At 44.3% G+C, this 105,000-nt stretch overlaps 6 protein-coding genes across 8 annotated transcripts; 2 read left to right on the plus strand and 4 right to left on the minus strand.

Moving 5' to 3' along the window:
- Window positions 1-19,061: 19,061 nt before the first annotated feature.
- On the minus strand, window positions 19,062-27,937 carry trmt11 (tRNA methyltransferase 11 homolog; the record flags this gene model as incomplete). Its single annotated transcript, XM_079749384.1, has 13 exons — window positions 19,062-19,379; window positions 20,877-20,997; window positions 23,948-24,082; window positions 24,535-24,607; window positions 24,998-25,162; window positions 25,282-25,362; window positions 25,904-26,060; window positions 26,245-26,379; window positions 26,715-26,807; window positions 26,938-27,019; window positions 27,291-27,364; window positions 27,491-27,556; window positions 27,860-27,937. 13 exons carry the CDS (start codon window positions 27,935-27,937, stop codon window positions 19,236-19,238), a joined length of 1,404 nt encoding a protein of 467 aa, XP_079605510.1. The 3' UTR covers window positions 19,062-19,235.
- A 1,171-nt stretch (window positions 27,938-29,108) lies between these two features.
- Window positions 29,109-29,669, plus strand: LOC307089429 (actin-binding Rho-activating protein; the record flags this gene model as incomplete). The annotated part of the gene is made up of 1 exon (XM_079755714.1): window positions 29,109-29,669. The coding sequence occupies one exon, from the start codon at window positions 29,109-29,111 to the stop codon at window positions 29,667-29,669; it is 561 nt and encodes a 186-aa protein (XP_079611840.1).
- A 928-nt stretch (window positions 29,670-30,597) lies between these two features.
- hint3 (histidine triad nucleotide binding protein 3) lies at window positions 30,598-33,294 on the minus strand. The gene is made up of 5 exons (XM_079736176.1): window positions 33,120-33,294; window positions 32,845-32,962; window positions 32,594-32,663; window positions 32,075-32,201; window positions 30,598-31,261 (listed from the first exon to the last, which is right to left on the minus strand). Exons 1-5 carry the CDS (start codon window positions 33,255-33,257, stop codon window positions 31,214-31,216), a joined length of 501 nt encoding a protein of 166 aa, XP_079592302.1. The 5' UTR covers window positions 33,258-33,294; the 3' UTR covers window positions 30,598-31,213.
- A 16,683-nt stretch (window positions 33,295-49,977) lies between these two features.
- eva1ba (eva-1 homolog Ba (C. elegans)) lies at window positions 49,978-62,377 on the plus strand. Of its 2 annotated transcripts, XM_079746466.1 has the most exons (4): window positions 49,978-50,148; window positions 58,121-58,270; window positions 59,977-60,065; window positions 60,277-62,377. In XM_079746466.1, the coding sequence occupies exons 3-4, from the start codon at window positions 59,999-60,001 to the stop codon at window positions 60,717-60,719; spliced, it is 510 nt and encodes a 169-aa protein (XP_079602592.1). In that variant the 5' UTR covers window positions 49,978-50,148; window positions 58,121-58,270; window positions 59,977-59,998; the 3' UTR covers window positions 60,720-62,377. The 2 variants fall into 2 exon arrangements, with proteins under 2 accessions (XP_079602592.1, XP_079602591.1); XM_079746465.1 differs by lacking the exon at window positions 58,121-58,270.
- A 2,185-nt stretch (window positions 62,378-64,562) lies between these two features.
- On the minus strand, window positions 64,563-75,452 carry sh3d21 (SH3 domain containing 21). Its single transcript, XM_079728960.1, has 17 exons — window positions 75,266-75,452; window positions 74,432-74,589; window positions 74,239-74,293; window positions 73,478-73,587; window positions 72,428-72,518; window positions 72,217-72,278; window positions 72,065-72,110; window positions 70,654-70,748; window positions 70,050-70,148; window positions 69,673-69,724; window positions 68,721-68,768; window positions 68,509-68,614; window positions 67,497-67,635; window positions 66,716-66,790; window positions 66,261-66,397; window positions 65,884-65,947; window positions 64,563-65,523 (listed from the first exon to the last, which is right to left on the minus strand). Exons 1-17 carry the CDS (start codon window positions 75,267-75,269, stop codon window positions 65,491-65,493), a joined length of 1,374 nt encoding a protein of 457 aa, XP_079585086.1. The 5' UTR covers window positions 75,270-75,452; the 3' UTR covers window positions 64,563-65,490.
- A 339-nt stretch (window positions 75,453-75,791) lies between these two features.
- Window positions 75,792-90,397, minus strand: thrap3a (thyroid hormone receptor associated protein 3a). Of its 2 annotated transcripts, none has more exons than XM_079730992.1 (11): window positions 90,195-90,397; window positions 85,301-85,487; window positions 81,440-82,390; window positions 80,347-80,952; window positions 79,964-80,136; window positions 79,400-79,508; window positions 79,044-79,128; window positions 78,205-78,389; window positions 77,909-78,095; window positions 77,644-77,781; window positions 75,792-77,382 (listed from the first exon to the last, which is right to left on the minus strand). In XM_079730992.1, exons 2-11 carry the CDS (start codon window positions 85,462-85,464, stop codon window positions 77,182-77,184), a joined length of 2,799 nt encoding a protein of 932 aa, XP_079587118.1. In that variant the 5' UTR covers window positions 85,465-85,487; window positions 90,195-90,397; the 3' UTR covers window positions 75,792-77,181. The 2 variants fall into 2 exon arrangements, with proteins under 2 accessions (XP_079587118.1, XP_079587117.1); XM_079730991.1 differs by having other exon boundaries at window positions 79,964-80,148.
- Between the last annotated feature and the right edge of the window lie 14,603 nt (window positions 90,398-105,000).

Below are 105,000 nucleotides of genomic sequence, written 5' to 3' on the forward strand. Positions count from 1 at the left end.
AGACAGCTTCTGAACCTCTAGTCGTCTAACTTACACGTTTAGTCTTTACTCATTTGATTGGAGTGATGGAAAACCGTCACCATGAAAGGCGGGAAGACTGAATGTCATTCAATGGGTAAGTTAATTAAACTTGATCCCTATAGGTCAGTCACTTACACTTAAATGACTCCCTAGGTCAATCACTTACACTTAGGTGACTCACTGGGTCATTCACTTACACTTATATTACTCCCTTTAGGTCACTCACTAACACCTATATTACTCCCTATAGGTCACTCACTTACATTTATATTACTCCCCATAGTTCTCTCACTTACACTTAAATGACTTCCTAGGTCACTTACTTACACTTACATTTCTCCCCAGGTCAATCACTTACACTTATATTACTCCCTAAAGGTCCCTCCCTTACACTCAAATTACTCACTATATGTCACTCACTTACACTTCTATTACTCCCTATGTCAGACACACCAGTGTGTCCAGGGTGAAAAGTCCCAAAGGTATCCTTTCAGGGAAACAGTTTCACTTTCACTTTCTGCATTCAGTTAGCAAAGCACAGTGTTGCTCTGGCAGGGGTATGTTGTTGCCTTTGAGAAGGAGATGAAAAGCTCTGCTTCACATGACTAATGTGTCCTATTAAATGTCCCCAAACATAACGTGTGGCCATTCAACCCCTTCAGGTGAACCAGCCCAATGAAGGGGATAAATCCCACCTCACTACTGGCCTATGATAACACAGCTGCAACAGCAAAGGCCCTGCCAGGTGATTGGTCTGTTGTCAGGGGTCCGAAAGGTGTTGGAGGAGCCCCTTGGCGCGTAGCAAATACACTGACTTACTACCGCTGTGCTGATCACACTACACTTTATAAAACAGATTTACCCTCACTGTGTGTTAGGGTTAGGGATGGACTATATCTAACCCTAACCTTAACCATGACCATAACCCTTACCTTGCACCACATCTTATAAAACAGGGATGGGTTAGGGTTTGGTTAACCTATTCCTAATAGGCTAACCCAAACCCTAAACCTAACCTCAACCCTATCTCTCATACCACACTTTATAAAACTGTGATGGATTAGGGTTAGGTAAGGGTCAGGTTAACCTGTCGCTAATAGGCTAACCCAAACCCACTAATCCTAACCCTAACCCTCAGACCACACTATATAAAACTGAACAGGCCAGAGCTACGGCCCATATTAACCCAAAAGACTCAAGACACAAGTTGACACACACACACACACGCACACACACACAAACACACACACACACACACACACACACACACACACACACACACACACACTCATGCGAGCGCACACACATGCAAACACACAGACACACACAGACACAAACACACGTACACACACCAACACCCACACACATGCACACAAACCCACATCTACACACGCACATACACACACACACACACACACACACACACACACACACACACACACACACACACAGTGTGTGTAGAGGAGGTGTAGTGTGATTATAGGACACTTTGCGAGGCTTCTCTTCTTATCATCATCACATCCTAAAATACAATAAAATAAAATAAATTCTTTAATTAATAGTGTCGGCGAGTCTCCTCCTCCTCCTGTTCTTTGGGGGGAGAGGAGAAGCCGATGAGTTGTAGTCACTCAGCTGCTATCACACACACATCTCCACCCGGATCATTCATCCCTTCCTCCAAACCACCACAACCCCGGCCGTCCTGCTGGCAGTAGGTGGATGCACCCCCCTTTATCTGGTCGAGTCGCAGGTCGCTACAGAACAAGACCTCTTAGATTTGGGTGGGGGGGGAAAGAAAGAGCAAAGCAGCATACCAAAGTATGATCGGCGGTGGGATTAGTGACAGGAACACGGGCCTGCGCTGGGCTGCAGAGTTATGGCTGGAAACCAGACTCATCTAATTGACTCATCTGTTTGTGCTTGGGGAGGAAATATTATGTGTTGTTAATAATAATGTGCTAATAACAACACAATCTGTTTACAAGTCATACACGTCAATGAGTTGAATTTGGAGAACTCATGTAGTGTTCATTCTGACAGTTTCAGTTTGTAAAGGATGTCTACACAGTGATTGTGTCCCATTAATGAACACAGATATGTGTCATAATATTTAAATATTAAATATGAACATGTTCATGTTTCGTTCCATACTACACTACAATATATAAGTATATATTTTAAATCATCAAACATGGGAAGTAGCATTTTATAAATGTATTATAAAACAGTTAATATTCTCTCCTTTGAACCACATGTGTCAAGAGTGTCTATAATCACCATCACGAAATGTCCAGCTATTCCAATGTAAACCAATACAAATGCTGTTAGAATGACAACAGTCCCAAACAGAAGCAAAGTGAGAACGAAAAGCAACGTTGCACATCCAAACTTCAACAGTTTATCCAGGGGACAAGTGATGTTGTCATCGTGCAGTGGAACGGTCACCTTATCACTTCTGGAAACAATGCCAAACTGGTCTGCGTTACCGGACAGAGGGCTGATGATGCTTAACAGCTGGCTGATGGGTTAAATGATTGGTCCTCGGAGATTCCACATCTCCATCTCAAACAGATGCTGGTCCCATGCTTGTGAATGGAGCACAGACAAACTTGTTTTAAACGCAGCTTTCATGTCTCAAACAGTGATGACACTCACATTGACAATCAGTTCACCCTATCACTTAACGAATATGCCATTGTTATCTTTACACACAAAATGATAATGGGGAACATTTGAAAACACCATGTGAGGATTTGTGACTAAACCATATGGATGCTTTTCTGCCTTTTGTTCATGGTTTGGTCCCTTACCCACCAGGTTATCAGGTTATCAAGTTATCGAAGTGCAAACTCTGAAGGAAACATAGAGCAAAGCACAGAAGAATGGAAGAATAAAAATAAGGTAAGAAAAGTAAAGAAATAAGAGGAAGGGAGACTATCTGTTCACATAAAGTTAACCCAAGTGTCTCCCTCTTTTTCCTGAGGATACAGCAGTGCATAGCTGAGGCTACATGTCTACCCTGGAACTCCATGCAGAGTGACCTCCATAATGACGGGGCGGACATTTGGTGGTGAATTGCGACAGGTGCAATGCAGTGTGTGTGTGTGTGTGTGTGCCTGTATTTTCGGTGTGTGTGTGTGTGTGTGTGTGTGTGTGTGTGTGTGTGTGTGTGTGTGTGTGTGTGTGTGTGTGTGTGTGTGTGTGTGTGTGTGGAGGGGTTCACTCAGCCCCCAGGTGCAGCAGCTATTCTGTTTCAGGACGAGGTCACTATCATATTTTGTGTGTGTGTGTGTGTGTGTGTCTGTGTGTGTGTGTGTGTGTGTGCGTGCGTGTGCGTGTGTGTGCGTGTGTGTGTGTGTGTGCAGGTGGATGGGGGGTCGGAGGACAGGAGGACAGGACACCTCAGCGCCTCTTATGCCCCTGACAATGGCTCGCTTCTGCCTGGCCATGCAGTGCGTTGTGTGTGTGGAGCTGACACATTAGGGAGATGTGTGTGTGTGTGTGTGTGTGTGTGTGTGTGTGTGTGTGTGTGTGTGTGTGTGTGTGTGTGTGTGTGTGTGTGTGTGTGTGTGTGTGTGTGTGTGTGTGTGTGTGTGTGTGTGTGTGTGTGTGTGTGTGTGTGCGTGCGTGCGTGCGTGCGTGCGTGCGTGTGTGTGTGTTTCTGTCTGTGTCTGTGTATGTGTTGCTCCCCGGCAGAATGAGTGAAAGCAGAGCAGAACAGAGATCGAAATGTGTGTGTGTGAATGCGTCTGTGTTTATTTATGCTTGTGTATGTGCTTTTATATGTGTGTGTGTGAGAGAGAGAGAGAGAGAGAGAGAGAGAGAGAGAGAGAGAGAGAGAGAGAGAGAGAGAGAGAGAGAGAGAGAAGAGAGAGAGAGATAGAGGGTCACCTCAATGAGAACTCTGACCTTGACGTGACCTGAGCCTGTATCGCATTGCGGTCGCCAATAATAAATATTGAATAGAGTTCACCAGTGTTCAGGGGAACTTCCCCATACAGGGGTCAGATCAGCCCCCCGGCAACAGGACACACACCTGCCCAGCCTGGAACAGGCTGGCTGGCAACACTACCAGGCTTCTGAGAGGTTAAGGTTCAGGAAGAGTACATTATGGTAATATTGTGTAATTTTTAGAAAAACAGCCTGTTGGCTTTACAACTATAGGGAGAGAACAGATTATGGTTGTACACAAATGAAATAGAAAAACCTATAAGCTTCTGAATATTGTCCACAATGTGAGTTATTCTTCTGACCTGGTCTCCTTGTTGTTGTGGTGGATACAGAGCTTCCAGGATCACCAGGAGAAACAGCAACTTTGTGTTCAAGAGAAGAAGGTATGGGTTAGAGACATAGGCTTATGGTTCGAGACATTATATAGGCTTAGATACAATATATAGAGGCATAATTACGTTTAGAGACATTATATAGAAACATAGGATGAGGGTTTGAGACATTATATAGAGACATAGGATGAGGTTTGGAGACATTATATAGAGACATAGGATGAGGGTTGGAGACATTATATAGGGACATAGGATGAGGGTTGGAGACATTATATAGGGACATAGGATGAGGGTTGGAGACATTATATAGAGACATAGTGGCTCCCTCCTGTGGCCGAGGCAGTCAGGTGTGACGGACACCGAAGTATGCCGGGGTTACCCTCACCCTAACCCTAGCCCCTACCCTAACCCTTACCCCAACACTGCCATCTTGAGAGGCTTGGCGGTTTCTTCTCTGAGGTTCTTGACATGGTGTGGTGTGTGCAGGGGAAATGGGAAAAGATGAATGGTGAAGTGAGGGAGATGAACCCTCTGGTCAAAGGGAAAATGCACAAGATCACACACGTTGATGTATTTGTGTGCGAATGCAGAACTACGATTTCGTTAGAGCACCTCTGTAGGAAACAAATATGTTTAAAAAGTATTGGAACGAATGGATTGTGAAACACCATGAACATAAAAACATATATTAGTGTATTTTGCAAAAGGAACTAGGTACTATTTAGTTGAAACATCTGTTTTTAGGGGGAAACTTTTTTTAAAACAAATAAATCCTTTCTATTTTCTCTTATCTGCTTAACAAGCTTACTAAATGCAGTCTGAGTTTTCGGTCTTATAAATCTGAAGGAGGAGACATTGAAAAGCTAGTTTTCAATATCCTGCTAGCAAGTCAACTTTGAGCGCACTAAGGTCACATTGTTTATCATCAATAGTGTTGCGCACACAACACGCTGGAATATTAACAATTAACATTATACACATAATTGAATGTCACATTAAGCCGGTATTAATACCGGCATTATATTATTATTATAGTATTATATTATAATTAAGAATTTAGTAATGTGAATAATGTTATGAATGTTATTATAATGTAATTTGTATAAGGACACAGGCAATGAATAACCGTTTGAAAACCACACATAACATTCCACTTGATTTCTCTCTAAAATAGATTATAAGGCATAGAAATATATCAGGTGAATGAACGAACAAACTTAAAGTAGCATTCCCATCCAATAGGTTCAGGCATGAGACATCTGGAGTCCTAACAAGATACATGAACATAAACAAGCATGGGTAATGAAACAGACGCACTCACATGTATTACCAGAAGTGGGGGTGGGAGGGGTGGGTGTGGGTAGGGGGTAGGGCTGTTAACCTTTAAATGACATCCATCCATCCACCTGGGCCGGCGGTGACTGGGAATGCCCACTTCCAAACCCCCCACCCCTCTGAGGACATCAGAGAATCCTCCACCAACAAAGACACTCGGAGTGGCTTGTGTTCCGCACAATAAAAGCTGAGTCGGAAACATATATTGCGTTGTGTGTGCATGTGTGCGTGCAGGTGTGTATTTGTGTGTTTGCATGGTATGTGTGGGTGTTTGTGTATGGTGTGAATGTGTGAAAGCATGGCCTGTGTCTGTGTGTGTGTGTGTGTGTGTGTGTGTGTGTGTGTGTGTTTGAGTGTGTATGTATCTGTGTGTATGCATTGTCTGTGTGTTTGCATGGTCTATGTGTGTGTATGTGCACTGTATGTATGTGTGTGTATGCATGGTCTGCGTGTTTGGATGGTCTGTGTGCATGTGTGTGTGTGTGTGTGTGTGTGTGTGTGTGTTTCCACTGTGAGTGTGTAGCCTCTCTCCTCTCTAACCCTAACCCATCAAAGAGCTCAGCAGGTGAGAGCAGCATTGTGGGACCTCGTTCTCATGTTACCTTTCAACTCCAAGACATCAAAGACAGGGCTCAGAGAGGGCAAAACCAACCCACTTGAATGCACGTGCACACACACAGGCACACACACAGGAAAGAGCACGTGCATGGAAATGCAGAAACTCACACAAACACACACACACATAGGCATTTGAAGAATTACATAGATTAGCATTATCTTTCAATCTATTTAGCTATCTCTCTGTTTCTGTCTATCTGTGTTGTTGTCTATCTGCTTGTCTATCTATCCGTCAATCTTTTCACTTGCCCATGCATTAGGTTATTGATGCTCAATCACACAAGGTTTCATATGAACACAATAGAAATGTCTCATAGCACCCATCTGGCCCCAGAATTGTTATCAAGATGCGGCCAAGTCATCGTAATTCAAATCTCAAATCCCTCATTCAAGTCGGTTCTCTGGTCTTGGTCTCATCCCTGGGTGTGTATGAAGCACATCTGTTGGGCTCTCCTCACACACGCGCTTGCATGTAGGATTGAGATCGTAGACACTATGACATTTTAATTATGTGTATGAGGATATTGGCGTAAAAGGGGCAACACAGCACAGTTGTCTGTAGGTGCTCATAATATAATCTTTATTTATAGTCTGTAACGAGAACAAATCCTCTTAAAGCTTACAACCTGCTGGTTTTGTTGGGTATCATAGGATATTGGTTTGGCTTAGGGATGTGCAACTTTCGGTACCTCGCAGTTGGATTGGATTCTGAGTCTTTATTTAGGGGTGGTCCTTTCAGTTCTTCATTTCTGCTGCTGTCCAATGGGTACTAAGGAAGGTGGTGGGGTCCATTGTTGCATTGAAGCAGAGTAAATTGTGTATAAGACGATGTTGTTTTTATGTTTGAACAACCGGTCTATAAACCGATTGCAATGATATAATCACACATAGGCAAAGAAATATATAGGTATACTGGCAACCCGGCCCGGGCCAATTAAGGATATGCAGAGCACCTGAGGAACAGGTGGAGAAGCAGGGCTTCAATAGCCTGCTTCTCCACTCATTCAGGGCTCTCTTAGCCATGTGGCTCGGGCAAGGAGAGACCGGGACACGACCGTCGATTCCTCCCAGGTTTTCCGTTCTTTGTGTTTTTTCAGTGAGAGACTTTGTTTGATTGTGGAATAAAACGTGCCTTTTTGGTTTTTGCCCAGCGAAGTTGTGTCCTGTTTGGGAGGAGGTTGTTCGCTCACCGTGCCGGGTTACCACAGTAAAAATATATGTGTATACCACGTGATGCCGGCCCTGCAGTAGACACCAGGATGAAGTGACTGAGGGGTCTAAGCCCCCTTCAGACCCCTCATGGTCCTGGCCCTAACACTAGCCCCTTCAGACCCCTCTAGTGTTGACCATAACCCTATCCCCCTTCAGACCCCTCATGGTGCTGGCCCTAACCCTAGCCCCCTTCAGACCCCTCATGGTGCTGACCCTAACACTAGCCCCTTCAGACCCCTCTAGTGCTGACCATAACCCTAGCCCCCTTCAGACCCCCCATGGTGCTGGGCATAACCCTAGCCCCTTCAGACCCCTGTAGTGTTGACCATAACCCTAGCCCCCTTCAGACCCCTGTAGTGTTGACCATAACCCTAGCCCCCTTCAGACCCCTGTAGGGTTGACCATAACCCTAGCCCCTTCAGACCCCTGTAGTGTTGACCATAACCCTAGCCCCCTTCAGACCCCTGTAGTGTTGACCATAACCCTAGCCCCCTTCAGACCCCTGTAGTGTTGACCATAACCCTAGCCCCCTTCAGACCCCTGGTGGTGCTGACCATAACCCTAGCCCCTTCAGACCCCTCATGGCTGTGGCCATAACCCTAGCCCCCTCCGACCCCTGGTGGTGCTGGCCATAACCCTAGCCCCCTCCGACCCCTCATGGCTGTGGCCATAACCCTAGCCCCCTCAGACCTCTCGAGGTGCCGGCCCTAGCCCTAGCCCAGACCCTACAGAACGATATATCTAATAAGAACCTGTTTCACATCATAAAACACTGCTAAACGTTTCAGGAGTCAAACTGTTAAAGCGCCTGGCACCCTGATGTGAGACCATATGGAGCACTGCCCCCTTTCAAATCTGTCAAATACCACATTACGATCAAAACACAATTCATATTGATGGTTATCAGCCTCACATGTGTTGGGTGATTCATGCAAGTCTCGCCAAAAGTCCTGCCCAAGATTGTTGAATATATGATAAAACTATTCTGAGGAATTTGGAATGGCTTGACCTGCTCGGGGTTGACAATATTTGCCTCACTTGAAGGTTTAATATCAAAATAAATATCAATTGCAGGACATGGATCTGTGTGTGTTGACTATTAATTCATCATCCTACAATTACATCATTTTAGTTGGCATTATTTTCTTTATGATGATACTTTAAATAAGATGTGTGTGTGCGTGTGTGTGTGTGTGTGTGTGTGTGTGTGTGTGTGTGTGTGTGTGTGTGTGTGTGTGTGTGTGCGTGTGTGTGTGTGCATGTGCATCCTATCCTTCTGCATGGATATTCTGGAGAGATGGTTATAAGAGTGAGGTGTGTGTGGCTCTACAAACCTCTTGAATCAAATCATAACCTCTGAAAACTCAGTTTTCAATTCTCAATGCTGGATGAATCCATTATCATCCATAAACGCCAGTCAACTGAGCACTGATTCACATGGTTTCGAACGCTGTAATATGTGCTGCTTTTGATGCCTTTCTGAGAAAGAGGGCAAGACCAAAGGGGAAGCAGCCACCGTAGCCTATTACCTTGAAGCTTCAAAGCCCTTTTTGCGTAATAGCGGCACAGTGGAATTAAAGAATACCTTGTGGTAAATACTGCACAGTATATAGCAAGACTACAGCATCGCCAGCCTGGATTAAAACCATGGGGGGCCTTGGGATATTAGGTTCTCTGCTCTCAGTACACTGGGAAAAGGGAGAATCTGGGAAAACAAATCAGGTTAGTAGATACGGACCTCATGTTTGTTTTTATTCGATTTTTCTTGTATATTTGCAAAAAAAACTTGGATCCCAGAAGGTTCAACACCAGACAAACCGCAGCCTTTTTACACTCCAACACCAAAATGTTGGGCAACCAGGCAATGGAAAAACATACCTCAGTTCTGGGAACATGTCAATTAATGGATGGAAACCTCATTGTGTGTATGTGGGTGCATGCGAATGTGTGTGTAAATGTGTCTGTGTGTGTGTGTGTGTTTGCGTGTCAGAGAGTGTGTGCATGTGTGTGTGTCAGAATGGTAAGACTCGGTGACTGCTATAAACCGACTCGAAAACGTCAACGTTGGTTCAGCTTGAAGCCTCATAAAAAGGCAGGGAGCATCGAATCTCAGTCAATCCATGCATTAATGTAATGTTTATAACCCCCTGCCACCCCACATCACTTCAGAGAGAACCCTGGCAACGAATGAAACGCTGCCCTCCGTCTCTCTCTCTGCCGGTCCTACTGGTGTGTATTTTATTACAGGTTGTACGTGGTTCTTTTTCTCTCTGCGCTTTCATTACACTAACTGTTTTCCTTTGTTGTCAAGAACTATACCATGATGGAAGAACCCCCAACATGTGACCATGGGCAGTGGGTGGGAGACAAGGAGGGAGTGAGGCAGAGAGAGGAGAGAGAAAGGGTGATGTCGGGACACAGAGACCTTTTTCCTTTTTTACTTGAACCACTGGAATGCATGAGACTGACCTTATGTGGTCACTGACAGCTTATAAAGGCGAGAGAGAGAAACCAAGACAGAAAGAGAGTCTGAGTGTTACAGAGAGGCAAGGGTTGCCAGGTAATTTTTTTGACTGATGAAAACCATCAAAATGTAACAATTATATAACAGACATTACAGGGCAATCCATGCATCCTTCAAAAAACTGAGGGAAACCTGGAAGAGTTACATAGGAGCCAATACCCTCCTTTACAACGTGTAAATGACCTGCAGTTAGTAAATCTAGCGTAGCATTCCCCAGGCAGCACGGCGTGGCCGCTGCCCGTAAATGTTTTTTCAGCAGGCAGACCCACGGCCAGCACACCCACCTGCTGATCATGTGCCGGGCTGCTGGTCGCCTGGCAACCGTCCAGGTAGTTATAAAGCATTCGTCTGGCAGCTTCTGATGAGGTGCTAAGTGTCCAATAAAATGTGATCGACGACGACCCAAATCAAGACAATCTGCACCTCGGCATTCACCCTCTCCTGCTGTTGACTTAAAAGAATTCAAACCAAGGGGTGCAAAGTATATACACGCTTTAAGGTCGAGTACTGCACAAGTACAGAAAATGTTGTTACTTCAGTTTAATTCTGAGCGAGATACAGGAATTGTAGGACTTCATACTTTTTACATTCTTAAGCAAGTATTTTACTTTTTACCTTATTCTTTAATACATGAAATTACAGAATATAATTGGTACGACTTCACAATAAAGACACATTAAGTAACCATTGAGTAAGATTACTTAATGCAGTGATAAGCATTATCATATAGCAAAAGCATAGTGGTTAGGGTTAGTGGGTTAACCTAACCCTATTTAATAATGTAAAAATTAATAGTTAACATGAACCCCATATGTATAAGCTTGAAAAACATTAGTTAATTATTAGTTGAAAATAAGTAAACTAATATTTAACTGTTAATTCATTGTTCAGAAATGCTTATTACTGCATTAAATAATGTTTAGCATTGATGCAAAACAAATATCCGACCTGTCTGAAAAATAAAGCATATTATTATTATTATTATTATTATTATTATTATATTATTATTGTAAAGTGTTGCCATATTATGTACTCAAAAAGGCATTTCTGCAGTTTATTAAAAGGTTGTAATTGTCAGTTTGTCATTGCGGACACACTATTAGGCCAGCCAAAACGCAATCATTAAATGTGTATCCAAACCAGCAATAACTCAAGGACAGAATGTATTTGCTTGTAAAAAAATGACATCATGATGATGAATAAGCATTTTCACTTGGGTAGAATGGTGAGGGGGAACGTTTAGCAAAATACTGTTTGATAGTACTGCGAAATAAAAATAACTATTAAATATAGTGAAGCTCTTTGAAGCTCTCCAATGCAGTGTCGATGGCATCAGCTCTCCACGTTCTCTATGTAAAACCAGGCCAGGAGATGGTTTTGGGGTTTGGTTTCCCTTGAGGACTATGATCTTCTCTGGCTGTTAATTGCATTTGTCACTACTGCATTACAATGACTTAGTGCGTCAGAGAGACTTTAGGCCTCTAAAGAAAACCATCCATCTCAGCTGTTATTGAAGGATTACTGTTCTCCTTGCTCCTGACACAGGATAACTTTCTGATGGGCCAGTTTAAATAAAATAAAGGGATTAGATGGCGAAGGAGTAATGGATGTTGCACTTATTCAGCCTGAGCTTTTTCCCTCCTCTGTGCAACAGATCTAACAGAATAAATACATTAAGACTACATGAGGGTTCTATTGCACTGACCTGTCACAGCGGCCCGTACGGAACAACCTCCGTCTCTCTAACATCCCGTCAGCTAGAGTTTGTGTGTGGTTTTCCCTCTCGCCTCTTTTGTTGTCACATATGCCACCGCAGTGCGTGTTCTGGCCATCAGGACGGTCTCGGCCAGCCCATTTCCCAAGGAACCGCAACCAAACTTCCTAGAGTAACACCTGGAAGACAGGAACGTTCGCAACACATGGAGAACGATAACAAAAACAGCTTTTCATTAGGATTAGGCCACCATAGTGACCTAATCCTGTTGTCTTGAAGCACTTTTTGCTATCTTGTTTCAATCATCTTACTGCTAACTGATGTAATTTATTGGGACATGGCCTTTAATGCCAGGGAAGATATAGAAAGAATGTATCACTCCCTAGAAATTCTAGGGCTCTGAGCTCCCTTTGTCCAAAACAAAACACTGGAGCAAGCTAGGAAATGGATCAGCTATAAATCAAATCTCTGGCCCAGGCAACCTTTTCTAAGCAAGTACGTTTTAGTATGACGTATGTCACACATATTTCCAACTCAGAGAAAATCATTTTCCCTGTGAGGAGTCAAGCATATGTCCAGCCTATACCTTGACTTAAATCAGATCCAAACCAAACATGGACGTCAGCCATGAGGGGACCACAGAGTTCTACCGCTCATGCTGAATCATTATATTGCACATGAAGATGGATGGTGAGACAGGATAATAAAAAGAGAAAGTAACAGGATTAAAAGGACGATGTGATACCTGGTTTATATCATCACAGACTGGCATCAGCGGTCCTGATGCAAGTGCATCAGAACCGCCACCTTTATGACACAGGCCTAGCTCCACATCTTACACACGCAGCAGTTAAAAAACACAGGCCGACAGGCTCAGGATTCATTATAACCACAAGTATTTAACAACAGTTTTGCAAGAATGAAATCAACCAACAACACTAACAAACAATTTGCCTTCCAAATACTTATGTACACAAAGTTCACAAAATAGACCCCGTTCCCACCATGCTCATATTTCAGGTTATGGGCCGTGCATTTGATTTACTCCGTATGATTCACATTTGTGAATTAATAGCAATAATTGTATTCTTTTATATCAAAGACCAAATACAAAAATCAACCTGTATCCCTGATAAGAAACTGTTGGAATGGAGCACTATTTTGTAATGTAAATGACAAGTCAATGACATAATGTCACCCAATTTAAGTATTTTCAAGTAACATGAAAACAATCTCAATAAAAACACTAACTAAACAATTAACTATGGCTTTTCATCAGTGTCCTAAAGAACTAAAATCCCAAAGTAACACATGGGCAACATCATCAAAGCAGAAGCAACTTCTTCAGGAGAACTTGACTCTACTGAACACCGTGAGCTGGCGAGCCACACGCCAACAGCCTGGCACTGTGGCCGTGTCGGCCACGTCGTTTGTGGTCCGTCGTTTGTTTTATGATTTAACATCAAGAAGAGGTTGCCGAGCAACGTGGTTTAATAACAGCAAGAGTAGAAAAGCAGCAAAAATAAACAGCATTTCTGGCCTGTGGTCCTCGCTGCAACGCGCTCTGCATTTCTATGAAAGAGCGATCTGTTCGGCTGGAACCAAAAGTGTACTTGCGAAACACAGCTGCAAAACAGTGAAGACATTCCGCTCAGCTCAGAGTGACAATTTGTCTTCTAAAATTAAAAGTTGAACACCTTCGACAGAAACCTTTGACTGTTATTCAACTCTCTATCTCTCTCCGGACCTTATTGAGTCTGAGATCCACTGAGCCCGGTTCTGGCACGGCGGGGTCTTGGCCGTGCAGCAGTGCAGGAGGGAGGAGACGAATGAGATTTAAAGAAGGGGTAAGGGGCGGCTAGTGCAATACGCCGAGGTAAAGAATTGAAAACATAGTGTGCCATTTGCGACGTTAAAGTGCAAGGAAAACCCCAAAACCCTTAAAAAAAAAAAAGAGTTAAAAACAGTTCAATTTGGTTGTCACAAAGTGTTCAGCATTTATTTGTTTTTTAAGACAAAAGCTTATAAAGTTGTTAAGCGGGGGAAAGTCTCCAGCCTGCTACCTCCACGCAATATTTTGTCAAACCACTAATTGACTTGCAACTAACTGGTCCAAGAAACTGTGGGGAGGTTTTGAGAAGGGATTTTACCCCCAGATGTTTTTTTTAAGTTTAAGTGCAAAAAATGTTGTTTATTTATCCTTTAAAAAGGATACCTTACGGCCGCAACTAGTAATTAATTACAATTACTTTTATATTTAAAATGCAGTATATAGGCCACTCAATGAAGCCCAAAGTGATGAAATGTGCTCGACCAAAAACTGTAAATCCAAATAATTATTATAAAATTGTCTAAAACCTTTGCAGATTCACGGGAAGGAGACCAAAAGCTGGCTGCTAGCTGACGTAGCATTGTCTTTGGCAGGTACCTACGTCAGCAGTCATGCAGGTTTGAAGAGCGGGGCCCTCACCTGTGCAGACGGGACAGGTGTGAGTTAGGGTTAGGGTCAGGGTTAGGGCTGGTAGCCAAGATGTTGCTTCAGCTCATCATCCTCTTCCTCCTCCCTCCTCATCCTCACAAACGATGAATACAGGTTATTGCCTCATTTTTCACTGAACTTTGTGTGTGTGTGTGTGCGTCTCCCGATTAATAGACAATTTGTTTTGACGGATTCCACCCACCAAGCCAGCCAGTAGAAGCGGCAGGTGGGGTTGGCAATATTGAGGCTAAGATACACACGTGGTATCGTCCACGCACGCAAGCATGGGTGAGCATTTTTGCACATCTGCTTTGTGAGAACTTGTTCACTTGAATTCATTTGACCTACACGGGAGACACCACACACGTGCATGTGTGCATGCACGCACAAGCTTGCTCGCGCACACACACACGCACACACAAACGCACACGCACACGCACACGCACACACACACACACACACACACACACACACACACACACACACACACACACACACACAGACCCTCCCAAGGCCCACTGAGGCGTATGGTTGAAACTGGAGCCTAGCAACCCTCACAGTGCTGTCCCACCCCGTCCCCACACTCCCTCTTATCGCTGAGATGAGAGGTTTCAGTTCATCCTGAAAGATGTCATTTCTCAGGGTGATACGGGGGCTGCAAGCACCGTGCAAAGTGTTCTGGAAGTGGAAGAGATGGAGGGGAGATGGAAGGGAAGGTGCTGGTGGTGGTGGAATGAAGACACTTGGTGAAACCTAAACAGCTGGTGTCAGCAAAAAACAACAAGAGGAAAATGGACGGTCGAGGTCACTGAACAGCCAAACAAGCCATAGACCACAGAGGAAAATGAATAGTTTTGCGGAAGGAAGGATTAACCTTGTCGTGTCTTTTTATGCAAACAGCTCTTACATCGGATAGACCCCTTCCTGATGGTCCGTATTAACTTCAACGACCTCCGAACGAGTCGGGGAAGTAAACATGTGACAGCCGGCGCGGTCGCCCCCTTGGTCTGTGTTTAGCACGCACCCAAGTTGGCAGTTCAGCGTCATTAAAACAGGGCGTGTTGGAGCCATCTAGCGCTTTCCTCCTCATTAAGGAAAAACTGCAGCGACAGCCGCAACAAAAACAGCTCCTCAGCCTGCCTCCCCTCATCCCCGACACAAGCTCAAGACGCACAAACTGTAAACACATAATGCGAGCACACATGCAGATGTATAAACACACACATCCACTGATCTCCCTGTTTGTTTTGTTGTTTAAGTACAGCACAAGACTGATCTCAGCGGAACACATGTTTTTTTGTTTTTTTCCGGACATATTAAGTGTAAGTGCGATAACCGTATAAACATACAGAAGAGTGGACCAAAACAATGATTCACATGTGGGGTTCTCTGGAGGGATTATTTGTTGCACCCTCATAAAATGCTGGATAAAGCTGGATGTATGAATTGAAACATTCCTGGATTTTGCATGCTCACATTTCACATAATTAACAAATCATCCAGAAACAAATCAAAACATGCCCCACGACAAACAAGAGAATGCGAGTTTGAAAGTGTACAAAATAAAAATAAACGAATAAACCCCATTTTGCTTTTTCTATACATAGCATATTCCGGATTGGAAGTGAGGCTGAACCCAAGGCCAACATGGTTATTGAGATAGTGCTGCGAGGATAAGGACCCAGGCATCCGAAATACAAGGAAGTTGTGTGACTAAGCGTTCAATGACCCCCCCAACCCCTTTACTTCCTGGGTCAACACAACCCCATTCACCCACCACTTCCAGGCGAGTGAACCGCAAGCGGATGTTATGTAGTGTCTGGAGTCTGCTGAGTTCAATAAGAGACTGCGCTGAACACTCGATGGCAACACGGCCATCGATCACCTCGGTAAGCAACCACCTGCCGGCCGGGCTGCCAGGGAGGTTCTTTTACAAATCGAATCTTGTCTCATGAATAAATAGCACTTTTGTTCTTTCTTATGACTGACAAGTGAAATAATAATATATGTGTCAGAGCCACAAGCATAACTGGGTTAAGCAATACGACATGGTATAGCCCCAGGGGCCCATCATGGGGACATCATGTCTTTCTGTAAGAAAGCTCTCATCATTAAGACTTCCTCTTGATGATGAGATCACCTCCATCCCGCTCCAGCTTTCTGTGATCCTCCCTTGTTCTCCAGGTTAATTCCCACCCTGTGTTGCCTCTATGCACAGAGAGAGCAGCAGAAGACAGGAACATGGCTTAAAAGAGAGGGAGCGAGGTGTAGCATAGGGTGAGCCGGGTCGCTACAGGGATCATCCCCTATGTGGTTAGCGCATTAGCGGGCAGAGCCACCCAGACGCTCCCACGATCACCTACTTTCATCCTCCCGGCCTCGGGTTGAGTTTCACGCAGCTGTGCCAGAGAGATGAGACCCCAATCCCCCCAACCCCCACCCTCCCCTCCCACACCGTTGATTTGCGACCCTGTTTAAGTCCGTTCTGGTTGTGCTTCTCCTCCCTGGCCATGGGACAAAATCTCTCACCTCTGGCAAAAAGAGGAGGACAGGAGTGGGGGGGGGGGGCGCATATTCAGTGTTACACAAGGGCTGGTGGAGGGAGGGAGAGAGGGAGGGAGGGAAGGGTGGTGGACTCACAGGTGTCCAAAAACTCCCCCCCCCTGCCACGGGCGGGTGAGCACACCTGTGCCACATCTGTTTCTTTGAGCCGCAAACGTGTTGCTGGAGGATCGGCTCCCATCTGGAGAACCTCGCTTTCTTGCACACACACACACACACACACACACACACACACACACACACACACACAACCGAAATCCACGGCTAAGCCAAACAAGCCGTTCACTCTCCGTGCACACAGAGGCCACACGCACATATCCGTCATGCGGACGACAATGCCGCCGTCAGAAACGGATCAATATGCCGCGTTGGCAATAAGCTGCAGGAGGCACGCATCATCCAGTCACCTGCTATTCATCAGCCATCAAACAACGGATGTGAAGGAATAAATACAGGGCCGATGGTGAGGTCGTCATAGGGCTAGCCCCTCGGTTTAACGTTTGAGCCTTGGGCAACATGTTTACACCGAACCCTAACCCTAACCTGACCCTGCGACCTGCGGAGGATGGTTAAGAACAGGTTGTGGCATTTCTACTGCCAGAAGACGTGTGGGGTTAACATGGTGTCTGCCGCTGTGCCAGAGGGCAGAACCTTGTTTCAGAAGATTATTATATTATTATTATGTTCTCGATTGTCCATTTCTGGAAATTTGGCTTTGGTTCCTTGTGCCTGTGCTTGAGCGTAGTGGGACAGTTGACCATTCGGGCATGCACAACATTTACACCAGCCTCTGTTGACTCCCACCACCTGACTAAGCTATTTTCTGGTCGTTTTCACATGCGGGAGGTAGTTTATTCAGGATCAGCCAGTGTTCCAGGACGGAAGGCCTGTCTCCCCCCCCCCCTGCACCCCTCCTCCAGGCGAGAGAGAGGATCATGATCAATGAGGTTAGGGTCAGTGCTGGAGAAGCTAGGGTGGGGTTATGGTTAGGGTTGGAGAAGCTAGGGTAGGGTTATGGTTACAGTTGGAGAAGCTAAGGATGAGGTCCGGGTAAGGGTTAGTGAAGGTTGAGAAGGGTCTTGCCAAACATTTGGCAAGACCGCTCTCTCAAAAACAATGAATAATGAGTTGTCAAAATGGATTTGGATTGGTTAAGCAAGCCCTGTTATTGAATGCCTTAACATTATTTATGTTGACAGAATTTTTATATACACTGAAGAAAGGAGGCAAGAGCCAGTTTGGTTCAAGACAAAAATCAAAACAGATCTTGCAAGAAAAACAGCCAAACACATTTGCACATGCAAACACGTATTTGCACATGAGCGGAATTGCGTTAATGTTTGGATAGTATGACGCGGTTCGAAGAGGAACCACGTACCTAATAATCTTCTCTGGATCAACACTTGGCAGCGCGACCAAAGCTGAACCCCATTGTCACGCTGTACAAAATACAAATGGAAGGGAGAAAGGATGAGGGGACTGGCAGTGTCTCAAGTAGCCTGACAAGAGGACAGAACAAGCCAGGGGCAGAGAGGTGTTCCGGGAACAGTAAACACTGATCGCCACACAGAATGATCCATGTGTTTCAGGTGTGATCATGCCTGGTCCTCCATTCTCTCTCTCTCTTACGGTCTCTCCATCCAAAGCAGTGCGTTGAATCTGGAGCGGAGACGGGGTTGGAGGGGTGAAGGAGAGTGTGGTGAGACGGCAGAGGCCCAACTGATAAACACAACGCAAGCCGGGGATTAGTGTACATAAAGCCTTCTCGCATTTGCTCTCAGGAGATGAGTAATTGCCCCCCCCCCCCCCCAACCACATGTAAACTGTGGCTGGAAAAACAACAAAAGCCGCTGACTAACTGTGTTGCTGTGTGCTGATGTGGGGGGGACACCCTGTCATTTCCCCCTTCTGACTTCCCTGTAAAGGCCTCTTTTCGTCTAAACACGCTGCCTTTGTCTCACCAAAGCAGGGCTGTGAATGTATTTTTAGACCGGGATATGGTAGCAGACATGGGCCTCATGGGTTACCTTCCTTCAGGGGTGGCGGGGGGCTACTGAATCGATGTGCGAGTCTTTATGTCGTTTCGGCATCAGACATGCTAAAGTGTAAATGATCCCTTTGATGAAAGTTGGAAGAACGGTGCTGGCTCGACACTGCTCAGCTGTGTATGTTGAGCCATAGGAGCCAACCTGTTGTTTGATTGCTGCAGAGTCTAATTGAGTGATTCTGATCCAAACTGCATGGTTTTTCCCCTTATTTCTATCATTACAGTATTAACCTGCAAACACCTCCAACACACGCACACACGGTACGTCAAATTTGTAACCCTTTATTTTAAAAATAACAGAGGCATAGCAACATCATCATTAAAATGCTGTAAACAATACAACAATTAAAAAAAAAAAATTTGGAAAGTATCAGGGCGTGTTTTAGTTGCCTAAGCACCACTAGAGGTTAGCATTCAGTCGGACGGGACAGATCTGCCCCTTACTCGCCGTTGATATTCATCTTATCCTCCTCCTCCTTCAGGCCCCTCTTGTTCACTCCGCTGAAGTACTTCTCCCTGAAGGCGTTGTGTCCCTGGTAAGGGCTGTAGCAAGGCTCCGACATGTCCACCAGGGCATCTGACTCCTGTCGGGGGAACAGGGGGGGCTCAGTGAACTGTGTGACGGTCGCAAGACCCAGGAGACGCTCTGAGTTGCTGGTAAAGACGGGGCAAACATCTGGACGTTTCGATTAATGCACATGTGCTAACTTGATTCTCCTTCTGAAATTGTTTCAAATCTGCTTTCCCACCTATAAGTGGAAGGGCTTTTTTTCCTTGTAATTTCCCCGCCATGGCCTGCCCAGAAATAATAGACGGCCTAATAAGGTGCCTGTAAATAAAACACGGGGGAATCAAACGAATCAACGCCGAACGTCAACGGAAGGTGCCGACTGACACGCCATGCTCTGCGGTTCCTCCAGGAACACCTATTCCCATCTGTCCATGGGCCGTGCCGCCTCGGAGGACCGACCGACCCGTGCCAAGATAAAAAGGTTTCCATGATCCAATCGGAAAACGGTTCAGGGCAACACCGCTGGCAGCGGAGGAGGAGTGTGTGACTTATCACGACTACAAACTGGACTAATAAATATATGGGGATAAACCTTTTTACTTTGGCGCGATCCACAGACGCACCGGGGCCCACGGCGAGACACCTCGTCAGTAAGACGTCAAACAAATTATAAAAGATGGATTTTCCCATCGGCCCATCTTGGAAACAGAAGCCGACCAGGCTCTTCAAGGGCATTGCGTTTCCTTCACTCAAACTACAGAGGGCCGTAAAACATGCTGTAAATGTGTGCAGGCGTTTGCAGAAAGCACACACACACACACGTACCCTAAATGCTCCCTCAAGTTGAAACGTATGGCTTATTCATATTTGGGCCTTCAAAAAAAAAAATCAATGCCAGTCCGATCAGAACCAACATCTGTGTGCGTGTGTGTGTGGAAGTATACGTGTGTGCGTGTGTATGCTTGCGTATTAAACAGACCCCATTATGGCAGCAATTTGGTGTTTTGAAGTGGAGTTGCCAGAACCAAAGATGGATTGTTTTCCATACAACGTGTGATTAGACTATTTAGAGTCCTTAAAGAAATGAGCCAATCACAGCCAGATGTCCAGGATTCAGACCAGACAGAGTTAGCCCCGACGCTAACCCTTAACCCACAACAAGGAGCACAGAGAAGACGCACCGCTGAAACAGGCATACATGCTCCGAAGACACATGTATCCTACATGTGTTTATGTGGTGCCATCCAGAAGCAAGGCTATGAACCACATGAAGAAACACATGGAAAAGGAAAGGGGGATGGCAGCGCACATGCTCACACTTTACAATAAACACTGATATCTGAGAGGCTGAGAATGCTTATCCTTGGCAAAAAATACTTAGAAGCTAGCTTCATGTCATGTCATTAAAAAGCCTAGGATGTCGATCATTGGAAGATAGTCATGTTTCGATTCACACGCAAACGCACGCACACAAGAACTGCAGGACACGTGTCATCAAAGTACATTTTTGTCAACGCATGTTATCTCCACAAGGGTGATTTTTGAAAATGCAGGCGACATTCACACCCACCTCTGGCTCCTTGAACTTCTCCATGGTGATGAGTCGGCGGGAGGTGTGGCTGGACAGCGTCTGCTCACTGTTACTGATCATCTTGAGACACGGGTGAAGAGGAACCATCTCATCACAGTACCTAGAGGGGACGCACACACATGCAGCTTCAATTCCGCGAACCCTGATATCATTTTATTAGCCTGATGCAGCAGGGACACGCACTAACGGCAATAAACAAACAACATATTTTCCTTCAGTCCTCCACCTGCAGGACATCCCCCGTCTCTTGCCATCAGTGCGTACACTTGTCTCTTGCCATCAGTGCCTTTCCCTTGTGCCCATCCGTCTCATCTCTCCATCTTTCCATGCAGGCAAGACATCCTGTGCCAGGTCTCTCACTTCATACTTTTTGTCTGTGTCTTATTTTGGCTTTTGGCTTTTTTCTCTCTCTCTCTCTCTCTCTCTCTCTCTCTCTCTCTCTCTCTCTCTCTCTCTCTCTCTCTCTCTCTCTCTCTCTCTCTCTCTCTCTCTCTCTCTCTCTCTCTCTCTCTCTCTCTCTCTCTCTCTCTCTCTCTCTCTCTCTCTCTCTCTCTCTCAGTAGACTGAGCTCAGAGGATGACTGCAGAGCTCCGTCATCGCCAGAACAACTTTGGAGACATAAAAGCTGTCCAGCGCGGTGCAAAGCCCTATTAACGGAGAGTGATGTATGTGTTTGCATATTTGTGTCAGTTGCGACCAACCACCTTCCTGGTACCAGCTCCCTGTTCAAAGCTCGATTGATTTTCACCTTGCTTTGTTTGTCTCGCTGGTTGCTATGGACACTGTGGAGAAGATCGCACACCTCGGTTGCCACGGGCACGCTTGTTAGAGAGACGCGCGCGGGCGGCGGCGGGCGGAGGCGGTAATGCTCCCCTGCCAATCAGCTGAGAATGACAGAGTTGGACCGAACCCCTCATACTGTCACTAGCAGGCTGTCTGACTTTTACCATTTTAAAACATTAGTACCCAAAAGATCAGGAAATTCATTGATTTGTGTATATATATCTGTAGATATATAGATATATGTTTTTCTATTACCCCTTGATTTCTGAATACAATAGTAATACTTTGACCTAAAAGTTCTAACAAATGTATACGCCAATACTATAATACTACATCACTATGATGGTATACATAATATACTATCACAAATCTAAGTCCATCTGGCAGAAGGTCTAGCATGGAATTTAATTCAAACCCCAAATAGCACTTTTTTTGAAGTACCTTTGAGAAAGTACAAACATACTACCATTAGTACAATTCAACTTGCCACTGACTGTGAACTAGTATCAGTACCCAACTGGCACCAGTAAACAGTATCCAAATACACAACTTGACCCTAAACTCTTCAAGGAGTAACAACTTCATCCCATAGAGAACAGCGCCCCCCATTGACTAGAAAGTGTTCTCCAGTCCAAGGATAAAGAAAAACAGTCTTAAATTGATCAAATAGTAAAAACCAGTTTGAAGGGATAGCGAAATTTATGTGTAAAACATAAAATAATAATAGGACTTCAACCCATCAACTGCATTAGATCAAAAATAATTATATATATATTATTAAAGAATTAAAAAGGTTCACTCATAATAAATTCAGGAATGATTATAAATTGGAACTCCTGTTCTTTCCCAACCAATCATTTACTTTGGATAGTGTTGACATGGGCACTCTCTCAAAGTACGAGCAGGGACTCAATGGCAGCGATGAACGATGCCGCAATTGATCTTTATTTATTCTTTCCATTCTCTGCTGTTTATTGCTTTACTGCGAACAGGGCTGGGGTTAGGGTTAGCAGAATGGTTAGTGGTCAGCAGATTGTTGGTCACAATGTCTTGCTGGCAAGACATTGTGTTACCTATCAACACACAGACACACACACACAAAAAGACAATGAGAAATGAATGGGCAAACACAAGCAAACACACACAAAGAGTCTGAGAGAAACCTGATCACTCCCCGATGCCCGTGGGGAGCCCCAGATTAGGCCTGGGTGACGGGGTTCACTGGACACACACACACACACACACACACACACAAACACACACACACACACTCCTGACACCTAACATGGCAGACTTTACGGCTTGCTTCAGACGTTTATTTTAACCCAGCAATGTGTTGCGACACATGGGGTCAAGGGTTAACTGTACCCCCTGGCATGGAGACAGAGTGTGAACCTGGTAACAATGTTAAGCAACCCTCTCACACACAGACAGTCTTGTAATTAGTTTCCAACCCCTGTGGGGATTCTTCCTTACACCACTTCAGCTACAATCTCTACTACTGTCTGTAACCACCAACTCACACCACCTGGACACTCTCCATAGGGCTGCTGATGATGTAAACCCTCGTGTGGATAATTAGACCTTATCGGCTCTCTGACATTGTGGCTCACCACAGCTCAAGTGCTGAGGTCACTGAAGTTTAGACGCGAGGGGCGTGTATGTCTCGGAACAACCATTTAACGGCGTCGCTGAAAAAGACTGTGGAGGACCTTAGTGAGCACACGCTGAGATCGGGGGGGGGGGGGGGTCTAAGGGTGTAAGGGTTGTAAGGGTTAACCCAGGTGCATCGGAAAGTCCCCTTTGAGTGCAAATCTGCTGATGGTCGCAGTCGACAGATGTTGAAACAACACTGCACCTTTCATGAATAAAGCCCTCCCAGAAGGTATGATCTAAGGTAGGGAAGGAGGGTGGGAATCAGAGGCCCGGAACAAGGTCCCTGTTGTCAGAAGACCTTTACATATGAGGATTTCCAGAAGTGGTGACTTGCAGCTCAATGTTGCATGAGTAACGGATTCTTTCTGACAGTGGAGTGGTTATACATGATGTACCGCAATAATATATGAGTGCTAATATGTGGCCCATGACTGCCCCCAAGTGGTCATTTTCACCCAACTACTTATTCAAATGAGTCCAATAGATTTCCAGTACCCAGTGTGGCATTGGGGAACCATGGCATGAAAAGAGACATGTTTGGACCTCTTCTGAACCACCACCCCAAACAAAACAGCCACATTGTACGGGGGATAGGACAGTTGTGGACTTACTCTGGACTGTGGACAGGTAACCAGTACACCAGCCTCCCTCCCATGACCAGGTGGTGGGCGGCAAAGGTGAGCAAATCTGCAAAGATGTCGCTCAGATGGTATGCCATGGAGACGGGGACGTGGCTCTCTCCAAAGCTAAGGGGTCGGAGAGGGGGACCGCAGATGATGTTAGGGGCAATCCCACAAGCGGAAATGTAATGCCTCTAGTAGTCTAGAAGGCACTTTGTTGAGAGTCACTATGGTTATGGAGTGGATTTAGAGATCACTGTGAAACTGGGTATCTGCTGGAAATAGTTGCATAATAATACAAAACAAACAAAAGAACATTTCTGATAACTATTGCTACTCAGAAGACTGTTCAGTAGCTGTTTTTTCTCAACTTAGTCAGTCGTGAGACCCCCATTTTTGTAGCTTCTCTAGATCTACATTTAATGTGTTGATCGTTTCAGACTTAACCTCTAACTTGTAAGTCACGTTGGATTCAATAGGCTTCTAAATGACTCAAGGTAAATGTTCCGACATGCAAAAGCAGTTGATGGCCGAGGATACTCAAGAGACTTGTGGAGCCGTTGGACAGGCGTACTCACTAGTCCTCAGGCGGTTTGGTCACATCCTTGTGGGAGCCTGTTCTCCGCGTGGACTCGCGGATACCGTAGGGTGCTGCAGAACAACAACCAACTATAACCAAACGATGACGATAACATCATATGTGATGTTATAAATCAACTTCAGCTGTATGAGGATATAGGCTCTCTATTATATTCTGGTTTTATTATTTTATGCTTATCATTCCCTAGAGGCTGAGATTTCCCTAAAAAACACTTTAATTTAAGGGTCACTACATTATTCAGTTTCCAATACTCTTTTTAGATAAGGGCCCAGTGTACAAAAAGAGCTGACCGTTAAAAATTCTACATAACCTCGAAGTACATTTGTACGTATTTTACCTTAGCATTTTGCAAACAAACAAAAACGAAATACAAATACAAATACTGGATGTAATTGTGGAACAGGGCATCCCGACTATAGTAACCCTGTAGAGTTACGTACGGTCTGTGATTATGGCGTCAAAGTGCAACCCCATCCTCCAGATAGGTTTGGAGGCGTCTGACACCATCACGTCCACGTAGGTCTTCTCCTTCCCATACTGACGCAGGTTAGCTCGGATATTCTCGTCAGGCCCACGCCACTTCTGGTTCGTGCGGCTGGATCTACCTGGTGATGTGTCAACGCAATGTGCCGACTTTCAATTGACACAACAGCAGGCGCTCCCCACACACAATGCAAAAGGATGAGGAATGGTAGTGTGTGTGTGAATACATTTTTTCCCAAACCTTTCCCATGAATGGTGTTGTAGTCGATGTCTGTGCCGCACACATAGGCTCCGAAATGAGAACAGGCAATCAGTAGACTACCTTAAAAAAGGAAATCGACAAAGGTACAAGTTGAATATCTTACGTGTTGTGGACCTGGGGTTGTTAAAGGTTTTTTCTTTTGATTAACCCATTTGTACCGGCTGCTATGCGACGCAACATTGTATCTAGTAGATACAATGTTGCTCCGGGCAGCCGGTACAGATGGGTTAATGGTAAACACGCATTGATGCGCAATCCGGTCTTAAAGGTAAACACGCACAGATGCGTGATCCGGTCTGAATGGGTTAACGTTGCCATTTTTGTTTGAGACACAAGGGATGGAAAAAAAATATTATTTTCATGAAATCCACTTGAAGCTTAACTAATATATTGCACTTTACTATCATAAGGTTATACATTCCTACGCAGCCTTATCTACTGAACCAAAATATATAATACTGTAATTAATTTTGATTTATTTAATATTATGAGGCAATTCAGGACAAAGGTCAGAACCCTCAGCCCTCGTCCGTGTGTCCTCAGTACAAGAAACTGAAATTTTAAGTCAATTCATGGTCGTTCAATGGGTGTGCTCACTCACCGGTGCCGACGAAGGGGTCGAAGACGAGGTCGTTCTTCTTGACCCCGGCATGGTTGGCCATGATGAAGGAGAGGCAGGCTTCCATACTGGTGTTGCCTATGAAGTGGCGGTTCTTGACGCTGTATGAGCGGATCAGTTCGCGCTGGCCGTCTGCTATCTAGTAATGTACGGGGAAATCAATATATTTACAATCACAGCACTCGCAAAAGTTGAGATCAATCTTGCTTTCCTATACTTATGTAATTGCAAGGCACTTACACATAAAGAAGTATATAATTAGTGTGTAATTAATAGCAATATAGATCATTTTTTATCATTTGTGTTATTTGTATGCGTCTTACCCATCTGCCAAAATAGACATAGAGAGGTTGATCTGGGATGTTATTTGGATCGGTGCCGTAGTCTTCCAACAAACAGAACGTGTGCTGTGGGGTCTTCAGGTTCACAGTGCCCTCAAATGAAAGATAGTCCAAAGCCTGCGCGAGAGAGATAGATAGATTCACACCCTCATCTTATTCTTACCTGCCCAGGGAATACAGGTGGAAAATAGCAATTTGCTAAAACCTGGTACAATACATCTCTCCTTGGTCTAAACAAGGTTAATGTTCCTTTGTACATTGTCCCTGTTTAAATAAATGTACATTACATCACAATTTATGCAATGATAATCAATGAATAAACAAACAAATAAATACGAAACTCAATGATGCTTCAAATTAAAGGCTTTTGCTTTAAAGCCTACATGTATAGCCCTCATTCATATAGAAGCAAGAGAGAGAGGGAGCGAGAGAGTGAGAGAAAGAGAACTCACATCAATCCTTTCAATCCTGTCCTTAAACTCCAGCGTCTTATTAAAAGTGTAGACGTTGATTCTGTATGTGGAGTCCTTCTGTGTGTAAGGAGACTGGAGTGGAAAAAAATCAAAAACAATAATAATGAATTCTACTGTATTTTTTATATCAAATGTATAGGAAAAGTTGCCCTTAGTATATGAAGTCAAGAATAACGCAACTCTGAGCTATGAGTTTACCAACCATGTTCTCTTTGGGATACTTCAAGAGGGATGTTTTGAGTTCACAGTGTGTCTTCCCATGACCCCACAATTCAAAAGCAGACCTAAAAGAACAGTACATTACATTAAATCCCACCAGTTCCAGCATTGAATAAAATAGACAACTTGCAATATTATTACAGTGGACTAGAATCTAATATAAATGAATAACAGCATACATAAAATAAATAATCGTATAGGATAGAATTATGAAATACATGCAAATTTTATACAACAAAAAGCCAATATAAAAATTGAGAATGTTCTCAACAGCATAAATTTCTTAATGTCTACCAGCTATGCATTTCCCTTTTGTTGTTTTAGTTTGACACTTACTTTGCACAAACGGATCTCGTCATGATGCCATGAACATCTTCTTCACATAACTCCCCCAAAACCCAGAAAGGAGTCTAGGAGGAGGAGAGGTCAGAATATGAATGACGAGTCATTTGATCATGGTTTCATGTGTAACTTGAGGCCACGTTTGAACATATGGCAGTATTTCGTTAGTATAAACGATGTGCTCTATGTCCCACCTTTTCTTTGTAGTTTTCACAAGGACGAAATGGCTTTCCTCTCAAAGCCAGCAAAGACTTAATTTCCTTGAAGGGGGAAAGTTATCAGAAAATATTCAACGGATTCATTTAACGTTGGGATGATTTTTACGATTTAAGACGGAAAGTAAAGTAAAGTAAATCCAGTCGCGATGTAATAGGCATGTTCCATAGGGGATCACCCTATTTAGTATTGTACATGATATAGTACCAGGGCAGATAGAAAGTGGTAACGTTGCAAGAAATGATATGCACTCATTTTGTCTCATTGAGGCAAACTTAAATAATAATAATAAAATAAGTAGGTAAAAAATAACTCGTTTTGTTGAAATAGTTTAACAAAAATATTACCGGTAATCTAAAATCAAGATTATCCTGGGCAAGATGAATTAAATACTGTAAGCATGATCGACCGGTGGTGGCTGCCATTTTTGTTGCTCATTCAAAATACATCCGCCATGGTACCGGGCGCGCAAGGCATGTCAACTCAGTTCCGCCAGTTATTGGTTCCGCCTAGTTTATAAGCGGCACAATCACCATAAATGGAAGAAATATGCTTTCTTCGACCAATTTAAGCAGAAGAATGTAGGATTATTCATTTTTCAGGTGGTACACACATACGTGTGGTTTTATTTCTGATCGAATTAAGAGAAACCACAAAACGAAAATATGTATGAAAGTATATGAAATTATATATTTAATAAAAAAACGAATTACTTGACAAAAATGTAAAATCAATATTAATGCAAGTTAATTGTCAGAATATTCCTTGTGCTTAGTCCATGGTTTGTCTGACAAGATTTATGACATTGATACTAAGCTGCTTTGGGACTCAAGTATACTTGTTACAGCTGATAGGATGGCACGTGACATCTTGGCCACGATTGGACGAGGTTTAGTTTATCCGCACCAGCTCCATGTGGCCATTGGTGGACATGGCTGTCATTCAATTCAGGAATTCCCGTGGCAGTGAGTGCAGTATCTGGACTATGCTGTGTACGCAGATCTACATCTTTGTAGAATTGCATTAGGCGATACGTATTGTTAATTCATTGTTGGTTGGTTACACGGGAGTTGCATTGCAGATAGAAATTGGAGCTGAAGTCTATATAATGAATGAAGGATGTAAGTAAGGACTTTGTTGTATGTGACTTAGTAAATCTCATAAAGTTGTTTATACTATACAAGTTTTACAAAATGTAACTTGATATGGTAGTTACTTTAGAGCTGTGTATCACTTTTGAAAAAGTCAGTTTTTCTTGTTGTCATAATCTTTATTGTTGGTTGGTAAAGGTTGTTCAATCCCAGACTATTATACCAACAATACCACGTCATACCATGAATATGTAATATTTGAATTCATAATAAATAATGCAACTTTTAATTTCCACAAAATAGTGAATACCCCTGTCATCCTGACCCAGACCTAGCAGCAGGCACCACATTCATCCCCACCATGGACCTCGAACCTTAACCCACCGTGGACCTCGAGCCCTAACCCACCATGGACCTCGAACCCTAACCCACCATGGACCTCGAACCCTAACCCACCATGGACCTTGAACCCTAACCCACCATGGACCTCAAACCATAACCCACCATGGAGCATGAAGAAGACGGCAACCCTGCAGCGGCAGCACCTCCACCTCCGGCCCCCGTCCCAGACGACCGCGTCACCTGCAGGGGCACCGTGGGACCCCTGAAGGAGAACTGGCAGCAGTGGTCCAGCGACCACCAGGAGTCTCAGAAGCACAACCCCTTCAGCCAGCAGGCCTGCGGGGCCCCGACGGGCCTCCCTCAGAGGGGCCAGCACGGCTACGGGAGGCCCTTGGAGGGCTCCATGACGGAGCGACGCGGGAGGGACGCCCACACGCACGTCGGCCGGGAGGTGGAGGAGCTGTGCGCTGCCATCAGAGCCATCGGCCGGCGGGAAGGGGCGGACGGACTCAGGGGCCCAGGCTCTGGGGACCGGGGTGGCACGGGGCAGGGGACGGAGAGCGTCACGGTGGAGTTCGGGAAGCTCTTCGAGCACTACGTCACCATCTCCAACAAGTTGGTGGGTGTGCTCCTCCGAGCCAGGAAGCAGGGTCTGGTTCACTTTGACGGGGAAATGCTTTGGCAGGGGCGGGACGACCGTGTGGTGATCACTCTGCGTCAGTGACCGGAGGCTCCAGTCACACACACCACACACGACAGGGTTCATTACGGCAGAGGCCCTTGACAGAGCACGGAGCAATCAGGACTACTGCTAATAGAGCCCTGCCCCGGAGACAGTATTTGTGGTCTCGCTGTCTTGGCTCAAAGTGTGCTTGTTTGAAACCACACTGACAGAGGTCTGAATACGGATTCCTTTTTTCCATTTGCCATTGCATCAAACAATGCATCACTGTATTTCCCGGTTGAGTATGACCTAATGTGTGTCGGAAGATAACATCAAGTGAATTTTGACACCCCTAATGGAGCAGATTCGATAAAGGACACCCCAGTTGCGCAACCTCACCTTTCTTTTTTTCTACTGCTTACTGAAATATTCTAAACATTCTCTAATTACATTTCTGATAGAGGTTGTTGGACATGTCACAGGGATCTCGTTCAACAGACTTATTCCCTTTAATGCAATTCAATCATGACCTCATTCAAAATGAAAAACCTATAGGAAGGGAAGAAAAGATCCAATTGTACTGGTTCAATAGTATTCTTGACCATTCCATTAAAGATAAGTGGATGAGGGCTAGGATGCTGCCAGAGGGCTGCTTTAGACAACATGAGGCTGCCCGTGACAGACAATACGGTGCTATAGAATGAACCTGAAACCACGAGCTGGGACAAGCATTTGTATCCTGCTTGAGTCTGCATTCACTCAATACAATCCATGTAGTTCAAAAGTGAGTATTTGCTTTGTGTTTATTTTAGTATTACAAGACAATTTGTAGTCAGTTGTATTGCAGTATTGTTGTGTTGTTAGATCATTGGGTTAAATAATTATTGTTGTGTGGCTTATTGTGGTTGTCCTACTACAGTTTGCAGGGGCAGTTTAAATGAACAGAATAAATAAGTAATTCTACTGATAACACTGCTACCAGGTACTGTGAAGCAGCATTCACACTTTTATTAACATTCATAGTAGTCAAACATTTATATACATCACATTTGTTTGAGAGGGTTACTTCTGAATAAATATATTATTATTATTTAAGTTCCCGGAATGCAGCAGACATCCGCTTTATGATACATTTTTGGCTTGTTAAAGGAAGATTGAATATTCATCAATATTGTCATCAATATATTTGATCAGGCTCTGTACAGGCCTCAATCCTCATTCTTTCAATATTATTAAAATGCATTACATTCAATACCATCATGTCAAACATAACCAAGCCCGTTTCTTTCATGCAAGCTAACTGAGCTTGACGGTAATACCATAATTTACTTAATATATAATTGGATTGAATCTACAATCATTTAATTTGCTATTGGCCACATAATACATTTTGAAATAATACAATATAAGAAGATGGGTTTCTGAAATAATTTGTAATTAAGCACGAAGGACTAGAGTTAAAAATCATTGGGGTCTACTGCTCGAAACCGGGTTGAGATCACTCATCTTCATGAAGGCTTTCTTTTCGAGGGTCCATGGAACGCAGAGGAACCTCACAGTTGTGTTGACCTCTTGCCAAGCCAGGTAACCTATAAAATACTATATCAATCCGCCTCACTTTTGGAGTTGAGAAGTTGAATCAGCTGGTCGACCTGCAAGTGAAAGAAAACAAACATTTGAGTGTTTAAACAGGGTTAAACTGCAAACCAGCTTCTACTGATGCCAAAGAAACCAGACTATTTCAGCTTCCTCCCTGATGAAAAGCAAAAACTAAAGAGTAAAAACGTAATATAACCATAACATATAATTGCATACCAAAATAATATCCTGTACCAGGAAAATGTCAACAAGAATATCAACATTAATCTCCATGTCAGCTAATAAACTCCACATGGGATTGTGTGGTCTTCTCCCCGGCCCTGCGTTACTACCTTGATACTGGAAATCCATTCATAATGAAACTGATGCATAGCACCTTCCAACATAGACAAAGAAACAAACTCTGGAAGCAACTAACACCGCTAAATTTGGTGTACAATTAATAACAATAGATCACAGCAGAAATCATAGCAGGGATTTCTATTCCACAGACTGTAATCCAGTCTGTGGATTACAGTATGCCAATGTCAGACAGAATCAGTGTGTCTTCTGATACTTAGTTAGTCTATACCATAGGAGCGACATAAAATTATATTCACAAGTCAAGAATAATATAATTGTTCATAAGTAGTCAGATATACTGATTATTTCAGTGTATGAAAGGGTAGAGGTAACACAAATCTTGAAAATATTGTACAGTGAATATTGTTCACTGATACAGGTATTGCACCAATAACGTCAATCATAGATAAGTAGGGATAAAGCACTCCTTTACTTTTTTTCATTCCCATTATCAATGATGATGAATAAATGAATAAACACCTACACCCATTTCAAAATGAATACATGTAAAAAACTCAACTCACTGTGACAAACCAATAGGAGTTGAGTCTATAGAAAAGGCGGGACAAGAAGCTGAGTTGACTTGCAGGTGCCAAAACATGAAGGTGTAAATGGCTGACAGAGCAAAAGGGTGGCCAATGGAAGCCAAACCTGCAGAAGAAAAAATATTGATTTCAAATAATATGAATGAGGCACACTACTAAGCAGAGGATATACTGCTGCTTGTCTGCACACATAGGAGGTGTGTGTAGATTACAATATGTGTCATAGTAGCCGGTTAGCCAGCTCCAATGAATGAACACATAATTAGGGGGGGTTAAGCAAGCGGGATTTCAACTCATGCCTGCTGGAAGACAATAGATTAAGGACGCAGATTCCCCAGAGATACAGAGGGAGCACAGAGCCTTATTGAAGACATGGGAATGCCAAACATTGTGTTGGGTTAAGCAAAATGTTATTTTCATGATGTGATTATAGCTTGGTCTTTATTCTTTTCTAAATTCTACACGGGAAATAAATAAGTGTAAAGTTGGAGAGCCCACCTGACGTCACTGAGATCTGTGACATTGTTTTTCTCCAAGATCTCCTTCCCCACCTCTACCATGCGTTGCACTGAAAAAGAACAACACAATCTTAGTTTCTTAGTATAACATAGTTTCTTAGTATAACATAGTAAGTATAAAAGTTTACCAAAACTCCCAAAACACAACTCAAAACAAGTATTGATTTCAGATACTAATTAGTCATTCTTTAGTAAAAAGTAAAGCCTGTGCAGTATATAAAACCATCCTACCCAAAGGCACATGAGCTTTAGTCAGCGACTTGCAGTTCCCCACATGTCTGGTGGGTACAATAAGGTAGTGGTGTGGTGCTCCTGGTTTGATGTCTCTGAAACATGAAATCTCTTCATCCTGTATCATAAATGAAACCACAGGTAGAGACAGTACAGAATGACATTCGTTGATATGAAAGCTGTGACTTATTGTTGTCGTTTCTATTTCTAGCAGCTTCTGGAAAAGCCTTTTTAAAAAATGTGTTGGATGTTACCGTGCATAACAATTGACTTACACAATGAAGAAGCTCCGTGCCCATTTCTTTGTTAACGATCTTGCAGAATATGCATTTCTTGTCATAACCTTCATCCGTAGCCATGTTTCTTTTCGAAATATCGAGTTGGGCTGCTTCGCCCACCTCACTAGATGCCATAATTGTCGCGAAAACAATTACCCCGACAGTCTACTACAACATGGATAGAGGATCAACATCAGGATGGATGGACATAGGCGTACATAGCCGAGTCAAGATAACATCGATTAGCAGGAAGTGTAGTTAGTGTACTACACGGGATGACCACAAGAGAGCGGCAATGGTCTTGCAGCAATAGCTAGGAAAACGTTACGCGAAACCAACACACACCACACACACACACACGCACACGCACACGCATGCGTACGCACACGCACACGCACACACACACACACACACCAATAAGAATCCCTATCTCTTGATCTAAAAACCAAACCCTAAAACCCAAACCTAATGAAACCCTAGCTCTAATACAAATCATAGAACTGAAAACTAAACCCTAAAACCCAACCCATAGTAGCCCCCAGTAGGTTTTAGGGGTTGGTTTTTGGTTCTGGGGTTTGGTGGGTTAGAGTTTCCCATTAGAGTTATTTAGGGTTGGTTTTTTGGTTCTTATATTGGTTTGGTTTCAGGGATTAGTTTTTGCTATTGGGTTTCGGTTTCGGTTCTATGGTTAGGGTTTCCTATTAATTTAAGAATTTTTTTTTTGTTTCTATAGGGTTAAGGTATCCTATTAGTTTAAGAGTTAGGGTTAGGGTAAGGACATCTTCTTAACTCCTACGATTTTGAGTTTGATTTCACTAGGACCAGCCATCAAATGAATGTGTTCCTGCACCCTATAGGATTAATTTACAGACCTTTTAAACTTTAATGAGAGAACCGGGTTTTAGTGTCTGTGTTCAGGTTCTCTTTACAGACAAGACGACTCCTCAGAGGATCTATACTCCAAAGAAAACAGCATATTTTAAAGGTTTGAAACATGATTGTGGAAAGGTAATGCCTATATACTAAGATATATCAAATGCTTCTATCTGAGATCATAGATAGATGATATCAGATGCCAGATAATGTCTAGTAGTATAAGAGTTTGTGTTTTGGTCCAAAGTCAGCGTTTCCTATTTCAGGTAGGTTTTTCAGATTGGTTTTTGGTCCTAGGGTTTGGTGTTAAGGTTAGGGTTTCTACATGGGGTTAGGTTTTGGTTTTGGTTGTGGTTTTTGAAACGTCTTTATTTGACAAAATCTGCATCTAATACACAAAAAAAAAGGGATCAAGATACGTATAATAGTTTAAAAGAGACGCTAATATACACATCTTTTCTGAATCTAATATATAACCTAGTTTGCTTTAAGGGTTTGGTAACATGGGCTACCAGTTGGTTGCAGGGTTTGCGTTTAGGGTTTTGTTGGTCCTCAGAGCCCCCGGGATTGGGTTCCCACGACAACAGTCCCAGGAGCACCTCAGGGACATTCCAAGATTAGGGCCCACAGTCCAAGGACGGGGTGATGGCCTTTTTTGGAAATTCTTTCATAATATCACTATCTTTCCCTGTCTGTTTCAGTATTTTCAGACGAAAAGTTCAGTCACTTTTTTTGAACTGTAAATATGTATATGTATGTAAGTGTAAACATACCGGTATATTAAATATGTATTGTGAATCCAAAGCAATGCTCTGTTGGTGACAGCAGGCACTGACAGACGCTAACAGACCCTAACAGATACTAATTATCCAATTAGCTAGTATCATGGAGACTGGTGCTATCTGGTTTTATGGCAGGTGGAGAACTACTCCTTTATTGGCTCATTACTCTTCATTTGAAGAGTAATGCTCATTACTCTCATTACTCTTCATTTGAAAAATGAAGAGATCTCTTCCAGCTGTTCTCCATCTCTTTATACGTCTCACCCCTCTCTCCCATTCACTCTGTACATCTCTCTCGGTTCTCAGCCTCGCTCTCGATCCATCTCTTCCTATCTCCACCTGTCACTCATCTCCGTACACCTCCCTCTTTCCTCCCTCTTCCCTCCCCTTTCTCCATCTCTCTCTTCTCACCCACTCTCTCCCCCCTGGGCCTGTCCCACTTCCTTAACGAAAGGCCCAGGAAGACTCCACCTCCAGCCGAGTAGTGTCACTGGGCAGTGTGAGCCAGGGGGTCCAGAGAGAACTAAACACAAATCCTCACTCCTTAAGGTGGCCTCCATGGGGTTGGGGGAGCTCCCGTCATCACCAAGGAGATACTGGGCTCCCATTGGGGAGGGAAGCAGGAGTACGGCCCCCCTGGCAGCACCATATGTCACACAGTGTCATCAAATAAGAGACACTTCATAAACATTTTCAAGCTGATTCATTTTTTTCAACACCACGTTCTGTTTATTGTTTTATTGCTCACGTTTTTTTTTAATGGTTTTGCTTTCGCAACGTAACACAAATATCGTACATGACAATAAAGCTTTGTGAATTTGAATTTAAAGCACACGTAGAGACAAAGTGTATCTATAAAAAGACAACACACAACACCACACCACAAAACAACGGGCGACAAGGCTAAACTGTGTAACAGGACGTGTGTATGAGTGAAGTGAAGTGGTTTGCGTGGTTCCGTTTCCAAAGATACCCCCCCCCCCCCCTCCCCACCCTTCTAGTGAAAAGGGTTCAAATCTTTCTTCAAAAGAACTCTTTGGTGTGGCAAACATTACACACATCTCTCTTCCTATGTCTGCTGATCTCTCTGTATTTTAGTCAGTCTATGTCTCTCTTTCATCTGTACTGCTGTCTATTAGTCTGTCTGTCTGTTTCTCTCTTCATCTCCCTCTCTCTGTACATTTCTCTGCCTCACATCCCGATGGAGAATGTATATATCTATATAACAAGTATATGCATTTATACTGTACACACACTTTGTAAATATATAACATATATAACATGTATATTCATTCTGAATGTAACACACACACATAGATATAAAAAATCTCAACCAGGAAGTGAAATGTGTATTTTGTGGCTGCCCTTTGAACCGCAATCTCAGGGGAAACCGAAGCGAGTGACCAGAGAACACAAGAAGAGCTTCTCACGTCAGCAGAAAACTACTCTCTCTCTCTCTCTCTCTCTCTCTCTCTCTCTCTCTCTCTCTCTCTCTCTCTCTCTCTCTCTCTCTCTCTCTCTCTCTCTCTCCTTTCTCTCTTTCAGTTCATCTCTCTCCAGTGCACTCTCTGTTTACCACAAGGCCCTGGTTAAATGGAAGCTGGTTATTATGGGATGCCAGAATGGTCATTACTGAACCAACCACTTCTATTCTCGCCCAGTCGTGACTGAGTGGTTGACATGTATTTGGGTGTAAAACTGTCGGGTTTCCATCATAGCACAGAATATTATATTAACATAAAGAAATATGATAGCGGAGCTACAGCCTACAAACAGATTTTTACATAGATTTGTTTAAATGAGTAATGAGTAAATTAGTTGTTACAGTTGCTCAGCTTAAGCTGGAAATATAATATAAACACAATCTAGAAATAAAAACACCAAATACAGAATAAATAATTTTGTATTATGCCTTTTTGGACATCCCCTGATTGAGTAAACAACAGTAAACCCCTGATTGAGAAAAAACCTGATTGAGAAAGCTGCTTGTGTATCTCAGTCCCCTGGGATTTTGAGTTTGATTTCACTAGGACCACCCATCTCATGAATGTGTTCCTGCATATATGCACCCTATAGCAGTAACTTATGGACCTTTTAAACTTTTAACGAGACAACCGTTTGGGTTGTAGCGTCTGCGTTTAGGTTCTCTTTACAGGCAAGACAACTCCTTAGAGGATCTGACCTCCAAAGAAACCATCATGTTTCAAAGGATTTGAAACATTATGGTGGAAAGATAATACTTATACAATGCTATATATACAGTATATCAAACGCTTCTATCTGAGATCATCTGCTCTAACCATAGTATAGATTTGTCCTTTCTTCTTGCTTATTTCGGACCCTTTGTCTGTGGAAGTCTGTCATTCCTCTTCAGATAATGTCTGTCTTTTTGAAATGTGGTCAGAAAGCCGTATCCTTGTAATTACTCTGGAAGTGATAACGACCGCAACGTGTTGAAATAACAGGGACTAACAGAGGTCCCCAGCATCACACCCACACAATCCAGACGTGCGCCCATTACATTCCACTCTCAAAGGGTTTTCCTGACTCAGTTTACCTTTTCCGAGATCCACTTAAATTAAAACTTTAATCAATTATATCATCTTTAATCTTATCTGTTCGGTTATTGAATCAGTGATGTCGTCAGATACAGGCCATGGAAGAAAACGATTAATCATCAACTTAAAGAAAATAACAGAGCTGCGTCGCTGGAATTGTAAACCTTGATAATATTTGTACTTCGAATTCCTGACCGCTCCCTAAGGGGTCGTAAAGAAAGAAATCTCCTAGCTCCTCTTTGCTTCTCCTAACTCCTCCTAGCTCTTCCTAACTCCTCCTAACTACAACCAAGTCCTCTTCACTCATCTTTCATCCTCTAAACTCTTCCTCCCTCCTCCTAGCTCTTCCTTACTTCACCCTACTCCAAATAACTCCTCCTAACTCCTCCTTACTCCTGCTTCCATCTGGGAGAGTGCTTTGAGATTCAGGCACAGGGTCTGGGTCGAGTTGCTGCAAACAGAGCTCGCTATGGTCGGACGAGCCTCGGGCCGTCAGGGGGTTCCTCTGTTTTCTATTAAACCTCCTCCCACCTCCTCAACCCCAGTTCTCCACCTCCTCCCGCCACCCACCCTCTCCTCCCACTGGTACCACCATGGGGGAGGAGAAAAGGGCTCGCTCCTGTAGGAGGAGGAGAACAACTAGGAAGAGAGGAGAAAGGGAGAGGGAGGGGATAGAGAGGAGAACAGAAGAGAAAGGGGGGAAGAGAGGAGAGCAGGGGAGAGAGGGGATAGAGAGGAGAACAGAAGAGAAAGAGGGGAAGAGAGGAGAGCAGGGGAGAGAGGGGATAGAGAGGAGAACAGAAGAGAAAGAGGGGAAGAGAGGAGAGCAGGGGAGAGAGAGGGGATAGAGAGGAGAACAGAGGAGGAAAGTGGACAAGAGGTGATAGGGAGGAGAACAGAGGAGAACAGAGGAGAAAAGGGGGAAAGGGGAGAGCGGAGAGCAGGAGAGAGAAGAGGAGATGATGGGCGAGAAAAGAGAAATAGAGAGAGAGGCGAGTTGATAGAGGGGAAGAAGAGATGAGATGAAGGGGGGAGAAAGAAGAGAAGGGGAGGGAGGCTAACCCAGAGGGTGGTCCAGTATCCATCAACAGCCTGCAGCCATAAAACCAGCGGGTCAAAGGTCACAAGGCAGAGGTCATGACACAAATTCACCTGACGACCATGTGTGTTTATGTGTGTGCATGGGTGTGTGTGTGTGTGTGTCTTTGTGTGTGTCAGTGTTTATGTCAGCGTGTATTTGTGTGTGTGTGTGTGTGTGTGTGTGTGTGTGTGTGTGTGTGTGTGTGTGTGTGTGTGCAAGAGTTTGTGTGTACACAAGTTTATGAGAGTTTATGTGTGTGTGGACTTGTTCCCTGCTAAGCTTTAAACCAGAGCTTTGTGTGTGTGTGTGTGTGTGTGTGTGTGTGTGTGTGTGTATGTGTGTGTGTGTGTGTGTGTGTGTGTGTGTGTGTGTGTGTGTGTGTGTGTGTGTGTGTGTGCGTGTATGTGTGTGTGTGTGTGTGTGTATCTGTCAGTAATAGTTTATTTTTCCACTCCTGTATCCTGGATTGAACTCAACCCCCTGTACCACCCCCACCAACCCACCAACCCCCCCACCCCTCCCTTTGTCCCAACCAGCTAGGATAACACACTGTAGTATCATTCTGATGTGATGCATACTGCTATGTTATAGCTCATATTGCTAGCTACATTGCTAGCTACCACCAGGAGGAGTGAACGCTGATCTCTTACTTTATTTAAGCCCTCCTCAGAAGAACATCTAAATCATCCCATAGTTTATCCAACGTTGCTCCTGCACTCCGTCCCCCCAAAATGAAGTCCCATCTTGTTTAAGTTTCTCCCCCAATGCAGCGATGCTATCATCCCACTATGGACAAGAGATGGATTCCAGATCATTCTCTGTGGAGGTGATAAGGGACAGATGGAGTACGCTACGCTATGTGCGAACGTAGTCTAGGGGTCCGGGAAGACGAGGGGAGGGGGGAGAGAGAGAGACACACACACACACACACACACACACACACAGCTGCAGTCTAGGAATGTGAGTCTGCAGGAGGGATGTTTGCTTCGTTTTTCGCCAGCGAAGCAGAAAGGCATAGATCCGGACGATTCTCCCTTGCGCTCTACTCTGTGAGCACAGACAACAGGATGTTCAGACGCACAAACTGCTCCCCTTCATGGACCAAGTCACCCGGGTTTAAAATGTTAAAGACTTTTAAACTTGACATGGAATGGAAAATCCTCGGAATATAACTTTATGTTAGCCCTGAAACCATCATGTGAACACATCCACTTTGGATTTCAGAGAATCTCTAGGCCTTGAATAAAACTAAGATATCCAATATAGATTATTATTGAAGTATCTAATAACAATGTCAATTCATTACAAATATTTAATCTTACAAAGCCACTTGTTGTACTTTTCGTTGGTTTTAATATTTGTTGGTTGTAGTATTAGTTGTTTGTAGTATTCGTTGGTTGTAGTATTACTTAGTTGTAGTATTGGTTGGTTGCAGTATATGTTGGTTTTAGCATTCACTAGTTGTGCTTCGATCTAGCCAAGAATACTACAAATATTCCTAATAATATTACCAATAATAACATCACAAAGGAAGCAGCTCTCAGTGACATCGGTGTCAGGATGGAGAGCTGTTGGCGGTGGCTGACCGCTGGTGTGTACGAGGTCATTAACCCCTGACGGTCGGAGCGTCTGCAGACACCAGAGATAGAGCAGGAATGTCATTAATTTACCTCCTCACCCTCCTCTCTTTTCCTGCTGTAAACACAGAGCCATGAGGGCCTCCAGGAGGCAGGACCCGCATTCCCCCTGTCAGCCGCCTGCTGAAGACATGAAGCTGAAGTTGAAAAACGCACACACAAACAAACATGTGCACCAAGCTTGCATTCACACACACACAAACATAATCAAACCAAGTGAACAAATACATTGACATAAACAGGATATAATAGTGATACACGCTACACGCTGCAAAGCAACATATTGCAAACACTCTACCAGCTAAATCCTACAAGCTTCAGCATGCCCTCTGAGCACGCTCCACATGGGTTATTCATCGCTCCGGGAGTTTGGCAGCACTCTTCCTTCTCCATCACTGCCCGATGCAATCCTAAACATCCCATTGTCCTGAAGTCTGATCTTCAGACCTGGGGCGAGGTTGATGGCACATCCTATCTCTCTCCTGGTGTCACCTGAGGGTCTCTCGACCCTACAGCCTGGGCTTCCCTCATCGGGGCCTACGTAGTCCCGCGAAGCTGATTGTAGTTTAACTAAGGTCCGATGGCAGATGAGCTCAAATCTGGTTTAAGGGGGCATTTCGTTGTATTTTTATTTCAAATGTATTTAGACTTATGTTGTTGTTGGGGCGGGTGGACTCCCTTCTCATGGAATGGGTCTTGACTGGAGACGCTCTGACAATAGGAACCATCACAATATGGCTGATCTTTAACCTTGGACCCCGACTGATAACTAAAAAGATAATCAGAGATCTGACACAAATTCTGCCTCAACAAAGACAGGCCATAATCTCCTATCTGGATGCCAACATTCTTAGACAAAGTCTCTGTCAAGGTTATAAATCGAAATTATAAAACGAGTTGTGTAGTAGACTGGCCACTGTAGAAATAATTTGATACAATTGTCTTCTGAAAATTGGATCTTGAACTCGCAAACGAGTTAATCTTCAAAAGAATATATCTGTAACAGATCCAGAAACAGTCTCTCTGCACCCTTGCACTTTGGAGGTTGTCAGACCAGGCGCCTCCCTCGCACCAGAAGTGGGGCTACAGCATTGTCAGACTGCTCGATCCGGCTCCGTGATACAGGACTGTTCCTTGCGAACATAATGTAGGTCTTAGTGATAATGAATTAGAAAACAAGAACCAGATCTACCTAAAACATTCTCTGGTCCTCCGAGAACAAACATCTGGATCAGATGGGGATGGATAATCAATTCAATCTCTTCAAATAAATGAAAAGAATACCATTACCAATGCTAAACCGGTTGTGTTTCTGTTTATTATTATTAATAATATTTGCATTATCATTTTGTCTATTTAATGAAGAAAAGTCTACAAGCTAGAAATTTGTTCCACAAGGTTTATATTGGCAGACCACGGTTCTCTGAATCTTGTTGCCTTTTTAGAAGTCCTAGTAATTAGTTTTGAAGATTTGTCATCTGAGTCATCTTCCTGTCAATTGTGGCCCTGGGAAGGGAAATGGTCTCAACTGTTGTTTTTAATAATCTGTTAGTCAACAATTCCCCGCAGAGCCCTTTGTGTGTGTGTGTGTGTGTGTGTGTGTGTGTGTGTGTGTGTGTGTGTGTGTGTGTGTGTGTGTGTGTGTGTGTGTGTGTGTGTGTGTTGACGATGCACTGTGTAGTATTAAGTAGCATCAAGTGGAACTGACTTGGTAGAAATGTAATATAGTATTATTATTATAGTATCATAAGTTTGTTTGAATTTGTTTTAATTCATGTTTTAAATTGTGTATAATTAATGAGTTTTCATTACCTTAAAGAGAGCCCTTTATAAAAACTTGCGGAGCGGGTCCTTTTCCATGGAGTACACAATGTCGCACTGACATGCTTCTACATAAGTGCTACATGACTTGGAAGCTATGACCTATTGTTCTACAGACTAACTAACTACTTACTATACTAAAATAACTAAATACAATTTATAAATCTGTTAAAGGACCACATAACTTGACACGACATGGCTACATGATGGTGTCGTAGACGATGACATCCTTCAGGAGGTAGACCTATCTACTGACACCTCAAGCCTCCGTGGGAGTCGCCGTACTGTGCGATGCGTGAAGAGTGGGGGTCGTCCATGAACAGCCATGGCTGGGGCCAGTGGGCACCGTACACAAAAAACCCAAAGTATTATAGATTTCAGTGTGTAGTTAGTATTTCAAGGGGAAAGGTTTACTGTGACTAAACCCTACACTCCGCCCTAATTCTAACTGACACATACAGGCTTGCATGTGTGAGTGGGTGTATGTGTATTTATGTCTGTAAATGATCAAATATCCTACTTTTCAATAATTAAAGGGTTCATATTCCCCCCCTCCTCTCAGTCTCTCTCTGTCTGTCTGTCTGTCTGTCTGTCTCAGTCTTTCTCTCTTGGCTTTTCTTTTTATTCCCCCCCTCCCACACATACACACACGCACACACACACACACACACACACACACACACACACACACACACACACACACACACACACACACACACACACACACACACACACACACACACACACACACACACACAGCCCTTCTCTCCCTCTCTCTCTCTCTCTCTCTCTCTCTCTCTCTCTACCTGTCGGGTCGTGTCTACAGAATGTCAGGTGTGGTGAAGCCTCTCTCCACTCTGAGTGTCATAACCTGTAATTAACATCTTCCCCCGCCTCCTCCTCATCCTCCTTTTCTCCCAACTTCACATCCACCACCGCCCCATCCTGCTCCTCTTCCTCCAACTCCTTGACCTCCTCTTCCTCATCACCGTCTCCTCCACCTCATCTTCCCCCTTTTACCTCCTCTCCAATCACTCCCTTAGAGAGAGATGACTCATCATCTCTACAATGTTCCAGCACTGAGGCCTGACTTCTCACTTGGATTTTACATCTGATTGGCCACTTAACACCCATGGAGGACCGATCACAGCTTGGACATTGCTGTAGCTATTCCCTCTCTCCTTCCTGGGTCATCATCCCCACAACCACCACCGAGGATAATCCATATCCTGTCTTCCCCCAGGCTTCGCGTCACAAGAACAACAAGAGTCTCTTCTTCTCATCCTGGTAAACACACTGTTGTCGTCCTCATGTTCTCCACACAGGAAGTGCCCACATGATAACGTCAGAGAACAACGCGGCCATGACCTAGTCTTCCACTAAGGTCAATGCCTGCAGTCTTGAACCAACAAACCAGCCAATCAGTAAACAGTTCAACCCTGCTTGAGTTGAGTAATACGATTAGCAATTTTTGTTTGCTATTGCATAATTAAAACATAAAAAAGCATTATGTTACACCACCTGGTTTAACACAATGCAAAAAAGCATTTAGCTCAATATCTTTAATAGTATTTTAAACAGAATATGTTACATATTTGTTCAATATATATACTTATTTTAATGCATTCCAGTTGGTGATCTTGGGAAAAATTTGGACTCTTTAAAATTATGTGATGCTTTTATTTTCAAGGGTTTCGTGATGACCTTGTGGGAAGCAGGAATGCGAATTTGGTGTATCTGACTTCCTGTCTGTGTTGGGGTCCTGAGGGGGCGTCCATCTTGCAGATGGAGTTTAATATCATTATAAAATGGCGGAACCTCATTTTAAAGACATGGTGTCTTCTTGCGGGTCAAACTAGACTTATTGCACTTCAGAAAACACACAAGGCCATTCATTGTTTTTTTTAGCCAACTATGTTAGACGAACAAGACTGGTCAGGTCAAAGGTTATAGGTCGCATCCTTCTCTCTCTCTCTCTCTCTCTCTGTTTTTTCTTTGGCCAACCAGTCCTCTTCTTCGCTATCTAGACGAGGAAGGAGTGTGTGTTCCTGCCTGCATAAATGCGTGTGTGAGCTTGCCTACGTCTTTGTATCGACAATCATGTATTCATAAATGTTTGTGTCTTGGATACACACATGCACACACAGCTACTGTTTGTCCTAATAAATATGGATATATAAATCTTTCTGGAGCAACATGAACACTGGGTCCATGGAGCGATGATGTATTCTGCAGATGTTGAAACTGGAATCTGTTTCAGTCATGTTCTCTCGCTGGACAGAGTGTATGTTGAGTTCAGGACAACGTGAGCCTGCATGTGTGTACTTGTGTGTGTGTGTGTGTGTGTGTGTGTGTGTGTGTTTGTGTGTGTGTGTGTGTGTGTGTGTGTGTGTGTGTGTGTGTGTGTGTGTGTGTGTGTGTGTGTGTTTTTAGTGCATGCGTGCATGCATGTATTTGTGCATGCGAGCAGAACAGCTGCATATCATCTCAGTGATGGCGACTGGGGGGAGTTCCTTTAAATAGAGCCCTCGAGGCCTGATGAATGATTCTTCTAGATTGCAGATTCTCTGGAACTTGAACCTAAACCCGCTCTGATCCGACACTGTCAGATTCTATCTACGGCTTCATGAGGAAACATGGTGGACGGACACTAGGACCCAGTAGAGAACGCAGTACCACACAGAGGTAAAACACAGCTGAATCCAAATGACACCATACCCTAACACTAAGACCCAACCCAACCGCTAACCCCAAAACCTAACCCTAACCTAAACACCTAACCCCAAACACCCCGTATCTAAACCCCAGTTCTCACCGGTGACAAATGGTCATGTACCGAACTGTAAGTCAGTAGCATCGTGTAGAGAACAGAATAGAGTCGGTCTCTGTTGGACTACAAGGGCTACAGTGTCTGAAAAGACACCAAGTACCCACGAGTGGGACAGAAATGTGGGGTTGCCGTAGCGACCAGATGTTTACGTTAACTCCCCCAGCTGTTAACCTTTAACCCCTCCTCTGCTCCAAAATCTGCAGCTGGCAACACTGATCCACCCCCCACCGACCCGACCCCCATCCAAACCATGTTGAGTCCAGCCCAGTCGAACAGAACAGAGCAGCGCAAAGTCGACAGCAGAGTAGAACACAAATAATAGAATACAGCGCAGTTAAGCACTAACTTTGGTGTCTGCTTCGCAAAGCAAAGTGCGGAGTGAAAAAGTCAGGCGCACTATGGTTCTGTTTTGTGTCTGTATGTGTGTGTGTGTGTGTGTGTGTGTGTGTGTGTGTGTGTGTGTGTGTGTGTGTGTGTATCTGTGTCTGTATGTGTGTGTGTGTGTGGGGGGGGGGTGAGTGTGTGTGTGACTGATTGTGTGTGTATAGATTGTATTCTGCCTTTGCGTTTCAGAGGGAATGCAGTCTCACAAACCAGACTGTAGATCAATGTATGAAGTCTGAAGGCAGACCAGCTCAAATCCAGGGGAACGCAGGGTAACACCATCTTTCGCTCCATATTAGTCTCAACCAATAAGGCTGCTGGAAGCGTGGATCTGGAAGCATGTAATTGCGAACACAAACGCTGACAGCAGAAGTAAACTGTAAAACGGTGTCAGGAAGGTTCTGAATCAACACAGTGTAGACTGGCCACTGTAGAAATACACATTGAAAATTTTTTCTTGAAAGCTTCATCTACCCGCGCAAATGATGAAAGGAGGTTCTGCGATAACGTAGCGGGAATGTAATAAGAGGTTGATTTGACTTCCCCAGCTGGCTGTTAAGAAACCTTTATCACCCTCCCTGTCTGCAGGGAGGGCCCCACCTGAAGACAGAGATACCGGCCCTGCCTGGATCTACCTGTCAGAGGTCTTTAATGAGTGCTTCTTTACCACCAGAGGTTTAGGACTTGACGGAACATGAAGAAGTTTCTCCTCTTACGCCCCCTGTTCTGATTCATGCCCTAGAGTTAACGGGTAGTGATTTAGAAGACTACACTTTCATCTGAAAACACTTACAACTCAGACTGAGTAAAAGCAAATCATACAAGCAATATTGGAGTAGCTACGAAAATAATGGTTCTACTGCAATACCTACGTCAGAAAAAAACATGAATTGAAAATGTTGTAGTTAATTCTTCCAAGGATGAAGAGGAATGGAAGCAACATGTTTGGGACAGATGTTCATCATAATTATAGTGATAATGGCAATAATTGTACTGCCTTACACTCAGCTGGTGAACTCCTGACCACAAACATCCTGCAAATGGACAACCTAACTGTCTTTCTTCTTCTCTGCCATATTCAATGTGATCCCTAATAGCCCTCCTTCTGTGCTGTTCTATGTCGTTTACAGTAGGTTTTAGCGTTTGGTGCTGCGGTCTTGGCCGGGTACTTCTTGTACAATAGCTGTTCAATCTTAACAAGACTAACGGGATTCAATAAAGGCTCAATAAAAAATAGATTGTCTATTTCTTCTATAGAATAATTTGAGACAAAGCCTGGCGTGATGAAACGATGGGCGCTAACTCTGGGATTAGTCTCATTGGAGGGGGATCACTCGTTTGTTTCCGAACGTTCTGTAAAGCGTGAAGGTTGTGTGTGTCCGAGTGTGTGTTTCTGAGTGTGTGTGTCTAAGTGTATGAGTATTTAAAAATGTCTGTATCTATGTGTATGCATGTGTGTGCACACTTGTGTGTGTCTGTATGTGTGTGTATGTGTGTGTGTGGTTGTGTGTGTATGTGGGTGAGTCTGAAAGTATGTGTGCGTGTGCGTGTGTCTGTGTGTGTGTATCTTGAAGTGTGTGTGTGTGTGTGTGTGTGTGTGTGTGTGTTTGTGTGTGTGTGTGTGTGTGTGTGTGTGTGTGTGTGTGTTTGTGTGGTTGTGTGTGTTTGTGAGTGAGTTTGAAAGTATGTGTGCGTGAGTGTTCGCCCACACAGGTCCACCCTCTTACCTGAGTGTGTGTGTTAAAAAAATCTCAGGGTTTCTGGGCTCTGGTTTGCTGGCTAGTGGTAGCATGTAGCCTCACGCGACCCCAGCTAACAGTTTACTGGGCTAGTTCTGTCTTGTCCATATTAGGCACACAAACAGACAGAGACACACTGCACACACACACACACACACACACACACACACACACACACACACACACACACACACACACACACACACACACACACACACACACACACACACACACACACACACACACACACACACACACACACACATCCTGGTGTTCCGGTCCTGCAGTTGGGTCCTGGTGTTCCGGTCCTGGTGTTCAGTCCTGCTGTTTGGTCCTGGTGTTCCGGTCCTGGTGTTCAGTCCTGGTGTTCCGGTCCTGGTGCACCGGTCCTGGTGTCTGGTCCTGGTGTTCGGTCCTGGTATTCCAGTCCAGTGTTGGGTCCTTGTGTACCGGGCCTTGTGTTCCAGTCCAGTGTTTGGTAACCTCTGTTGCCTATTTCATGTTTTCCCCCCCATCCTTTCTGTCATTTGGAGAACAGCCAGGGGAGATTGTGCTCCTGCTCTCGCTCACCAATTATCTTAACGAGAATTAGAGGAGAATTCGGTGGAGCAACCAATATCAGGGTTCATACCAAGGCAACACAAACAGACGTCAATACAATGACATCGCACAAGTACGATACATATATATATATATAGATGGTTTTAATATTCACTAGGTTAAACAACCTAGTGAGAACCAAACTCCAACATGTCTTGCTTTCCATGAAGTAAATATATTGACAATGTGGTATTCATTTAGGATGGTATCAGAAAGAATTACGTCATGGTGGATTTACATGGTTTTCCTTTGGACACAGAGCAAAGGGCGATTGGGTGGGAGCCATGATCTGAGCAGCCAATTGATGAAGGGGACTCCACCCAAACATCTCTCCATTTGAATCCAGCTGAATCAGAATCCATCGGGGGATTCAGTCCCAGGCCTCGTCAGGGTCGTGCATTCGCGTGGAGCGAGATGGTTGACGAGTGACGTATGTGTTCCTCCCATCCCTCCGCAGGGTCCACTGCTAAAACCATCATCACCCCCCCCCCCCCCCCCCCCCCCCCCCCATCCCCCACACACAACCCCCCCTAAGTCGAGAACCAACACCAACCCGATGACCCAGAGAACGTTGCGTGTTCAATATCCATTTCTCAACCAACAACGATTTAATTCCTTTTATTAGTTCATCCCTCTCTCGGTTTTCCTCCTGGGAAGATCGTGGGCGAGGGCAACGGGAAGAATCGTCTGTCCGAGCCAATCGTATGGCTTTAATAAAGCTAGCATCGTGGCCCCGGAGATTGCAAGCCAATGCAAGCTAACTCTGCTCCTAGAGGGGGAAGGAAAGCAGAGGTGGGGAAAACCTGTTGGATGGAAACAACATGGATCCTAAAACCTCGCGAGCACAAGTGGGATAGTGAAACGCTCTGTACACGGCTGCACAGGTTGACACGCATCCTACAAACACATCTTAAACACAGGGTTTAACACAGGACTTAGATACCCCCCAGGACATAGATCCTCCAGAGGACGGTCTCACATGCACTACACATCATACACATGCACATACACATTGACACACCCTACACATTGCATGAACAAGAGTGACCCCGCTGCATCATCATGATCAGACCATGGCTCATGTTGAGCAAAATAATATTTCAGCACAACAAAATGTATTCATACTTTTTCTAAGGATTACGCTACTCCTAGGTGTATACATTATCATTTTGTATTTTTCCAATAAATTTGTAATGGGAAAATTACTTCACCAGCACTTGGTTAGATAAGTGTGTATGATAAACACAGGAAACAAAGTATTTTAACCAACCAAATGAATGACACAACATACAGAATACGACTCAAAACGGAGATAAACAACATTTAATCGTGTTATAGAAGCCTGTGACTGCTAATCTTGCTCCCGACTGTTAACAATTAACAGTTTCTCTCACCAGAGAGAAAATGACATGTTTACTGCGTTCTGTGAAGATACTGTTCCCCAAATACCCCGGAACGTATGATTACGCCTCACTGTGTATTTCGGTAGTGAAATAATAACGTCCTACCATGGTTACTTCTGATTACAGTCCCAGTTTCAATCCAGGATAGACAATAACACACACACACACACACACACACACACACACACACACACACACACACACACACACACACACACACACAACGTATCCTTGTAGGATGTCAAAGGAATTTGGGAGTAGGGGTAGAAAAACATGTAGTACTGCAGTTATTATGCTATCTTTAGTAAAACATGGAGTACTGTTTTTTGAACCTTCTTTTATTCATTGTCATTAAGATTGGTGCTTGCAAACACAGATCTTATATATAGATACGATCTACTAGAATGCACACAGTTATACTTAGCATCGCAGAACTAATTATGGTTAGTTCAGTACTAGTTTAGCCCAGAAGATGACTCATGTTTTAACACTAGTTTAGTAATAGTTTAGTACTTAGTCGTGGTTTATTACTTGTTTATTACTGGTTTAAAGTCATTGTTTGTTACTTGTTTAGTAATAGTTTAGTCCTGGTTAAGTACTTGTTTATTACTAGTTTAGTAATTTTTTTTACTTGTTTAGTACTAGTTTAGTACAAGGTGCAGCTTGGAGCTTGGTGTTTTTGTGTTTGTTGTCAGGATGGAAAGTGCTGCTCACTGCTGAGCTAACACGGTTGGCCAGGAGTGCCTGGTTTCCCTGGCAACGGAAGAGTGGAGGAAGGAGAAGGAGAGGAGAGGGGGAGAGAGGAGAGGGTAGGGGAGAGTGGGGGAGGAGAGGAGGAAGGGAGGCTCTCTATTTCACCCCCCCCCCCCCCCATCAATCCCGCCCCCTTTTTACGCTGTTCCTTTTTTCCATCTGAGAGGAGAGAAAGAGAGAGAGAGCGAGACAGAGGGACTGAGAGAGGGAAACAGAGAGAGAGGGGTCGAGACTAAGAGAGAGGGAGGGAATTAGGGAGAGAGAGAGAGAGAGACTCTGTGACTCAGTTTCCAACTCTGAGGGGAGGTAACAACCTCTCTCGCACACACTCTCTCCCTGCAGTCAAACACACTCCTCGCGCCCTCTCGCATACACACACTCTCCCTGCAGTCACACTAAACCCCTCCTCCTCTCTCACACACAGTCTCTGTGTAGCTCTCCAACTTGTAGGTTGCAGGACTTTAGGGCTGTAGGGTTGTGGGTCGTGGATCAGCCGGTCTTGTTTCCCCCGGTTTGCAGGGAGAGACCCAAGTCGTCTCTTTGGACTTCATGACCTCACTACCTGGTGAGTTGCATGTTAGCGCATGGATTGCCGACTGTGTGTGTGTGTGTGTGTGTGTGTGTGTGTGTGTGTGTGTGTGTGTGTGTGTGTGTGTGTGTGTGTGTGTGTGTCTGTGTGTGTGTGTGTGTGCGTGTGTGTGTGTGTGTTTTAGACACGTGTGATTTTTAGATTTTTAGATGTGCACGTTTTGGATGTGTGTCTGTGTGTGTGTGTGTGTGTGTGTGTGTGTGTGTGTGTGTGTGTGTGTGTGTGGGTGTGTGTGTGTGTGTGTTTTAGCCATATGTCTGGGTGTTTTTAAAACAAATCATGTTAGACATGAGTGCACACGCTTTACTGTGTGTTTGAATGGAGCTGGATGTTTGGATGTGGAGGATGCATGGTGGAAGTCTCACTATACATAACTTAGTAGTCACTACATTTTAAAATCATACCATGGTTTCCTGCTTGATGACTTACATACCCTACATTAACTTTTGGTTATTTAAATGATTTTATCAAAAGGGACTTTCAGTGACTATATGTAGCAATATGAGTAGAGTATGTCAGTATAAGCTGTATAAAGGGAGGTCATGGGAAATGTTATGAAAAAAAATGTTATTCAGAATTACCCGTGTAGTGTGTTGAATAAGATGTGTACTATGCAGTAAAACCATCCTTCGTATACAATTGCTAAATGTCAAAATGTAAAAAGAAAAAGACGATGTATATGCATGCAGAGTAGTATTAAGTAGTAGATGGGGCGTAGTAAAAGGGAATACATGAAGTATGGAGCTTCATGCTATGCAGGAATATTATTTTTGAGTATTCTGAGGGTTTCTTTAACGGCAGTATACCTACGTTATCACTGAAATTAAACATTAAAATCAGTTCAGTGTGTTTGTGTTGAGAGAAGCTCTTCCCTTTTCCTCAAAGAGCCGAGTTCTCTTCCTCAAAGAGCAGAATCCTCTTTTAGAGAGAGAGAGAGAGAGAGAGAGAAAGAGAGAGCGAGAGCTCTGTATATCTGTCCCTGGCGTGACAATGGTATCATCATCTGATCTTCACCACACGTCCTCGCAAGACAAACACCCTGAAGCTTCCGGTCTGCACATCACACACTGTTCACCTGTGCTCACACATATCCCTCTAACACACTGTTTATACACCTGCTGATACACATATACCTCTAACACACTGTTTATACACCTGCTGATACACATATACCTCTAACACACTGTTTATATACCTTCTCTAACACATATACCTCTAACACAATATTTATATACCTTCTCTAACACATATACCTCTAATATACTGTTTATGTAACTGCTCTGACACACGGTTTGTATACCTGCTCTAACATACTGCTTATACAGCCCATACACACATACATATGTTACATGCTGTTGTTATACCTTGCTGTTATACAACATACCACTCAGCCTGTATGTACCCCTAACACACTGGAACTTAAAGAGAGTGTTACACGCTGTATGGTTAGAGACAGGGAGGCTTGAGGGCAAATGACAACAGGAAAGGAGAAAACTGTAGCGGGACAATGTGATGTTCACACACGCGCGCACACACTCTTATCCAACATTAATCCACACATACGCATGAATAAGCATCATTCAACTGGGACTGCCTCTGAAACTCTCTCTCTCTCTCAACCTTTCAGAAATTCACATGCTCAGAAACATACACACTGCTTTCCAAACACACAAACAAGCATGTTAAAATATAGGGGAATTTAGCCCTGTTGAGTTCCCCTATCTATAGCTCTCTCTCTCTCTCTCTCTCTCTCTCTCTCTCTCTCTCTCTCTCTCTCTCTCTCTCTCTCTCTCTCTCTCTCTCTCTCTCTCTCTCTCTCTCCCTCTATTGTCTCTTATCAGTGTAGAGAGGGTGGATGTGGGGTCTCTCTGGTTGAGGGTTAGGCCCAGCCTGTGAGTCCCAAAGCCCATCAGATAAGCTCCAACGAGGGCTAAGTGTTAACGCTAAGGGGCCTGGGGGATGTTTGGGGACGTTTGACTTGTGTGTGACCTCTCTTGCTCTCCTCCTATCCTTTCATCTGACCTCCTCGTCTCCTATGTCTCCTTCCTCCTTCTCTCCTATAACCTTGGTCTCAGTGGGAGGCTTGTTAACCTGTCTGCTAGAACCAGAGGTCAGAGGTCAACCCCTGACATGTCTGATCTGTCATGGTGCCTCTCTCCATATGGAGGTGATGCAGTACAAGGGAACAGGAACTCAAGCATGACCACACGCTGCAGAAGGCACGAAAGGGTCACAACTATGCCTCATTGTAGACGTTTATTGATTAAGATTGATGTAAAATTCAGCGTTTAAGCTTTCATAACCCTACTGCGTTTTATTTCCCCTTAAAATGCAAAATTTTAGTGGTTAAAAAATGCAAATCACAGTTCTTTCATGAGGGCTAACACACCATAAAGACTGTGTTTTTTGACAAATTAAAACACTGATGCTGATTCAGCCCATATTATGAGATATAACTACAAGGAATTAGATAGTGATGAAAAAATACTGAATTGGCACATTTTACACATTTGACTTAAAATGCAGTGTTATGGAAGCATAAACTCCAAATTTGAAATCGATGTAAATCAATACACATCTACAACGAGTATGTGTGACCATTTTGGGCTTCCATAGCATGCACGCATACACACACCACTACAAACAAACACACTCACACACACACACACACACACACACACACACACACACACACACACACACACACACATTTAATCAAAATATTTATTTGAAAGATATCATATATAAGTATATATAATTAAGGAATAGTTTATGGCAACGTTGCTCAGGGATGCCTACAGGTAAAAGGCAAACATGGGGGATGGAAGCCAGACCTTTAGGTTGGGAGTCAAACCCCTAACCTCTAGATAACCCTGCCCTCCCTGTCCGGGTCGGGCCTGGTTCTGCTCCAGACATGAAGGCCCCTGAGAGCAGGGCCCATAAGGGGCCCACTGCTGATGATCGCCAGTTCACGAGTTTGATTCCCGCTGTGTGAAGTTAACATGTTCTCCTCGTGTTTCCATAATGAGCTCCAGATAGCATGGAGCAATGGCTAAGGGTGTGCGTGTGTGTGTGTGTGTGTGTGTGTGTGTGTGTGTGTGTGTGTGTGTGTGCATAATAGAGTAGAAAATATGAAGCCTCTTTATGTAAACCTGTTGGTTCTCCCTCCCTTCCCTCTCTGTCTTACACACGTTTACACACATAAACACAAGCACAGAAGCACTAAGCACATGCACAAACCAACTACTCCAGCGTGTCAAGAAAATAAAAATCCAATAGAACCAGGACCTCTAAATCTAAAAGCGTATACACAAGTTCACAGCTGTCTGTAAACGTGCTGAATGGGGAGACTCCTACACCTACACACGCACTGTCAGCAGTCAGGCATGCACACACACACCCACTCTCACCGCAAACTCAGCCATGTATACACAGGATACACACACACACATGCACACACTGAATAAACCAGGGGGTAAATACAGGCGGGCGTACACAGGAGGCCTCAGCTTTTGGGACATCCCTGGTAACTATGATGATTGTGATGATGAAGTCAGCATAAGGCTGTGGAACATCTCGTCTAGATTTACACACTAATTCACCCTGTCCCTGTCTCCCATCTCACTCCCACATCTGCTCTCCATTAACCACTTGCAATAGCCTACACCTCCTCTGTCTCCTCCTTTGACATTACCCACAATGCACCATGCACCACAGGACACACTGGCTCTGTTCCTATCTGCAGGGACTCCAGCTTTCCAAACATCATGTATTTAATACTTATCTATATTTGGGTTGCAGGTCATACCATGGCTCTGTCTGTGTTGGACCGCAGGGGAGCGCAGAGTTGGAGGCACTGATTAATTTAACTTTCTTTTCAAATATGTATCGGAGCTTGATTTTGAATTTTCCTTTGTTTTCCTCTTTTCCCTGAACGTCTGCCAGACAGCTGGTGTGTATTCACCCGGACAAACTGGATGCTGCCTTCAACCAGATACCAAGCACTGCAAAACCCACCAAAAATAAGCCACAAGGCAATAGTCTGCATTGTAGAACCAAAATAACCAAGCATGTAAGAAGTGAACAAAAGACAACATTCAACATTTAGTTATTGTTTGAAAGTTATTTCAATAATTCCCTCAGCATCATCTGAATGGCCTTGAGCTGAATATTATTCAGAAATTAAACAGTGCCTGCAATAAAACATTAAGGGTGGTTAAAAGTTGAGAATGGAGGAGAACGTGTATAGCTCTCGAGACAGTACACACAATGCCTCCTATTGTACATCTGAAACACTTTCAGACTCAGATCTTAAACACATTCAACAACGCATGACTTAATTTCTGGTTTGGGGACGCTGGCCTCATGTGATCAACTCTGATGACCTTCAACAACAAGGATCTGTGTTTGAGATGCTTTATATGGTTATAAACATTATATAAGGAAACATGTAGGAAACAAAAACAATACTTCAATCTCAGTTTTCAACCTTAATGCAGTCATAATAATTGCCAATGAAACTTTCTTTCCGAACTGTAAACACTTTAATATCCGGCATGATTAAAACGTGTGTGCCAGACCACGCGTGCGTCATGGTATGTGTGTATTTCCAAAGCCGGGTAAATAGTTTTTATGGCAACTGTATTGAAAAATAACGATGTATCCAGAGTATATTGGCAGATTAAGCCCTAGATAAGCACTGAGCCTGGTGGACAAACAGACACAGTTCAGGCTAAATTAAACTTTGAAAGTATTTGATGATCGTTTCTTTCTCTTTTGGACTGGTTCAGGCCTGGTGTCGAGTTAACCTGTTGGGCCGTGCATCTATACGCTGATGACAAGCACATGTCTGTGAGTCTTTCAAGCCCAACAAGGCCTTCTCCATTAGAACCTGGCATGCCTTGACCAAGGCCCAACAGCACTTCAGCTTAACATAGTTGGAGCTCCTGTCAGAGGCAACTGGGGAGACATATTTTACTTTCTCTAAATCAGTACACCCTAAGGAGGGTCCCAAATGCCAGGGAAAGTGAGACGTGTGTGAAGGGAGAGAGTACCTTTCACTAAACGCTTTAACAGACACCTTGACCAAGGAGTGTGGTTTTGAAAGGTGTCGATGTTAATTGCATGGAAACGTTGGCGAGTGCTGGACACCTCTGTGGTTTCAGCAAGAACGAACAAGGTCAGGTTTATTACTGAATCACTTGATGCCCAGAAGCATTCCTTGGAGAGAAAACCTTGCAACAGTCTGTTGATTGGATGAGAAGTATATGTTTAACTCTAAGTAGAAACCCTTTGACGGAAAATATGGGCAGGAAGACCAGTGCAAAAGATCTGCATTTCCTGTGTATGGCGTTCCGTAGGAGGTGATGAGCACCTTGGGAAAAGCCATTACCCTTTAATCAGCTACCAAGATAAGGGCAGAACAAGACTGAGACATAAGGAGAAAGAGAAAACCCAGCCAAGGAGCTGTGGGGTAATGTGGTTTATTTATCCTAGAGGATCATGTGATGCTGAAGTGGTTACACAGATTAGTTGATCTGTTTCCTCGGGTCATTAAAGACACATCTAACAGCTCAGAAATCAAAGGAGGAAATTTAAGAATATTTAAATGAAAGATGACATTGGCAAAGTTAATGAACTAAACAAATCAGTGTTAAAGACCCCCTTCATCAGGGCTTTTATGGGGGTATGTGCAGGAAAACAATGAAATGCGGTGAAACTAAAGATCTGGCCCATTTTCCCTTCAACCAAGCTGCCTGCCAAGAATTTTTGCGTAGGAAGAAAAGTTCAAGGAATCAAAAATATTCTCTTCCCTGTGCAGTGCGATGTGGGCCCTTATAACTAAGACACAAGTCTGACTTTCTGTTTGTGCAGGACATTTTTTTGATTGTTGGATTTAAAATAGCACCTGAATAAACTCCACACATGGGTCAGGACTTTTTTCTTCACAGACCCCTGGGTTGTTCGGTCTGTTTCTTCGCTGGTGAACCACCAGTTTGCAGAAGGGCCTCGGCGGTGGCCAGCTAACCCCCGTTCGAGCACGGTTGCGGTCAACAGCACCTCAATCATCCTGTCTTCTAGATAACAGCCCGGTAGTGGGTAGACAATGGAGATGTTTCTATCCTTAGCCCAGAAGTGGTTTGTTGTCCGGACGTCTGAGGAAAGAGGCATTTGGTTCGAGGAAGGAAGGTCTTCATGGCGATAGCAGATGAAATGTCAGAAGATCGTTTGGTTTGGGGTAGTTGGTTTTCTTCTACGTCACGTCTGTCCTTCCAAACCAAACAATACAGAAATAGCCTGACCTCTTTCAAGGGGGCATGTGACAACATTCAGTGTTTATCTCTGTAGCTGTGGAATAAGAAGTTCCCTCTGTGACTGACTGCAGAAGTTTATCTGGTCTTGTTCTTATCAGCTAAGCTTTTTCACGTCAGTCATGATGTAGTTCAAGACATAGATTAGAAAACCGAGATCATGTCATTAAATTAAAGGTTTTTTTATATGGGCCATTGGAAACCAACGACAAGGAATAGGAATGTGTGGACCTCAGATTGACGAAAGGTGGGTTAGACATTTTTTCAGTCAAAGAACTAACTGTTCATTTGAGAGAAATCTGGACAAGGCGGGATAGTGTGGAAATTTGACAGATGACTTGAAATGTTTTTCCAACTGTGACAACACTGTGTTCTCCATATTTCACCTTAAGATGACAAATGACTTAAAGAGTGAAGGATTAGCATATAATACTTCCTATTGAATGAATGGGCATAACTTAGATGGGCTTGGCCTGAACAAAGAGTGTTTTGTTTAAGAGTGTATTTTGATTTAGAATACAATATGTAATACAATGACAGAACAAACAGAGTCTGTTTTCACGTGACCCACTGCTACATTAATCAGGGCTGTTTTTCATTCTAGATATTTACCAACCATTTTATTGTAAAACTTTGAGCTTGGAAAAGGGTCACATCTGCAACTTGAAAAGCTAATTTGGGTCAACGTGACGTTTTAGTCATGGCGCCCTGCAAGGGGGGGTGGATGTCTGTTAATCATTTCACTCTTGTGGCAAAAATAAAACACAGCACAACAATAGAGGCAGGGTAAGACTAACCCCAACTGCTCTCCTTGTCGTAACCGTCTGTCAACAAATACAAGGGTAGTGACAGGCTAGAGGTCACTGCATTCCAGTGAGGTGACCTTGGTCGAGGGAAAAGCGGAGTCACTCAAGACTTTTACTTTGTTACCCCAGAGAGGAACGCTAAACAGCTCGTTGGAAGGCAGGTGTGAATCACCAAATAGCTTCCAGGAACATGGAGGGTTGTGGCTGGGGGGCTAGGGGGGCTTGTCCGGTATTTAAGCAGGAAGGCAAAGTTGCTGGGAGGGATTGACCTGGAGATGGTTGTTGTGTAGACAGCTTCTGTCCCTGGCCCACAAGGCATAGAGTCAAACAATGATCAGTCGGCCAGACAGTCAGCCTGAAAGGTCAGGCAGTGCAGCGCACTGAGGATCAACCCAAAGCCCAGACAGATCAGAATCTGTCATGGGCAGCAGAGAGGGGATCTATTGAACCAACCGAAATACAGCTAGCGTTAGCAGACCTTTTACATTTTGTTATCATTTTAATATAATTCTTCTGTCTCTCCACTTTTATGTGATCTTCTACTGAACACATCTCCAAAGTCGACTTCATATGTTTGTATGCATTTTATTTTGTACATATTACATTTTATTTGCAGCTCTGTATCTAGGCCTATGTATTTTACTCCACATCCATTCAGATCGAGTTGTACAAATACAAGATCAACTGCTTATCGCTAGCTGTATCTTGTATCCCATGGTAACAGAATGAGCCCCGTCACTGTGTGCTTTGCAAACGCAACGCCTGGGTAGGTTTTGGTGTAATGAAGCTTGACGAGTGTGTGTGTGGATGCGTGTTTGCTCTCTGCTTTAGGGTGTTCAAACGAACAGGGGAGCAAAGATCACAAGCATCGATCCAGAGAGAGAGAGAGAGAGAGAGAGAGAGAGAGAGAGAGCACGAGAGAGAGACCTCCAACTTTTCCTCACTATGAGCTGGAACTAAAAGACAGAGCTTCAGTTTGAGGTGAGTTCCTCTAGATCTTTACTGCTTCATCTGCACTCTGCTCAGACCTTCCCCAGGAGGACCAGAGAGGCATTTAAAACTCTACAAGCTACATGTGGTCTCCATGTGTCCCCATATCAACACATAAACAGGATGATTGCAGCATTCTTCGTGGAGACGACAGCATTGAACATCAGCCAGGTTGTGACTGGCTGCCATTTTGCGCTAAACGAAGATACACACAGGGTGCAGGGTCAGGGTTCGGGTGATTTCAGGGAATCCATGTGATCTGTGCAAAAAAGTACATGTGGTTTGATTCAGGGGGAGACTGCTACAGGTTAAACGGCTCACAGACTCATTGTCTTTTCATATCTCAGCTAAATGTTGCTGCTTGTTTTCCTTCAAAGGGCCGTAACCCAAAGCACATGTTGAACCTCCGGGAAACGGTTGATGATTCAATGAAACAGGACACATGGTGTGTAAGGGGTAGGGTAGTTAGGTTCCGGGGCAGGGTTGGGGTAAATTGAGGGTTGGATGGTAGAGTTGGATTAGGGTTCAGATAGGGGTAGAGCTAGGGCTAATGATGGGGGGCTGATCGATTGAGGGTTTAGGGTTTAAGGGTTAGGTCAATGGGTTAGAGGTTTTGTTGCAATAGAACCTACCCAAGAATGAGAAAAATGCACTCTTATCTTTTTTTGGTTGTTTGTTTAGAGTTAGAGCTAGGCTAATGGTAGGTTAAGGTTAAGGTTTGTTAAAGGGTATACCTGTTTGTTGTGCTTTCCTTTGCTCTCTGAATCCATCAACAGCTGCATCCTCGTACCCGAGTCCAGCGCTGTGATGTCATTAGGCCTGGAGGAAGGGAGGGGAGGGGTCAGGGGAACAATGACCACCAAAACCTAGAGTCAGCATAAACTGCTAGAGACTTGGGGGGGTGGTGTTACAATGCTCTATGTAACTCAGATAAACTCTGAGTGGAAACAGCTTGCGTCCCTCAGAAAGGAAATCAGCCATGAAGGAGGCCATCAACCAGGGGGGTTGTCCTCATAAATACACAACAGAAAAAAGAATCAACAACAACATTATCTGTTGTTTCTCTATCGTAGAGAAATAAAACAAGGATCTGTTGTATTACGCACGTGGGGAACCGGACAATATTGGGTGGGTGGTTTCTTGGGCGGGAAGTGTGAAATTTCCTCGGAATCCTGGAGGAGTCACAACCGGGGGGGGGGGGAAGAGACTCGTCTGGGAAGGCCAACAATAGCTTCTTTCAGAGTTGAGCTGATGTAGACCCACACCCACGTAAACCATGGAGGACTGGACTAGAGGGGAGCACAGACCAGAGGTTTTTTACTACAACTCTGGTGTAGACTGTTGGTCTACACCAGGAGAGAGCCAAAACCTTTCAAAGTGGGTCAGTTCCGGTTCAGAGTTGAGATCGGAGAGGTCAGGCAGCATGTGCCAGATGATCCCAGTGGAGGTGGGAACATTTTGATGATACAGAGGAGCGTTTGTTGGCTGGTGGTCTCGCTTCAAAGTTTCCATGCACCACCTCCTCCTCCTCCACCGCCACACGGAGGAGGAGGTGGGGGTTTGTTGGTCTGGAATATGAAACCAGGTGGTGGTCACTTAGAGGGTGTTCGCTCTCGAGGTATCTTGGTTTCCGCAAACCTCCAATATTAGGGTACTTTTGGCTTTGTCTGACCAAAACTAACGTTGATGTATGTCAGTCCCCAGGTGTGAAGACCAACCATGGACGTGAAGAGGAAGGAGATGGATCTGCTGAGCAACAGCATCGCCGCTTTCGCTCACATTAAAGGTCAGTGTGTGTTCCTGAGATACAACATGTGTTATGCCAGATCATGTTCAGAATTTCATCATAGTCAAAAGGTGCTGGGTTCGATCCCCAATGAAACTCCACCTGCTGGCCAAGATCCTTTTGCAAGCCCACACACTTGTCTTACTGTATACAATGTCCAACCCCTAACCGTCTGACCCCAGATGATATTTGGTGTGTCTCTTCTTCGCAGCAAACCCAGAGAGTTTTGGTCTTTACTTTGTGATCGGGGTGTGCTTTGGTCTGGTGCTGACGCTCTGTCTCCTGGTGATCCGGATCTCCTGCAAGCCTCGGATCGTTGTCCCACCCGCAACCCTCGAGAACAAGCGGCTGAAGGATGCCAGCCACGAAGACGAGGACGACAGCGACGATGACGACGACGACGAAGACGAGGTCATCGTGGCGATGACCCCTCCCCTCATCACTACCACCACCACCAGCACTGAGGTTCCTATCGGCAACCACCACCACAGCCAATTGGACGGTGCACCGAATGTTTTCACGTCGGCCGAGGAGCTGGAGCGAGCCCAGCGATTGGAGGAGAGGGAGCGAATCATCCGGGAGATCTGGAGGAATGGCCAACCAGATATTCTGGGGACAGGAGCAGGAACTATTGGACGTGTGCACTACTACTAAATACACTGTTATCGGTGCTACAGGTCTGACAGAGGACCATGAAGACTAGAAGACCCCTGTCCTGACCCACAAGACACACACTACCACAGCACAATGAGCGTGCACGTTTGAAAATGCACATGAGTCCATGTTGGGCTCTCTCCTGGTTCTGATCTGCAGACATTTTGAACCCTTTGTAAAGAAGTGAAGTGAGCTGGGTCAACATAAAATCCAACTCCTTTATATTAACTCTGGGATCCACTTGATAAAGCAGAGGTCTTTAACTGACACGTGACAAACGGTGTAATGTTGCCCTTCAAGTGTACGGTGGCCATCTTGAGGCCTTCTTCCCAAGACACATTCCCGCCATAACGGCAGAGTTGCAATATGAACCAAACCATTGTTTTAATAATCATCTGATGCATTAACGTCGCCTGGAGCTAAATGGGACCAAGCACAAAGTTCTTAAAGTTGATGTATTCAAAAATGATAATTCATAATGACCCACAGCAGACATAAGGATGAAGTATTTTACAAAAAATATATTTTTTTTAAAGATTATCGTTGAAATATTTAAAATGATGAATTTCAAAGTGTCAGTATAAATTGTATTTGAATTGGAATGAAACTAAACTCGAGAGGAAAAGAGAGAATTAAAGTATTAAACAGAATAGTATTCTCTATGCCGAACCTCAGGCTATTTCAACAGTATTTTAGAAGACACCAGGGAGAGGCTTGAGGACGAACCTTCAGCTTATATTTTCTTTTCATGGCTCCCAGGAGTGCTTTAAATCGTTGAGCAGATGCAGATTTCTAGAAACAGCCATTAACAAATAAAAATTGTTAAATGTTGGCGTTGCAACAGTAACAGTGGGCACGCCTTAAGGATCCCTAAAGACAGAGGATATAAATCGTGATGTCTGATGATCGGTATGGAAGTCATATCCTGTCCCGACCTGAGGAGAGCTATCAGTTACAGTACTTTGTGCACAGAGATAGACTTTCTTGATGAAATACACGTTTTGCATTCCATTTGATTACATGTTGCTCAGTGCTTTTGGCCACTGTCCTTCAAATAAGGAATGGGAGAAAAAATAAATGTATGACTTGTGTCCACATGTTTTGATTCTGCTGTTTCATGAACAATTCACCAACGCAAGCCACAATTGGTCCATCGTTGAGAGGAATCTTTTGTTAAATGACAAAAAATTCTAGACAAACATACAATGTGCTGATTAAACAGATCAGCTTGGGGCTGACGGCTCGGGTTTCTGACCTCACCATGTGGGGGTGTCTGTGTGTCCACGACTTCCTCCTTCCTGTCTAGTTAGCCAACACACTTTTGAGGAGGACAAGAGGGTTGAAGGTGGTTTGTTTGCAGGTGGTCTGCTGACTAGGAGGTAACTACAGGTTGCCATTTTAGCGATTAAGCATGAATAAACAGCACTCTCAACTTCACAAATATTTCCACAGGGAGGCGAAACCGACTCGTACAAACTCTGGAAACAGGACTACAGTGTCTCTATTCAGAATGTGGGAAATGTATCCTCAAACAAACATCCAAGATGAGGGCAAACTATAATTTATGGTTCCCCGGCTGATCCTAGAAAACCCTGCATCATAAATAACTACAGAGGCATTCACCGAGCTTCACTGTAATCGCCTGTGTTTGCTAAACAGAGCACTCCCACAGCAAAGAGCCATGACAGCCAGCTCCACAGCCTAAACCAAGGACCTTATCCCTACCATCGGCAATGTGCTATTTTATACTATTTTTCAATCATATGAACAATCCCTGCGGTAGAAGAAATACTATTATTTTTTATAGTCAAGTGTGTACAATTTAGTCATATGAATTATATTCTTTGTGATTGATAGTCCAATCAACTTACATAAAATAAACTAAAACTTTGCTGACAAGACAAACATGATATTAGCCCTATTTATTGCATCAACAATTGAAAACAATTGTCCGCCACACTATTTTAAAAATAGTGTGGCGGACAATTGTTGGATATTTCGGAAGCCTCCTCTCTATAACTAATTCCAGATGCTCTCCAGATGTGTTCTCAAGCATGTAGGCTAGTCCTGTTTCAGACTTCACGGCAGGGACACAGTCAGGATCTGAAACCAGATTTAAAATAGACCAGGAATATGGTCCCAAGAAAAGACAAAGAAGTTGGAATACTTTCCCTCCTATAATCTCAATTTTAGGCAGAACCATTTTTTTTTAACAATAGACAGTTCTCTCAGACACGGCACGGTCCTGTTTCAAGTTGTAGTTGACCACAATACTTAGAGATCTGAAAAAGACAGTTGTCTTTTTTGTTTCCTGTGGTGATGACATTTAACAGGGCTGATGCAAAGGAATATGAGCCAACTTGTAACTAGTGCTACAGACTATCATTCATGCAAATAACAGTCATGAGACAACTCATGACAATTCCTATTCATTCTACAGTAGATAGAATACATTCTGAATAGGATATAGATGAATATAAATGGTGCAAATATTTTTGCTAGGTTTATTGCCTCTAGTGGAGATAATAGGGCTAATATAATCACAACTCAACCACACTCGTGTCTCCAGCACACTCGTGTCAAGATACATGAAACACAGACACACAGACAGACAGTTGGGTGAAACGTGCTAGCGCTAAAAACAGACAATACCACTGGACCTTTAATCAGAGGCTGTTGGATGTATTAAGACTACATCAGGTCTGCTGGACAGTGCAAGTCTAGATACTGACCCCTAAGTCCTTCACTCCCCATGGGACATAATGATCTTTGTGTCCTTTTACCAGGATAGGGTAAACTCCTCACAACTCTTTGGAGCCCTGCTCTCTCTTTGAGGTCTCCTCAACCTAAGTTCTTCCAGCAATTCTGAAACTAGGGGGCTTTGCCTGGTTTGTCACCTCGTGGCTGGGCCCCCTCCCCTTCTCTCTACGCCATCTCCTTGTACCTCTCCCGCTGAAGGCTACATTGCTCTCTTTCCCTTCTCTGACTTTTTTAAAAACTTTCTTAACCTTTTCTATCCCCTTATCAGCCCCCCCCCCCCAAAAAAAAAAGCATATGTAGTCTATAGATATATACTACCTGGGGGGATATAGATATATTGAACCTGGCGGGGAGGGGAGGGGGGGGGGGGGGGGGGGTAGGTTCAATATATCACTTGAAAAAAGAAAATAATAAGAAAAATATATCTAGTGATATATTGAACCTGGGGGAGTAGGTTCATATTATCGCTTGAACAAAACTAAAAAATCTATATAGCCTATCGATATATTGCACCTACCGCCCCAGGTTCAATATATATATAGGCTGTAGGCTATAGATTTTTTAATTAATTTTTTCAAGAAATATATTGAACCTATAGGCTCAATATATCGAAAGATCCTTTTAGTTTTTTCAAGTGATATATTGAACCTACCCCCCCAGGTTCAATATATATATATATATATATATATATATATATATATATATATATATATATATATAGGCTTTATAGATTTTTAAATGCATTTTTTTAAGCAATATATTGAACCTACCCCGCTTCAAGACTTTTTTTTTCTTCAAGCGATATATTGAACCTACCCCCCAGGTTCAATATATCGATAGGGAATTTCGATTTAAATATTTTTTTCAAGCAATATATTGAACCTCCCCGCCAGGTTCAAAATATCGTTAGGCTGTATAAAGTATTAATACTGTATGTAACTATTCATGTGAATGGGGTCTGATGTAAAGCCCCTTGTTTCATTTTACGTTGTGAATTTGGGTTAAATTATGGATTTAGTATTATGTAAAATTTCACATTGTCTGTATAGGGATATAGTATGGATACAACTATGTACGATTGTATGTAAGATTACACAATACATTTTATTTGAACAAGGGTAATTCATTAATTAAAATAAAGATGACATACATTGTTAACACATCTTGTTCCGTGTGCAATTTTCAGAGGCCCTGCTGCCCCCAAAATGTACCTGCACGGCCCGGATAAAACCTAAAAGGAACTGTCGTCGTCCCTACTCCCCGTTTTTATTTTTAGAATGTTTATTCGATTTATCCTCCCTAAAAATGATTAACTGTAACATACATGGTTCCGTCCTGTGACAAATGTAATATAGAAACTCTACGTCAGATACAGCCAGTTAAAAACCAGACACAGACCGTCACTGCCCTCTACAGGTTTATTGTACTACTGCAGTTGAAAAACAAACATTAGCTTGTAGATCGAAATTCCAATATAACAAATTGGAATTGATATCATCTTTTTGATAATTCGAATCTTTTTTATTTTACCTCAGGAGTAAAAACCAGCAACCTCCATTAAATGCATTTATATACATTTAAGATTTGTTTCAATATACACAAAAAATAGCCTCATTTTGCACACCAACATTTTGACTTGTAAAACTTTAACCTCAATCCCATAGTCAGCAAATGGTTGAGAATTACAAAATAATGAACAAAGCAAAATTTCTTAAAATAAAGAAACATCAAAAAATATACATATTAGGCTTCCAGAAATCAGATATACAGCTCCACAAGTACAATGACAAAGGTTCAATAGTATTTAACCTTTTAATACAAGGCTGGTCCAGAGAGAAGCTAGCTTGTTGATCTTGGCTAGCTCTCTTGTCTGCTCACAGCAGTTAGGTCACTTGTCTTTCTGATCGTTTTGTACTTCCCGACAGAAGAAGAAAAGTTCTTGTGTGCGTTTTTTATTTTAGGCAGTTTGGTCTCATCTACCGCAGGGAGGCCAAGAATAATCCAGAGACTCTCAATGTTTAATCCGCAGACTGTGTACTTCCTCCTGGGACAAAAGAGACAGATAGTCAGATTAACCTCTCTCTCAGATAAAGCAAGTTCACTGTAAGTCGTGCTTCTGAGGGGTGAGGCTGAGTAGGAACATCTATTCATTCCATTCAACTTTATTCTCATTTGTAAATTAATTGTACGAGCAGCAGTCCTTAATGCCAATGAGATGCTTGACTTCCAGGCTTTCCTCAACAGTGCAGAATGACTAATATACAGGAGGAAACATCTCAAGTGGACCTGTGATGCCCAGTGAGACTGTAGCTGTTGGAGGGGGGATACCATTTCCAAGTTTCTACACCTTTAAGGGGGCTTGTAGTTGTATACTTGGTAGATGGGGTCATGAGGCGTGACTGACCTGAAGCATCATCCGTTTCTGTCTCTCCTGATTCAGTTCCTCTTTCATTTCCTTCATGTCTTGTCTGAGCAAGACGGCGTCAACAGATGCAAATCAGTTAGCTTCCGATAATTACATCACTAGGACATGACATAATGCAGCCGAATACAGTACACCCCAACATTACTCGACAAATCACGACATAACTGTACACCATTCCACAACATACATGAGCACTTCATTTCACAAAGTATAATTTCACATAAAAAAATTCTAGACATGTTATTAACTATTCAAATCAATTATTTTGTATTAATCAGAATCACTTCGGCATCTTGATAGAACACCTGCAGTACATTACATCATTTAACCTTATATCCCAGAGGTGTGTCACTCACTCTTGTCGAGTCTTGAGAAGCTCCAGGGCCATCCTGAGCTCCCTGACGTCGGCCAGTAGACCCTCCAGAGAGGGCTCCCTGGGCGGGCTCCCCGCCACGGGATCAGGCCTGGGCGCTGGGGCTTTACCTTCTGACACCTGTAGGATTGAAGGGAACATCTTCAATTAAATGTTTTCTTAATTGTTTTAAGGGATTTTCCCCACAGAAGCAAAATCCTCTGATAATGCTGGAAGTGGCAAAGCTTTTGTGTCTGCTTGACCCGTTCTGTGGGACTATCACCATAATCGAGCACATTGTGTAAAAACGGTTTGGCAACACAGACTCTTCACGCTCTACCACTATCCCTGGTTGGATGCCAATGGCCCCATCATTCGTGGCGTCTCTCGAGGGTGAATCCTAAATCCCTTCTAAAATCTCAATTTAAATACATTGAATCAAATGAAAACACATCAAACCTTTGACATGCTTTGCGACTTTCTGAGAGGTGACTTTCTGGATGGAGACAATGGCTCTGGTTCTTCAGAAGTATCCTGTAAAGAAGAATTAGACTTGTTCTTACTGACCCAGTCTAACGTCTAAGCGAAGAACCTCAGCCAATTTCAGTCCTAATCGAACCGTTTTCCGAACCGTTTGTCAAACTAAAACACACAGGCCACTAGCCTCCCCTCTAACGCCCCATTAAGGAAGCAAATGTGAACGGAAGAGACTCGAGTTCTACAAAAACCTGGAGCCATACCTCATTGATCTACCTCATAAAAGGTCATGTAGAGTTTATCAGCAGTGCTGTAGCAACAGCTTCTGACACACATTTAGCCCATTGTTTTTCTATATCATCGTCGGTTACACAACAATAATCTGTTCTTATAGCACTAATGTTCAGAGTTGGTGTGTATGTTTGTATGTATGTATGTATGTATGTATGTATGTATGTATGTATGTATGTATGTATGTATGTATGTATGTATGTATGTATCTATCTATCTATCTATCTATCTATCTATACACACACACACACACACACACACACACACACGCATACATACATACATACATACATACATACATACATACATACATACATACATACATACATACATAAACACTAGATATGTACTATTTGTATTAAATATATATACTATATCATCTACCAGAATTTATATCAGTTAGTATGAGTATTTAGTCCGAACACCAGCAATAGTAATAGTTGACTGAGTTGTGGTATTAGTGGTATGGTACCTGTCCGGATAAGACCAGACCGGAGGGGGGTCTGCGGCCAGGGGGTTTGGCCCGACCGGCTGTGGGGTGGCTCAGCTTCTCGGGGGCTGGCTCCAAGCCATCAAACTGGTCTGCAGTTTGCAAATCACCGTTACTCTTACTGCGGAAAGAAAAACACGTTGCGCACAGTCACAAATCAAACTATGTCCCAATTCATGCTGTGTGCATGTGCGTGTGTGTGTGTGCGTGCGTGCGTTTCCAACGGGTGACGCAGAGTCTCCCACCGCTCAGCAGGGACCTTTAAAAGGTTCCTGTGGCAACGCCTGGCTCCGCTAGAGGCCTTCAGACCATAATGATCTTGGCTACACATTGTCACACACACACAGTGGACACACACAGGACTTCCGGAGCTAGAAGAGACAATTGCCTCAAACAAAAGCTAAACTAAAACATCTTACCTGAGCAACAACAGAGGGAGCTAAATAGCTTAATCTAGGAGGACAGAAGGTGCTGTGCTAGACTTTGGAGTTTAGTTTAGCCCAAACTATGCAGCAGCCATAACAAAGCAATCGTTTTGTTGAACTATAATGGCAGGCAGATATGTGGTGGCTTGGGCGTGTTGTAGCTCTGGTGTGTAGCTCAGTGTTTAGTTGAGGTGCGACGTTTGGGTTTGTAGCTCAGGCGTGTGGTAGCTCAGCTGTGTGGTAGTTCAGCTGTGTGCTGGCTAAAGTTCGTAACTCACTTGGTGGATGCTCATAACAGTGGAAGCTCAGGTGTGTTGGAACTCAGTTGTGTAGCTCAGGTGTGTTGGAACTCAGTTGTGAGTTAACTCAGCTGCGTGGTAGCTAAGTTTCGTGGTCACTCACAACAGTTGTAGCTCAGGTGTGTTGAAACTCAGTTGTGAAGCTCACGCGTCTTGTAACTCAGTTGTGTAGCTCAGCTGTGTTGTGCTGTAACTCAGTTGCGCTGTAGCTAAGGTGCCTGGCTCAGTTGGGTGGTAGATGTTTTGTCGCTCAGGTGTGTGGTAGCCCACCTCTGTGACTTGCCAGGTTTGTCCTTCACAGGGGGTGGGCTGGGCCGGACAAGAGACGGCAGCTTCACCTTGACAGGGGGGTTACTGCGGAGGTCCGGCTTCTCATCTGTAATACACATCACTCCTTCATGTAACAGGGAAACATACAGCACGGTGCCATTGAGATGTAGAAAGAAAATACAATTATTTTGATAATCTGCTGTGTTCTTTACCTTTGGTCTTGGTAGGAACAGGTCTGTCCATCGCTGGCATTGGACAAGCTTGGATTTGCAGAGAAATTTAAAAGAAAAAAACATAAACTCCTCAACTTGTTTCCACCAAAGCCCCTCCAATACAGTGACATCCCCAGTCCGAGCCACACACTCTGCACCCTGCTGCAATATCAGACTTCCTGTGAGGTTACTAAAGTGTGTCAGCACCTGAAAGAGCAAGCTTGGAAGAGCTGTGGACGCGACTCTGTTTGTTACTAAAACATGAACTTATTTAACGTGCAGGATTCAAACTGACAAGATGCAGACCCTCCACAATCCCATTCACAAGCTCTCTAAGTGTCCCCCTGCAAACTAATGGTGGTTTGGAGATGAGGAGTAGAAGAAGCTTCTTAGAGTTTGAATCCTCCTCAGATGAAGACAAACCTACACACAACTGCGTGTGACCACATCCTTCACCAACAAAGGAATCTTCAAAAATATAAGATAAAGCCTACTCCTAACTGCTACATTGATGTGAGAATATGTAGTACAAAATATACTCATATATATATATACACATTATAATATAAATTATTACAATTTATAAATGTGGTTTCAGTTGCTAAGATTAATACCTCAGTATAGCATTATTACAGTATTATTATTATTATTATTATTATTATTATTATTATTATTATTATTATTATTATTACTATTTGGTACTTCAATACATTCTGATGTATACCATTTACAGTAAAACAGGAAGTAGTCCTTCCAGACAGAGCGAGTGAGTGAGGGAGTGAGTGAGTAAGAGAGGATAAATTGGTGAAAACAGCCCAGTGTTCTTCCACTAACAACTGAGGCTGCTGTAACCACCGTCCATGAGTCCAGACTATCTCCAACCCTTAACCAGGCTAAACCCAACGATAACGCAGCGACGGCCATCCTGAGTGGACGGTTGTCTGGATCTTACCTGGCGGCGCAGTGGCTTCTTTACGTGCGGGCGGGTCGTTCACGGCGTCCGACTACACAGAGAAGAGAGGGACAAACACACACATACACAGATGTAGTTACACTACTCCACCGCACAACCAAACACATCTCGTCCCTCTTCACACACCGAGTACCACTGAGGAAACATCCCGTCAGCGATAGACATTTATGAGTCACGCCAACCAACAACGTCAAGAAACAGAAAATACTTGCAGACGGAAACAGGAAGGCCCCGATGCCAGCCCAGCTGCAGAATACGAGGTCTTGACAACCTGCACCTCATAACTGCACCAGCAACCGCGCAGTAAAAGCTCCAGTGCTGGAGAGCAGCAAGAAAACGTTGTGATTTCAACTCACTTGTGCGTCTTGCTGTGGTATCGCCATGACAAAGTTGTCAGGGAAGAATCCCTGGCGCCCGTCCAGCTTTCCTTCCCACCAGCCCTCATCCTCCGTTTCCTTTAGGAGATTGAAACATCTGATTAGTGTCTCCAGTGCCCGCTGGGACGCGTGATGACCCTTTTAAAGAGGTAGCAGAGAGCTCGACATAAACATTGCACTTGCTTCGACCTGCAGTCGGTGATCTTTGTGAGATGTTCAAAATGGCCGCTACGGCGTCTTCATTACAACTGAGTCAAAAGTACAAGAAGGAGCACAGTCATAGTCACGTCATTTTGGCAGGCTATGTTCTAGTGTTATGACTTGAGCGGAGGCATTCGCGGGGATGTACAACAGGTTTGGCGGGCTACGCAACATACTTGCGAGAAGGAAGTGGAAGACTTTGAAAAAGAAACAAATACAGTGTGCTTGTGAATACCCATGTGAACTGGAGAATGCAGTACGTAGATGTCAACAAGGTAGGGAGGCCAAGGTAGGGGCCATCTTGCTCGAGGATGTCTAGAGGGAGGCCGAGGACATTGGGGATTGAAACCCAGTATCTTAGGGCTGTGATACCAACACAGACCTTGTTTATGATGGAGACGATGTTTCCTTTCTTGAGCTCCAGTTCGTCTTCGGTCTTGGGGGCGTAGTCAAACATGACGAGAGCCCTTTCTGCGTCTGAACACAGAGAACACAGACTGTTATGAATCAGGGCGTATAATAATAGTAGTAATTAAGAGTATTATAAATTTATGTGAAACAAATTCCTCTACCGGCTATTAATAAGCAAGTTTATGTTACACTGCAATATAAATGGACGTTTATGAGAACTATTAAAAAGAATCGATGATAATGCATTTCTTCATTTACTTTCCTTATTGCCTACTGTTACTCGTAGGCAGAGTAAAGTAAATGTCCCGGATTTCCTGTCAAAGATCAACAGAGAACCTTCATATCTCATCTTAGTCCAATTAGCATAAACTCTGATAAGCTTAATGCTCAGGCTGTGTCATCCTTCATGAATGACTAACATCATTTCAGGTGAGTGAGGTGAGGTGACAGGGCATTGGTTGAACTGCAATGTGTTGCTCTTCCAAGGTGTGGTTGGATCCTATGCTTTACCAGGAGACGGTCATATAGTGGAGGTAATTTGTGTGTGCGTGTGCGTGTGTGCATGCGTGCGTTGGTTTAAGGTTAATGTTCAATCTTCATGGCAATCAGAAGGAGCTTTGCTGTTTAATCCGGCAAACATTGCCAAGAACAATTAGATGTTAGAACTTTTTCATGTAGAAGGTTACATTTAGTAGTTATAATATTCAACGATACCCAAACTGTGGTTTGGTTATGTTATAGATCATCCATAAAAGTTTGACAATGAAAAATTATATTTGCTAGAATAAAAATGGCGGTATATGCTCATCTGATTTTTTCCTTGATTGACTCTACCAGAATCTACCAGGTATAATCAAGTCTAACTGCAGTGAATCAAAGTGTGTTAGTGGTTTTATTAAGCCTTTTATATTGTCCCTGACACTTTATTGTAACACTCATAACAACCACATAACAAAGAGCGTCTGAATGTTCCAGAACAACCAACCAGGAGACATAACACACTTTGTACATTTAGTTTCGACATTGTTTCTCACAGGTGCTGCTCATAACATTAATTATGGGTCTGCTCCTCTATAGACCAGCCAGGGCAGCAGCCTTTAATATTTTTGTCTACTACCATTGCCCTGGTGAAAGAACAGACCCATTATTAGTGTTATGAGTGAAACCTCTGTTTAACCAACGACAATGCCCTGTGAAAAATCTATATTAAGGCAGCTGGAGTGGGACAACAAAAGCTAATGTTTGTAGGGCAGGGTTCCACTACGGTTAATTATGTGAACTCACGCGAGTCATGTCCTCTTGTTAAATCTGGTTTACACAAAAGGTCTGTATATTAACATTCTGAAACAAATTAAAATATTCTATATTTAATTAAAACTTACCAGCCTTTGGTTTTCTCCTCACACTCGCTTTCTGCGGCAGTTTGCTCTGCAGGTAGATTAAACCCATTTTATGTAAATTATTTGGCGGGCCTTATTGCTGATGGTTTGCATACCTCCTTAGTGCTTGTAGGTTAAATGTATGATCAGCGTACCTCTTTAGTGAACACTGCGTCGGTGAGCTTGGGTCTTGTCTTGACCTCGTTGTTCTTGGCTTCTGTTAAATAATGGCATAATGAAATTAAAACCTTAATAAAACCTCATCCACTACCTACAACTACTGTACTAAATCTAAGGAATCTCCACTCTGGTTTCCATCTGGGTTTGTTGTAAATGACATCAACAGATCCCAGTAAGGACTCTCACCTTTAGGACCAGCGAAGATCTCTTTGGCGAAGTTGGACGGAAACGCTCCGACTTTTCCATCTTTCATCCCCAGCCACCAACCGTCTTCTATCTATCAGTAGGATAGGAGAGGGGGGAGAAAGGGATATCAGGGGAGAAGAGTGATGAGAGGGACACAAGAGGAGGGAAGTTCACACACCATAAAATCTTTCTTAGGTTTGCCTTTGTTTGCATTATTGCAATCAGTTTATCTAAAAATAATAATAATAAAAAAATGGCATTACACACTTTACTCTTCTTTATTCCATTGTTTGGCGCAGCGCTTTCTTAGCACAAAGGGGACTGGAGTAGACCCAGAAATCAGCACTCGAGAATTGCTTTTGAATCGGGAGTTACTGAAAGATTCCAAGCCCTAGTAATGACGACACACAGCTCAACAGTATAATGCCTTCTCTGTATTATGACCAAGACATGAGTAACAAGCCAGAGGGACTTCAGGTAATTTAATCTGCAAGATCCTCCAGGGAGGTAAACTGTCGCCAAAAGCTGATTTGAAAAGCAAACTTTCAAAACCAGCCCAAGAAACCGGTTAAGTCAGTCTATCAAGAGCGCGGTTTAAATTATAGCTGTGAGGAACTTATGTCTTATAATGATGTGCAGGTATCAAATCTACAACTACAATAGTCAATGAAAACAATCTTACTACCTAGCACTAACTACTGTTTTTTAATATCTAACTTCAGATCTATACTACTGCTAAAATTAAAACTACTAAGATAGTTAAAAAATAAAAACACTTCACGCTAGAGCAGAGCATAAAATGTACTTAGGAGTACAACACACTGTTTACAGACGTACAGTATACCTATACCACACTATTCATATTTTATATATATATATATATGTTATCTTATTTTATAAATTCTCTTTGTTGTTAACTGATACCAGACAGTTCCACAGTTAAGGATGGCCATAATTCAAGCATTTCATGTACTTTAAGAACTATACTCGCGGTTCTCCAACATGACATAAACACAACATAAACCCTTTCCAACACGGCCTACGCTTGACCTCTCTGAGGATGACGAGCGTCTCCCCGACGGCCAGTTGCAGCTCGTCCTCGTTCAGCGGCGTGTAGGCGAACGACACCTCACACCTCCTCTGCTGCTTCATCATCTTGGCTGAGAACACACAAGGCATCAACGCGTTAAAACACACACACACACACACACACACACACACACACACACACACACACACACACACACACACACACACGTGAGGGCGAGACAGGGGGCTCAGGAGACATGCCGCCGAGGGATAATGCAGAGGCGGCAGAATCACTACGTGTCTGGGGAGCGGTGGAGGCCTCAAAGGGACTGTGTTTGTTGATATTTCCTACAGGTTGCAATTACAACTGGTGTAGCTGGGAGCTGGACCACACCGGTCCAAGGTGAGGCTCAACTTCTGGATCACAGAGTCCAGAGCTCCGGGACAGGTAAACGGCTGTACATGTTTAGGTGTAGAGCAGATACAAGATACAGAAAATATCTGCTTTAGTGATTTCCTCTTGTAGTTGGGTGCTACATTAGCTAAGGGCTGCACCAAGGGAGAATCCCTTGTGTGGTCTTCTGTTTGGACGGGATCATATTTAATCTGTTGGCCACAGAATCACAGGAGACTCTGAATACATCCTCACACCTTTCTAATCTCCTCAACTACAGCCTTGGAAGACCCTGGTATAGAATAGTAGAGGTTTTATAGTAGAGGACAGAAGGGGAGATGTTTCAGAGGAGAAGATAGAAGAGAAGGCAGATATAGGAGGAACTTACATTTCCTCAGGGTGGGCTCCCGTTTGTGGTCCCCGATCAGGTAGACAGGGACTTCCTGTGAACGCAGCATCACAGACAACACAACAGCGGGTTCAATATTAATCAAATCACAAACGTGTTCAATGTGGATGAAAGCCATCAGAACCAGTACTAGCTCGTAACATGCACCCACACGCACGCGCCCACAGGTTACCTTGGCAAAGTTAGCAGGGAAGATGCCCCTGCGGCCACGGATCTCCCCCTCCAGCCAGCCCTCCTCCGAGGCCTTTTTCACCTTCTTCACCAGGTCTCCTGCCCGCACTGTCATCTCATCGCCCAGCGTGCCCTCGAAGTCTATCAGCACCAGAACCTCTGCAGCACCATAGCAACCAGATCACCATGGGACAATCGTTCCAGAAGACGCCTTTAGTTCTCCTGGCAACCATTTCCTCTGAAGGTTTCTTCCTTCTGTTTTTGACACTTTGGGCCTCTAATAAGGGTCTTCGAAGCCCTTTGTGACTTAATTGTGAATACTTTTTTTTTTTACATTTGAGTGCACTGAAACGCTGAACTGCTTCAGCCGAACCGTTAATAACACAAGCTACTTCCTATCGCAGGAAGCAGGCGAGCTGCGTGTTTTGACAAGATATGCTCTGGTATTTGGAAGTATCCATGGAAGGCGTTTCTGGCTAGGAAGTCCATGATGAAGAAAACTAAGAAAACATTCGTATTCTCTTTAACATCATGTTCATTTCAGAACTTAACAAAGTGCTTTTCTTAATAGAGTACTAAGTAGTAAGTCATTTATCAAACTTTTACGAGGCTGGTATAAGCCTTCTAGCGAGATTTAAAAACACCAAGTGACCTTCAATAACTTAAGTCATTTTAAAGGGTTTCTCTGTGAAGACATTGAGTCACTCGAAACAAGTCAGAGAAGGGTTAACTACGGTGTGGTTGGTTGGATGCCGGGAGCAACGCCAATCGGGAAGCGACGGTAAACACCTCCAAAAACGGAGCACACCTGCCCGGGGAAAGGTAAGGGACTCACCCATGCTGTCTCCTAGATCTTCAAACTCCTTCAGAAGTTGAGCAGGTACAACTCCTTCTGCCGCTTGTCTATGTACTAGTGCAAAAGGAGAAGTGAGAAAGGTAGCGGTTGTGTTGTGTTGTTGCTAAAGACGGACTCTAGACTCATGAAACGACTTGTCCCCAACTTTAAGATTGAGCAACTTTTTCTTGCGGAGGGGAGGAGGAGGAGAGTATTCATACAGGGAGGGAACAAGTAAAGAAAATAGAAGTGGTGAAGGAGGATAAGAATAGAAGGTAAACAGGTGAGACCTGTTCATAAACGCAGGGAGTTGTGCTCAGCACATGACCAATGAACGTGAGAGGAATATAATAATAATAATAATAATAATAATAATAATAATTATTATTATTATTATTATTATTATTATTATTATACATTTAACCTATATAGCGCTTTTCTAAATACAGAAATAAATATAGAAAATAAAGTCAGCAAATGTCAAATTTATTACAGTATCTTTTCAAATGTACAATCTCTAGGAAATCTTTCAGTGATGAAAACTATTAAAAAAAGAGCCATTTCACTTTAGCAGGTGATTTTAAGAGAAAATATTCGCAATTCAGAATCAACACACCCAGACTGTACAATTAACACACAAACACACATACATCAAGGCACACCAGGTATATAGTGCATCATATGGATTACTATTTACAGACAAAAACGTTCCCATAAGAGGACACACATACATAAACTTTTAAAATGACAAGCCTTTCCTACTTCCCAACAAATACATAACATATCACATATTTAATCTTCTTTAGTAGCCGACAAGAGGCTGTCGTTTCATATTAACATCTAGACTGTTGTTAGAATGTTTCGTCAACAGAAAAAAAAACTAAATTAACAGTCAATTAAAAGTCTAGTTCACGTCATAAGTAGTTGTTTCCTAGCGCGTTGTTGTTTGGTCCCGTGGTGAGAAGGGGCGGAGCGTAATACATCACTGATGTATTGTAATATTTTATTCTTTGCTGCTTGCTTCGAAGATAGTTCTGACAGTAAACACATATTTTAACCGCTACTGTGACGTTGTAAACTGGAACACATGTAATATCCCTGCATAGCCTACCTAGTGGGATACACCTCAAAATGAATCTGAATTTATTAATGATTGGTTACCTAGCACTAAGATGTACATTCATTCACAACAGTCTTTAAAAATATTTATAATTTCATATCAAGCGCCTTTAGAAAAACCACAGCAGGTTGTCTGGTTACGTTGGTGATCTAGTACAGGTGAGATGCAGCGTTCTATTCATAATCATTTAAAATATAAAAACATCAACACCAACACAAACCCGCCACCACAAGACGGTCAGGTTTTCTGCCGTCCAAGTTACCTCCCTACCAACAACATGAAGGTGATGTACTGCTAGCAGTACTTACTACAGAACAAAGTCAATCCCTGACGTTACGCCCTGAAATAAACTGTTATATCTCAAAATGCTTTTCCTCTATTGAAGTGTTGCAATTTTGAGAAGGTGTTAAATGCCTACCGGCCTCTATGTACTTCAAACAAAGCCGAAATTGGTATGTTTGCATTGGCTGTCAAACTGCAGTTGAACACGGCCATTGTAGCGGTACAATACAGTCACTTTGATGTGTTTGCTGTACGTGTAATGCCTGGAGTCGCATCGAGACACGACGTGGTATTGATGACCAATGGCAGGCAGTGGTTGACCGGGGGGCCTGTGGGAAACGTTTGACCAGATCCCCTGGACACCCTGCACACACTGTGGCAATGGAAGCCCAATGCGGCGCTTCGAGTTTGCCATTTAGTCTGTGTCTGACGCTAGTTTCAACTCTGTTTTAAGTACACCGGACATTAAGGCTTTGTGCTTGCAGGGTAACGTTAAGCGTAGCTTAAGCGTCGGTTAAATGTTTTCGGCGTGCTCGCGTCCGGCCTCCGCGACCTCGTTGACCTTTGGCTTCCCGTTGAGCTGGAAGTGGTTGCCGCCCTGGACCGCTCTGCGGATGATGAAGCGCGGCCGTCCGTGGGTGAAGCCGCCGCCCCCGCGCCCCCGGCCGTCCGATGAACATCTCTCTCTCTCTCTCTCGCCCTCTCGGTCATCATGCTGCGAGACCAAGGAGGAACAGGTCTGGTGTTAGTACAGGAACTGTTATATAGCTCTTTATTTGAAATGCTGTACTACATTACTATACAGTACTATTTTACTTTACTGTTTATATGTACTGTATAAACAGTGGTACTGTATGTACTGTGGTAAAATTCTGTACCACACCGTAATACAGTGTAATATACTGTACTGTGCTGTAGTACTCGACAGCGAAATGTTTTCGCTGACTAGTGTTATTATTGTGGTTCTTTCTCCTACCAAGAAGTATTTCTTGCTCTTAGGAGTAAACTCAGGATCCCAGTCCTCATTATGAGTTGCCGTGGTTGAGGGCTGGCTATGGATGCCATTTCCATGGTGATTCCCTCCGTTCCAGCCCCGCCCCCGAACAGTGAACTGCTGCATTTAAAGAGAAGAAGAAGAAATGCTGACATCTTGAGAGGATCAACTGAATAGAAATGAAGGATCTGTCCAAAGCAGTAGGCAAACTGAAAATCCTCCTTTCAAAAACATATTTTCAACTTACAAATCCTCCTCGTGGTTCCCCTCCCTCGGCGGGTTGAGGGAGGTCTCTCTGGGCCAGGTGGGTCTTGCTGAATTCCTGGTCTCCAGTCCGGCTCTGGGAGGAAGAATGGACCTTGTGCTGGGATACGGTCGAGGAGGATGAGGAAGAAGAGGAGGAACTGGAGCGAGAACGTTTCTTCTTCCTTTTCCTTGAAGGAGCACAGACAGAGAAGCTCTTTTACAGGGAGGAGGACCAAGGGGAGGAGTGACATTGTAAACATCATGTTTCAAAATGTTGAAAAAATCGCTGGAACATACTTGGATTTCTTGTGACGTTTGGAAGATTTTTCCGAACTTTTCCCTTTGCTTGGAAGGGGTGCATCCCCTAAACCCTTCTCATTGTCCTGATTACAATCCTGCTCTCCAACTGAGATCTTTTTACGGCGCTCGATGTCCAAGCGAAGGTCGGACGGGTCACCTTTCATCACTTTCTCTCCCCCGTCCTGAGCAAAACGAGACAGAAGAACGCGCTGTGGACTTCCAGTCTGCATAGAGGTGCACTCCAAGATACGTTTAGGGATAGAGGGGGATGTTTGGAGATGTTTAGGAGGTGGTTAAGACTCGAAGTGTGAAGTTGGAAGAATCTCCCCACGGCGCTAGACAACAAGCATGGACAGAGATGCTAGTTTGAGTTCATTTATTTCAACGCAATCATTGGTTTCAACATCGGCTTTGGTCAGTCTTTGGTTACCATGCACAATGATATCGGAAAGACAGTTAAATGGGAGAAGAGCCACGATTCATTTGGGGCTGCTGTTGATAAATTCTGTTCCTTATCTGGAGAAGAATAATACTTACTATGAACCTTCAGAGTCCTTCGAACAGCTTGGGCACAGGAGCAACTCTCGCTTCCATTATTGATCTCAAATTATGTGATTGATAAGCCTTGTAGTGCCCAGGTAGCCACACTTTAAAGAACGTATGTGGAGGGGGTGCACAACTCACAACATACTCAATGAGTTTGACTCCCTTAGACACTGTGCCTTTGATGGCGGTCAAGTCAGCGGTCTACAGACATCTGGCTGGCTCACCCCATGGTTCTGGGTGCTCTGTTTTCTCCCCATTTTATGCATCATATTGCAAAAATATTTGGTCACCTTGTAACTGCCCTCCTCCGAGCTTTTCATGGCCTCAAAGAGATGAGAGTGTTTCTTAAAGGCACTCGGGGAAACATCTATTCTCCTGAATGGGGGGAAAGGAAAAGTTGATTATTAATGAAGTCAGTTCAATCAGAAGACGCTGCCAGGATAGCTTAGATAAAAAACAAAGAAATGATTGAATGAACAAATGCATAGCTGAATCACCTGACCTCCACCAACCACACCCCATTGTCACACAAAGCCAAGCAGCTCTTTTTTTATCAGGTGAGCAGGCAACACCGCCACCTGACCTTTGACCTGGTAACCAGCCGAGGTGAGGTCACACCTCTCAGAGAGGTCGTAGGTCAAGCTACCTGTGTATTTCCGGACTCTTCCTCCTCCTCTCCTCTTGCTGGGCGGCGTTTCGCTGGTATGTTGCAAAGCGCTCGCTAAGACTTCCTCCTGATGATGGGAAGTACTGGGCTGCACAGGAGGTCAGGGGTCAGTTTAGCATTAGCTACTTAGCTTCACAGGGTACTACTGGAGATTTACAGTAATGGGTATACGTAGTGATGCAGCTGGGGGGAAACAGTGAAGCATAATTTTGAAGCAGAGGCCTTTGAGAGAGTCAAGCTCTTGAGAGAAGCTAATATCAAGGCCTTGAGCCTCTCTCAAGGCCTTGAATGACGAGTGCTTAATTTTTTCTCAAGGCCTGTATCTGGATGGTTCATACAGATACAGGCCTTGAGAAAAAATTGTCATTAACAGAAGTGATCAACTAGTGAGAGGAAAAGAGAGGGAAGAGGAGAGATCATAAAGAAAGCGTAGGGGGGAGAGAGAGGGCGGAGCGAGGAGAGAGACGATAGTGACAACCGGTAGGGAGAGTGAGAAGAGAGTGAAAACAGAGGAAGAGGAGAGAGCGGGGAGTCAGCGCTCACCGTTGACATGGTGTACGATGGTGAGGATGTGTTGGGTGAAGAGCTCCGAGGGGCTTCTCTGGACCTTGCTGGTGTCCACGTGTTGGAAGATGGAGCGGAACTCCTGCTCCTTCCTGCAGGACTGGACCAGGTCCTGGGATAACTGGCGCTCCCCCGCCAACACGTCCGACGAGCTAGGGGCACACCTATTCATATTAATGCAGGGACGGCTCAAACCCTGGATTGTGGTCAAAACCACCTCAGGAGGGGGTGTATGCTGCAATTTGTCAATCTAGATGGACTAGCGAGCGGTTTTGGCCTAGACAGAATCGCTCACAAGTCACACGCTAGGCCCATACATCATGGAAGGGGGTGTCCTCATGCAAATAGTTCTTGATGCTCACCTGGTCATCCGATCCCTCAGGAAGTCCATCACAACGCTACACTTGGCCTCCCTGGAGCCAGAAGGAGAAGACACTGCTCCTTCTCCTCTGAGCATCTCCCTGAGGGAGGCGCTTTGGGCGGGGGGGGAGGGGTTACGCATCTCCATCCTCGTGAACCTCCCGGGGTCTTTCTCCGGGGAGAACCCCGCGGGTTTGGCCCCCGTGGCGTCTGGGTTCTGGGAGCAGTAGACCTGTATGAGGTCGGGGTGGTTCTGGGCCACGAGCGGCCGGCGGCCAGAACTCTCCCACTGACTGAGGCGCTCCGCAAACACGGCGAGTGCTGAGGTCTTAACCTTCGTCTTAGAGGGCTCCTCCCCTTTCTGGGGCTTGGAACGAGGCCCGCCTTCCTCTTCCTCCTCCTCCTCATCATCCTCATGATCGTCTGCGCCAGACTGAAAGGGAGAAGCTTTTAAGAAGCTTCTCAGAGTCATATCAGCGCTCGCTCGGCGTGGCGATGGGTTTTCCCGTATCTTCCCGTTAGTCCCGCCCTCCAGAGCAACCTGACCGCTTGCTTCGGACCCCTTCTCCCGACCCTGCCCGGACCCGTTACTCTGGTCCTCCAGGAACCTGAAAGTAGCAAATAATCAAACTTTATGAGTCCAGGCATACATTTAACACAAGGACATATTATTATACCATATGTATGAAGAGGCTTTCCATCGCTTATTATTATAACAATAAACAAAGGATAATATATTATAAATGGCACTTAAGTATCTGAGCGACCGACTAAATAATATCTGGCACAGCATTTGATGCCAGGCGGTTGCGCAAATGGGCCAATCTAGTATTTATTGGTCTGTTTCTTCCTCTTATTTGAGTCTGTTATGACGACCACCACATGTTCCCAGTGGGCGAAGCGGGAAGGAAAATACAGAAACGTGTGGTTTGAGAATGAAATGTGAGCTAGACTCCTTAGCAGCAAATGAAAGAACAAAAAACATATGAAAACAATTACAGACCAAATCAGACTTAATTCCTATATGTCGAATCTATCCTCAAAAAAACTTTTCAGTACGAGTTTGTTCAGGATTAAAATGAATGAAAGTCTTACTTTCTAAAGGCAGCGGGGATGGTGGAACTACCTCCATCCAGGTTGTTCTTTTTAGAGAAGATTCCAAAACCAGAAATAACGGCTTTGGTGCTTTTTTGAGGTGGGCTTTTGTTTTCTACTCCCTGCCAGGAGGGGGCGCCGCTGTTCACACCACTGGCTGTGATTTTGTGGGCAGGGCTGGACTGGTCAGCAGACGTCAGAGTCATCTGACCGTCATCAGCAGAACTTTCTGGTGGATTAGACTTCTTCACTACAGCGCTACAGACACTCAAGCTCCGCCACTTCCCTCCATCAGAGCCATCTTTAGTAACTCCTCCTCCCACCTCCCCCTCTTCCTCCTCCTCCTCCTCCTCCTCCTCCTCCTCTCCGGCCTCCTTGGAGGGCAGCTGCTCCTCCTTGCCATTGCTTGAGAGGGTCTGATTGGCCGACACAGAGGTGGCGTTCTGCTTGGGGGAGCAGGAGGAGTGAGAGGAGGAGGAGCGAGCTGAGCGTCTGGACTTGGGGGAGGAGGAGGAGTGGTCTGAGCGGGGGACGGGCCTCGGAGGGGTCACGCCCGGGCGTTTCCGGGGGCTGGCAGAGCGCCCCCTGGGGTACTGCTGCTGCTGCGGCGGCGGCGGCGGCGGCGGCGGCGGCGGCGGCTGCTGCCACTGAGGGTGCGGGTACTGCTGCCTCTGCGGCGGACATTGTCTGAAGTTCCTCCAGTTGTGGCGGAAGTTATGATGGTTGTAGCCCCAGCCACCACCTCCTCCTCCGCCCCCCCGCTGGAATCGCCCGCGGGGGAAGAAGCCCCGTCCTCGGCCCCTGAAGTTGAAGGGCCTCTGGAAGCCACGGTGTTGGTACCCCCGGGCCTCGCGGGGCCCCGGGCCCCTGGCCTGGTGGTCCTTGGCGTACTTCCGCTCGCGGGGCTTGGAGGAGGGGGATCGGGACCTGGAGCGAGACCGGGATCTGGAGCTAAGGAGAGAGGAAGAAGGAAAACTTCGGAAAGACGGCCAATGCATCCCGACCGGGAGCTGTTTGGGCGGTTGAACATGACCTTTGGGATGAGATCCCACTTGTGGTCCTCTGATATGCGTATGGGGTCCTGCCAGGATAGCTAATATCAGATATAGCTTATAAATCAGCCAGGACCGTCCTGGCTGATTAACAGACAGGACGGTCTGTAAATCAGCCAGGAACGTCCTGGCTGATTTATAAGCTATAGATATTAGCCTATAAAAAATGCAGATGTCCAGGGAAGGTCTGTAAATATGAACAGACTGAATAATGATTGACTTAGCCACAAACTATTACTGTTGGGATGTGCCCAAATCCAGTGGGAGATTCATATTACAGCCAGATTTTGGATTAAAACGATATGTGGGGGAAGCAGATCCATGACCAACTAAGAGGTTTGGGATGCAGGGGGAGGGTTGAGGAACCACTGGAACCATTACATGGTAGAAAGGAAACACAAGTTATGTTCAACACATGGTGATGCATCAGCAGAATATGTTGTCATGAAGGGGTTTTTTTTCACTTCACACATGATAAAATGCAGCAACTGTAATATGAAATACAGATAATAAAATGTGTACAAAGGAGAACTAAAAACTATTTAGTTTATTTTTTGGTTTAACCATTAAAGATTCCTAATTTCTTTTCACATTTCAACAAGATGAGTGTATTAATGATAAATAATAAGAATAATAATTGAATAATAATGATATATAAATAATAAATAACAATAAATCAAGGGACCTCTGGTCAACAAAGGAAAATCAAAAACAATAAGACCCCTTCAATGTCCAGCTCGTCCATAACAAAGACATTGAACTTTTGCTGAGTTGTACTGAGATTAAACTAAAGTTCAGAAAGTAAAAGTCTAAATTTCCTAATTAACGTAACTTGCATGTGCTAATAAAGAGTGTCACCTGCTGGCTAATTGGTGAGTTGCACAAAAACACAGACAATAAAAACACCCGATAGACGAGTAATGTTGCACTAGGTTCAAAGACTTGCACAGTGACGGAAGGATAAGAAATCCTCAAATTGTGACAGATGTTACCAAGTAGAAACGATAAAAAAAAAAAAAGAATTACAATCTTGGGCTAAGATGAACCAATCATCCCAGTTCTGACCACATGATGTCAGTGGCGCATCGCTGGAAATTATTTCAACGCTCACTCAAGTTTAATGCCATTCCATCTCTATGGTCTTTACATGAGTAAGGGTCGCCGGGTTCTCCACAGCATTTTTTAAGTTATATTTAAAGTTCTATTTTGAGTTTTTATTCGACCATCAAAAACAAGCGTTGCGTTATGCAGGTCTACCCTGAACTCGCTGCTTTTACACAACATGCATCATGCAGCTCCCTTAATGACCGATACTTTCCGTTTCCATTTACACTGATTTAATTTCAGACTACTGATTTCCAACCTAAAACTATTTGAATTAATAAAATGCAATTCAAAATTACCAGCATTCAGTCTTAGTTTAAGACCATCATCTAAATAGCCTACTATTTGAGGACAAGATGAACATAGGCTATGTAATTCGGAACACTGTCTGAAATGAAAAATATCCACTTTGTAAAATACTAGCATCTTTGCCACGTAAATAAAACGAAAAGGCGTGGACAACTCACCGGGCACGTTTTTTCATCGGAATAAAGAGGGTTTAAAGCCAGCAGCGCATCGAAACGCACGTCGGAGTGAGATCTGAGAGCGAGTCTGCTGAGGACCAGTAGCCCGTCCTGTGGTCACATGGGCCGGGAGGAGAAAGCTCAACCCTCCGCTCCCACAACGCCAAGGCGCCGGTGCCAACTACACACACAGCCAAGACTGAAGCTCCAACGAGCCATTAGAGGTATTATAGTGTTGAACGGGAATATAACTAAGAACTAAAGCTAGAAATATCCAGAGAGATACAAAAAACGTTCAACAAACAAATCGAGCAGCCTTCTCAGGCTGTTACCACTAATGGTATTATTTAGAGGCGTTTTACACACCGATCTGTATTTAGACCTGCTGTAACTTGGTCCTATCAAATTGACGGGCTAAAAATCGGAACGGTTCTCCCTCTTTCATTGAGTAAAGTATATTCTATAAACGTACTGTAGTTTGTGAAAATATGTTGTATGAATTACTTAATAAATGTATTATTTCTACTTAGTGAGAGTTTTTGTTACTGAGGTGAGAGCAGAATATTTAAAGATCAATCAGGAACTGTGAGTTATCAAGTTATTAGAATATCCTTGAGAATGTTTGTTTAAGTGGGTGTGTTTTCATGTGGCGTGTGGGTGGGTGCGGGTGTGGATGTGGGAGTGTATCAGTGTGTGTTTGTGTGCTTTTAATTAAACCACAGTGCACCAGTAGTTCAGTAGTGGGTACACCGGTATACTAGTACTGCAGTCGAGACAGTGAAACCAGTCGCTTATCTGGGAGTGAGTGATCACAGCCAGTGGAAGATATCCACGCCAACTAATTTCCATTCGGTCTCCAAAGAAAACCAACAGATTATCTTAAAAATATATTTCCGTGAGTCAGCGAGTTCTTTGCCCCGTATAGAGCACAAGGCAGTGAAAAAAATACACTAAAGAAAATAAGTGAATTGAGCTACAAAGACCAGATGAGCTCTATCTCCTGACTTGAGTTCTGCTGCACAACACAGAGATACACTCACACATGGACAGAGATACACAATGAAGAGGAGACAGGACACCACACCACATGACACACACAAAAACACAACACAACAGAGCGCAACGTAACACAATTAGATCCAAGCAGATCAAAGCAACACAACTAGACAACACAACCACAGATCGCACAACGTATCACGACTCGATTGTTCTTCGACCTCGGGTTCCTTGGACCCACCCACCTGTAGCGATGCTTCCTCCCCCGAGGCCTGGAGGGGCTCCTGGACCGTGAGGTAGAACGGGACCTGGAACGAGATCTGGAATGGGATCTTGAACGGGATATCTGGCTTGATCTGGAGTGGGATCTTGAGCAGGACTTGGATTCGGATCTGGTGGTTTTGGACATCACTGCGGAGGGGCCTTGTCAAGCTGAAAGACGATTGAGGAGATTGGAGGGTTGTGCTTCTGACTGGAGTTATGATACACCATGAAGGATCCGGCACATTGATAAAAGTAATAGTAGTTATCGCAGTAGTAATCATAGTATTAGTAGTAGTAGTAGTAGTAGCAGTAGTAGTAGTCGTGGTAGTCGTGGTAGTAGTGGTGGTAGTAGTAGTAGTAGTAGTAGTAGTAGTATTAGTAGTAGCACCAGAAACTGAAGAAGCTGTTCCACTGCTGCAGGGTCTTTCTGACATCTACCTGACCTATTTATTCCTGGATCCACTATGTAGCTGTATAAAACTGGATCTACCTGTATCCGAAACTAACTATCTGAAACTAATTGCCTGTATCTAATTGTATCTACTATGTACTGTATGTGTATATGTCTGTATCTATCTTTAACTTTGTGTAACCATCTGAAAGTAACCACCCACAACTAACTACCTGTTTCTACCTTTATCTACCTGAAACTATCCGTAACTACTTCTATCTACCTGTGTATGTCTGTAACCACCTGTATCTGCCACCTGTAACTGTTTATATCGATCTTTAACTACCTGTATTTACCAGTATTATCCTGTATTGACTACATTTGACTAACTCTATCTACTGTTCTCCCCAGTATACCTGTAGGCTTATCCAACAGTAAATACTTATATGTAACCTGTTTATATACCAATCTGCTCAGTTACATATAGGGCAGAATTAGTCTTGCTCAGGTCAACTTTAATTGAATCCTATACAGTTCATTGGTTATGGGATGTGGTCCACATTTGGACCACATCACCTAACCCTGAGACCACAAAGAATATCAAAACCCCTGGGACCCAGGCGGGAGAAAAAGAAATCGTGGGCCGGACACTTTCCCAGTGCAGTTGAAACAAGTTGTACACAGGATTATTACACATGATTATTCAAATATTCACATTTCTTGGTGTTAACGTGCTTTGAGCGATCCAGTACTGACTTCATGAATATATAACTGTAAACGGTTACCGGTCGTCTGGTTACCAGCCCTGCTCACATTGGTCTGCTCCATGAACTCATGTAAACAATGTGGACGTGAATGGCACGTCCACACGTCCACGATATCTCCAGAGATCTCTTCACCAAATTTCAGATACTAAGCCGAGAGGATAAAATTAGATTGTTCTCTCTTGATTTTGAGATGGGAAATGCCTATTCACAGCAGAACAGTACTGTAATTTGACATAAATAAATAAAAATCCTCTAGAGGAGAACTAGGAGAGAACTTGATCAATCCCAGACAGGAATTTTTGGGTGTCCCATTAGTCACATCCTCTGACACTATTCTTCCCTCTACTATTCGACCCAGACTAGACGAGACTAGACCGGACACATTTATTTCATGAATATCTGCACCGAGTTAAAATATGACAATTGATCGTCACGGCATCTACAGTTCCTCTGACGAGAGGACCCGAAATCAGAGGACATGCTAAGCGTAGAGAACACATGGTGGTCCCACTGTGTATTCAGGCTACTATTTTGGAGCGTATTGAAATGAATCCGTCCTTCCCCCTCCTCCTCCTCCACCTCCACCTCCTCATTCCAGCTGGCTTGTTGTGTTTGGCTCCAGAAGAATAATTTCCTGAGGACTTCTTCTTTATTGAAACAGATTTTCTGCTTACAGAGAGGTTTCGTGAAGCACGGGGCAAAGTAAATAAAAGTTCCCTCGCCACACAGCCGGGCATTATATAAGCAGTGTTGTTAGGAAGACTATTGTATTGCTCTAATCTGCCATTTGTTAAGGTAGTCCATAAAAACTTTAAAATGCCAAAAGTACATTAGAAGAGAATGAAAAGTACATCTTTAGACACTTTTATTGGCTCTTAAAGGCAGCTTTGGGTGAAACAAAGTTTAACTACACTGAGAGAATAGACATTGAGTAATGCAAAAAAATTGTTATAGTACAAAACAATATATTAAGTAATGCTAACTAAACACCGGAGATTGGTTCAGATGCATTTAGCTGGTAACCAAGAAAATTGTAATCTTGCAGGCTGGTAGCTAACAAGCAAGCGGCAGCTGCTATCAGGCCTCCCTAATCACTGTGATGGAGTCTAAAAAAAACAAGGCAGCCTTATTCTGTAATCATTCTCTACTTGGGTTACACAAACACACACACACATGTTCACACACATGTGCCACTACACAATCAGATATGCACAAACATATGCTTCACGACCTCATGCATCAATCACTTACACACACACAGACACATAAAAATACTCCCCTCCAACACACACACACACACACACACACACACACACACACCCCCCCCCCCCCCCCCCCCCACACACACACACACACACACACACACACACACACACACACACACACACACACACAGTGATGGAGCTTAAGAAACAGCTGCTCTCTGCCTCCTGTTTGTTTGACGCCAAGTCAATGACGCTGATGTCATAGGCTCCATTAGCATCAAGCTAACATCCCCTGCACTAGCATGTGGCTAACATGACTTGCACTAGCATCCCGCTAACCCTCACTACATTAGCTTCACTCTTACATAGAACTAGCATCCAGGTAACTCCCATCACCTGTAGCAGCACATCACCAGTACCAGCATCCAGACAACATCCCATCATCTCCACTAGCATCTCACTAAGGCTGAACCCAATCATCTCCATTAGCAACTCACCAACGCTGAACCCAATCATCTACACTAGCATCTCATTCAGGCTTAACCCAATCATCTACACTAGCATCTCATTAAGGCTGAACCCAATCATCTCCACTAGCATCTCACTAACTCAACAATCAATTACCGTCACAAGCATCTTGCTAACATCGCCTCCACTAGCATTCAGACTGGCATTCCACAGAGACAGCTGGAATCCCACTTGCTTTCTTCATGTCACACTGAGTACATGTACAAACTAATGCACGCACACACACACAGACACACACACACACACACACACACACACAAACTTTCCCTTCCCTCTGCCACACTGCTACACCAACTGTCATCATTGGCTGGCAGCCCTCTGCAGTGTCTGTTAGCACCGGCGCTATCCCTAGAGAGATTTCACACAACTATCCTAAAACAACTGGGCCAGTAATCTGGCCTGTTACCAGGCTGGTAGGTAACCAGGCTAGAGTTAGAACAACCGGGCTAGTAACCAGGCTAATAACCAGGCTTACGTTAGAACAACATGGCTCGTAGCTGGGCTTATAACCAGGCCAGAGTAAGAACAAGCAGGCTAGTAACCAGGCTTATGTTAGAACAAGTAGTCAGGCTTATAAACCGGCTATGACAGGCAGAGTAACCATACTAGTGTTAAAACAACCGGGCTAGTAGTGATGGGAATCTGCACGGACCTCACGATACTATTTTATGCCGATGCCGATACAATATGTTCTGCAATCCTGTAGATATGGGGATAAGATATTATGAATGAGTGAATATAACCCACTAAGAGATGTCCACTTTCACTTAGAGATGTCCACTTCTTACTTTATTCTTACTTTTATTTTATTGTATTTTATTTATAATTTACTATTTTATAATCTTATCTTCTATGCTTGTAATTTCTATTTGTACTGAGCACCTGGAACGAAACAATTTCCCCCCAGGATCAATAAAGTTTTCTGATTCTGATTCTGATGATATTTAGTACAATTCAATCTTCTGTGTGGTTTGACCTATGGTTAGAACCAGGGTCGTAGCCAGGATTTTATTCCTGTGGTGGCCAGGAATAAAATTGGATTATAATACTTTAAATAAGAATGATAAGGCAGCGGGTTGGCCAACCTCTGACCAGGAGGGGCCGTGGCCCCCACGTGGCTACGCCCCTGGTTAGAACGCTGTCATTTGTTGATCCTGATTTCATTGTACCATGCATAAATCTCAATGTGTAATTTGGCTGTGTTTCTATTATAATTTCATGATATATTTTACAGTAATAGAGCCAAAGTTCATGGCAAATAAGCGTTTAACTGCATAGCGTTGAACAAATATAATTATGACAAATGTTCCTTTTCAGTAGTTGTTCAACTACTAGTCCTGTCTGTTTGAAGCAGGACGAGGGGATGACAAACGGCTGTCATCTCCTCTCTGCATCTCTTAGTTTGACATCACCTCATCTAAAGGTCCTCTCTATTTTGGTCTCCTGTGGTGAGCCCTCAGGGTGTGTGGTGTTAGTTACGCGTTGTTTTAACCTGAGCGAGTCTGTCCCTGGAAATCTCGTAAGCCAAGTTATAATAAGGTTACATTTGAATCTTATTCCTATTGAGAATGTAGCAGGGAAAATGTTTCTGAAAACAGCAGAAAACACAGATACTCACACTAGCACAACACACACACACACACACACACACACACACACACACACACACACACACACACACACACACACACACACACACACACACACACACACACACACACCTACGTCAAAAGTGAAAAAGTGTGAGTGACTCCTGACGCTCCTGGTTCTGCCTCACGTCCGTGTTTGCTGAAGTGTTTGTTCAGTGGGACGGATCCTGGTGAGAGGAGCTCACACATGCGCTCTCAGTTAAACTGTTGCTGACGCATCTCTAGTTCATTCAACAACGTAGAGACGCGTTCATACGAGGCGTTAGCACATCCGACTTCACAATGTCTAAACATTTAACCTATAACTTATGTTACACGTGTGTTAGGCTACGTACCTTTTCCAGTCAGCTTCAAGACCAAGATGTGAGCTTCTTTCAAGAGAGACAGGGACTCTGACGTCCAAATCGAGTCACACGAAACAATGTCACCGTAACTGGGATGTCTTTTTGCGCATAAATAGGTCTGCCTGGCAAAGTATTTGCCAGCGTCCAAATCACGGAGTCTTCATTCCTTATTGCCAGTGTGTTGTTGGGTGGAGGGTAAAGTCATCGTTCTGCCTCCGGTGCGACCAAAGACGAGTTTGGTTAACAATCCCATCGGATGGAGAGCCCGTGCCTGCGCGCACCAGATGCGTAAACGGGGCAAATGGGTGTGACCGTGCAGACACGCGCAGGCGCTCTGTTAACACCGCCCTCCAAACCAACCATTATTTAACTCCGTCTCAAAGTTATTAAATAAATAAAAAATGGAAAGAAAGGACGAACGAAACATTGCTAGAAAGAAAATAAGACAGAACAATTATAATTGTTCTGTCTTATAAATGTGAAACTCTTCCAACGCCAGATGTTCCTGCTGCCCCGTCGGAGGAGGTGTAGAGGTGCATCCCTTTTCTCTCAGATGTCCTTACACCTCCATCTCTCTGGTCCTGCTCCAGATCCACTCTGATCCGGTTCCAGGTCATCCCCTGGCTGGTTCGTTCAAGGCCTTCCCTAGCCCTGGCACAGTTGTCCTTGGCAGAGGTGTATGGAGGTATTTTAAGCAATGAGCCTTTTTCCTGGATAACAGAGATCCATCTCTTTCTCTCTCTCTCTCTCTCTCTCTTTCTCTCTCTCTCTCTCTCTCTCTCTCTCTCTCGCTCTCTCTCTCTCTCTCTCTCTCTCTCTGAAACAAACAACTGAAACAGCCTACTGAAACACCCTACTACAACATGCAAAATGTTATGCCATGTGTTGCAATAGTTATTGTGTTACTTAATGCACGTATATATATATATATATATATATATATATATATATATATATATATGCCACTACGCAATCTTCAATTAATATACATCAATACATGTTAGAATTTAAACAAATAAAATAGATTTTGGTTTTCACCAATCAATGGATGCACATAAATAGACTGACACTTGGCTGACAGAGCTAAACGAATAGTGTGTTCACTAGCAAACCGTTGAAGATTAGTTTTGTGTTACAAAGCTGCCCTGTGATATAAATTCGTCATATTGTAAATCACTCATCGCTCCTATCAATATCAGAGTAAGATGGTGTTTACGAGCATTGTATTCTGGGATGCAATGTTGGTTCATTTCGACACAACGTCCAGCTTTAACAACATCCAACCTTTCCAACTTGTAAAATGTGGCTTTGGCAGCAGGTCCAGTGGAGATGTCCTAGATATGAATTGTCCTCACCCTTCCCTTATCTATAAATGTCGAGTCATCCGACTCCATGGGGGGTCCGAAGGATCTTTTATTGCGGTCAGGACTGGAGTGAACCAGATCGGAGTGTAGAGCAGGCAGCTGCCGGAGGGATCCACGGGGGGTCGCGACCCCTCATCCAGATGCAATTAGCAACTCCAAGAGCGGCCTTTTGATGGGAAACCAGTTGTCATGGAGACCCACAGCATCTCTGTTCTGACAACAGGCCGTTGCATGATGGGAGTTGTAGTAAAATTAAGAAGCCAAGAGATTTTTTATTTAAGTGTAGGCCATCCAGTAAGAAATATTAAATATTTCTACTAGAAAATTCCAAAGATTCATTGAAAAATTCATGCTAAAGGTGACAAGACATGTTGTTTTTTAACCTATTGTTATGCAGATTGTTAAAATAATCGCGGTTTTATAATGATATTTTTCATATTGTGCGCTGCTGTGACAACAAATTCCCCCTCAGGGATAATCAAAGCATCTCTCTCATGTGTCGCGGAACAACAGCATGACTGCTAGCATGTCTTGAATGAGAACAGCATGACTACCAACATGTATTGTATAAAATCAAACAGCATGACTGTCAACCTGTCTTGCATAAGAAAATCATGACCGTTAACATGTATTGCATAAGAACGGAATGACTGTTAACATGTCTTGCATAAGAACAGCAGGACTGTTAACATGTATTGCATAAGAACAGAATGACTGTTAACATGTCTTGCATAAGTACAACATGACTGTTAACATGTCTTGCATAAGAACTGCATGATTGTTAACATGTCTTGCATAAGAACAGCATGACTGTTAACATGTCTTGTATTACAACAGCACTACTGCTAACATGTCTTGTATAAGACCAGCACTACTGCTAACATGTCTTGTATAAGAACAGGAAAGACAGAGAGCTGACAGGCCCCCCCTGTGTGCCAACAGAACCGAAATAGCATGGCTCGATCGTAAAACAGGAACGCTCTCACACACAAGGGGCGACGGTGAGGTCAGCCCCCTCAACCTTATCGCTGAGAGCGCTTCAGAACTTCAGATGAAGGAGAGGGAGGGCTTAACATCAGTAGGTCTAGTTAGAGGGGGAGGCACCAGGACTAACAGACATGTGCTTGCAAGTACACACCAGATGATACAATAACTTTATTTATTATTGAGTCATGTATCACGCTTTAATCCAAAGCCACTTAGAGTGTATTCAGATACATGTCATTAGGAGCAGGTGGTGGCTAGGGGACATCTTGCTAAAGGATGCCTATGCTGTGGACATTGGGCACCCAGACCTCTTCGGCTGTGAGTCAAACTGACCAACCATTAGACTATCCTGACCCCCCCGACATGAACATACAATTAAAGAGCTACAGAAAACTCAATAATCGGTGTGTTGAGTGAGATTCACTCCGAAAAACCTTTCATTGAAATCACATCAAACGGTATCTATAATGCTATGGCAGGAAGCCAGTCTAGTTGGTATAAAGACCAGGTGGGCTGGGCAAAACGTAGGGGACATGGGTATTACAAGTCAAGCGGTAAACAGCCTGTCCACCACGTGGGACTCGTTCGCTGTTGTTTGAGTCTGAACTCTGCAGGGTACATCTGCTAACGTCTTTCAAAGGGTCTCTTGGGAAGACGGTAATGAATAATAAGAACGTTTACTCAGAAGGAAGTGTGGGGGATGGAGGGGCAATGGGACACCGGCTTGTTTAAGACCCTCCGCTCCTTCTTTGAATCCTCTGCTGTGACATGTGATCAGGTGCTTCGAAAGCCAGTGCACCATTTCTTGTCATGGAGAGACGGCGCGTCGACTGGTGATGGATGGGCCCTGGCGTTTCGGTCACCACGGCAATGGCGGTGTTTGAGGGTGTGTTTTTCCGCAGTGAGGGTAGGAGACAGATGTGTGGCTTGCGACGCTTGTACGTGATACACGTGGTTTCCCTGTGAATCCTGCTGACGAACCACAAGGCAGCACAACCCTGTGTAGCCCGGAGTGAAGACTGAGAGATCGGTTCAACTGAACAGTCAGCGGGCTTCTCAAGAAGTGTCTACACACACACACACATACTCACACAGCTGCTCTAGCAACAAAGATGACGAGAATGATATGGATGCTAATATATTGTTCCTCAGTTGCAGTATGACTGTGTGAGTGTGGATGTATGAGAGTGTGTTTCAGTGTGTTGGTGTGTGCACAACTGCATGCATGTGTGTTTAGTTGACACGCCTGCGTGTGTTGGGTGCGTGTGTTTCTCGGTCTTTGTGCGTGTTATTTTGGCTTGTGGAAGACTCAAGGGGAATACGGCAGAGGAGAAAATAACTTTCCTGAGTGCCCAGCTGCACCTCCAGGGCCCCAAAGGCCCCCAGGATTTCCCCTGAAGAGCAGACCTGCTCTGGGGCCGCAGCTGAGAGCCTTTCAGCATCCACACTACCCTTCCAGTGGAAATACCTTGGCTAGGTCTCTAGTGTCTAATGGGTGTCTACATTTTCATAAGGAACAAACTCTGGTCCTAGAGACACAGAATCCAACCCCAGAGTTTGGAGTGAACCATCTGGAGTTGGTCGTGGGCACGGCCCAGAGGGAGTTGTAAAGAAGTTAAATCTGCTGATTCAGCGTAGGGTGGAAACCAGAACAGAAGGTTCAACTTTACAGGCTACTCCACACTGCTCTGAGGGAGTTCAGGATGTGCAGGTACGGAACAGAACAAGCCCCGCCCACCCTGTGCCAGGACGGACCTGGGGACGTCACCAGAGACACTTCACCCCCTCATGCACTTCTCGAGGACACACACACACACACACACACACACACACACACACACACACCCACACACACACACACACACACACACACACACACACACCATATGCTATCTGCGATAATCCCCACACAGGTGCAACCTCCCCCCCCCTCCTCCCCTCGGCACTGTGGGTAAAATTAGTGCGCCGGTAAATCCACCTAACCCGGGACGAGCGACCGTATCAGCACCGCCGCGTCACCCGGCCTCCGGCTGTTAACAGGGTCTCACTTACCACCCGCGTTCCAGTGTCGCCGTGGTAACCCGAGACCGCGCTGGTCAGAGATGGGCGCAGGATGTAAAGGCCACTGAGGTTTCCAATCGTAACGTTTGCTTTCGGCGTTGGCGCGACATCGGAGTCGGTGGCTTGGGGGACGTCCCAGCGAGGTCCTGGAGGGGGAAGCCGGGAGGGAGGAGCAGATGCGGACAATTAAAGGCTCTTAGCGTCGTGTGGAATAACAAACGTTTCGGTTTGAAATAGCAACATTTAAAGTGCCGCTGATGTTTGGCCACTCTCCGAACACTTAGCATCCTGGAGAGAGAGTTATTAGACCGTTTTTTGCTGAGGGCAGCAGGTATGAAAAGTGCATAAAACAGATTGTGTTGCTCATCTCTGACACCCCTGACACACAAAATGGCTGTGTAACAACTGTGAAACCCACACCAGGCGGCTTGACTCTATCTGTAGATATTTTCCAAGCAGGTTTTATGATGGATATTTCCAAAGGCCTTCTCATTTATCGTATTTACAAAGCCCTTAATCACAGTTACAGTCTCCAAGGGCTTTAGGTACCCCCCCCCCCTCCAGGGGTCCTGCTTGTTCACCGTCCTGACACAATCCCAGCTACTGTAGTGTCCATGAGCAAGCCCGGCACAAATGTAAGACCTTTCTGTGAAACTGCTCCTTTCCGAGCGGTGAATCCAGAGAACACAGGAGCAAACACCTTCTCTGTGGGACAAACAGATGCAGCAATCCCAAATTGAAACAGGAGTTTGAGTAAAAAATAAAAAGAAAGGAAAAATGTGTATCTGAAAATGATTAAATTCTAGTTTGTGCCAAGCAAATAAAAGCTGAAAGATTAAAAGTCCTAACCATCACATGGACAGTTTTAGCTTCAAAGCACTTACAATAATATGAGACACGATCACACTGGTCTGGGGAAGGTTTACACTTCCAACAGCAGTAGGATGTGTGATGTTTCACCTTGGACAGCTATGGCCCTGCAAACTCTTTACAAGACATCACTTCAACGGCCAGAAGCTAGAGCACATGTTCCCACAGGCGCATGTCGCGCCCACAGAGAATACAGGACTCTGGATGTTTGACCTAGCGAGGGTGAACTGTGAAATTGAAATGACCATCTTCAGGAAAGAGCTTTTGCTGGAAGATTAAGTCAATCGTTGTTTGTGTTCCAAGAATCTTTTTCGTAATTTAACCCTTTATCCCCACTTTGGCCATTCCGATGATATGAGTTAAGTGAAGCGTGGTCTTGTGCGAGAGATACAGATCAATTTCCAAGGAAGTGACATCACATAGCACTTTCACCTCACCCTTAGACTTTCACTTTAATTGGTGACACTTGAAAGTCTGAGTTGGAACCAACAGACAGAGTTTTACTGGACTGAACCATCTGTGACAGATCAGAGGAATGGAACAGGAATATGGAAATGTTTTATTTACCTTTTATAGACAGATTATCTTGTGGTTTGAAACCAGATCCCTGGGAATGGTGGATAAACTAGTGCCTCAGGTTCTGATGCCAGGGCGGAGAACTCTTCTGAGTTTACTGAGGAACCCGATAGAGCAAGATACTAAGAACATACTAAACCTGTGAGATAGGCTAGTGGGGAATGAGATGTTCTCACCGCTGAGACACTATGCCACAGGTTAACACACACACAGAGGGAATGTATACACACAGGCGCGATGAAATAGAGATGAGTAGGCTACATACTAAATGGAGGCAGATGCAACATTACACAACATTCTCTCCACTCTGAGAAGTACAGCAAACATGATAAAATGCTATGTCAGAAGAAAGCACTCGCAAACAAACAGACGCTTTATAAAGCTTGGAATAAATACGCAAAATTGGAAGCAGCTGGCTTGGCAGTGTCTGCAACTGCGACCTACAATCACATGAAAACACATTTCTGCTTCTGTGGCTTCCTCTCCTGTGAGCCAGTCACTAAAGGAGAAGAAGGGAAACGCTTTCCTGCAGGAAGAAGGGAACACGCAAGAATGCCTTTGGAAAACCTCAACCCGTCTAGCTGCCCATGGGCTTGAACACAACCCTGAACACAGGCAATAAAATGGTGGATGTTGCTATAGTGCCGTCCAGGAAAAACAGTTATGCTATATTTCTGTAATGATGTTTGTATTACGGGTATGTATTTTCGGAGTGAGGGGATGGACGTGTTTGGCCACTGGCTGTAGCGGTGGAGACGCTTGTGGCGGCCTGGTCGCTTGGAGTCCGACCGAGGGACACTGTCCTCTCTTCTTGTCTCCACACTCCACACATAGGAAGCTTATCCTCCACCTTTCTTTGATTAAGGATTCCGATTTGGGTCCAAGCATCCTTAAATATGAGTCTTTATGAGTATATAAGAATATTCATGATAATTTACGAACAATTGAACAAGTGAAAGGTGTTTTAATTGTATAATAGTTCAATGATGTCGGTGACACTAAAATGTATTATTAAATGACTACGTCATGGAAACAAACTGTATAGTAGCCTAGGGATACAGATTCATTAAGGCTTTTGACTTGTAAAGGTAATTAACAAATCAGGAGCCATAAGAATCATATAAGTGTCCGTAGAAGGCAGCATGTTTCTTCTTGTTACGTAACATGATCATTACTGATATTCTCTGGTGCTGTGTAGACTGTGTTTCCAGTAGCCCTGGTCTCGCTGTCTGACCTGAACAGAGGTCCGCCTCACTCCAGAACCCAACCAGCATGGATACAACCGTCCTGGGTTGACGCGGGGACTGACGCTCCTGCACGTGATGTTTTCACCGCATAGTGGAAGGGTGTTTCCACAGGAGCTGCCGGAGTTACAAGACATTCTCTCTCTCTCTCTCTCTCTCTCTCTCTCTCTCTCTGTCAACCAAAATGGTCCACCCGCTGACATCGCTATGCTAGATGCTTCACTGCTAAGCTTGCTACCTGCAACAGAGCCAAGCAATGAATTAATAACAGCTTTGGCTGTAAAACACTGATCAATACAGGCAACAACAAGCATACATTGTAATGAAATGTCGTAATATGGACCTGGGTCAAACTCAAGCATGTATTTATCCATAATTAAACAAATAAAACAATAGGTATGTAAAATAAAGGGCATGACGATTGCAAGAAATGCCCGCCAGTTTTCTGGTCATTCTCGTGAAGCCTTCCAGTTTGTTTTTTATAGGGGGCAGGGGGGCTATGATGCTGGCCTTGCTCAGAGGCATCAGTCGATGCCCATCATGACACCTTTCTCTAGATGCCAAGACATGACCATATCGCCATTGGCAATAGTTACCACAGGGACATTAGTTTCAGATGAGTTGAATTGTTGATTCATCGTCAGACATCTCATCATGTGCTGCACACATGTATACTTGTCTCCGTCTCTTCCATTCCCCCATTCTTTCCACCTCTCTTAATATCTCTCTTTTCTCTCTCACGCCTCATCACTCTCTTATTCTCCCTTAAAATCTAAACCTTCATCTTTCTCCATCAATAGCTTTTTCTCTTATTCTTTCTCCCTCCATCTCTCTTTGTCTAGCCAGTTCCTCTCTCTCTCTCTCTCTCTCCCTCTCTCTCTCTCCCTCTCTCTCTCTCTCTCTCTCTCTCTCTCTCTCTCTCTCTCTCCCTCTCGCTCTCTCTCCCTCTCTCTCTCTCTTCTCTCATGAGAGACCATTTTTTTTTTATTTCTCCTGAGCAGACACCAGGTGTGCGGTAGGCCAGACGATGTCAAAACAACAACAACACACACACACCCATACACACACACATGCAGCTGGTTGCCACAGTGCACACACACACACACACATGCCTGACACACACATACACGCCTGATGCTGAAGAGCTACAGAGAGACCTGGAGACGTCGATAAAGGATATTCCAAGTCATCTAAAACAGAAACGGTTTGAACGTGTTTAGGTCGGCTCTGTTTGGTTCAGCAGTGGCTGGAAGTATTCTGGTGGTTGTAGGACTTAGGACTGAGATGTTCTCCGACAGGGATGTGTGTCAATGAAAGGAATGAACAGCTTTCCTCTCAATCAAAACCAACATATAAGGAGACAGACGACGCATGCAAGGCTTGTTGTGGTTTTGTATCAGTGGATTTAATTGAAAGCAGATGGAGAATTATCTCTCCAGTAAGAAGCACCCCGTACAGAGTGAACACAACTAACAAGATATGACAAGTTAACAACTAGATAACAACTAGATAAAGACACAACGTCTGAGTTGTTAGGGTTATCGTTAGTAGCTACTGTCATTTTTAGTGTTTGTGTAGTGTAGTACTTTGTGTATGTACGGTAGTGTTTAGTGTGACTACTGCAGTATTTTGCGTTTTCACAGCAGTACTCCTAAAGCATAGATAAACAAAGGCATTCCTTTATCTTATCTTATCGTGCATTTCTTTGTCACTGGCAGAAGACTGCTTGTCAATCAATCAATCCTTCAAGGGCTTTAGCCCGATTGCCAATCAGGGGTGAGATTTCAACACGGCAGGCAAGACTTGAAACTAAATCCACTGGCTCATTTCCTGGAGGCGTTCCTGACCTGAATCTCATCCAGAGTTTCCCATCTGTCTTTGAGTCACTTCACTCCAGACATATCATTTATCAGACCAAAGACAACCCTCACGTCACACTTTTACCAGATGACAGATAGAAACAAGTCGGTTTGGAGGGGTAATATCTTATATAATTCTCTATTAGATGGACTCTCTCTATTAGGTTGGGTTAGCTAATGGCGGTGGGGTAGTGAGCCTATTGTTTGTCAGCTGGGGTATCCATTATGTAGCGGTGACTCCTGCCTTACCCACATCACAATTCTACAGGGAGAATATGACAGATAATAATATTCAGAACAATATAATGTGTTGTGATTATTTGGTGGAAACGATAATCAGTTTGCTTCACAAGGTAGCCGGCTGTTCCGAGTTATTTCTTACTCCATTTCTGCTGTGATTCCTGCTCGTTTCCGAGACGTTTAGCGAGGGAGAGGAGAAGGGTTTGGAAGCAAATTGTCTGGGCAGGAAATCAGATAAGGTTAAGTGTAAGTGAGAGCTCTTCAGTTTCATCTCATCCACTTCCAGAAGGCATTCAGGGCCAGCACAATCAAGTTAGTTTCATTTCCCATAGAATCAAACACAAGCCTCTTCGTTCTGCCTCCTTCCTCCCCTCCCTCTCTGCCACACTCTGCCTCCTTCCATTCCTCCATCCTTCCCCCCAGAACAACAATAGCATGGGCTGCCGTGTTGGAAGATGGAAATGTATTCTTTCCATTTGGGTGTTGTAGATTCTGCGGAGGGCTGGCCAGCGCGATGCCAGGGGAGCGCGCTGAATGGAACCTCTGTTCTGCTCTAGACCGCTGCACGTCCCAGCCGGGTCTGGGATCCAGAATCCCTCTGTGGTTTTTGGGAGCGCTCCAAGCGCAGGAGCTGTAGTCGTCCCCCTCCTTCTCCTCCTCCCCCTCTTCCGCCTCCTCCTCCTCCTCCTCGAGTTGATACACAGACACACATACACATGTGTGTGTGTGTGTGTGTGTGTGTGTGTTTGTGTGTGTGTGTGTTTGTGTGTGTGTGTGTGTGTGTGTGTGTGTGTGTGTGTGTGCGTGTATGTTAAAGGGTTGAAGGGAAGCCAACAAACAGACACACATGTTTTTGCGCTCTCTAACCTGCATTTGCATACACCTCCACTCCTCCTTCTCACCTCCTCCCTCCCTCCCCTCCTTCTCCTCTCCTTCTCCTCTCCTCCCCTCCTTCTCATCACTTCCCCTACTTCTCCCCTTTTCCCTCTGCTCCTCCTCTCCTCCTCTTCAATTTCTCTTCTCCCCCTCTCCCCCTCTCCTCCTCCTCTCCTCCCCTCCTTTTCTCTTCTCCCCTCTCCTACCCTCCCCTCTCCTTCCTTCCTTCCTCCTCTCCCCCCTCCTCCCTGGGCCCTCTGACAGGTCAGAGGCCCAAAGAGTACCTTGCAACCTCCTACCTTCCGTCCTGTGCTAAGACTGGATGAGAAGAGTAGAGGGGAGCAGATGGGAGGTGGAGGGAGAGAGGAGAGGGTGAGTCGTCTTGGGAGGCTGCGGAGACACCGGAACACAAGGCGCCACGCTAGCTCACCGGACACGCTGTAAGGACGCTCCATTCATAAACAAAAGGTCTCCCAGCCCTGTTCAAAGCCACTGCCCAGCCAGTCCAACTTACGATGAGTCTTAGTGTAGACCGCTGAACAAAGCTCTGTTCATTAGAACCATCGCTAGAGCAGCAGAGATGAAAGCCAGATGGACCCCCAGCTCTCTCCCTCCATGGGAGTGTTCACATGGCGTTTGTAGCGGTTGTGAAATCGCTAACGCCGCAGCGAGTACTGGCAGGTAACTGACTTCAGCCGGTTCGTGTATCAATGTGAACTGCTGGATCCTTTTGAGTTCAGCTGCTGCAAAAGGCAGAGCCCTGGTCCTTTTCCAGGGCCACGTTCCCTGGGTCTTCATTAAAACTAGCCGAGGAAAAATAAACGTTGTGCAACTTGGACATGTTTTAATGCTTATCGGCCATTGTTTATTCCCACGCTGGTTGTTCTGCGTGGGAATAGTAGGAGGAAGTAGGTGGTTTCCAGGTCATCTGTGGTAAGACCTCACGTGAGAGGTGACCTGGCTAGTGAGACGACTTTGTCGTGGAGACGACCTCGTTTTAGAAACAACCTTGCTGTAAAGACGACCTTTACGACCTTTACGGCGAGGTCGTCTCTACGGCGACCTTGCTGTAAAGTTGACCTCGCCGTAGAGGTGACCTCGCTGTGAGATGTCCTTGCCATAAAGACGATCTCGCCCCTGAGGTCAAACTCAGTGACAATTACATGCTTTCTCTCACTGCAGATGAAGAACACATGTAGGACGTCACAATTCCGGTTTTATTAATTCCATGTTTTCTCGGGATGAGACAAACAGTGTAGAACAATTGTGTTCTTTCAAGCCCATCTAGCATCTTGGTGGTTGTTTCAGCCAGAGGCATAAGTAGTTCATTAGACTAAGTTTTAGGCAAGTCTCTCAGAGATATTACACAGTTTCCAATGACCTTTGACCTTAGTTAGGTGATGAAGAATCTAATCTCTTGATCAACTGCAAATCGACTATTGATCCTGCACAAGCATGCTTTTATTTTGCTTCTCTCATTTTATTTATACACTTTTAACCCTCAACTGCACTCCAAGACATCCTGGGACCTGGGATAAAGAAAAACATAAATTAAGGAGATTTTAATTGTACATCAGATCTACTAGATTACCTGACCATTTTAACCTGCCAAGTTGAAATAACAAGAGGATAATATTAGCATTTCAGGTTTTGCTTTGTTTCCACGAGCCACTAGCTGTAAACCATCTCAGGGCAAAAAGACACATTGAATTGAGGATGTGAGTTAATTGTAGAGAAACAACCCGATGCTCTTCTATGCTGCCAGTTATTGTGAGTACCATACTAATCACCGCTGACTTCAATAATAGCTTAAAATAATACCCTGTCTGCTGCAGAGCAAAATGCTTCCATAAGGTATTTAGTCATGCTGCTGTTCTTGCATGGATCCTCTTGTTGTGTGGGGAGAGGCAGACATACACCACAAGAGGACAAACACAAGAGGGAACACAAAAACCCCACTCCAACAGATACACTCTGCTGCTTGCAAATCTCGTTGACCCAGCAAGAAGATCTCTGGAACAAACTGCTCAGAGCCAACCAGTTTGATCTGTGTGTGTGTGCGTGTGTGCGTGTGTGTGTGGGTCTGTGTGTGTGCGTGTGTGTGTGTGTGTGTGTATGTGTGCGTGCGTGCGTGTGTGTGTGTGTGTGTGTATGTGTGTGTGTGTGTGTGTGTGTGTGTGTGTGTGTGTGTGTGTGTGTACACTCGCACTGTTCCATGCCTACCTTCCATGTGCCAGCTCTTGGTGAATTTGGCTCCTCTGCTATTAATGGATCTGTGTTCTGGCATTTTATGGATAAAACCCAATGTTTCTGTAACCAGGGGCACCTAAGCTCTGGTCCTACGCCATAGGAAAGCCTCCATGATGCCAACCAAACCTCGTACCTCTGGTTCCCTACTCTAGCTCCCTAGACCCAACCCTGGCTCCCTAGACCCAACCCTGGCTCCCTAGACCCAACCCTGGCTCCCTAGACCTAGCCCTGGCTCCCTAGACTAAACCCTGGCTCCCTACTCTGGCTCCCTAGACCTAACCCTGGCTCCCTAGACCTAACCCTGGCTCCCTAGACCTAACCCTGGCTCCCTAGACTAAACCCTGGCTCCCTACTCTGGCTCCCTGGGTGCTCCCTCCGTGTCACTAGACCAAACCCTAGACCCTAGACCCAGGCTCCATTCCTTGACTCCCTAAAAAAAAACATGGCTCCCTAGCCAGGCTCCTTAGACTAAACCCAGGTTCCCTACCCAGGCTCCCTACCCTTGCTCCCTACCCAAGCTCCCTACCTAGGCTCCCTACCCAGGCTCCCTAGACCAAACCCAGGCTCACTTCCTTAGCTCCCTAGACTAAACCCTGGCTCCCTACCCAGGCTCCCTATAGCAGGGCCTGACACCCTTGACGTCTCCCCAGACGTTGGGAGTCTGAAACTGGAGGAGTGTGCGCCGCTTAGGAATGATTATGAAATCAAACTCCCCTGGCTCAAGAGGAGATCTAGCCCTTCTTATTTATATCACACCCTGCGATTGTCCTGTGGCTATGGCTGTATCTATGGGGAAAATGTGCTTTGGCCCTTTTAGTCATTCAGCAGGCACTTGGCTGATTGGTTGGTGACGCACTGCCAAAGCGACTGGCAGTGAATTGGTTTTAAGATACATGCCATTCAGGAGCAGGTAGAGGTTATGGCATCACCCAGTCCCGACCCAGTACCTTTCGGCTGGCAGTCAAACAACCTAACCACTAGACTAGCACAGCCCCCACCATTCTGACAGAACAAACTGAACTCAAAGCAGCTGAGGGAATGCTGTTGACCGTTAGCGTAGCTTAGCGTAATGTGGCCTCTGACGGCACAGAAACAACAGCTTTTCAAGAACATTTGAGAAGTCTGGGACTGTGAAGTGCTGATGGAGGAGCAAGGGACAGATGGATGGCCAGGGGGTCAACGTTCAACCTCCTCGTCTTATGTGTCATAGAGGAGAGGTCGGCTCAGCGGGCAGCTGCTGTTTGTTTTTCATTATCTGCGGCTTGACAAGACGAGGAGAGAAATAATTGTGAGGGCAGGAGAAGGAGGTGAGGAAGATATGAGGACGAGGTGAGGATAGGTTTGGAGGAGGGTAGGTTTGGAAGAGGCTAGGAGGTTATGAGGAGTAGATGAGGAGAAGGTGAGGACGAGTTGAGTAGCAGGGGAGGATGGGGAGAGGAGGAGGTGTGGACGAGGTTTGAGGAGGAGATGGGCAGTAGATGAGGAGGAGGTGAGGACGAGGTTTGAGGAGGAGATGGGCAGTAGATGAGGAGAAGGTGAGGACCAGGTTTGGAGGGGGTTAGGAGGAGATGAGGTGAGGATGAGGTTAGGAGGAGGTGAGGGGCTTCTTGGGAGAGTTGTGAGGCAGTTGTTCTGCGAAAGACAGCAACTCATTAGCTGATAGAGCACCTACCAACCCAAATATTTGTACATTGAAACCAACTCGTTTGGAGGGAAGACCATTCAGCTGGGATGTGTGTGTGTGTGTGTGTGTGTGTGTGTGTGTGTGTGTGTGTGTGTGTGTGTTTGTGCGTGCGTGTTCGTGTGTGTGTGTGAGTGTGTATGTGTGTGTGGTGTGTGTGAATGTCAGTCTAGTGAGAGAGGTTAGATTAGGCAGCTCCTCAATCTTCTCTAAACACACATTAGACCCAAACCACATGGACAGCAGTAAACAGTGACTCAATTCGGGTTACTAACAGGCTTACATCGGGGCTAGGTGATCCGCCAGGATTCATTCAAACCAGAAACCATCGCAATAAGAAGAGATGGTTTGATTAGCTTTTTTTCCTATTTTCGCTTGACGGAATATTTATAACTTCTGCTCACTCAGTCATCCCAGAAGGGGAATCCCTCCTACGCCTTCACACTACTCCTGCTCCCATACGTCTCCTTCCTAAGCCTCCTTCCTAACCTCTGGACATCTGGTGAGTCGGAGGCGCAGAGGGCCTGCTAGCAAAACTTGGATCTCCTAAACACCGGCCTGTGAAGCCTTTGGGGACGGCTGGCGCAACACAGGGCTGTAGAGAAACATAGGTTTTAAAGCCCAGACTTCAGGCCCTTCATTCATTCCTTTAAGCTTTTAGTCATTCATAAATCCAACCGACAGTTATGCCATCGTCAGGCCTTTGGAAGAACACCTGTATTCTAATACTCAATAAAAGAAATGTTTAAGTGTCTGAACATTGTGAAACGAAACTGGCCGATATATAAC

The sequence above is a fragment of the Pollachius pollachius genome (assembly GCF_949987615.1).
Source record: "Pollachius pollachius genome assembly, chromosome: 1".
Lineage (NCBI taxonomy): Eukaryota > Metazoa > Chordata > Actinopteri > Gadiformes > Gadidae > Pollachius > Pollachius pollachius.

What these genes read in the sequence shown, in the direction of transcription:
- eva1ba (XM_079746466.1), top strand. Translation starts at nt 59,999, where the DNA reads ATGGACGTGAAGAGGAAGGAGATGGATCTGCTGAGCAACAGCATCGCC. An exon ending in CGCTTTCGCTCACATTAAAG is followed by an intron (nt 60,066 to 60,276) that starts GTCAGTGTGTGT and finishes TCTTCTTCGCAG; the next exon opens with CAAACCCAGAGAGTTTTGGT.
- sh3d21 (XM_079728960.1), bottom strand. An exon ending in GAGGAGAAAACCAAAGGCTG is followed by an intron (nt 70,749 to 72,064) that starts GTAAGTTTTAAT and finishes CTCTGTGTTCAG; the next exon opens with ACGCAGAAAGGGCTCTCGTC. An exon ending in AGTCGCAAAGCATGTCAAAG is followed by an intron (nt 66,398 to 66,715) that starts GTTTGATGTGTT and finishes TCAATCCTACAG; the next exon opens with GTGTCAGAAGGTAAAGCCCC.
- thrap3a (XM_079730991.1), bottom strand. Translation starts at nt 85,464, where the DNA reads ATGTCCAAAACCACCAGATCCGAATCCAAGTCCTGCTCAAGATCCCAC. An exon ending in GGGAGGAAGCATCGCTACAG is followed by an intron (nt 82,391 to 85,300) that starts GTGGGTGGGTCC and finishes CTCTCTCCTTAG; the next exon opens with CTCCAGATCCCGGTCTCGCT. An exon ending in CGGAGGAGGGCAGTTACAAG is followed by an intron (nt 78,390 to 79,043) that starts GTGACCAAATAT and finishes CGTTTTGCTCAG; the next exon opens with GACGGGGGAGAGAAAGTGAT.
- hint3 (XM_079736176.1), bottom strand. Translation starts at nt 33,257, where the DNA reads ATGGCATCTAGTGAGGTGGGCGAAGCAGCCCAACTCGATATTTCGAAA. An exon ending in TAAAGCTCATGTGCCTTTGG is followed by an intron (nt 32,664 to 32,844) that starts GTAGGATGGTTT and finishes GTTCTTTTTCAG; the next exon opens with TGCAACGCATGGTAGAGGTG. An exon ending in ACTCCTATTGGTTTGTCACA is followed by an intron (nt 31,262 to 32,074) that starts GTGAGTTGAGTT and finishes TTTCACTTGCAG; the next exon opens with GTCGACCAGCTGATTCAACT.